Source organism: Phaenicophaeus curvirostris, chromosome 16, assembly GCF_032191515.1.
Source record: "Phaenicophaeus curvirostris isolate KB17595 chromosome 16, BPBGC_Pcur_1.0, whole genome shotgun sequence".
Classification (NCBI taxonomy): domain Eukaryota; kingdom Metazoa; phylum Chordata; class Aves; order Cuculiformes; family Cuculidae; genus Phaenicophaeus; species Phaenicophaeus curvirostris.
In genome coordinates, this window is record NC_091407.1 from 14,354,888 (window position 1) to 14,470,893 (window position 116,006).

The 116,006-nt window shown below is 55.6% G+C and overlaps 11 protein-coding genes across 16 annotated transcripts; 3 read left to right on the forward strand and 8 right to left on the reverse strand.

Moving 5' to 3' along the window:
- Positions 1-1,773: 1,773 nt before the first annotated feature.
- On the reverse strand, positions 1,774-6,329 carry PDIA2 (protein disulfide isomerase family A member 2). Its single transcript, XM_069869805.1, has 11 exons — positions 6,110-6,329; positions 4,980-5,186; positions 3,988-4,121; positions 3,777-3,914; positions 3,593-3,709; positions 3,391-3,516; positions 3,110-3,304; positions 2,677-2,797; positions 2,366-2,547; positions 2,010-2,096; positions 1,774-1,877 (listed from the first exon to the last, which is right to left on the reverse strand). Exons 1-11 carry the CDS (start codon positions 6,327-6,329, stop codon positions 1,797-1,799), a joined length of 1,608 nt encoding a protein of 535 aa, XP_069725906.1. The 3' UTR covers positions 1,774-1,796.
- Positions 6,330-6,549: 220 nt separating this feature from the next.
- Positions 6,550-11,231, reverse strand: ARHGDIG (Rho GDP dissociation inhibitor gamma). Of its 2 annotated transcripts, XM_069869793.1 has the most exons (6): positions 10,985-11,231; positions 9,097-9,282; positions 8,149-8,232; positions 7,994-8,070; positions 7,145-7,208; positions 6,550-7,059 (listed from the first exon to the last, which is right to left on the reverse strand). In XM_069869793.1, the coding sequence occupies exons 1-6, from the start codon at positions 11,214-11,216 to the stop codon at positions 6,860-6,862; spliced, it is 843 nt and encodes a 280-aa protein (XP_069725894.1). In that variant the 5' UTR covers positions 11,217-11,231; the 3' UTR covers positions 6,550-6,859. The 2 variants fall into 2 exon arrangements, with proteins under 2 accessions (XP_069725894.1, XP_069725893.1); XM_069869792.1 differs by having other exon boundaries at positions 7,994-8,232.
- Positions 11,232-13,037: 1,806 nt separating this feature from the next.
- Positions 13,038-18,820, forward strand: RGS11 (regulator of G protein signaling 11). Of its 2 annotated transcripts, none has more exons than XM_069869745.1 (17): positions 13,038-13,138; positions 14,443-14,539; positions 14,859-14,909; positions 14,997-15,103; positions 15,206-15,257; positions 15,342-15,400; positions 15,543-15,619; positions 15,714-15,795; positions 15,916-15,984; positions 16,481-16,510; positions 16,594-16,655; positions 16,858-16,971; positions 17,092-17,207; positions 17,916-18,003; positions 18,077-18,215; positions 18,290-18,372; positions 18,444-18,820. In XM_069869745.1, the coding sequence occupies exons 1-17, from the start codon at positions 13,121-13,123 to the stop codon at positions 18,568-18,570; spliced, it is 1,371 nt and encodes a 456-aa protein (XP_069725846.1). In that variant the 5' UTR covers positions 13,038-13,120; the 3' UTR covers positions 18,571-18,820. The 2 variants fall into 2 exon arrangements, with proteins under 2 accessions (XP_069725846.1, XP_069725847.1); XM_069869746.1 differs by having other exon boundaries at positions 16,487-16,510.
- A 1,229-nt stretch (positions 18,821-20,049) lies between these two features.
- FAM234A (family with sequence similarity 234 member A) lies at positions 20,050-42,121 on the reverse strand. The gene is made up of 12 exons (XM_069870164.1): positions 42,093-42,121; positions 35,240-35,548; positions 33,734-33,853; positions 33,348-33,536; positions 29,430-29,560; positions 26,962-27,091; positions 26,383-26,521; positions 25,962-26,102; positions 24,882-24,960; positions 24,305-24,457; positions 22,923-23,025; positions 20,050-22,791 (listed from the first exon to the last, which is right to left on the reverse strand). Exons 2-12 carry the CDS (start codon positions 35,502-35,504, stop codon positions 22,580-22,582), a joined length of 1,662 nt encoding a protein of 553 aa, XP_069726265.1. The 5' UTR covers positions 35,505-35,548; positions 42,093-42,121; the 3' UTR covers positions 20,050-22,579.
- A 1,287-nt stretch (positions 42,122-43,408) lies between these two features.
- LUC7L (LUC7 like) lies at positions 43,409-62,618 on the reverse strand. Of its 4 annotated transcripts, XM_069870237.1 has the most exons (12): positions 62,439-62,618; positions 60,086-60,180; positions 54,824-54,922; positions 53,861-53,971; positions 53,089-53,232; positions 52,482-52,658; positions 51,669-51,757; positions 47,266-47,295; positions 46,257-46,421; positions 45,780-45,836; positions 45,064-45,125; positions 43,630-43,766 (listed from the first exon to the last, which is right to left on the reverse strand). In XM_069870237.1, the coding sequence occupies exons 1-11, from the start codon at positions 62,497-62,499 to the stop codon at positions 45,098-45,100; spliced, it is 1,056 nt and encodes a 351-aa protein (XP_069726338.1). In that variant the 5' UTR covers positions 62,500-62,618; the 3' UTR covers positions 43,630-43,766; positions 45,064-45,097. The 4 variants fall into 4 exon arrangements, with proteins under 4 accessions (XP_069726340.1, XP_069726337.1, XP_069726338.1 ...); XM_069870239.1 differs by lacking the exons at positions 45,064-45,125; positions 45,780-45,836 and adding an exon at positions 61,287-61,357 and having other exon boundaries at positions 43,409-43,766; positions 62,439-62,584; XM_069870238.1 differs by lacking the exon at positions 45,780-45,836 and having other exon boundaries at positions 62,439-62,617.
- Positions 62,619-64,525: 1,907 nt separating this feature from the next.
- On the forward strand, positions 64,526-66,756 carry PERCC1 (proline and glutamate rich with coiled coil 1). Its single transcript, XM_069870264.1, has 3 exons — positions 64,526-64,556; positions 64,663-64,782; positions 66,047-66,756. The coding sequence occupies exons 2-3, from the start codon at positions 64,757-64,759 to the stop codon at positions 66,726-66,728; spliced, it is 708 nt and encodes a 235-aa protein (XP_069726365.1). The 5' UTR covers positions 64,526-64,556; positions 64,663-64,756; the 3' UTR covers positions 66,729-66,756.
- Positions 66,757-67,471: 715 nt separating this feature from the next.
- CLCN7 (chloride voltage-gated channel 7) lies at positions 67,472-90,850 on the reverse strand. The gene is made up of 25 exons (XM_069870112.1): positions 90,651-90,850; positions 82,373-82,444; positions 80,159-80,230; positions 79,866-79,931; positions 79,136-79,268; positions 78,705-78,814; positions 78,162-78,242; positions 77,708-77,770; positions 77,088-77,171; positions 76,851-76,944; positions 75,677-75,741; positions 75,353-75,469; positions 74,958-75,012; positions 74,419-74,479; positions 73,636-73,774; positions 72,764-72,857; positions 71,294-71,463; positions 70,940-70,991; positions 70,517-70,644; positions 70,253-70,338; positions 69,832-69,964; positions 69,668-69,727; positions 68,937-69,113; positions 68,761-68,841; positions 67,472-68,647 (listed from the first exon to the last, which is right to left on the reverse strand). Exons 1-25 carry the CDS (start codon positions 90,783-90,785, stop codon positions 68,561-68,563), a joined length of 2,415 nt encoding a protein of 804 aa, XP_069726213.1. The 5' UTR covers positions 90,786-90,850; the 3' UTR covers positions 67,472-68,560.
- On the reverse strand, positions 90,835-93,892 carry PTX4 (pentraxin 4). The gene is made up of 3 exons (XM_069870541.1): positions 93,663-93,892; positions 92,307-93,537; positions 90,835-91,085 (listed from the first exon to the last, which is right to left on the reverse strand). The coding sequence occupies exons 1-3, from the start codon at positions 93,792-93,794 to the stop codon at positions 90,835-90,837; spliced, it is 1,614 nt and encodes a 537-aa protein (XP_069726642.1). The 5' UTR covers positions 93,795-93,892.
- A 1,907-nt stretch (positions 93,893-95,799) lies between these two features.
- On the forward strand, positions 95,800-103,314 carry ECI1 (enoyl-CoA delta isomerase 1). Its single transcript, XM_069870242.1, has 7 exons — positions 95,800-95,875; positions 96,686-96,814; positions 97,759-97,886; positions 98,514-98,660; positions 99,901-100,022; positions 100,698-100,876; positions 102,811-103,314. The coding sequence occupies exons 1-7, from the start codon at positions 95,833-95,835 to the stop codon at positions 102,975-102,977; spliced, it is 915 nt and encodes a 304-aa protein (XP_069726343.1). The 5' UTR covers positions 95,800-95,832; the 3' UTR covers positions 102,978-103,314.
- A 5-nt stretch (positions 103,315-103,319) lies between these two features.
- Positions 103,320-107,321, reverse strand: DNASE1L2 (deoxyribonuclease 1 like 2). Its single transcript, XM_069870254.1, has 9 exons — positions 107,199-107,321; positions 106,595-106,799; positions 106,164-106,252; positions 105,158-105,241; positions 104,942-105,042; positions 104,755-104,867; positions 104,379-104,533; positions 104,175-104,271; positions 103,320-103,537 (listed from the first exon to the last, which is right to left on the reverse strand). Exons 2-9 carry the CDS (start codon positions 106,739-106,741, stop codon positions 103,487-103,489), a joined length of 837 nt encoding a protein of 278 aa, XP_069726355.1. The 5' UTR covers positions 106,742-106,799; positions 107,199-107,321; the 3' UTR covers positions 103,320-103,486.
- An 856-nt stretch (positions 107,322-108,177) lies between these two features.
- LOC138727774 (deoxyribonuclease-1-like) lies at positions 108,178-111,071 on the reverse strand. Its single transcript, XM_069870542.1, has 8 exons — positions 110,925-111,071; positions 110,275-110,363; positions 110,026-110,109; positions 109,790-109,887; positions 109,036-109,148; positions 108,684-108,841; positions 108,508-108,604; positions 108,178-108,262 (listed from the first exon to the last, which is right to left on the reverse strand). The coding sequence occupies exons 1-8, from the start codon at positions 111,069-111,071 to the stop codon at positions 108,215-108,217; spliced, it is 834 nt and encodes a 277-aa protein (XP_069726643.1). The 3' UTR covers positions 108,178-108,214.
- Between the last annotated feature and the right edge of the window lie 4,935 nt (positions 111,072-116,006).

A 116,006-nucleotide genomic window follows, 5' to 3' on the forward strand; every position in this document is an offset into this window, starting at 1 on the left:
GGCATCCCATAGCCTGCACGCTCCATCTGCCCTGGAGAAGGGTTCACCTCCCAGGAGGGCACTGTGGCTCCCGTGTGCCTGGTGCAGACGTGCCCAGGCCTCTGGTGCTGAGCTTTGGTCAGGGACTCATTGGAGAAACTTAGTGGAGTAGAGGACTGAGGAAGAATTTCTTCACCATGAGAGTGGGGAGGCCCTGGCCCAAGTTGCCCAGGGAAGCTGTGACTGCCCCATCCCTGGAGGTGTTCAAGGCCAGGTTGGATGGGGTTTGGAGCCCCTGATCCAGTGGGAGGTGTCCCTGCCCATGGCAGAGGGGGTGGAACTGGATGATCTTTAAGGCCCCTTCCAACCCAAACTATTCTATGATTCTATGACTAAATCTCGAGGACAAAAATTGTCTTTAGATGAGTCTTGCATCTTTCATTGGCCTGTGTGTCTCTGGGAGGCAGTGTGAGGACACCAGCCGCTGCCGAGAGCACGGTGGTTGTTGATGCCAATTTGGGGGGCTTGTGTAGGGCCAGATCACCCCACAGGGCAGCCAGCACCCTGGGAAGCCTCCTGGGCTTACTCAGCCACAAAAACCTAGAAGCTGCACCACTTCTCCCACCACCCTGCCTGTTCCCAGGCCTGGACCCTGCCCTGCTAGCGCGGCTCTAGGTCTGCACCAGCTCCTCTGGGGACCAGCCCTTGCTCACCCACAGAAACCGGGGTGGCCCCAAAGCTCGGAGGCTTTCACAGTACTGCTCACCCTCCCTGGTGCTGCTCCTGGCCACGGCGATGTAGCTGCTGGGGTCACCATGCCAGGATGCCACTCAGTCTGTTGTGCATGTCACCGAGTGCCTTTAAAACCTAGTTCTGTGACCTGCACCTACACTACTTCCAGCAAAATCCACAATTGTTTTCAGCCCAGGAACAGCATTATAGACATTTTCCCTTCCTGTTTTTTTAAGTTCTGCTGGTGGTGCATCTGGCAAGGTTGTTAACATGCCCAGGATTTCCATCTATCCCTTTTTTTTTCTCAGAGGGTCTCCTGTAAATATGTACAGCGGCCGTGCAGCCCCGGTGGTGTCTCCTCTGCACTCATGCAATGATCTTTTCAAAGGTACTTGGATCAAATGAAATAAACCCCAAGTCCCATCGCCTGCTGGTTTTGTCCTTCCCTGCAGAGCAGGCACCGGGGCCGCAGAGGATGGGGCAGGGATAGTGAAGGGCCTGAGCAGCTCTGGGATGGGGTGGCCGGGCACATCCCAGCCCCAGAGGACCAGTGCTGCCCCTGAAGGAATCACCCAGAGCCTGGGAGCAGCAGGTTCAGGGGAGAGGGGGCAGTGCTGGGGTTCGAAGGGGACGCTGGGTGGTCACAGAGGCTCCCAGAGGCTGGAGCCAGGCTTAAGAGGAGCACGTGGAGCCAGGGCTGGGTGCTCCTTGGCTGTGACAGCACCTCCTGGGGCTGGGATGCGGTTGTGGAGCCACAAAGGAGAGATGCCAGCTGGTCCCCCACCACCTGCACCCCAGCAACCCAGCACAAGGGTCAGCGTGCAGAGCTCCAGGCTCCCTCCAGGGCTGTCCCCTCCGTGGCCTTGGCCACCCCGTGTCATCACAGGGCTGTCAGGGCGAGTGCCACATGGAGCTGTGCTGGCTCAGACCCGTGGAGAGGCAGAGGACCCCTTGCAGCACCCCATCCCCAGGACACACGATGCTCCCCACAATGTGCACCCCGCGGTGCGGTGGAGCCGCAGACACAGACCAGAGCCCGCATGGTTTCCAGGTGGTTTATAGCCCACACCTGAGCAAGATGGGGCTCACAGCTCATCCCGCGATTCCGCCGCCCCAAGCAAACTCGGCTCCTCCCTGCCCGTGCTGTTCTCGGGGGTCTCAGGCACCTGGAGAAGACAGTGAAGCATGGAAAGACACAACCCTCCTGCCTGTCCCCATCCCCATCCCCCAGGGTCCATCCCCCTGCCCAGCAGAGTGCGTGGGGGTCCCTGACCCTTGGCTGGAGGGTCTTCACTCACCGCAGGCGGCTCCTCAGGCAGTGTCCCCCCATTTTCCAGGAATTTGGAGAAGGTCTCCAGATCTCGGGTGCTCTTGTACTCAACCATCTGGAGCCACGAGAACATAGAATCATAGAATCATAGAATCATAGAATCATAGAATCATAGAATCATAGAATCGTTTGGGTTGGAAGGGACCCCAAAGATCACTCGGTTCTATCCCCCCCTGCCATGAGCAGGGGCACGTCCCACTGGATCAGGCTGCCAAGGCCCATCCAGCCTGGCCTTGTTGGGATGAGATGGAAGGGAGACAAGGGGTGACCCCGTCCCCTGGGTGCCAGCACACCCAGGGTGGCCCCACGAGTGCACCCACCTACCTTCCTGCCGGGCCCCGCGGGGAAGTAGTGCAGGGTGGGGAAGCCGTGGATGGTGATGTTCTCCAGCTCGTTGGCTGTGGCATCCAACTCGGCAATGATGATGTCCTCGTGGTCCTTATAGCGCTCGCCCAGCTCCTCCCAGGCCGCCGCCATCTCCTGGCAGTGGGAGCACCACGGCGCGTCTGCGGGACGGGCACAGTGCTGGGGGTCAGGGTGCCGTGTCCCCCAGGATAGGGGTCGGTGATGGGCCTGTGGGGAGCTGAGCCCCATGGCAGAGCTCAGGGAGGGCCACAGGCGGCACCGGCACTTACAGAACTTGACGAAGACGTTCTTGGTCTCGTCGAATGCCACCTGCTCGAAGGTCTTCCCCACCAGGACTTTAACGGGCCGCGTGTCCCAGTCCTCAGGGGGCTCCGCACTCAGCAGGCGAGGCTGTGGGGACAGCCAGGATGCCACAGCCCTGGATGAGTGATGCCAGCACCCCACGGGGCACAGGCTGGCTCCAGCGTGGAGCCAGGGGGGCTCCTGTGCCACCTTTTGCACCACCTCTTCCCTTGTGCTGCCACCCCAGCTCCGTGTCTCCACATCAACAGCCTCCCTCCCTGTAACAACCTCCCCCCGGAATCCTCAGGCCTGGCAGCACCAATGAGCAGGTGGTGTTCCCCACACAAGTGCCGTCATTAAGCTTCAGAGTTAACAGGGAAGCATCCTCAATGCTAGCTGGTGCGGTGCCGCATCCCTCACCTTCACCTTGCCGTCCAGCACCGCCTGGACGAAGGTTCGTATGGCCGTGCCCGAGAAGTCGTCCTGCTCCATCTGGTACTTGCGGTTGTTCTCCATCTTGACGAGGCGCAGGGTGGGGGCGTCAGCGGGTGTCATGCCGAAGAAGGACAGGACGGTGGCACCTAATCCAGCCACGTCCACCACCACGAAGAGCACCTGTGTCGGGGCACGAGTGGCTCTGCACGGGGGCTGGGGGCGCACGGCGGCCACCACCCCATGTCCCAGCCGTGAGACCTCCTCACCTCGCCCCGGAAGCCATCAGCGGCCGCGCGGAAGCCGTCCTGCAGCGCCAGCTGTGCCGACGAGGACTTGTTGAGGAAGAGCAGCATGTGGTGGGGGATCTTGGCACCAAAGATCTGCTCAAAGGTCTGCGGAGGAGGAGGAGGAGGGTGAGTGCAGGGGGGACGCAGCCCTGGCAGGGACGAGGCCAGGGATGGGCTGTACCTCCTTGGTGAACTCCATCACCAGCTCCAGGCTGTGGATGCGGAGCAGCTGGGTGAGCTCAGCTGCATCGAGCCCCCGCGCTGGGTCCACGGGGAAGTCTGTCCGTCCCTCATCGAACTGCTGGGGCAGGGGCTGGTGAGGGCTGGGCCAGGATGGCCCCACCGCCCCTTTGCCACCCCCTCACCTTCTTGAAGAGGACGACGGTGTCGGCCGATAGCCCGTACGCCTGGAAGAGCTCGGCTGCCTCTGCCACCCCGAACGGCAAATCCACCACCTCGCTGGCCACCTCGTAAAACACCTGGGCTGCTTCTCCACCCAGGTCCTGCACAACCACCCCGTGAGGACCCACAGTCGTGGCCACAGCTCCAATCACACCCCTGCCCGCCCCAGCCCACCTTGAAGAAGCCGACGACCACCAAGTCCTGGGAGCTGATGAAGGCATCAGCGGTGTCGGGGTCCTGTAGCAGCGTGGCGGTGGGGCCAGCCCGACGCCGCAGCCAGCGCACGATGCCCTCTGTGTCCAGGCGTCCTGCCACGTGGAACCTGTGCCATCACCCCTGCCGTCCCTCACCAGGCTGCCACTCCCTCCTCGCCCCCAGTGCTGTCACCCTGTGCACCAGCACCTGCCCACCAACCTCCCGTGATACCCATCAGGACATCAAAGAATCATAGAATCACCAGGTTGGAAAAGACCCACCTCATCATCAAGTCCAACCATTCCTAACAAATACTAAACCATGTCCCTCAGCACCTCGTCCACCCATCCCTTAAACAACTCCAGGGAAGGTGACTCCCTGGGCAGCCTCTGCCAATGCCCAATGACCCTTTCTGTGAAAAATTTTTTCCTAATGTCCAGCCTGAACCTCCCCTGGCAGAGCTTGAGGCCATTCCCTCTCATCCTGTCCCCTGGCAGTTGGGAGAAGAGCCCAGCTCCCTCCTCTCCACAACCTCCTTTCAGGTAGTTGGAGAGAGCCATAAGGTCTCCCCTCAGCCTCCTCTTCTCCAGGCTAAACAACCCCAGCTCTCTCAGCCGCTCCTCTTGTTCTCCAGTCCCCTCACCAGCTTTGTTGCTCTTCTCTGGACTCACTCCAGAGCCTCAACATCCTTCTTGTGGTGAGGGGCCCAGAACTGAACACAGGATTCGAGGAGTGGTCTCACCAGTGCCGAGTACAGCGGGAGAATAACCTCCCTGGACCTGCTGCCCACGCCGTTTCTGATCCAAGCCAAGATGCCATTGGCCTTCTTGGCCACCTGGGCCACTGCTGGCTCATGTTCAGTTGCTGTCAACCAACACCCCCAGGTGTTTCTCCTCCAGGCAACTTTCACATCCCCACCCCTCTCACCAGCACCCTCTGCCACCCTCCCCTGCACCCATCACAGCCCCTACCGGTGTAGACGACAGGGTGGGTGCGGTTGCCATCACGGAAGAGCTTGAGCGTGGGGTAGGAGGTAATGTTGAACTCATTGGCCAGGGCCATCTGCTCCGTGGCGTCCACCTTGCCCAGCCACGCCGGGCTGGACTCATTCCTCAGCACTGTGGCCGCCTCGGCGAAGGCAGGAGCCAGCCGCTGGCAGTGACCACACCACGGCGCATCTGTGGGCAGGGGACAGCGTTGACAGCAGGGACAGCCCCAGGACACCAGGGTGGGCTCGGCGGGTGGCCAGGGCATGTAAAGGCTGTGCCAGGGCCCACGTGCCACTCCCCCACCATGCATCCCTGCCCCAAACCTCTGCCTGTGTCCCTGCCCCGTATCCCTGTTCCATCCCATACCCTTGTCACACGCCACGCTGTGACCCCTTCTCTCTGACCCACATCTTTGCCCCTACCCCATATCCCTCTTCAGTCCCGTATCCCTGTCCCATGCCACGCTGTGACCCTGTCCCTCTGACCCCCAGCCTTGTCCCTACCCCATATCCCTGTTCCATCCCTTTCCCTTGTCCCACGCCACACTGTGACCCTGTGCTTCTGACCCACAGCCTTGTCCCTGCTTCATATCCCTGTTCCATCCTGTATCCCTGTCCCATGCTGTGCTCTGTGACCCTGTCCCTCTGATCCCCAGCCTTGTCCCTGCCCCATATCCCTGTTCCATCACATATCCCTGTCTCATGCCATGATGTGACCCCATCCCTCTGACCCACAGCCTTTTCCCTACCCCATATCCCTGTTCCACCCTGTACCCCTGGCGCATGCCGTGCTCTGTGACCCTGTCCCTCTGACCCACATCTTTGCCCCTACCCCATATCCCTGTTCAATCCTGTATCCCTGTCCCATACTACACTGTGACCCCTTCTCTCTGACCCACTTCTTTGCCCCTACCCCATATCCCTGTTCTAGCCCTTTCCCTTGTCCCACGCCACGCTGTGACCCTGTGCTTCTGACCCACAGCCTTGTCCCTGCTCCATACCCCTGTTCCATCCCATATCCCTGTCCCATGCCATGTTCTGTGATCCCGTCCCCCTGACCCCCACCCTTGTCCCTGCCTGCAGCCCCCATCCTGTGCCCCACTCTGCACTCACAGAACTCCACGAGCAGCAGCCGGTGCTCGCTCAGGGCACGGGCAAAGTTGTGCTCATGGAGCACCAGGACATCGTCTTCCTCCTCGAGCTCATCTGAGAGCACTTCATCTTCATCCTCGTCCTCCTCCTCCACCTCCCCATCCTCGCCCCCCAGGGCCGGCTCCAGCCAGGCCAGTGACAGCACCAGCAGCCAAACCAAGCGGCCCCCGCAGCCCCGCATGGTGCCAGCGCCGAAGCCGGGAGAGAACCCAGATAAAGGTTACGGGGCGGGTGGTGCCAGTCCCCAGGGGCTCGTGGCCCTCCGCTACTGGCTGCTCCAGCCACCGATAAGGCAGCGGGACCAGGTGGCTGTTTTCCAGCCGTCTGTCCCAGTAAGATGGGGACAGGGAGGACTAGAAGCGATAGGGGCACGGACGCACCAGTAAGAGACCAGTCTGTAGGGTTTAATGGCGATGGAAGAGCGCAGCCTGCAACCGGGCGGGCACGGTGCCACCACGGCAGGGTCCCAGTCCCAGTCCCGGTGATGGGGATGTGCGAGGACCAGGCGAGCGTCGGTATTTTAAAAAAAAACAGGACTTAAAAATAACTTTGGTTGCAAAGACCACGACTGTGGGCACCCGCTCGCTTAAGAGACCTCCCCAACACCCTTCAACGCGACCGGAGCGAGTGGCGGTGCCGGCGAGGTGTCCCGTGGGATGGCAGGCACCGCGTCCCCGAGCTGGAGGGAGGGAATCGGGGTGCAGGGGGGGGTCAGTCCTCCCAGGCCTTCTTTATGCAGAGGCCCCACTCCCAGGAGAGATGCTCCGTCTTGTCGTCGTCGGTGACGAGGGAGCGGACGCGGTAGGAGCCCCGTGCCAGCCATCCCCGCGGCACCTCCTCTGCCGGTGTCACCACCTCATACTCCTCGGCCCGCGGCGCATAGCTGCCCACCATGAAGACGTCACGATCCACTGGGCAAGAAGGGGAGAGTGGGGCTGGGTGAGCAGGGCTGGGTCACCACAGGACCCCCCACCCCCACCCCCCAAGCGTGCTCACCGGGCCGGCCACGGCGGTAGGTGAGGTGCAGGCACCGCAGCCCACAGACGATCTCCCTGTTCACCTGCGGACAGAGGGCACGGGTGCCACGGGTGGTGCCCCCCAACCCTGGGGAGCCCAGCTCTGAAGCCCAATCTTGCACATCCCTCAGGGTCCAGCGGGATTTGGTGGCAGGGACGTGCCCTGGGAAGGGCAGGGATCTCCAGGGACCCTTGGGAAAGGCAGGGAGCAGGGTGACTGGAACCCCTGAGAGGGGCAGGGATCCAGGGTGGGAGCAGGGAACCCCAAGTGGCCTCTTCTCCCAAGTGACAGGGAACAGGATGAGAGGGAATGGCCTCAAGCTCCTCCACGGGAGGTTCAGGCTGGATATCAGGAAAAAATATTTCACAGAAAGGGTCATTGTGCACTGGCAGAGGCTGCCCAGGGAGGTGGTTGAGTCACCTTCCCTGGAGGGGCTTAAGGGACGAGTGGACGAGGTGCTGAGGGACATGGTTTAGTATTTGATAGGAATGGTTGGACTCGATGATCCTTTCCAACCTAGGGATTCTATGATTCTAATAGTGAGGACTCCAGGGCAGCAGGGACTCTGGGATGCCAGTGATGTTGGAGGCAGCAAGGATTGCCCGAGTGGCAGGGATCCAGGAGGGCAAGGGCTCTGAGGTCAAGGGGTGGGGGGCAGAGACTCTAAGGCAGAAGGGACCCCGGGTGGCAGAGACCCAGAGGCAGCAGGGAACCCATGGGTGGTAGGAAGGAACCCATTGGAAAGGGTCTGGGGCTCTTGGAGTGTGCAGGAAGCAGGGCCGTGCCCAGCCCAGCTGGAGGGCACAGGGCACCATGCACCTGCCTCACCTTGAAAGACACCTTCACCCTGTAGTCCACCCCCTCCTTCAGCACGAAAGCCCGGCCCCGCAGCACCTCCAGGTCTCCTGCGCAGGGAGGTGGCTCATGAGCCTGACACCTTTCCTCCTCCTCCGCCTCCTCCCATCGATTCCCCCACGACTCACCTGTCAAGTCCATGGTGATGGGCCCCGGCGCCTGCTCGCACATCAGGGTGAGCCTCGTCACCTGCACGTTGGGCACGCTGGCATCTGGGGACAAGTGGCAGGGCACAGACCTTACCCACCACCCCCAGCCCACGGCCGCTGATCCCTCTGGAGTGGCACGAGGGGACAGGTGCCACAGCAGGGGTGTGAGGAGCCAGCAAGAGCCAGGCAGCCCAGGCAGGGAGCAAAAGACCACGGACATCTCAGGCCAGCCCAGACCTTGGCATCAACGCCTTTGGAGTAAGACCATCAAAAAACAGTCCAGCCACAAGGATCTCCCAGGCTGTGACGCTCCCAAGCTTGGGAGCCGGATGAGGGGAGGGGTGAGAAGGAAGAGGCAGGCAAAGGCATCCTCTGAGGTGGGTGCTGGCCTCGTTGCATCTCAAGAGCTCAACCTCCACCCCATCAGCACCTTGCACCCCACCACACACACGTCCTGATGGTTTGCACCCACCTTACCGCCTGCACGCCCTACCCCCCCAGCTCTCGTGCACCCATCACCAGGGTGCTGGACCCACGGAGCAGCCAAGCCCGGCACAGACACCGAGGGCAGCACCGGCCTGGGGTGGGTGTCATGGGGAGCAGCGGCACCGCCGTGCCACTCCGGGGCCCCTGCGGCTGCTTGCTCTGTCTCCATCATCCCATGAATTTCCCGGTCCCTTGTAACCGTTCCTATGGAAACTGCAGCGGTGATCCCGTAACCAAGGCAACCGGGGTCCCCAGGCAGCCGTTACGGGATTGGCAGGGGGATGCCGGGGTCTCCTCGCGGGTGGGGGGCACAGGCAGCACCCATAGGCAATGCTAGCGATCCCTGCCGGAGATGCCCGAGCTCCCGGCACCCACCGAGGCTGCATCGCTCGGGGTTGGGTACCGGGGTGCCCATCGCCAGCAGGCAGCCCCCGGCCTTACCCACGGCGGCAGGGATGGCACCCAGCAGCGCCTGCTTGTACTTGCGCAGGCTCTCGTCCCCTGGGTCCAGGTCCTGGATCTCCCGCAGGCTCTTCTTCTCTGGCGTCTTGTACGCCAGGGCCACGTCGGCATCCTCTTCCTCCTCCTCCAGCGACAGCATCACCCCCTCCTTGTCAGCCATGATGTCTGCAGGGGACAAGCAGTGGCAGCCCCGACACCCTGGGGACACCCTGGGGACACCCCGGGGACATCCCACAACACAGAGGCACCGGGGGGGGGGGGAGGGGGGCGAGGGTGGCCGAGCTGGGACACGCCACGGGTGGCCACAAGCAATGGCCTGTGGGGCAGCTGAATTGTCACCCTGCTCAGGGCTGCAGGGATGCTGCCTGCCAGGCTGCGTGTCCCCAGGGCCCAGTGGCACAGCTGAGACCCGAGGCAGCGCCGCCGGCTGCATTTCCGCACGGTCATGAAGCAAGACGAGCTGGTGCTTACGTGGTGCGCGCAGTGTGTGTTTGCAGCCCACCCTTTGCGCCCTGTCACCCTGAGGGATCCTTGGCACCTCCCTGCAGCCCCCTCCAACCATGCTGGGCAGCTGCTAGCAGCCCCGTCTCCCTCCCCAAACCCAAACTGCCAGTGGCTGCAGGGAAAAACCAGCTCCAGGGGCAAGTGATGTGTCCAGCAGGTGCCAGGCAGTGTGGGGCACATAGGACAGCGATGTCCCCACGGCTCCTGACCCTGCCCTGCCTGCTGCACTGTCCCCCACACCCACTGCCCTTCAGTCTGCAAGCACAGAGCTCCACAATGACCCTGAAGACCCCATCCCTGGGGACACTGGGGACACAGCCTGAGGCAGGGACCTTGGTGCTCAGCCCCCGAGCCACAGGGCCAGCTGTGGTGGTGACGGGGGCACAGAGCAGTGGCGTTGCTGCACTGCTGGTCCCCCAGTGAAGTCCCCTGCACCTCAGCTGTCACAGCAGCGTGTGGCACCTGGCCGTGCCAGCTCCCAGACCAGGGACTGACCCACCCAGGGGATCCGCCAGCCCTGCATGGGTGGCATGTGCTGGGTTGTGAGGTGGCAGCGGGGGCAGCTGGGTGGTCCCCCAGCCCCAGGGATGCTCTGCTCTCCCAGGGCCTGGGGTGACGCTCACCCTGCATGCACCCACTGCCTGGGCTGATGCAGCCTGAGGTGATGCTCCCCTTCTGGGGAGCCGGGGGGATGTCAGCTGGGTGGTCCCCAACCCCAGGGCTCGGGGTGATGCTCCCCTTCTAGGGAGCTGGGGGGTGGTCAGCTGGGTGGTCCCCAACCCCAGGGATGCTCCACTCCCACAGGGCTCGGCGTGATGCTCACCCTGCAGGTACCTGGGGAGATACTCTTCTGCTGGGGAGCCGGTGGGGGGTCATCTGGATGGTTCCCCACCCCCAGGGATGCTCTGCTCCCCCAGGGACCAGGGTGATGCTCACCCTGCATGCACCCGCTGCCTGGGCTGATGCAGCCTGAGCTGATGCTCCCCTTCTGGGGAGCCTGCGGGACGTCAGCTGGGTGGTCCCCAGCCCTAGGGACGCTTTCCTCTCTCAGGGCTCGGTGTGATGCTCCCCTTCTGGGGGACATCAGCTGGGTGGTCCCCAACCCCAGGGATGCTCCAGTCCCCCAAGGACCAGGGTGATGCTCACCCTGCACGCACCCGCTGCCTGGGCTGAAGCTGCTCAGGGTGATGCTCCCCTTCTGGGGAGCCCGGGGGACGTCAGCTGGGTAGCCCCCAGCCCCAGGGATGCTCCGCTCGCCCCGGGCCCGGACGATGCTCCCCCTGCAGGTACCCGGGGAGATGCTCCCGTGCTGGGGAGCCGGGGCAGCCCTCCCCCAGCCTCCCCCCGCCCCGGCGCCGCTCACCTCGGTAGCAGAGCGCCAGCCAGAGCAGCTCGACGAGCTGCCCGCCGGCCTCGCACACATCCAGGCCGAGCATGGCCGGGCTGTGCCGGTGCCGGCGGCTCCTGCTCCGCTGCGCGGCCCGGCGGGGCGGCGGCGGCTCCCGCAGACGCGGCGGCTCCGCTGCCCGCCCGCCCCCGCCCCTCGGCGGCTCCAGCCCCTCCGCTCCTGGGCGGCGAGACTGCAGTGAGCTCATCCACCCGCGCAGCGCCCGCCCCGCTCCCTCTGCTCCCTCAGCATCCTCAGCTCCCTGAGCATCCTCAGCTCTCTCAGTATCCTGAGCTCCCTGCCCACTGCCCCGCAGCCCCGCAGCCACGCTCCCTCTGCTCCCTGAGCATCCTCAGCTCCCTCTGCTCCCTGAGCATCCTCAGCTCCCTCTGCTCCCTCAGCATCCTGAGCTCCGTCAGCATCCTGAGCTCCGTCAGCATCCTGAGCTCCCTGCCCGCAGCCCTGCAGCCCCGCAGCCCTGCAGCCCCGCAGCCCTGCAGCCCCGCAGCCCTGCTCCCTGAGCATCCTCAGCTCTCTCAGTATCCTGAGCTCCCTGCCCACTGCCCCGCAGCCCCGCAGCCACGCTCCCTCTGCTCCCTGAGCATCCTCAGCTCCCTCTGCTCCCTCAGCATCCTGAGCTCCGTCAGCATCCTGAGCTCCCTGCCCGCAGCCCTGCAGCCCCGCAGCCCTGCTCCCTGAGCATCCTCAGCTCCCTCAGCATCCTCAGCTCCCTATACGCAGCCCCGCAGCCCCGCTCCCTCAGCTCCCTGAGCATCCTGAGCTCCCTCAGCATCCTGAGTATCCTCAGCTCCCTGAGCATCCTGAGCTCCCTCAGCATCCTGAGGTCCCTGCCCACAGCCCCGCTCCCTGTGCTACCTGAGCTCCCTGAGCTCCCTGAGCTCCTTGTCCGCAGCCCCGCAGCCCAGCTCCCTCTGCTCCCTCAGCATCCTCAGCTCCCTCAGCATCCTCAGCTCCCTGAGAATCCTCAGCTCCCTCAGCATCCTGAGTATCCTCAGCTCCCTGAGCATCCTCAGCTTCTTCAGCATCCTGAGCTCCCTCAGCATCCTGAGCTCCTTGAGCTCCCTGCCCGCAGCCCCACAGCTCCGCGGCCCCTCACCCTCTGCTCCATGCCCGCAGCCTCGCTCCCTGTGTTCTCTGAGCTCCCTGAGCCCCCTGCCCGCAGCCCCGCTCCCTGAGCGCCCTGCCTGCAGCCCCGCAGCCCCGTTCCCTGTGTTCCCTGTGCTCCCTGCCCGCGCCCCGCAAGCGCCGTGCCTGTACCCTCCCGCGCCGCCCGCACCGGCACCCCCATGTGCCGCCCGCACCCTGATGGCTTCGCCCCACGCGAGACCTGCCCGCTCCCGGCTCTCATTTCCCGCACCCGCATCCCCCCGCGTGTGCTGCCCGCGCCCCGCAAGCCCCCTGCTGCACCCTCAGTGCGCTGCCCGCACCCTGCCCGCACCCAGCATCTCCCCTGCAAGTGCTACCCGCATCCTGCCCTCATCCTGCATTCCTCCCCTCAACCTGCATGACCGCTGCCTGCAAGAGCTACCCGCCCCCTGCCCTCGTCCCGCATCCCTGCCCTCGTCCCGCATCCCTGCCCTCATCCCGCATCCCTGTCCTCATCCCGCATCCCCCTGAAAGTGCTACCCGCCTCCTGCTCTCATCCCGCATCCCTGCCCTCATCCTGCATCGCTGCCCCCATCCTGCATTCCTGCCCTCATCCCGCATCCCTGCCCTCATCCTGCATCGATGCCCCATCCCGCATCCCTGCCCTCATCCCGCATCCCTGCCCTTATCCCGCATCCCTGCCCTCATCCCGCATCCCCCTGAAAGTGCTACCCGCCTCCTGCCCTCATCCCGCATCCCTGCCCTCATCCCGCATCCCTGCCCTCATCCTGCATCGCTGCCCCCATCCCGCACCCCTGCCCCCATCCCGCATCCCCCGGCTCCCGCACAGCCGTTCCCCGCCCCCCCGGCTGTGCCCGTCGCCGCTGTCCCCGCCGGGGCCGGGGCCGGTTGCGGGGCGGGGCGGGGGCGCGGTCAGGCGGGGCGGGGCGGGGCGCGCACCCGCGATGCCATCGGCGGCCCCGCGGCCGGCACCCCCGCCTCCAGATGCCCTGTCTGCGCAAGGTGAGCCGGCACCGGGACCCCCACCGGGACCCCCACCGGGCCCCCACCGGCACCGGTCCCACGGGCAGCCGCACCGCGCAGGGCACCGCACCCGCCTGGCACCGTGGGAACCGGGCGCTGGCACCCCAGGGACCAGGAACCGGGGGGGAACCGGGAGTTGGCACCGTGGGAACCGGGAGCTGGCACCCCAGGGACCGGGAACCGGGGGGAACCGGGAGTTGGCACCGTGGGAACCGGGCACCGACATCCCAGGGAACGGGAAACCCACACCGTAGGGACCGGGAACCGAGGGGAACGGCTACGGGCACCGGCGCTCTAAGGAACCGGGCACCGAGGGGACCAGTCGTTTGCACCGTGGGGACCGGTCCTCAGCATCCTAGGGACCGGGCGCTGGCACCGTAGGGAACAGGCACCGGGGGTACCGGGCACCAGCGCAGCGGGGACCGGGTGTTGGGACCCTGGGGACCGGGAACCGGCACCGTGGGAACCAGACAGCGCAGGGACCGGGCACGGGCACCGAGGGGACCGGGAACCGAGCGCTGGCACCGTGGGGACGCTGGGAACCGGGCATCAGGACCGCCGGGGACCAGCCGCATCCCAGTCCCGCGGGGACACCGGGCACCGCCCCGGAGACGCGGGCCCCGCCACGGCCCGAGCCCCACGACCAGGGGGCCGCAGCTCCGGGATCGCACGCCCATCAGGCTGCTGCGTGCCCGGCACCGGCTCGGGGTACCCGGTGTCCCTGGGATGGGAATGGGGTGTCCCAGCACTGGCTGGGGGTGCTAGGTGGTACCCAGGATGGGTGCAGGGTGTCCCAGCATCAGCTTGTGGTGCCAGGTGGTACCCAGGATGGGCGCAGGGTGTCCCTGCACCAGCTGGGGGTGCCCAGTGTCCCTGGCATGGGAATGGGGTGTCCCAGCACCAGCTGGGGGTGCCAGGTGGTACCCAGGATGGGAATGGGGTGTCCCAGCACTGGCTGGGGGTGCCAGGTGGTACCCAGGATGGGAATGGGGTGTCCCAGCACTGGCTGGGGGTGCCAGGTGGTACCCAGGATGGGCGCAGGGTGTCCCTGCACCAGCTGGGGGTGCCCAGTGTCCCTGGCATGGGAATGGGGTGTCCCAGCACCGGCTCGGGGTGCCAGGTGGTACCCAGGATGGGAATGGGTTGTCCCAACGCTGGCTTGGGGTGCTAGGCTGTCCCTGGGATGGGTGCAGGATGCCCACATCCATTCTGGGGGTGCCAGGCGGTGCCCGGGTCCAATTCCCGGGCTGGGGCACTAAGCGTGGCAGGTGCTTTCTCGGCAGATGGAGCGGATGATCGTCAGCATGCAGGACCCTGACATGGGCATCAAGATGAGGAACCAGCGCCTGCTCATCACCGTCATCCCCCACGCGATGACAGGTGGGTGCCCGCATCGGGGCGCCCCGGGGGACGTGTGGGGTGGGGAAATGTGTGGGGGCTCCCTAGGTGGCCCCGGCCGCACACCCAGCCTCGTGGCACCCCTCGTGCTCGCCTCCCCGTGCCCGCTGGTGCTCAGCACTGCAGCTGGCATCAATTATGCACCGGCTGAACGGGGCGGGCGGCCCAGCACGTCCTTGGCAGAGCCCCCGTCACCCTGTGTGACCCCCTCAGCATCTGCTGTGCCAGCCCAGGAACACCCCCCACCTTGCCCAGTCCAGGGGACCCCATTGCACCCCAGTAACGCTGCCTCGCTCCCCAGGGAACGACATCGTGGAGTGGCTCATCCAGAAGTACGGCATCAGCGAGGAGGGTGAGTGCCCTGGCGTGGGCACCCAGCACCCCCAGGGGTGACCGGGGCTGCCGAGCCCCCGTGCAGTCCTTGCTCCTGCTCCCCCAGAGTCGCTGCACCTCGGCAACCTCATCGTGAAGCACGGCTACATCTACCCCCTCAAAGACCCCCGCAGCCTGGTGCTGCGGGCAGACGAGTCACCTTACCGCTTCCAGGTACGTCGCAGCAGCAGTGCGGGCACTGCCACAGCCCCGGGGCTCCCCGAGCTTGGCACCCAGCACCCACGATGCTGCATCTCAGCCTCCCTCCCCCCACAGACCCCCTATTTCTGGACCAGCACCAAGTGGCCGGCCACGGAGCTGGACTACGGTAGGTGCCACCGTGCTGCTGGCACCAGCGTGGGCTGCAGCCCCTTCCCCAGCTCCTCCTGAGGCGCTGCTGCTCCTCTTGCAGCCATTTACCTGGCCAAGAAGAACATCCGCAAGCAGGGCAACCTGATTGAGCACGAGAAGGTGAGCGGTGCCCTCCTCACACCTGTGATGAGTTAGGGGGCACTCAGCTCGCCCGCAGGGTGGCACCGTCCCTGCCTTTGCCGGAGCGGCGATGGGACCCGAGCCAGGCTGAGGTGTCACACGGTGCCCACCCGCTCCCCAGGACAACTACAACCTCCTGCACAAGCGGATCAACCACACGTGGGACTTTGTGGTGATGCAGGCGCGGGAGCAGCTGCGGTGAGTGAGCCTGGCACCGCCGCACCTCGCGGAACTGCCGGGCACGGCGCACCCTTGGGTGCCAGCACCTTCCCTACCGCCTGTGCACGGGCAGGGCAGCCAAGCAGCGGCGCAAGGGCGATCGCATCGTCATCGACTGCCAGGAACAGGCATTCTGGCTCGTCAACCGGCCCCCGGTGAGGATGGGTTGGCAGGGGGCAAGGGGTGTCGGGTGTTGGGTGCAGCCCTGCGCAGGCAGAGAGGGCCGAGGCGCAGGGGGGGTCCCACCAACCCTTGGCACGATGCTCTCGTTGCAGCCGGGAGCCCCCAACGTGCTGGAGCAGGGCCCCGAGCGCAGGAATTGCCACACCACCCGTGTCCAGCTGGTGAGTGGGGGCTGCTGGTGGGGGTCTGAGCTGCCCTGGGTGCCTGGCTGTACCCCCCAGCCTCTGCCCACACGCGCCCCAGCTCTCCGTCCGCGTGTCCAGCCTGGGGGGCTGTGAGTTTGCCCCAGCACCCTCCGTGCTAGCACCCCTGGCCCCACTAAGGCTGCCCCAGCTCCCTGTCAGGCCCCCCAATCACTAACCTCCTGCTTTCTCTCCTCTGCGCCGTGTGCCGTGTCCTCTGCCCACGTAAGTGCCACTAACATGGGGCGGGTGCCAGGCTGGGGCACGGGGATGAACGCCAGGGTCTGTGCTGCGGGCTGTGCTGTGGGAGCCAGGAGGGGTGCGGGGGACAAGGCTGGAGGCCATGGGGATGGGCTGTGGGTGCTGGGGAGGGCAGGGGGGTCTGGGTGCCTGGGTGTTTGCCCAGAGTGGTGCTGGCAGGGCACAAGATCCTGGCCACACCGTGCCCTCACCTGGCTCCGCGTGTCTCTTGCAGACCAAGAACATGGATTACTACAAGCGGGAGGTGAGCAGGGTGAGGGTGGGGGTGGCTCCTGGGGGGTCGTGGGCTGCCGGGTGCCCCTGACATCTCCCCGTGGCCGGCACCAGATCGAGTGCTGCAGGAAGGCCATGGCCAGGACCAGGGTGAAGTCCTCCATCTGCCTCGAGGGGTGAGTGGCCGGCGGCAGGGTCCCCGTCAGGGTGACGAGGGCACCCGCATCCCCGCTGTATCCTGCAGCACCCACGCTGCCGTCACCCTTGTCAGGGAGCAGAGCGGAGGCTCCGTGAGCATCGCAGAGCCCCGCGGTGGCTGGGGCTGGTGGCAGCGATGGGACAGTGGCCCAGGCCACCTCCAGCCACTGCTCCTGGCAGGTACCTCAAGTTCAATGAGCAGTACGTGCCCCACGACCCCATCATGTCTGGCTGCCTGCCCAGCAACCCCTGGATCACGGATGACACCACGTACTGGGCCATGAACGCCCCCACGTAAGCGCCCACAGAGGGGCTGCCAGTCCCTGTCCCCATTGCCCCCCATGCCCCACGGCACAGGACGGGGTGCGGGGCAGTGTCAGGGGCTGCCAGCCCCAGTGCTGGTGTCACCCGCAGGGTGCCGACCCCCACAAAGCTGCGTGTGGAGCGCTGGGGCTTCAACTTCAGTGAGCTCATCACCGACCCCCTGGGCCGGGCACAGCTCCTCGAATTCCTCAAGAAGGAGTTCAGTGGTGAGCAGCTCAATCCCAGCACCCCCAAACCCATCGTCCCATCCCAGCATCCCCAGACTCACCAACCTCTTCTCAGACTCACCACTGTGTCCAAGGACCACCTCATCCACTGCCCCATCTTAGAATCATAGAATCACCAGGTTGGAAGAGACCCACTGGATCATCGAGTCCAACCATTCCCATCATTCACTAAACCATGTCCCCCAGCGCCTTGTCCACCCGTCCCTCAAACCCCTCCAGGGAAGGTGACTCAACCCCCTCCCTGGGCAGCCTGTTCCAGTGCCCAGTGACCCTTTCTGTGAAAATGTTTTTCCTAATGTGCAGCCTAAACCTCCCCTGGTGGAGCTTGAGGCAACACCAAACCCACTGCCCCATCCTGGCGTTCCCAAACCCACCACGCATCCCAGTGGGGTCTAAGACAGCTCTCCACAGGGACAACTCTGCACACAACAGCTCTAACCCTAAATCTAACAGCTCCCTGCAACAATTGTCCCTACAGAGTATTGTCCCTTCCCATCCCAAGTATCTCTTGACCAACCTGTCCTGGTAGCTCCTCACCCACTGGTCCCATATAGGACCCACCACCCCACCTTGCATCATCTGGCTCCATCCCAGGGGCTTTGACCCCGCAGCTGGCTGAGCTATGAACCCAGCAGCGATGGCCTGGGGTTCGTGTCACCATCCCCAACGTCGTGTCCTCCTCCCCAGCCGAGAACCTGAGCTTCTGGGAGGCGTGTGAGGAACTGCGCTACGGGGAGCAGTCCCGCATCTCTGAGATCGTGGACTCCATCTACCAGTGAGTGCCAGCAGGCTAAAAGGTTTGAGGGGGGAGACTGAGGTGCTACATCTCACCGGCTGTGACTCCCCAGGCAGTTCCTGGCTCCCGGGGCCACGCGCTGGGTGAACATCGACAGCAAGACCATGGAGCGGACACTGGAAGGTATCAAGACGCCGCACCGCTACGTGATGGATGATGCTCAGATGCACATCTACATGCTGATGAAGAAGGTGGGTGAGGGCAGGGCTGCGTGGGGCAGGGCAGGGCAGGGCTGGGCACCAGCCTGACCCCTCTGCTCACCCAGGACTCCTACCCGCGGTTCCTCAAGTCGGATCTCTACAAGAACCTCCTGGCCGAGGCCATCATCCCCCCCGAGACCAAGAAGAGGTGAGGGCTGGGGTCAGAGCCCTGGGGCGCTGGGGCTGTCCCCGCTGGTGCTGAGCCCGCTCTGCCCACAGGGTCTTCCCCTTCATGCGCAAGCAGCGCCATTCCAGCCCCAGCCCAGCCCTGCTAGTGCCCGCGGCCAACGTCGAGGAGAGGAGCAAGAGTTCTGCGGCTGCCCCCGTCCCTGAGGAGGAGAGCTGAGGGCCCTGGCCCCTCACCGGCATGGGAGCCCCCAGCCCAGCACCCTCCAGCTCAGCCACAGCCCCCACCCAGCACACCCAGCCCCGTCGCAGGACCCTGCCGGCCGTAGCACTGATGGAAAGAAGCCATATATCCCCCCTCCCAGCAGCCTCCAGTCCCCACTCACATCCCTGCACCCTCTTTTCCCTCGGGGACCCTGCACCCAGCCGGCCTGGTGTGGGGTCACCCCTTCCTCCTGCGCACAAGACAATAAAACCCCCGTGGGGAAACCCTGCAGCATCTGTGGCTTTCGGGGAGAGGGCACGTGGGGGCAGGCACCCCAGGGCTGGCAGCAAGCCCTGCATCCCAGCGAGGTGCAGCCCCCAATACGGGGTCCAACCCCCCCGACACCTGTGCCCACGGCACAGACACCAGCCCCAGCTCTGCTCGCTGCGAGGGGCAAAACCAGCCCCACGGCCCTCCTGGCACAGCCGAGCTGGCACTTCACGGCACTCGGCCACCCTGCTGCCACCGCTGCGCCCATGTACAGCCCCAGGGAGGAGAAAAAAGGCCTTTAGAGCATGGCCAGAGGTGCCTCCAGCCGGCAAACCCAACTGCAAGAGCCCGAGAGGCTGGCAGGGGCACACAGAGAGCGGGGCTGGCAGCTGAGCCGCTCTCCCTGCCCTCAGCCCATTAATCTGAGCGGAGGCCGAGGATCGGGCAGCAGGATTATTCTCCTCCCCGGAGCCGAGCCCCAGCTGTGGGGGATTAACGGCGGGGGTTACGTAAAGGCGAGGGGGGCTGGCACCCACCGGCGCTCAGCCTCGGCCCCCAGCCCACCCCACGTGCACAGCGGAGCAGGCTGGGGACATCCCCAACCCACAGAGCAATCCCAGTTCACACGCCGGCCAACAAAGAGCGTGGACACTTGGGATGCTCTGGACGGCAGCGTCCTTCCCTGCCGCAGAGCTCGGGACCCCCGGCACGGAGCTGGGGCTGTTTCTCAGCTCAGCGTTGGGGCAGACAGAGGCGCCCTGAGGCGGGGGGAGCTTGCAGGAGCCTCGGTCACAGGATGGACCTCGGCGCTGGCAGCCACCAGGCAGCGACAGATGGTCCCACGCTCCAGGAGACATCGCCTGCCATGCAGCTCCCTCCGGCTTGATCCAAATCCAAGCCCCAGAGTGAGATTTTCATGCTGATGGACTGCAGCAGGAATCCAGGGTGTAAAACCAGGTCACGGAGCCCCAGTGGCGGGCAGGGATGGGCTGGCCCAGCTTGGTTACCTAACTCCAGCTTCTCTCTGCATCCTCCCTTCTCCGGGTCCATCACCTGCCTGCAGCGGGGCAGGGTGGCAGGCAGCTCAGCCATCAAAGCATCAGCAGGACATCTGGATTCCTCCCGAAAAAAGGGGGTTCTACCTTTGGGAAGTCACACAAAGGGCTGTCAGATAATCCAAGTGTTTCACATAACTTCAACCGCCACAAGAAAAGCAGGACACCATTTACAAACAATGCAAAAGAGGATTTATTGAAACCATTCCGGTTTAGACCAAGTCCTATAGGGCACAAATTGCAATAAGTTAAAGAACCAAACCAAACAGTCTTAGTGTTAAAAAACACACTAACACATAACACAGTGATATCTGCCATCATCACCCATCTGGGTTGTTGAATCAAGGCACAAAGTCATTCATTAAATACTGCAAAAAAAAACCAATTACACACAGAAGTAAGCTGGGAAAAGGACTTGTGTTGTTAAGGTGTTGGTTTGGCACTGATGCGTTTAATTGAGCTGCCAGAGGGAAATCTGCATTTCCAAAGTATCTGGAAACATTAATGGACAACTTAAAGCCAGAAAAGCCCCCAAAAGACAAAAATCCAGCCCTCCTGAAGGAACATTCAGTGTGCCCAAGGGAAAGGTCAGGTCTGAGTAGGGATCAGAGGAGGGAGAGAGCCGAGGCGCTGTGATGGTGGTGAGAATACAGCCAGGGTACTCTGCTCCCTGCCAGGGGAATTTCAGTGGGATACAGGCCATATCCCATGGCCCCCAGGCTCCCAGCTCTGTCCCAGCCAGATGAAGGACAGGCTGAATCCAGGCCTTGCAAGCTGGTTCTGCAGCGCTGGCACAGCCCCACAGCCCTGCTCTCTGCAACGCTGGGGCCGCTGGGCTTCAGGTCTTTGCTGCGCTGAGCAAAGAGGCAACCTAAACCTGGGGACGTAGCTGGGGAGCCCCTCCACATCTCCAAACACCCTCAGAAACAGCTTGGAAAGAGAGGAACAGAGAAGGAAACCCACCATTTCCAGCTACTGGGTGAGCTGGAAGCCAGAGGTAAGCATCCAGGCAGAACACTGCTGCTCACTTTGCTGCAAGGCCGGGAGAGCTGAAGTTGTGGCATGGGCAGGGGTTAATGCAGCTGCCAGAGCCAGCAGCTGCCCTGCAGCAGGTTGCCACAAGGGAAGAACCACTGGCCAACCATACACAACCCAGCCTAAGTTCCTCATCCTACAGTATTTCTACACACGTACCGATGTGAGACTAGGCAAGGGAAGAGGCACTGGCCAAAGCGCCTCCGGCACTGCAAACCTTGAGAGACATTCTTTTTAGGGGTGTGTTTCTGTCCACCTTCCTCTCAGCAGTCAGAGGGACACCCAGCAGCTACAAAACTCACGTCTCAGTGGGCTGCAGTGGGGATTGCAGCTTCCAGGACTGAGCAGCCAATTCAACCCGTTTTTCCAGGCTTCACACCCTGTTTCTACAGTCTGTGCATGAACAGGGCAGAGCAAACACACCATGCTACAGAAGTCTCCAGGGGAGAGACATCATCTTCCCACAGCAACCTGTCCCATGCCCTCAGGCTGGGCAGACAACGGTGCCCAAGGATCCTCACTCAGCACCACTTCAACTCCAAGGGCAGGGAGGCAGCACAGTTCTCTCTGGAGCTGCACTACAAAGTGAGCTTGTGTTATTTCCCCGTGCAGTTCACGCCTGTCTTACAGCCTGCCCACCTCCCAGCAGAGGGGACAGTGCTTGGAGAAGGCTCCTCAGCAGCTGAGTGAATATTTGCAGGGCAGCTGGCATTGCCATTGGGCTACAGGGCTCCCCAGAGCGACAAACCAAGCTCCCAAGCAAGGTTAAATTGCAATTCCACTCTAAAAAATGCCCTAGATCGCCTGGCACCTCAAAACCAGCATGAGAGGTGGCGTCTGTGCCATCACGAACCAGCCAGCCTAGACTTGGGGTGGTTTTCATATCACCAATAACCAGATTGGAGACAGGGAGGAACACTGATGTATAAATCAGTGGGGAGACCAGCTCCCTGTCTGGGTCACCTGGCACAGCCTGGCTGGAAAAGAAGCAGAAGAGACAGGCACAGGTAGGCTTGTGACAGCAGAGAGGGGCACAGGGGGCTGTCCTTCGGAGAAAGGGCCATTTTCTAAGTAGAACGAGACTTTAACCTGCACTCTGCTGACCTGGGGACACCTCACCACATCATCGGCCACAGCTGGATTCCATCACTACGCACACCCCACAACTACTGAAGTGGGGGCCCACAACCAGGAGAGAATGACTGCAAATCGACCTGGATCCATGGGCCTCTCCCTCAGCCAGGAAGGAAACAGTCCACTGCACACCGAAGCTTCACTTCCCACGCAAGCGCCCAAGAAACAATCAACTCCCGCATCCCCAGCAAGCACGTGTTTTCCTCCAGACACAAGCTGAGCCAGCACAGCTCCGTGGGCAAAGAAGGATCGAGGGGAAAGCCCTCTTCTCCGAGCTGACAACACTCCAGTGGTGGCCAAGCACTGAAGTCCCATCAGCTCTGAGGACAGATTCGTTGGCAGCTGCCCCCACAGCTTGGGCATCCCCAGATGCTGGGGGTGCTTCCACCAGCCACACTTTGGTTTGCGGATCGAGAAAGGCAGCTTCCCATTTGAATCCGTGGTCTGGGTTTACTAAGAGCATGGCTGCAGAGGAGAGGCTGCTTGGAGATGCTGGGGCCAACGCAGCCTCTCCCCCTCCCTTGGCAAGCTCACACTCGGCTGTGGAATCGCATCCTGTAGAGGCGATCCCGGACGTACTGCTCCCTGTCCACAGCCACCTGGCTCAGCCAGATCACCCTGCTCTCAGCAACATCCTCCTTCAGCTTACGCTTCATCAGAGACACCAACGCCGGCTCCTCGCTGGGTTGAGGACCCCTCAACAGCACGTAGCAGGCGTGACGGCTCCGCTCGAACAGTGCGGCTATAACGCAGAGCAAAGGGAACAGCCCAGGGTAAGGCCCCCATCTTCAGACTCAACAGAGTCCAGGAGGTCCCAGAAGGCCCGTGTCCTCCTGCACCTCCTCCCTGCAGGGCTGGAAGGAGAGGACTTACCATCGAACACAACTATTTTGTCTGTGTGATTGCGCAGCTCCAACAGGACATTAGTGTAGGAAGGATGGAAAAGGTACAGCTTTTGGAGAGGAACTCTGGATTTCTGCAATCAACAGGACACGGACCCACACATTATCCCAGAGGCCACACCACCACCAGGCTCAACTGTCACCCACGCTCAACAGAATACACCCAGACACTTGCCCACGTTTGCCCAACTCAGCCTGTCTGATGCCACCAGTCCCAGTGTTGGGATTCTGGTTAAAGCTTGGTGCTCTCCTCCCCACCCCAAGCCTCCTGCAAACAGCAGGCCTGTCTGCTATGCGCAGGAGACAAGGGTTTTGCCTTAGGGCTGGTGGAGTTAGCCAGGAAAGCACAGGAAGCTCAGCTGGTGCTTGGGAATCCTCCAGGACACAAGCCGTCACTAACGCTGCCAGCTACGGCCCCAGAGTGCTCTGTTAGGCAGCTGAGCTCTGCACCCAGGCTGCCAGCGACTGCCTTGGTGCAGAGGATATTCATGCAGCCATGGACGATCACAGCGGGCCGTACTGCTGCAGGAGGCTCCGGGAGAAACAGCAGCTTCAGACGTGCTGCAGCAGCAGCCTCTCACCTCACCTAAGGTACAGCACCAAGGCCGGGCTCAGGGCGATCCAGATTTTATTCATAAATCATAGAATCATAGAATGCTCTGGGTTGGAAAGGATCTTTACAGGTCATACAGTCCAACCCCCACTCCCTGCAGGAGCAGGGACATCTTTAACCAAATCAGGTTGCTCAGAGCCCCATCCAACTTGACCTCTAATGTTTCCAGGGATGGGGCCCTCCATCACCTCCCTGGGAAACCTGCACCAGTGCCTCACCGGCCTCATTGTAAAAATGACCTCCTAATATCCAGTCTAAATCTCCTCTCCCTTAGTTTAAAACCATTATTCCTTGTCCTGTCACAACAGGCCTTGCTAAAAAGTCCCTCCTGGGGCCCCCTTCAGTGCTGGAAGCTGCTCTAAGGTATCCCCAGAGTCTTCTCATCTCCAGGCTGAACAACCCCAGCTCTCTCAGCCTGTCCTCATATGGGAGGTGCTCCAGCCTTCAGATCATCTTTGTGGCCCTTATAAAGCCACTAAGTCCCTTTTCTCTACATGGCCAGGCTGAAGACAACAGAAGACCTTGGTGCCACTACCAGCTACTAGCAGGGACACTGCTATGAACTGTGAGGACTCAGTACAGACCAGTTGACATGCAGAGATCTACTTGCCTCCTAGCAGAGCAGACTGCTCAGCAGCCCTACACCCAGAGCAAGAGGCTGCAGACTTAGTGGCACAGACACGAGCGACTGAAGAAGTCTGAAGTTTGGAGAACAGCAAGCATCCAGCAGCACTACTCACCGTTTCATTTCCTGGCTCCTGGTAGTCACCCCAGATGAGGAAGGTGGACCGGTGATCAGCAGTAGAAAGAGTGGCTGGCCTGGGGCTCTCCGGTCTTGAGTTCAGCTTCAGGTCCCACTGGACTGCTCCAGATCCACTCTCGACAATCATAACCTAGCAGGGAAGAAGGAAAGGGAACTCGTACCAAAGAACTCTAACAAGCCAGGAGAGAGAAGTCAAGTCAGCTGTCTCTACCCCACGCTGTCTACAGGAACAAGAATCTGACACACGGGAAGATGAGGAATTACTTGAAGCTGAGCATCACAGAGCTGTGAGACCTGGGTGGGCCACATTAAAGTCACAAGTTTTGCAGCTATTTCAAGGGGTTCAAAGCTTTGTCACTGAAACCTCTTGCCGAGAAGAGAATTAGAAGTGCCTGAGCTGGCTTCAATAACCTGTTTAAAGAGATCTTTCCCCAGCCTAAAGCTTTCTAAAATCAGTCAGAGGGAAGACATCCCATCAGCTGCTCTTGACTCAAGGCCTGCTTGAGGCCGATATATGCACAGAAAAAGGAAGTTAAAAGAAAGGGCGTTCAAACCTTCTTTCTGTTGGGTCCAATTTCACTCTCAAGAACAATGGCAAGAACATCAGGTCTGTAGTAACCCAGCAGCGGCTCACTAAGGGAGGGAAAGAGAAGGGACAGATCAGAACACACCCTGATGGCTGGGGCATAGCTTGTTCTGTCAGAGCAGTCTCTGTCCCCCAGCAGCATTCCTGATAAGAGACTTGACTGCTGTGTTTGGTCAGCCTCCTACTATAGAATCACAGAACCACTGAGGTTGGAAAAGACTTCAAAGCTCATCCAGTCCAACCGTCAGTCCAACCCCACTGTACCTACTAAACCGTGTCCTGAAGTGCCACATCTACACGTGTTTTGAAACTCTCCAGGGATGGAGACTCCACCGCTGCTCTAGGCAACCCCTGCCAGGGCTTTACCACTCTTTCAGGAAAAAAATTTTTCCTAGTATCCAATCTAAACCTCCCTTGGCACAACTTGAGGCCATTTCCTCTCGCCCTATCAGCTGTCACTTGAGAGAAGAGCCCAGCACCTACCTTGCTCTAATCTACTTCCCAGGAGCTGCAGAGAGCAATGAGGTCTCCCCTCAGCCTCCTCTTCTCCACACCATGCAGCTCCAGGTCCCTCAGCTGCTCCCAGATCCCCTGTTCTCCAGACCCTTCCCCAGCTCCGTTCCCCTCTCCAGACGCGTTCCAGCTCCTCAAGGTCTTTCTTGTAGTAAAGGCCTCAAAACTGAACCCAGGATTTGAGGTGCAGCCTCACTAGTGCAGAGTGCAGGGGGATGATCCCTGCCCTGCTCCTGCTGGCCACCCCATGGCTGATCCGAGCCAGGATGCCGGTGGCCGCCTTGGCCAACTGGGCACACGTTCAGCCAGCTGGTGACCAGCACCCCTAGCGCTGAGCCCAGTCCCCAGATAACCACATCACAGCAGGCACAGAACGAAGAATCTAAGCTTTGGGCTTATGACCACAGAGCAGGCTCTTACATTTCAAATGAATTTAAAAAAAAAAAATAGCATCTGCCAGGACACAGCAGATTCTATGATTCTATGCTGCTGGAAGCCTGGAAATGCCTCATCCAAACCACATCGGAAATTCTACCTCAAAACTCGGGACACGTTGAGGGTCCACAAAGTCTGAAGATTTTGTGCATTGATCAGCGTAGCCATCTCCGAGTTTACAAGCAGGATGTTCTCCCGTGATCGCCCAGGAATTTTTGCCAGGTAACGAATGTCTCCAGAGCTGAACAAGGACAGAGAAATTATTATGCTTTCCTGACTCTATATGGTTTTCTTGTGACGTTTTGGCTTTTTCACTGCAGGATGAATGCAAACAGAAAACCCTGGGCTGCTTTCCCTCCTATCCTGTGAAACTCTGACCAGGTCATCAACACCAGCCCCTACCCCAACTTTTTCCTAGTCCAAAAGCCATGTAGGCAGGAAAGAACAAAGCCAAATGAGGTCATCCTGTCAGGAACGCTGGCACCCTCCCATCCACCAGCAACCAAGACACGATCTCACACCTGAGGAGGGAGAAGCGGTGCGTGTTGCGGTCAATGTTCTTCTCCCACTGAGGATCTTGCTCAAGGCTAGGAAGCTTAATTTCCATCCCAGTTGCTGCACTGTACAGATCTTTCAGGGAATATGCATAGAGAGTGTTTTCTGTTCAGAAAAAGCAAGAATAAGGGAGATAAGTTATCCTGCCCTTTCTCTGAACCCTCTGATTTTCCAGATCTGGCATATCAACTATATTTTTAGGGCTTGCATCATAGAGTTGTAGTGATATTTTGAGACTCAAGCCTGCTTTTGAATGCTTTTAACATCTTATCTGTTCATAATCCAAGTGTTCCACAGTAATCACTTCCTATAAATGGCTACTTAAACCTTACATTCTCATCATTTTTCAAACGAAATTACTACAATATGTAACAAACCTCATTTCAAACAGAAGCCCCCTCTTTTCTTGGCCTTGAATAGCTCTTTTGCTAGGTGAAAGCACGACACAGCTTTTAAGACAGCAAAACACTTTCAGACAACTGTTTAGTGTTCCTGATTTCAGTTATAATCGCTTCTTCAGACAAAATTCATTAACAGAACTGTACCTGTATAGAAAAGAAAGTAGAGGGAGGAGCCCAGGTTCAGCATGATATAGCGAGCTTTCCCATCCATGCTCAGGCTTCCAGGGGAGCCAATCTGTTTGCCATTTTTTCCTGAATGGATGAAGGTCTTAATCTATGCAGGGAAGGGATTAAAAAAAGAAAAAAGGTCAAAGCTGTATCGCGCTGTTACTGCTCCAACTCGAGTGCTTTCCAAAGCTTCTGAGCAGCTGGTTCTGAACAGCAGCTGAACAGAAACAGCAAAGGCTCGGCTGAAAAGTCTCTCCATGGTTTTGGAGGTGCGGGCACAAGTTAGATGATCCCATTCCTGTGAATACTTTGGCAAGTTTGAAAACTGCTTCCAGCACAATCACTTGCCCTTGAGATTTTACTGCCTCTGCCAACCACCCTCCCAGCAGGCTGAGACCACCAAAGAGCAAGCCCCAGCACTGCTGAGGACAGTGGAGGTCAATTCGAGCCTACTGAGCAGTGACAACGATGGAGAGGACTTAAAGGTGGAACAAAAGCAGCAAATGGACTCAAGGGAAACTTGGCTTCACATTGTAGCTCTGCTAAATATTTTAAGTGTCCTAATGTACTCCTCCTAAGGCTGACACGAGTCCAAGGGATAAAAGAGCTGACAGGTTTCTCTATATTCTTTGTTCAGGGTAACAGAATCCACTAAAAACACTTCACCCAGGAGAATAAAGGCTAAAACCAGGATCAGATTCAAATGTCTGGGTAATAGTCATGGTCTGGAGAAAGCAGTGCACTCTAGGGAGAAAAAAAAACATCAGACCAAGAGAAACAGTCTCCACCAGAGATGCTGAGTCAGGCAAGAAACCTTCCCACTTCCATGACGGGGAGAGACTAGGAAAAAGGAGGGTATCTGCTGCTCTCAAAGCGAATCTGGAGAGTCTGGCAGGTGAATAAGGGATAGAGTTTGCTGGGAGAATGAAGAGGATAGCTAGAGAGGGAGAGGAAGGCATCCACCAGCTGCTCCCAGCCTCCCGCACTGGGAGGAGACACATACCAGCTCTTGCAGCTCAGCCTCACCTGTACTGGCAAGCACTGGTTCAGCGCTGCCCTGGGACAGAACAGCCAAAGGCGAGTGAGAACACACACCACCTTGCTCACGGCACTGCCTAACACCTCTATGTGCTGCTACATATCCTGAAAAACATCATATTTTCCTGGATGTACTTGTGGTGAAGTTTGCAGCAGGTAGGGGTCAATAAGACTCAGGAAAAAAGCTGCTGTCTAAACCCCTTTCCCCACAGACTGGTCAAAGCTCTGCCATTTCAGCAAACAGCAGTATAATATAATGTTCAACTGCAGCCCTTGTTAGCAACAAAACTAATTTACTTCAGTCCCGAATCTCTTTCCCCACAGCTTTTCCCAAGCTGCCGAGCTCCACTCAAGTTCCCTACATTTTGTGTGATTTCTCAAATAAGAACATATTTTTACTTAAGTTGACAGAGCACTTGCCAAGTCCGGAGGGAGGAAGGGATTTCATACCAAGATAGCTAGAGAGGTTAAATGGAAAACAAATCAAAAGGCAGCCTTGCAGAACAGAGACTACATTCAAACATTTTTTTGGCTGCCTATGATTAAAAAAACCCAAAAAAGCCTTGAGATAACTGGGGTAGCAAAAGCAAGGAGGAAAGCAAACAGAAGAGAAACGTAGGAGTAGGAGAGGATAGAATTTCTGATGACTCTAGCAACAACGTCGTGGACAGCAAAACCCTATTTGCTTAAGGAGTGCTGTGGTATGAGGACACGGGGCTGCCACTCCTCCCATCAGACTCACAGGGAACCTTAAATTTCGTGTGCTTTAAACAGGACAGATACCCATGCAGATGAGGCTGTACCACTGAATCATGGATGCAGATGTATTAGTATAAAAACACTTTTAGCTACATGACTTTCCCCTCCAAGACACGGGAAGGGCAATATTGGAACACAGATAACGCAACAAGCTGCTATCTCACTGCACGAGCCCAATTAGAATTAAGCAGTGCAGCGACACTAGGAGAGCGCCGTGTGAAGCAGACCACAGGCAGAGAGACGAAAGCTATCAAAAAAGGGCAGCGGTGGTACAAAAGCGCTAGCTGTCAGCTGTGCTTTGATCTAAGAGCCAAATCTGTCAGGGTTTGTTCACTTCCACTCCTCTGAGCAAAGTCCCAGAAAACTGCAAGCTCATCTCATCTCAGCTCACTCCACAAGCAGAGAGGAGCACAGGCTGAAAAGGAGGAGGGATTCCTGGCCAGCTTTTTTCTTTTCTTTTAAATCATAAACCACTTGCATTGATTTGGGAGTGCATCTCTGCAGGGTGGGAAAGAACCTACCCCAAACCCATAGTGAGCAGAGGCCTCTGGATGCTTCCTCTTAGACCACATGATGGAAGTAAATAACATTCCTGGCATGCCCTGTGGCCTGGCCACTGGGTTCATCACAGCTTCAGAGTGACATACCTTATCTCCTGCAGCAATAAAGATTATCAGGTCCTGAACTCCATCACTATCCACATCTGGGATCACTGACACGGGAGTCAGCACAGTATAATTAGCTCCAAAGTCACTGGACTGTCTCCACTGAACCTCCCCTAGAAGACAGAGGTATTGGGAAACATTCACTCAATCGCACTTTAGGTTAAAAGGCTTTTAACGCTCCTGCTCCTCCAAGTACTCTGCGGTAACCAGCCACTTACAGCCCATCAGCACCACAAGCTGGTCTCATTTCTGCTCATCGTGGGGTACTTCATTTCATTTCAATGAGTCCCAGTATCCACAATTTCAACTTATATTGGAAAAGAATTCCAGCTGCCTGCACAAATGCACCCAAATATCCTGGGCGTGAATCAACATGCAGGGCAAAAAGTGCTTTAGGTTAGCAAGCTTTCCAGCATGTTGATGCCACAGAGAACCCTTCTTTGTGATCTAAAACCTTGGTGCTGTGTACTTAAATCTGCTCAGGCATTTTAAGACCATAAAGCAGCTGAATTCTGATCACAGTGTTGTGGCTTCTCCTGATAAAACTTCTTTTGCCACAACTTGCCTCTGCAGATGTTCCGTGCTGGTGTGCAACTCAGTTCCCTTTGAAGAACACACGCACAGCACCCAAACTTGCTTATAAATGGAGGCAGCTCTGCTTTGGTTTTTAAAACAGTGTGTGGGGTGGGTTTCTCTTCAACAGCTCCAGGCCAGTCGAGTGGCTCTGCTCCACAAACTCTGCCCAGGGCTGTTGGCCACTTTCCAGTCACTGCCCAGTGGAATTTGCAGTGGAATTTGGAGAAGGGGGAAGATCACTAGGGAGTTACTTTTTAAGGAAGACTTAAGTGATTAATTAGATGTTCAGAGGGGAAATGCTTACCCTCCCCTTCAGAGAGTATCATACACTGCAATTATCATTTCAGGAATGCAAAGTAATCATCTGTTCTTTGTCAGTTGTACTGAAGGCCAAGGAATTACTACCTGACCTGCCTGCAATAATTTCAGGCAGGCTGTTTTTCCAGTAGGGTTCCTCCAAAGCTTTTACTGAAACACGGAAAAAAATAGTTGGATTTGTTACTATGACAACAGATGTGACGTACCAGGGTGCCCCTAGGAAATCATGGGAAGGCAAAGAGTTTTACCCCCAAAGAAAACAAGCAGGCAAAGGAAGGAGGGAACTTAAGTTTTAAATAACTATATCCTAGCTTCAGCATGGTCCAAAGCTACATCAGTAAGACCAGGCTAAAGAAATTCACATTTCACTGCGTGAGGTTCTAGTCCCTGCTGGTTAGACAGTGGATATAGTTTTGGAAGAAGCATCTTACTCTCTTAAAAGAGCAGTATGACTTAATAGAAACAGGTAACAGTGAGGGATTCAACACAAAGGATCTGAGAAATCTTCACAATCTAACACAATCCCCAAAGAGCGTGAACTGTGAATCCAGTCCCATCTTGCTCCATCAACAGGAGATGGGACTATTCTGTCTGACATCTAGAGTGCTACGGTGCTTCCTCAGAGCCTGAGGTCACAACAGAAACACGGCAACAGAAGCCAAGATGGAAATTAGACAAGTGCCTACACAGCAACTCTGGGTGAAAGGAGGGGTTTTTTTTTTGGTTCAGAAGTAACAATAAAATTAGGACTTATATGACTGAGCTCAGCCCTCGCTTCAAGCAGCCACAGAAGACACAAAGCAGGATGGCTCCCAGTCTACACCTCACAAGCTATCGGAGCTAAAGGTGGGTCTCTTCTACCGAGCAGTGCCAGACCCCTCTCCCACGCCCTTGCCCACTTCTTTACTAAACACTCACAAGCTCCTGGCATCCACTGTTTGGTAGATGTGAAGAAGTATCCCCATTTGGCTTTTCTGAACCTATCATTTGATAAAAGAACGATGGAGCGATGAAGAACCACATCAGGAAATCACAATCCTCTGTTCTTCTCTTTATCACTCATAATTGTATAGATTTGTTTCTCCCTGACTCATATTCCCCAGGCTAGAGTTCTCCTTTATTTAGTGATTTCTTGCACAGAAGCAATTTTATACATCTGATTGTTGAGGTCCCGTTCTGCCATGTCCTTTAGGAGACCAGAACTGCTCACAGGACTCACAATGCATACTGCTGAGGGATAAGATGAAGAGCGAAGGTGTAACAAAACACTTACTCCTGCCCTCTTCCTCGAAACTCTGCTTCTGGCCCTGGCAGAGATGGAATACGCAGCTACACAGACTTTTGCTTTGACCTGGGAGAGCTAATCTTAAGCTCCTGTGTCCCAGTTTTCTTGTCAGATAAACGTGCAGGAATGTCAGATGTCCCACACAAACAGAAGCATCCAACCCTACTCCTTCTCTGCTCAGGTTACTTATTCTGGCAATGAAGAAAGCAAGATTTAACGCAACTCAAATTGATGGAGAAGCACTAACTTTATTGACATTTAAAGATCAAAAGCACACCAGACACTTTCAGATGATAATCTGCCTACCACTCCTCCAATCTTCCTACCACAGAGGCTGGGCAGCCTGAAAGCCCTGGAATCTCATCAATCCTCCACAACGATGAATCATTAACAGCTAGAGATTGTTCTGACTACCGCTTTTAGCACAATGTGATGTAAGTCAGACTTTGCAACTTTAAATACATTTAGCCTATTTAAATACATTTTATTCTGCTCTGCCCTCCTAACCCCTAGTAAAACTCAACCACACTAAGAAACCCCTTTTAACCTACTTAATCGCACAGAGGTATCAAATACGTCAACTTCTGGGCTATTCATTTTTCCATCTGAAGGGATTTTCATCTTTTGCTTTTAATTTAACTACAGAAGGTTTTCTTACTGTATTGTTACTGTAACCTGTGGCTCAGCCTGGTTCCTTCTCTCCACACTTGTGCTATTTCTTTATGGCTGTCTTAAGTTACGTGCCTTTGGCTCAGCACTCACCTCTCTGCACTTTGAGTTAAGAGCAACGACTTCATTAATAGTCTATAAATAAGCTACGCTACAGCCTGCTGGTGAGGGAAACAGGGCTAAGAGACCTCAGCTAGTACAGAAGCTGTCTAGCTCTGTACCACACTTCCATCTACACTGGAAATTAAAAGCTACACTAGATTTTCCTCACATTTCTTAGAGCTACATCTCTTGCTATTTCTCCCTCCCAATTCTCAGAAAATAGGGTGTGAGGGGCTCAATACCAGACACAGAGAACGAGATCCTAGGCATGTTTCCAACGGAGAACCTTTGACACAGTGGAAATATATTTCCATTTTTCATCAGCAAGGAAGGTTCAAGGTGCAATAGATAGATGGTAACTACCCTCTTCCTAGAGAAGTACAGGTGCTCTTTACCCTCACCTGCATTAGGCAAGATGATGATGAATTTCTCCATCTATCAGTTCAGAAATTAAAGGGGGCTTTCCAGAGGAACCAGGCAAAATCCTGGACGACTAAAATTGGTGAGTGCTTATCCTAAGTGCTCTCCTTGATGACTTTAAAGTCATAAATCCCTATCCCCCACCCACTCCTCTTGCCACTACAAGCACTCATATCAAACAACTGAGAAACATTGCGGGTTCATGTGCAACCCCTCAGAGTATAAAGTAGCATTCACAGCTAGTGACCGCTTCTCTGGTTCCAAAAGCTGTTGAGAAGCTGTTCTTATAATACAGCAGCTGGCACAAACCACAACAGAGTTCAGCCTTTGGAACAGAAAAGCTGAGAGAACAGGCACTTCTCAATAGCCCAGCGTATGGCTCTGGCAAGGTTTTTAGGAGAATAAATACCCTGCACCCATTGTTTGTGTACCAGCAAGTCATGTCACGCTGACATCCCCAGCCTGTGTGAAGGTTGTCAGGTGAGGAAAGCCAGCAGCACCACGGCAGCAGTGCTCTGCTCCTCGCTCACCTCTCCGCAGGTCAACTGCCGTAAGAGATGCCGGCTTCCCCACCAGCAGGCAGCCCGGTGTGTCGGCCCCTCCGAGCTGCTTGATGCCACATTCCATCCACTCAATTTCCTCGGCAGCGGGGCTCTCCCACAGCACTCCACCGTTCGTGCCAGATACAGCAACAATGAAGGCACACAGGGATGGCAGACCTGAAAAGAAGAGATGTCAGAGGGAGCAATGGTAGCTGGTCCCTTTGCTGCTCTGCACCACCCAAGAGCTGGGACACCCAGCTCCTTTCCCCACCCAGCTAGCCTCGTTTGCTCCCCCAGACCCCTAGCAGCCTCCCCAATTACAACTAAAAGAGAAATGACAGCCCTTTCACTACAAGGTTTTCTGAATCAGCTACCTTCATCCAAGCAGGATCTGTTGAAGCTGCTGCTGCTGCTGTTGCTAGCCTTGAAAGCGAAGATAACATCTTGCACTTTGTCTTCGTTCGCATCTTCTATAGCGAGGAACTGGTAGGCCACTGTAAAAGAGACCACGAGGCAGGCTCTGGTGAGGCTGCCTCAACCAGTGGCAGAGCGAGCCACAGCAAAGCACAAATTCCTAGAGACCTACTCGCTGCTTCCATCTCTGACAGTGCGACATCAGGACAAACTGGCTTTTGTATTAAAAAACTCCATTAGTACCAAGGACTGGAAGTTAGTGCCAAAGGATTTTCTAATTTTGCTGTTCCCTAGAGGATTTGTCGTTTTTTAAAGCAGAGCAACCAGAATTTGAATTATGTTGAGCAAAGTAAAACTTTGGACTTGGTGTGGGGTTGCTGTTCCCAAAATATAAAAAAAATCCAAACAAATCCCATGAAACCCAGCCCCAGACCTTCCATCTTTCTCACTCTCAGCTAAAAGCAGCCTCTTCAGCCCAGAGCAATAGAACTTGGGATTTCTGCATTAGCACAAAAAGCTCAGTTCTTGTCAGTGGGCACTGTCTCTGCATTTATAGCATAACCAGCACACGCCCACTGCATGAGATTAAAAAACAGCTCTGAGAAGCAAATCTGAGCCACCAGGGAGCAGGAACCAGGCTAAACCTTCCAGTACCTGAAGGGGCTACAAGGAAACTGGAGAGGGACTGTTCACAAAGGCTTGTAGTGATAGGACAAGGGGCAATGGGTATAAGCCGGAGAGGGGCAGATTTAGACTAGACATAAGGAAGAATTTCTTCACTATGACTGTGGGGAGGCCCTGGCACAGGTTGCCCAGGGAAGTCGTGGCTGCCCCACCCCTGGAGGTGTTCAAGGCCAGGTTGGATGGGGCTCTGAGCCCCTGATCCAGTGGGAGGTGTCCCTGCCCATGGCAGTGGGTGGAACTGGATGGGCTTTCAGGTCCCTCCCAACCCAAACTACTCTATGATTCTAAAGAGCAAACTAAAGCAACTATAAATTTCTACAATTTATGAAAGAAACAAGACGTGACTCCTCTTCTCCCTTTCCTGTTGGCCACAAAGAACAGTTAGAAAGTCATACTGACAGAGAGAGAACACTCAATTGTCCCCACACCTCAGCTCAAACTTCAAGGGAACATTTCACAGCCCAAACTTCAACAAAGATTTATTCCCAGATACCCTTCCCCATTTTTTTTTCCCTAATCGAGGCCAGCCTGCTACCTTGTTAGTGCTTCAGAGCAGCATCTAATTTCTCACTTAGATCCCATAAACACCTCCTGGAAGGCCACTCCAATTATGACGGGCCACTGCTTATCCAGGTCAGGTATTCACAGCTCTCGCTCCCAAAGGCAGCATCCCTGCAGACCTGGCTCCAGATCGCACTTAGGTAGAGCTCCACAATCCCAATTAGTAGCACGTAAAAGAAAAAGACTGTTGATAAGTATTTATCCTGCTACAGCAAGCTCACCTGCGTTTTCGTAGTCTCGGAACCATGTTCTTTCTGAAACTGGCCTCTCTGGGCAAGGAATGATGAACGAGAAAGCAAAGACAATTATCAGACACAGAAATAACGAGATGAAGAAGGCGGCAGTGCGCCACCGGGACAGCCGAGACAGTCGTGATGACTGCTTGCTGATAATTCTTCTCTCCACAGAGTTTTCATGGTTCTCTTGAGCTTTTACATCCTCAGTCTTCAGAGGATGGATCTCAGCTTCTGAGTCTTTGCTATCCATCGCAGCTCATTCCTCAGTATTCAGACAGCCTTCTCCCCCTTCACCTGCAGCAAAGGAAAGAGCAGTTAAAACAGAGTTTGGAGTACATTAAAAATGACAGAATAGTCTGTTACTACCTAATATTCATGCGAGAAACATTTAACGGGAGGTGAGCAAATCGGTGTGTTGTCGCAGTGCCAGATACAAGGCGCTGCTGGTACCAAAGGTCTCCCACACAGAGCAACAGGGAGAGACCATGGGATACAGGAATAGCACTATTCCTTCAGAGGAGGAAATCAGCTCTGCTAGAACTGGACAAAGAAGGCTACAGCCTCTACACCGAATGGACTGACCGGTCTGTAGGGCTCCCCTGAGCAAAATACACCAAATGCTTCTTTCTGCTGCAAGGGCTTCTTGCCACCTCCCACCTACGTCAGTCCTACTCCCGGCTGGAGAGGTGAAAGGAAACACTCGTGACCTTTACATCCCAACATAAGGCTGCTCCCTACTGTAATGAGCACCTGAGCTTCCCCAGGAGAGCAAAAAGAGAAACGAACACCAGCATATTCTGTATAGGAACAAACCAAAGCTATTCAACACCACCTCAGATGAGAAAGCACTTGAGAAGTTGGGCAACCCAGCCCTGCAGAAGGCAAGAGGGTGATTACTGCCCTCCCCAGAGGAAAAAGAAGGCAGGAGTTGAGAGTAAAACCAGGCAAATTTGATTTCATCAGGATGGAAGAAGAACTAACAACTGCTATTTTAAGTTTCTGCTGCTATAAATCATAATCTTGAGCTACAGCTACAATAGCAGAGGGGTTACATGTTAAATTGTTATAAAAAGGGGGGAAAAAAGCCCTAGTGGGTTGCAGAAGGCTGCAACTCATTACCAACACAACAAACACCAACGTTTCATACAGCCCCTCTGATAGTGCTTCTTTAAAAAAAACAGTGGAAAGGAAGAAATAAAGAATAACACATTCCAGTAGCCTTGGAAAAAGCTGCATGACAGTGTCATAAAAAGTTATATCAGAGCAAATAAACATGACAGCTGAGCCAATTTTCCATGACCGTGCCCCAGCAGTCACGTGCCTGGATTGTCCACTGGAGCAATTTACTTCCCCAGCAGAAAATAGCTTCAACTCAGCACTGGCACACAATGCAGTGGGCTAAGGCTTTCAACTCCAAGAACAACGGGGTGCGTTACATCTCACGTTTCATTGTTGCATCTCACGTTTCACAGCCAAGTTAATTTCCAGGTTGGAAGAAACACAAGATCAGAGTCACCCTTTGGAGGCCAGGCTCCTTCAGGCAGTAGTGGCATAGCTGGAGGCCTCACCAGCTCAGGGCTATCCCTGTCCCACCACAGGGAAGAGCTGCAGACATCCCTTCTGGGTACAAATCACAAGGGAAGGGAATGATAGCAAGGCGGGAGCTGAGGAAACAGCCTAGCATGCTGCTGCCCACCTCCTAGCAAACCTCAGCACTTGCTGGACTCACAAGTCTGGAGTTAGGAAGCTCCTTCTCCAGTGCATTTACTCTGCACCAGTACATTGAGTGTAAGATCTTGCTCCAGACAATTAATTTAAGCTACACAATACCATGCAAACACAATTAAATCAATAACACAGGAATCATAGAATCACCAGGTTGCAAGAGACACATCGGATTATCTAGTCCAACCATTCCCATCATTCACTAAACCATGTCCCTCAGCATCTCATCCATCCGTCCCTTAAACACCGCCAGGGAAGGTGACTCAACCCCCTCCCTGGGCAGCCTCTGCCAGTGCCCAAGGACCCTTTCCGTGAAAAATTTTTTCCTAATGTCCAGCCTAAACCTCCCCTGGCAGAGCTTGAGGCCATTCCCTCTCGTCCTGTCCCCTGTCACTTGGGAGAAGAGGCCAGCTCCCTCCCCTCTACTACTTCCTTTTAGGTGGAGAGTCATATATTATTCCAAAAACCATGCTCTGAAGACCTCATCTGCCCTTCACATCAGTCTCCCACCAACACCAGAGACACTTCAGCAGGCCGGCTGTTTCCAGAACAACCTGACAAGGACAGGAAGGCTCCAAATGGAAAGGGATAAAAAAACCAAAGTTGAGCATTCAGCCCTCCCCTGACCTGGCCATCATGCTGGCGAGCTGTGTGTCTTTCCGTTACTGGAGCTGGCTCAGCGCCTGCCCTCAAACAGGTTCAAGGTACACGGCTCCAGGCACCGCCCGAGCAAATGATTTGCCAGAGCGGAGCAAGCCCTGCTGCGGTGATGGGGGACGGTGGCAGCAATGGGTGACATGACCTCCCTTGCGATGAGGCAGATGGTCCGTGCAGCTCTGACGTGCCCAGCTCCAGCAGCAGGGAGAGGTAGGTCTTCTTGAACGCTGTGCGAGCCAGTGCCCACGACCTAGGCTGCTAGAGGGCTCCAGCACAACCCCACCTGCCTCCCCAGCAGAGAAACCTCCAGGGCACAGCAAGACTTGCTGAGAAGATGAAATCCAAACCCAGACTTAGTCCAAAAGGGACACCATCTTAACGCTGTGTGGAAGGCTTATTTTTATGACTCACTACAAATCACACCGTCATCATCCAGACTTGGATGAGAATAAAAAAAGTGGCAATTATCCGGACAGCCCCAGCAATTCCCCTTCTTTTGCAGCAATGACCCTGAGAGCCACCCATTACAAAGAGCTCTCAACGCCTTTCAAGCAATTCTTTCTCTTTTCTTTCAGCATTTGAATAATGCCCTTTGCGCCCCTGCCAGAGCAGAGGCAGTGCCAGAACAACCAGCGCAGCGGTCGGGGGCAGAGCCTCAAACAATGCGGGAAATCCCAGCGTCCGCAGTCGTCAGGGTAGGTGCTGGCAGCGTGTGAAACGGTCTGAGCGCAGAACGACAAAGAACCCTGGTAATCAGTTTAATTGAAGACAAGCAGAAAATGATAGAGTGCATTTCAGATGACTTTACTGTCCTCTAGCAGCCGGCATTTTGTCTCCTGCTGGTAGAGGACGCAATATAACTCACCAGGAAGTTTGATGCATCCAGGCACCTCACAAGAGAACAGGCAGCGACAGGATCCTGTGCCGCTGCATTATTAAAGCAGCTGCATGTGCTAGATCCTGCAGCTTAAACCGGCTCTGCTTGGAGATGGGAGGCCTCACTGGGAGAAGGTGTGGGAAAAACACTTCAGAGAAAAGGAAATAATTAGAAAGACTGCATGGGACAGACCCAAACTGAACCCACACAGCCCCAGGCGCGCTGCAGCACAGCCAGGATCTGCATCTCCTAAGACTTCATTGCTGGTACACGCTTCCCTCACTCCCCAAGCTTTAAAGGCTCCTTGCCCCCAGCAGTGGGACAAGCTAGGAGCAACCCCTGATCAAAGCCAAGGAGGAACCAATGCCCTCTCCTGTCCCACAGCAAAAGCGTTCAGGACAAGCACACAGTTCTCAGCTTTACTCACCTTCACAGGGCACTGACTCTGCTCTTCTCCCTAAGCAACAGCGCAAATTTACAGACCTGGTGTGAATCAAACCAGTGAAACTCGTGCAGCAAGGGGCGAGAGCCAAGCCACAGCTAAAGCCAAGAGACAAACTATCATTACCCATCAGCTAGAACTGCCTGGTGAGCACAGAGCAACTGGTGACAGAAACCACTGAAGTACGGGTGCAATGGAAGGTTTAGCTCATTTTCCGACCATAAAACACCAAACCACAGCATTTGCAGTCACACCAGGCACCGCTTGTTCCTGGAAAATTCCTAGCGATAGATCATAACTCAGGTCTCATGTTCAAAGTGTTTATATCTTCCACAGAATGATGAAATCAGACTCTGACTGGCTATGTTAGGAACTCAGATACAGTTTTTGGGTGCTTTGTTTCGGCTTTCTTTATTGTTTTGTTTTGTTTTAAACACCTCACAGGTTTCCTCCCCTCTGCTCTGAGCAGGATGCAGCGTTCCCTTCCCACCGTCCCTCAAAAGCAGACTGTTCAGTTCTGATCCCACACACTGCGCTGCGGCGAACCCACTGGGCAGTCACCTGCTGCAACATCAAGACATAGTTGTTCATTTTCCCCCTTTTCTGCAGTCCCACTGCCTCAGGATCCAGCCACAAGGAAATACAGTGTAAGATTTCCCCTCACATGAGGAGATTTTCCTTTCCGAATACACTCAGACTGCCCTGCGCACACCAGCTTACAGTTTTGCTGGATGACCTGCAGCTCCTAACTCTTTCTCAATATTAAGTCACAGCCGTGGGCTGGCGGGGACAACCAGGAAATTATTCCCTTCCAAGGTTGGCGTCCCTCTGCTCCTGGTCGCATCCTTACGGCTTTTGTAAGGGCACGATTTGTAAACCCAGACCCCACCAAAGACAAGGCAGGCACCCAGCTCAGTGAAACACCCACGTCCTGCTGCTACAGCTGTCCCTCCCCTCCCCTCGCTTCTGCTATTCTGTCCCTGTTAACCCAGGTCTCTTCAAAGCACCAGCTGCTTCTGAAATGCCACTTAACCCTCGGGTGCAGACACAACACGTGCCACAGGGCATTGACAGCAAGTGAATCAGAAATTCCTCCGGAGCACAACCAAATGTCACCTTCGCATGTGATACATTGTCATCTATCAGAGAAAAGTATCAAGTACTCCTTTTCAAGGCAGTTTTCGCTGCAGTTGGGGTTCAAGTAGAGAAATTTGATTGGTTTAGCGACAAGCAAAACATGATCCAGTACTTTTCCAAGAGAGCGCTGGGAAGAGTACAACTCTTTGATGAAGAGAAGCATTAAAGCTGCGTAGAACTGATTATAGGTTAGGCCAGTAATAACAACCGAGCAGCAGAAACACGTGCCACGGGTCATCCCAGTCCTCGGTCTGGTTGGATCTGAGCTGCTCACCCACACCAGGTGCCATGGATCCCTTGTGTCAGTAGCAGTCAGCGAGCTGCTGAACCTCTCGTGTCAGAGACATCCCCACCTCATCCGTGCGGCACCCTGCTCGCAGCAGAAGCACAACAGCTTCTCCACACCATCAGACATGTAACACAACAGAGTCTTTGGAGAGATCTCAACCCTTTAGAACAGGCTGCGGTCATGGGCTTGTTCAGCCTGGAGATGAGAAGGCTCTGGGGAGACCTTAGAGCAGCTTCCAGTAAAATCAGGGCTCCAGGGAAGCTGGGGAGGGGCTCTTTACCAGGGAGCACAGGGACAGGACAAGGGGGAAGAGTATTAAGCTGAAAGAAGGGAGATTTAGATAAGAGGAAGAAATGTTTTCCCGTGAGGGTGGGGAGGCCCTGGCCCAGGCTGCCTAGAGCTGTCGTGGCTGTTCCATCCCTGGAGGTGTTCAAAGCCAGGCTGGAGGGGGCTTTGAGCAAGCGCCCCTGCCCATGGTTGGGGGGTGGAACTGGATGGGCTTTGAGGTCCCATCCAACCCAAACCATTCTATGATTCTATGATTTAATGTAGAACTACTAAAACTGCCCCTCAGCCTGAGGCCTGCGACTCCCAGCAAGTTTTTGTTTTCCAAAACCAAACAAGGGGTAGAAATGAGGTTGGAATTTAGCACATTAAAGTGGGGGTTTTGGGTTTTTTTTTTTTCTTTTCTGCAAGGAACACTCTCATCAATGCCCACAGACCAGCCCTGCGGCCGGCTGAGGGGGCGAGGAATGAGAGTGCAAGACCTCTCCGGGAGCAGTGCTGCACGCTGGCTGCTGGTCTCTGCAGAGGCGAGACGTTTGGAAATTTCCCTTTGACTGAAACACAGACTGGTGCTGGCAAGCACCGTGTACGCTTCTCCCAGTGCTCCCACGCACCTGTCAGCCCCACAGGATAAATGAGATCAGGTCAAAGTGAGGATGAAAGCACTGAGCCACCTCAGCAGAGCCCCAGGCTTTGCCAAAAGGGATCGCAGTCTCTCCCAGGCATCTGGAGATGGTTTGGGGCAACTTCTCAAGCAGCCAAGGGTGGGCAACAAGACCCCTGATGCCAGGGCCAGGAGTTTCACGTTCGACTAGTGCTGCGCACCAGCCCGAGAAACAACCCAGACATGCACTGGGACTGGGACACGCTGGTAGCTGGCCTTGCCGCTCACCCTGCCCACTGCCCTGCTGGGGCCACATCTAATCCAGCCCCATTTGCCCTCCGCACTCCTGGGTTCCCATCCCATTCCTGCCCGCTGCTCTCCCGAGACCCCATCCCCGTTGTCCTGAGTCCTCATCCCATTCCTCCCCGCCACTCTCCTGGGCTCCTATCCCAATCCCATCCCGACTCTCCCGAGGCCCCATCCCATTCTTGCTCCTGCTCTCCCGGGGCCCCCATCCCATTCCTGCTCCTGCTCTCCCGGGGCCCTCATCCCATGCCTGCTCCTGCTCTCCCGAGGCCCCCATCCCATTCCTGCTCCTGCTCTCCCAGGGCCCCCATCCCATTCCTCCTGCTGCTCTCCCGCGGCCCCATTCCGTTCCTGCCCCGCTACCCCAAGGTCCCCATCCCCATCCCGGCTCTCTTGGGTCCCCATCCCATCCCAATCCCATCCCGGTTCTCCCGGGGCCCCATCCCCATCCCCTCTCCTCCCCGCCCCTCGCCTCCCGGCTCTCCGGGCCCCATCCCCACTCCGCTCCGCACTCACCGCCGCCGCCACTTCCGCCTCCATCCCCCCGGCGCTCGCCGGAAGTGACGTCAGGGCGCAGCGCCCGCTTCCGGCCCGCGCAGCGCGGGAGGCGGCGGCGATGGCGGCGAAGAACGAGCCCGGGCAGCGCTGGGAGCCACAAACACAGATCTTTAATGCACTCAGACCGCGAGAGAACAGCACAGTCACGTACGGGCGCCGCCCCGCGCCCCCCGCACCCGCGCGGGGGTTACAGAAACAACGTGAAACCGCGGGAATCCGGCTCGAACCGGACGGGGAACGGGACCGCATGCACTAAGGACGAACAGCGAGGGGGCGCCGCGACGGACCCAACCCCGAACCGGCTTTATCGGAGCCTGGAGGGACCCGCACGCCGCACAGGCGGCTTTGGAACAGCGGGGCAGGCTCCCTCCCGCTTTCACCGCCTGGAAAACGTCGGGATGGAGCCGTCTGTAATTAAAGACGCTCGCCCCGGCGAGCTAACGAGCTAACGAGAGCTCGGTGAGGCTCAGGCCCCGCCGGCGGAGAGTGCGTTACTCACACGATTCCCACAGAATACGGATCCTGGGGGTCTGGGGCTGTGGCCGTCCTCCCCTCGCGGGAAATAAACCTAGTCACAAATAAGCGAGTTAAAATATGCAAATTCCTGTCACTGGTGCTGGGACACAGCTGGTGCCTCGGGCCCCGGAGGGACAGACTGAGACAGGTGACTGCTTTCCTCACCCTGCCCCTGCGTTTCTCTCTATCCCAAGTCACCTCTGCCACGTTCTGCCTGCCTGGCCGTTAAAAACACGCCTCAGGGCTTTTATGGCAAGTATGAAGGTTCCACGGAGGAAGCTCTGACTCCAGAGCTCACAGTGAACAGGCAGAATGGCTGTCGCTGTGCTCCTCCCTGGAAGAAACCTGCCCAGATTTGTTATCTGATCTGTAAAGGATCCAAACCCAGACTGCAGCCCATCTCAGAAACGTGCTCCAGCAGATCTGCCCATCCTCACAAAGATAAACGGCTTTTGAAATGGGCAGATCAGGGCCACGCTGGGTCTGTCTCAACTTAGTTAGAGGCGTGAGGCAGCTCTCTGGTGCTGGAGACATAAAAACGAGGTGGCTAAACGCTAAAAGGTGAAAGAAAAAACACTTCTGAGGTTTTTTTTAACATATATAAAGAGAAGGGAAAAACTTAATTGAGAACCAGTGACTGGTGCACTCACAAAGGGTCAGGAAGATATTTTGGAAAGGGTTGAAGCGTTACAAGCGTCGCGGCAGCTCACGGCTGCAACCGCTGGGTCAGTACAAACACAGCCTGTCAAACACTGGCCTGAATTGGAAACCATCCATCCAGATTTATTTATTCCTACTCAAACAAAATCCTGTTAAACAGTACGTAACTCTGTGTCTCTACAAACTCACAGCTATCTGCCAAACAATAAAAATCCCAAACTACAAAAGATGAGTTGTATTCAGTAAATATAAATGGGAAGTTTAGGCTTTGTGTAGAATGTTTATCAGACTATTTACAGTGCAACACCGATCGGTTGAGTTCAGATCTCGCCAGCTTCTCTCTCTTCTGATCTCTTGGAACGAGATTTGCCATTTGTGCTCTCGTGCCGCCTCTCAGAAGAGCTCTTCTCTTTTCTGTCTCGTGACTTTTCTCTTGAAGATCGATCTCTAGAAGATCTGAAGTACAAAGCAAACCGTTGCTATGAGCTTCAAAACTAAAAGAGCTTTCAAGTATGCACAAAACAACATCATCCTTCCCTAACGGGGCTGGAACACACCTGGGTGCTGTGCTATCAGGAGTGGGGTCCCCCAACAGCCTGTCCTTCTGAGATTTGCGTACAAGAACACTGGTTTTACAGCGCTGAGTGCACAGCACAGCTTTGGTTCCTCTCTCCTTAGGGAGATCCTGTCAGGGAGTTGCCACAGGGGCTCTCAGAGCTCTTCCCTGGGCCCCTTATTACTGGGTGCACTAAAGCACCTGCAACTTCTTCCTTGCCTATCACTCAGCTCTGTCTGTGCCTTCAAGAGTGTTTTTTCGTTATGCTTTAAGCTCAGCCGCTTTAAACACCAACTGTTTTCTTCGGACTCAAACATTTGCTCAGCCCTGGACTCTTCCTGCTTTGCATCCCATCAAGCAGTGTCCTTGGCAGCATCTTAGGCTCAACCTCAGGACAACACAGATCGATATTCGCAGCCTACAAGAAAGGCAAATCTTTGCCCAGCCTGCTTGAATGACAACAAGAGCTTTTCAGCAGTGCAGTGCTTCACTGTATCAGCCCACACTGAACTTAGCAGAGGGCTTCTCGTTAGGTCTGATCAGAAAGGCTGCTCTCCTGTCCAATTCATCGACCAGCAGCCTTCAGAAGGAGCTGATCTGCTCTAGTGGCTCGCATCCCTTCCAAACAAGGCCAAGGACCACACAGAGCCAGCACACTCTACTCTAGGACTCTGTGCGCAAGTTTTCCTTCAGTCACAAGTGGAGAACCTGGCAAGTGCCCTTAGAGGTTCCACATTGCACTCACAGAGCCTGTAAGGTTTGGAAATACTGCACAACTGATACATTAAAACCTTTCAGCCCTCTGTATCACATGAACCATTTCATTTTCATTAAATCTTATTATTTAACCAGCAGATGACCTGAGAGTTTGAAAAGATTAACTCCTTTCCTGTTCCTACAATGCCTGCTGCCTGCAGTCCTCCTTCCCTTGAGAGCCCCTGGCTTCACACAACTGAGATGTCAGAGCAGCAGAACCCGAATGCAGGTTTCATTAAGTCTCAAGGTGAAAACAGAAGCTACGCCCTTTCAGGGAAGGGCATTTTTCTGTTTTCTCTCTTGTTTTTGTTTTATTTTCTTAAGCTGATCCTAGTCTCTCCCCATTCTCAGTGATCTGTGAATGCCTGCCAGTTCGCCAATCCCCTACAGTCTTGACGGGCTGATTTGAACATGTTCAAGGTTTTCGAAGTATTCCCTTACCTGCTCTTTAGTAATAGTTATTACAGGGTCTTCCTCACTTCCTAATTGTCCAAACTTCTTTTCTTTATTTTTCATGTTCAAGACAGATTTAAAAAAGGACTTTAGTATCTCAGCCATTGGAGAATCAACAGTATTCACACCCCCCTCAATCATGAACAGTCTTATTTTTTCCGACCATTATTTCCCCCCCTCCATCAGGTACCTTTAAATCCTGTTCTTGCCCCTTTCTTTAGCTAAAGTGACACAAGACAAAAGTAGGTTTGCTTCTAGAACTGTGCTTGACTGGTGGTGCCTCATAAGGCGAGACAGTGCTAAAGTGCTCCCATATTAACTGAGAGCAGTAAAAAATTCAATCTAACTTCAGCAAGCATCTGGTGACAGACTTGCTCCTGGACTTAGAAATGATGGATCCTTTCTATTTTGCTAATACTCCTACATATACTACTAATACTCCTAATATGCTAATATTAGGTATTACTCCTAATATGCCAATATTAGGAGTATTAATAATATCGTAACGCTAATACTTCTACATATGCTTGCTTCACCCTTCCTCAAAATACAGTGGGCGTTCCACAGGAGACTTAATGCCCTTTTTCACACTGTAGCACTTCTCAGTGACAGGAGAATGTTTACTTCTGGCTGTCTTTTCCCCTCCCTCTAGTGCATGTTCCTAAAGAACTCTCTATCTCTCTCTCAAACTGCCTGTTCCTTACCCTATCAAGAGCATTCCCCCAGGTCCCAAATCATACAGTTCCTTCCCCATGCCAGCACTGACAGAAACAAACAGGAAAGCAGAAGGTAACCCTAGAAACGTAACGTCAAAACTGTCTCTCATTTACTCGGCTTCTACAGCTCAGGGAGGCCCAGTTAGCTCCAGCAGGCCTTTGTGCCGCTGATGATACAAGAAACCTTGTACTTTCTCAAAACCCTGCAAGCCAGGGCACCAGTTCTGTCTCACAGACTCTCCTCTCAAGCTGCAATCTCGCTGTGCAGTTACTGCCCTGCTGTTCTTGTGCGAGGCTATGATCAGCCACTGGGAAATCCTGCTCTGGCCCAGGAGCTGGTACCAGACACTTCGGCTACTGGCTTGAGAAACCGGCCATGCTCCTGCTCGGTCTAAGGGACTGGGGAGGCTCGCTGTGATGCCAAGGACGCCCCTTTCCAGAAGCACTCGCGTCAGGAATACATACTTGTGTTTTGAACTCCTGTCTCTGGAACCCCGTCGATGACCTCTGCTGTGGCTGCGGGAGCGGCTCCGGTGGCGTCTGTGTCGGTCCCGGGACCTGGAGCGAGACTTCCGCCGTTCACGGGAAGCTGATCTCGAGCGTCTTCGCCTCCTATCCCGAGACCGTGATCTGAAAAGAACAGAGATTACTTCAGGCTCATCAGATCTGTCCACCTGAGCCCACATCTCCAACATTCCTAAGTAATCAGTACCCAGAGCATCCCGCTCAGCCACATCCCTGTCAGCCCAGAAGGGTGGGCATCTCCCTCCCAGGCCTCATGCTGCCAACAAAATACCAACAGATAATTCCAAATTGCTGGGAATCTTATATAAAATGCTCCCACCATGGATGTAAGGATGTGCTGATGCCTGGAGCAGAGCTTACTGACCGTGCCTCACTCAAAGCAAGGTGTGTGTAAGCAAGAGAGAGGCCAAAGTAAGTGGCACGTGGAATTACCAGAACCCAGATGGCAGTCTGCCAAGAAAGAGCCTCCTCTGTGAAATCACTACACTTGATAAGCAGATGTGTTTCAATCTGCTCTGAAAACAAAACAAAGGATGCTGCTGTATAGAGGAAGCAGCAGAGAAGACCTCCAGGTACACAATTGCTAGGTGCCACATTGCTGAGGCAAGCTCTGCACAGAGACCGGGGGCTTTAATCTCCAGTCTCTGGAGATTTTACATCTGAGGTATTATATATGTAACAGATGTTTAGACACTAAAACTATCAGATATTTATTGCAAAAGGCATCAAGTACATTCCTAGACTCGTGCTCTGGAGCACACAGCACCCTCTGTACCAGCATCTGCGTTCTACCCCAAGATGTCGGCATGACCACATGAAGCGATTCCCATTCCTTTCAGGGAGCGAAACAAAGAGACTGGGGCACTGAGTGAACCCCACTGCTGAGACCCAGGAAAAACCTCACTAGCTGGATAGAAACACAAAGAGAACTGCAGAACTGTTCACTCACCTTCGACGATCTCTATTTCTTGATCCAGACCTAGAAAGAAGAGGAGACTTAAGCGAGAGAAGCTATGCCAGAGTCAGTGGTTTTCAATCAAACAACCCATTCACCCTGGCAGCTCTTCACAGGAACACAGCAATACCCTAGGCAATAAGTCAGTTAAAAACAAAGCTTGCCATAAAACCATTAAAACACCTAATTATATTCAATTTGAGGGGCAGGGAGAAAGAGAATTTGTGGAAAAACTGAAGGACTTTGTAGAAACACCAGTTCCTACACGCAAAGCTGCCTGTCAGAACAAGAAAGGTCTACAAACCAATCAAGTTTATTAATAAAACACCACAACAAACCTTTACAACTTTAGGTCTGCTGTGAGTATTTGATGTATGCACTTTACCCTCTGCAGTCTAACGTCAGCTACATAAGCTCAAACATTTTCAGGTAACAGTGCTGCTCTGCAGTCAAAAAAGACACCTGACAGTTTTCTGAGTTGGGTTCCTGTGAGGCAGCTGCACATTCAAAGCATTTTAATAAAGAGGAAATATAGGATTTTCTCACCCATCGTATTTATTTAACAAATATTAGATGGAAATGTGAATCAATGTTTTTTCCTTTGTTTGGGAAAAGTGAACTAGAAAAAAAAAAGAGGGAACACAGACAAAGGAAGAACTACTCTAGAAAAGGAACTGTGATACACACAAAATCCTTCATCCCAGACTTAGAAGGCAATCTGAGAACAATCATCCAAGCCTCACTATTCTTTCTCACATTTCTACGGCTTCAGAGCTCACATAGGGCACTGTAACCTTAATGACAGTCTGTAAATAACAGCGTCACAGCGCTTTCAACTTCTGAAGCACCATTACTCAGCCCCACTTAAAATACCACTCCATGGGAAAGATCCGCCTTCCCTTTCTCTATGCAGCCCCACTTCAGAGCTGCCCTACACCAAAACCTCACACACTGTCTGAGCAGTTTCCCTTTGCTCTGAGAAGCAGACTGTCTCCCTGGTTAGTGACTCATCTCCCCATGGCACAGACTTGCAGGAGCGTTCCAGTTACACACACACAGAGCTGTTCTCGTGTTGTAACAGGAGGCTGAAAGTTACACACAGACAAAATAGAAAATGATCTGCTTTAGTAACATCGTTTTAAACCAAACCTGGATAAGACAAGATTAAGAAAATCAACAGGCACTGACATTCCTTCACAATGAAATGGGATTGTTTGATCATGGTTGGAAGAAAAAAAAACAACCCATTTTAGAAAGGAATGCAGGTAGAAGCCTATAAACAAGGTGGGGCTTAACATGGAGTCAGGGAAATGGACCACATGCTGAGGCAACGCACATGACAACCAGAGGAAGGAAAAGTTGATAAACCAGGAGAGCAGGGCAATAACCACACACCTCCTTTTTCACGTAACAGAACCTGACAGAGCAGCAGGACCTCCTGTAGGTGCCTGGCAGGCAGCTGAATTGTTTTGGTGGTTGTAATTACTGCAAGTTCTAAATCTTATTTTCCTCCTGATCACTTTATTCTTAATCACTGGTGCGGACCTCCAAACAAAGCCATTCCACCCCTCCTGAAAAGCCTGGCTGCCCTCCCAGGCCTACGATCTGAGCAGGAGTTTGCACAATAAACTCCTGATTATCACTGCCTAGCACTGGACTTCAGACTTCCAGAAGCATCCAACAAAACGCACCTGAATCAGCATACAGCAGGAGACAGACTGCTGTCCAGAGCAGCAAGAGGCTGAGTGGGTTTTTTCCCCCAGTTCTTTTCTGTTCCTGCATCACAGAGGTCACGTGCTGGGTTTCATAACATGTGTTTTATCCAACTGATTACAAAGGAAATCCATTTGGCAGCTCCAGACTTGTTTGCTGGTGTACTCTGGAAGCAACCAACAAATGCTGCACTTCCAGACATGCCACCTCTCCACAGAATTTCAGTCTGAAGAGATTACTGGGTAGCACAGTCACTGGCAACGCCAAACAAAGGACTTGGTTTATTTACCACTAGGGGCGACAATCCAGTTCACCCATTCCTACGTGGAAATCACAATTTAGTTGACAAATCAATTAAGTCTGTGACAGGCAGAGTTTCACAAGTGAATCCACAGGTTTCCATAGTATGTCACAGTGCCTCTAAGTCACCAAAGACCTCTCAAAGTTAAGCAGTACATTTTCTCTTACTGAATAAGATCATGACTATGCTGCATTCAGAGACAGGACAAGAAGAGTTATGAAGGAAACCTGTTTCCTGTGCTTCTTTAAAGTACTGAACTCTGGTTAAGAGAGGCAGTCAGAGGTGCCAAAGTCACCAATTGGTTTTTGATAGAAAAATGCCCCTGTAAGCATGGTGTTACACAGCTCCAAGCAGAGAAGGTGCTGAGAAATCCAGGCTCAGTCCCAGTTCTGACACTGAGTGTCCACTGGGAAAGCGGCTTCCATTCTTTGGGTCACGTTCTCATTTTGGAGAGGCAAATAATTTTACCTCCTCCGCATGGCACTCCTGACTCCTTCACAACATGCTTTTCATTGATATTCAAACAGAGGAGCACACAGAGAGAGAGAGAGAGAGCGAGCAAAGGCTGGCCACAGTCAGCAGGGCCACGTACAAAACCAGCAAGAACTCAGACTTCAGGGCAGCTTTTAAACTCTTCATATTTAAAGCATTAAATAAACTGCAAATGCAGCCTTCAAACCCCCTCATCAGACATACCCGTATACGGGCTACCTGTGAACACAAGAGGCTCCGTAACTCTTGAGAACTCAGGGTTTGTTGTTTTTTCTTCTAAAAAACACAAAACCAAAGCCACAGACACGCCACAGAAGGAAGGCAGCCAGCACTCCAGGGAGATATAGAGCCAACTTAGAGGTCCAGAGGACTAAAGGCATCTCTGTTTAGTGATTTCCACACAGAAATGACCTCCAGGAAAAGGTGGCACCATGGAGACAGGCGCACCGAGTGCAGGTTACACACAGTCCTACTGCAGGGCAGAAAGGAAAGAGCCCACCACAAAGCAGCTGCATGGGAAGAGACTTCTTGTGCCATTTCCATCTTTCTGTCCATACTGACAACACAAATCAGTCCCTTTCCATTAACTCCTGCACTCATCAGCCAGTCCCAGATTCTGCACCTCCCAAATGCAGTTGCCTTACTGACAAACTTGCATAGACACCAGAAAACTGTGAGACTCTACATCAAGTGTTGCAGTTCAGGGGAAAGCTGCAGCATGAACTGGCGCTTCATATGACACCAGGTGATCCACAGGGAGGGAGAAACCACATAAAACACTTTAAGTGGAGAATGCCAAACACTTCAGGGCTTACATCTGCACAATATGCCAAAAATCACCAAGCGCAGACCACAGAAAACCAAGCTGCTTTGATTCTGGTACTGGTTTGCCAGCACCTCCATGAATGCACACCACGTTTGACACTACTGCTGGCGTGTCTCTCACACCTCAGACATGGATGGCTGAAACATGCTCTGCAGTTTACACCAAGGGCCAAAACAAGCTTTCCACAGGCTGCACGGCTGGTTTTTTGTTGGGTTTTTTTTTGACGTAAAACATACAAGGGGAGAAACACGTGAGGCAACTGGGGGAATGCTGTGACAATGAGAACGGCATTCCTCCTCCGCCACTTCCTCTGCCGACCACTGGAAATCACTACCCTCTCCACACCAGGCTGTGGGACTGAGCTGTTGACACACATGACACCTGTTTGGTTCAAGGACAGACAAAACTGTTTTTCCAGTTCAGCTGGAAAGTGACAGAAGAGCTTGTCCCAGGAATACCAACAGGGCAGCCACTCCCACTGTCCTGGGATTATACACGTGTAAGCAGAAGGTGACATGTACAGCCACAGCCGTTCCTTGGGATCGCCAGATACCCTAGGAAGTGTTTTCCCAAGCTGGGCCAAAAGCATCTCACTGTCACTGTAGAAAAGTTTCTGAGCCAGACAGGCAACCCATTATCTGGCTCATGGATACCAGCTCCATCCTGCTGTCACCTCCTAGCCTGGAAATGAGGAGGGCTGTCCAGGGAATTTTTGCGTGACTAGTGCCATTTAAGCAGACGAGCACTCGCTCATCCTAAACTGGCCCAGTCAGATGCATCGGGTGAGGGCATTTTATCTAGATTCAGATTCCAAAGACAAGGACTACACCAGTGCAAGCCTGAAGACTACAGGGACCTCACACCTTTCAGATACACAATGGAAGTTGAAGCAATTCACATCCGATCACTCTGAGGTGGGGGGTGGTTGTGCACTTGTTTACATCTTTAATCGAGGTGCTCACACAGCATCCAGAGCACATCCAACACCTGCTCCTGCAGTGCAGATAGATGAAATCAGACTATTTCAAAACCAACTACACCAACCAGTTATCAGCTTTCACTTACCGTCTGCCCATTCGCTCCTCTCGTTCTCTCTCCTCTCTCCGTCTCAAACGATCCTGGTTCCTCTTCTCTTGCTTTTCTGCCACTGTTTTCTAGAAAAAAAGAAAAAAAATCACATTGCATTTCAGCCACACAGTAACAGGTCAGAGATCTGCAGGGAGATTTCTTGGGTAGTGAGACAAAAAACATTTCACCGCATTCCATGTGCTATTTGAGATCCCTATCAAGGTTCAACTCTTACTCGAGCAGGCTGAAGGTCTCTGCGAGCAAGGCCAGCACCACAATTTCATTACAAAGCATTCTAGAAAACTCATCACTTCAGTTTGGACAGGGCTTTGAGGACTCTGATCCAGTGCAAGGTGTCCCTACGTATGGCAGGGGATGGAATTGCATGGGTTTTAAGATCCCTTCCAACCCAAACCATGCCACAATTCTATGATTCATGTACTGAAGATCTTTTCCGACAGCACTGCGTGAAACTTCAAGTTGAGCATTTCATCAAGAGGTATCAAAGTGCTCTTCAACAGTCAAAAACCCCATAGTGAAAAATTTCAGCCTAACCAATGAGGAACAGCAATGGTACAGTGTACGTATTTAAAGAAGAAATCACTGCAGTGATTGACTAATTCTGAGGGTACTTCTTTAGTTACCCAGAAATTACAGAACACATGAGGTTAGCAAACCTCCTTTTGAAGTTTCAGGGATTCTGCAGTCAGAAACTTCTGGGCTTCTACAAGCATTCTGCAAAGAATCCTGTCTGAATTACATAATGAACATCTTCAGAACTACAAGAAGGTTTAAAACAGACAGAATTACCCTCAGCTGATCCAGTTTCTCACGAATCTGAATGAAACCCAAGTGTAATTTGCCTCCAAAGTGGTCAGCAAGGCGCCGGTCGTTGTCATGGAGACCCAGATATGCTGAACAGACTTCACACACACGCAGCTTCTGCTGCTGGAAACTGGATGCAGGCATAGAATTTCGGTATTCTTCCTAAAGGAAGGCAAAAAAAAACCCAGGCAAATGTCAGCAAACCCTCACATAGTCACAACCCTCCAGGGAAACCCCAGCAAACAACTGCCCTGCTGCTTTCAAGGATCATAAAAGCACCCTTGATATAAAGGAGGTGACACACACAAAATGCTGTGTGAGCACAGTTAACCTGACAGTCTATCCCTGCACGTGACCAGTGACAACTATTTCAGAGGATGAACCTCTCCTGCCCCAGTCAGCCCTCTGTGCCAGATGAAAGTTTCTGAAAAACTTTTCTGAATCTGCCACAGTGCCAACTGCTTGCTGGCATGGTGCCAAAATGAACAAGGAGGAGCTGGAAGCACCGGAGAAGAGGTAGGAGCCACCAGGCTGTTTGTCATGTATTCAGCTGAGCTCAGTCTGCTATTACAAAGGAGAACCAAGGCCATACCTCTGCCTCTTTCTTCTTTGCTCGGACTTTCTCCACCTCCATCAGGATCTTTTGAGACTCATCAACGTTTCCCTCAGCTCCCAGCTGTTCTGCTTTAGCTAGGAGTTTTCCAATGTCTTCATTCAGCTCATGTACTTTCTCTGCCTAAAGAGAAAAGGTAGTTTCTAGTAAGACAAAAAACTTGCTGAAGCTTTTCTCTAAAAAATATTGTTCAACAAAAGCAATTGTTGGAAGATGACCATAAATCTCCAAAAGTCAAAGAAGTCCCACCAAAAAGGAGTCAGTGGGCCAAGTACAGGCAATGTAGTCACAGACACGGAGCAAAAAGAGACAGTGGACGTGGAGGGGACATCATCTGTTCTGTCACAAACAGTGGCACATTTCTGGCTTACAGGACAAGACCAAGCGCACAAAACCAGCTTCAGAAATGTTTTCTATTGGCCTGATGAAGGAAGTTCCCAGAGAAGAAACTTTGTGAGCATTTATTAAAACAACAGTTGTGGGAAGGATTTACCACCAAATGTATTACACTGCCTTTGAACAGTGGAGGGTGCCAATGTTTTACCAACATGCTAAAGCAAACTATTTTAGAGTTCATGTTTTACAGCACTCTGGGCCTCTGGACCAGTCAGTTTGTCCAAGAACGGCACAAGCAGAATTTGAGGAGGATGGCTGGAATCCACAAAGCCTTTGCGGAGCCTAACTTCTCAATATTGATGGTGCCAGTGCCCTTGCACACTTTCAGAACAAACATTTAATGAGAGGCCAATACCTTTGCAGACACTTCAGCACTGATCTCTTCCTGTGTCTCGGCGAGGCGTTTCTTGGCCAATTCAGTTCTCCTATCACACTCTGCGATGAAGGATTCCAGGTGATCCATCGCCTGCATGTTCAGACAAAGAATTGTGAATAAAGATGTTCTCCATGCCAGATGCTGGAGCCTCCATCCCTGGAGGGGTTCAAAAAGCATATACATGTGGCATTTTGGAACATGGTTTGGCTGGCACAGTGGGGTTGGGCTGACAGTTGGACTGGATGAGATCTTTTCCAGCCTTAATGATTCTACAATCTGGCTTTGACAGCCAGCAGCTGGCTGGTGCAATCCCTGTATTGTAAACCCACAAACAACCTCAAAAATGGATGTTTTGAGAAAAAAAATACACAACATTTAACAGGAAAAGGTAATTTCTGATCCCTTAAGTCTGTCCTCTGCCGGGAACCTGGCACAGCTCCCTCACTCTGCCACACAGCAGGATGCTCACATGAAGACTGCTTTGCACTGAATTCCAACACATGAGCAACAGAGGCAAAGACAAAAACATTGGAATAACATGAAAAGGGAAGTTAGCATTGTTCTTCCTCCTGACCTATTCCACCACAGAGAGCTAAATCTGGCCAAAGTGAAACCACTGAGCAGAAAGCTGTTAATGTCAAATTTCTTTCTGGGACAGGCCACCAGGTTACGGTGACCCGGTACAGAGCAGCAGGTGTGGGACGCAAGGAATGCCAGAAGAGCCTCCCAGCTAGCTGGACTAACAGGGCTGCACAGACCACAATTGCTTTTACAATCTCAAGTTAGCAATCAAGCCAGCATTCAGGAAGGGGCTGCACACTCTTGTCAGATAACACATCAAAAAACACGGCTAGCTGAAATGCCCATTGACTTCTATTGTTCAGCCACACAGCTTCAAAGAGGCAGCTTCCACAAAAGTAACAATGGCTTCTCCATACTCACATCAAGCTCAAAAAACAGGTCTCTCTCTTTACTTGCAATCTCATAATCTGCACGCAGTGCCAAGTCATGGATCTTCGTACATTCTCCCAGGTCCATCCGCTGTTGAAAAGAAAAAGGAAAATTAGTGCATGAACCCTGTGTTATGGCAACAAGGAGCAGATACTTAGCTCTTGCCATCTGTTATCATATCAAAATACAGCCTTCTTGAGGAAAAAGATTGAGATTCAGACTAGACATTAGGAAGAATTTCTTCACCATGAGAGTGGTGAGACACTGGAACAGGTTGCCCAGGGAAGCTGTGGCTGCCCCATTCCTGGAGGTGTTTAAGGCCAGGTTGGATGGCGTCCTGGGTAACCTGATCTAGTGGGAAGTCCCTGGCCATGGCAAGGGAGTCGGAACTAGATGATCTTTAAGGTCCCTTCCAACCCAAACTATTCTATGATTCTGTGATCCTAAGAAGAGCTTCTGCTTAACCTGTCACTAACAGAACTAACCGAAGAACCACGTGCTTGCTAGAAACCCTTTCCTGGAACAACATTAAAACACTCTGAACGTTTTTGATTCAATTCTGCTCCAGGCCACAGCACAGCCTTCGAAATCACTGAGAGGGAGTTGGGAAGGCACAGCACACTGCAACAGCAGCTCCTTCAACAGGCACCAACTCCAAATACTTCCCATTATGGAGCTACAGCACAGCAAACCATACAGCACAGTACCCCATTCAAAGCTCACATGGAAAAGCACATCTGTGTCAGGATGAGCCCCAATAATGTATTGAAAGAAACCGAATCACAGAACGCAGAATGCTTCCTATCAAGAACAAATGGACTTAAGGGGTACGGCCAGCAGACAGCAACGACAGACTCTTAATTCTACACCTAACCCCTTCCCATCCGCCTCCAGATTTTTAAAACCTGCACAGCAAAGGTAATTCCTACATGTGAGCTCTTCTAACGAGACACTTCTTAAGAGCACCTCCTCTCCCAGGAAGCCCTGACTTGCATGCTGCCTTTCACTCCCAATTTAAATGTTATTTTTTCCCCAACCTTGTAGTCAACAGCCACACAAACCAAAGTTAATTTTGCTCTCAAAACATGGAAATTGCATTTCAACATTATCGATCTGTAACAGAGAACTTGCTTTTATTCTTAAAGCAGGAAAAGAACATGACATTTTGAAAGCCTAAGTAATAAAAGGGCCGAGTGTGAGCCACAGTACAAATGGCAGGGCACACATCGCGGGAAGGAACAAACCAGCTTGCCTCTTTTCTCTCCATCACCATCAGCCCCCAAAACCTGAACAGAGCAGAAAAACACTGAACTGCAGAAAAAGCTAAATAAGCTAAACTGGGATGAACACAGAATCCTCGTAGAACACCACGACCTGAAGCTAGTGGTGCCAGGGACACAGATGTGAAACAATGCGCTATGACAACAGCAATGGAAGGGTTTAGAATGAAGCAAAGCAACTAAAGCAAGCTCCACCAGGTAATGTTCTGGGTTTCAGCAGCTACCTGTGTCATTAGCTTTTCTTTTTTAAGGAAAACAACTCTGGATGTCTTGCCACTAATTCAGGGTTCCTCATTTTGCTCAGATTTACGAGAAACAGGAGGCTACAGAACCAGACACTGTATCCAAGAATAGTCCTTCTGACAGTAGAAATTTAATGCCTACAAAATAAGCATTAAGTACTTTCAGAACTTAATCATGTTAATCTTCAGACAGGTCTCTTCAAAAAATGCTAGCAAGCTACTGCTACTTTACCACAAAAAATAACCGGCCAATCCATGCCTTAAATCTTTCATTCCTGTGGTTATTCAACTGCGATTCCTTTCCAATACAGGGAAACAACCGCAACACTAGATGCGACTGTCAAAGTATTCTTATCTGAATGCTTCTTAAGAGCTTCAGAGAAAGGGCTCCAACCCACAACTACAGCAGAGCCAACAGCGTGCTCTGTATTCCTGTCCCTGTTTGTTAAAAGATCTGCCACTAAGAACTCACCCTTCCCAGCAGCATCACAACTCGCTCCACTCAACACCTGTGGCTGGTTTATAATGCAGGTATTGGAGACAGGTAACCAGGAGAGCCTGAGCAAAGACGTAACCCCTCATACACAAAGAATTAATATATTTATTTAGAAGCCACTGATAATTAGTCCTACTCACGTTTGCTGCGCATTCCACAATCTGAGGTATCACTTATCTACACTAAGCTGTTAACTCACCAGAAAGTCTATTTCTGTCAGACAGGTTCTTTAACTGACTGGTTGAGAGAGTTGGGGTTGTTCAGCCTGGACAAGAGAAGGCTCTGGGGAGACCTTAGAGCAGCTTCCAGTACTGGAAGGGGCTCCAGGAAAGCTGGAGATGGGCTCTTGATCATGTAGTGCAGGGATGAGATGAGGGGGAACGAATGAATGTTTTCAGGTGGAAAAGGAGAGATTGAGATGAGATCTGAGGAAGAAATGTTTTCCTGTGAGGGTGGGGAGGCCCTGGCCCAGGTTGCCCAGACCAGTGGTGGCTGCCGCATCCCTGGAGGTGTTCAAGGCCAGGCTGGATGGGGCTTGGAGCCCCCTAATCCAGTGAGAGGTGTCCCTGCCCATGGCAGGGGGTGGAATTGGATGGGTTTTAAGGTTCCTTCCAACCCAAACCCTTATCATAGTATTGTGGAATCGTTTGGGTTGGAAAGCACAGAGTCCCATGAAACAATTCCGCCATCTGCAGCTATCTGCTCATTCCTATCTCCCAGTAGGGGACACAATTAATTCCCTGAATGTAATTTCCAACCTATGTTCTACCTGACAGCTTTCAGACTCATCTGTCCACTTATTAGTAGAGCTAAAACTGAGGATAAGCAGCCGATGCCACCTGGGAATGCAGTGCAGTACCGCCACGGCCAGAAACACCCTTACAGCTACTGCAGAGCTAACTCTGTGCAGGCCAGTAACGATGTGTGGACAAGTCCCCTGGTAAGAGCACATGGGCACATTAAACTTGTGCACTCCCAGAATGATCCTCCCTTCTCATGGAGATCAAAAAGAGAACCATCGTAGTTCATTTGGTCACAAGTTCAGACAAGTTTCTGAGGCCAAGGGCTCTTACGACCAGGAACATCGGCCCACCTAAAGCAAGCAGACATTAACATTCCTTCTGCAGCTCTCAGGGATATTCCACAGCATTACTCACAGTCCAGACTCCTCTTACTCTACACCTGAAGGTCAGTGACTGCGACTCCATCTCATCCCACTGACCACAGCTACCCAAGTGATCCAGCTTCCTGCTCTTCTCCAACCAGCCTCACTAAGGAATAACTTCACATGTGAAGAATGCAATGGTAACACCACCTTCGGGAACAGATGCAACATATTCAGCACCAGAAGGCTTGGAAGTTTCCAAAAAGATCCAAGGCCCCATTTTCTGAAATAAGACACATCCAAGGATGGATGCTACCCCATGGGCTGAGGTTGATTCGCCCACAGAGCTCTCCCCTCAGTGCAGCACCACAACATGCCAGCAAACCCGACCAAGATCACAAGGAAAGCCTGCACACTCCAGTTAAGTTTCACTTCGTGCTGGTAGTGCTGACAGCTGAAATGCTGTTCTCATGCCAGATGTCACATGTTCTTTCAACACAGACCTGTGGCACCAAGACCTTTTATTGCCTTCAAGAACGTGCTGAAAGCGGTGTAAAGAGCTCCACAGCCACTTAAAGGCCACCACAAGATCGTCTGAGCGATCCACAAGATCACTCGTGCACCAGCCTTCTCTCCTGCTCCTGTGTGAGATTTCTGAGTGCAAACCCCACAGCAAGAGGGAAGAGACAACTCACTGCAGATAAGTAACAACAGTAGCAAGAGAAAATGATTTCTCAGTGAGCTTCTCTGTTCCACGAGACTCGCAACCCATCTGAACGCCTCAGGCCTCCTCCTTGCTTTGGCACTAACTCCAACAGTCACGTGCATTGCTTAATCCAACTCACTGTTTACCATCCTCCTGGGACCGTGCCAAAGAGGAAGAAGGCAATCTGCATCTTCAAGCCACCATTTGGGCCCAAAAAAACTGTTGTAGAGTCTAATGTCAAAAAATATACCCTAACAATGGTGGCCTGATGGAGTGATGGATGGAAAATAAACCTGAGCTTCACATTAATGCAAAATGAATAGAGGCCTATAGAGATTGGTGTTCAACTTTCAATCCTATAGCAGGCACTGAGAAGCTAAAGTCTGAGCACTGAGGGCTGAGGCAGCTTTGGCTAACGCTCTTTCTACTAGTGCTGCCAGTCTTGCTATCACAGCAGCACCAGAGAGGGAGTGCCAGCCCTCCCCTCTGCCCATAACCCGCTGTGACAAACCCAGCACTCAAAATAACAGCAGGAAGGGCTATAAATAGCAACTGCATCTTTAAACAAGCTGGTGCAGTGGATGGACAATGTGAACTGCCACAATATTTACCATCAAACAGGAGGGGAAAGCCATATCAAATACCCATATTCCTCTCCATCCTAGAGCTCTGTATTACAACAACAATTACAAGAGATCCACACCATTTTCTTTCAAAAGTCGGACTGCTGCTTTCATCTGGGCGCCCAGACTGAATACTCACTTTGCAAAATCTCCCTGGTAAAAGCCGACATCACCTTTTGCTCTCAAAGAGAGCACGTGAGCCAAACCCTTGAAAGCCAGCCAGCTCTGTCCCCAGAGGGCAGCAGCCAAGGAGCCGACTCAGTGCTTCAAACCAAACTCTAAACATAGGCCTGAGCTGTGACCTGCCATGAGCACGCCAACCAGTAATGACGGAAGAGATGCCATTCCATCAGGAGAACATCCATTCCATCAGGAGAAAATCACACGGCTGGAGAGAAGAGACTGAAAAGCCTCCAGCATTAAGAACGGGGAGCAGCTGGTGAGACAAAGCTTGCCAACCTGAAGATGCAATGGTGAATTAGAGCACCCAGGACAGCAGGCTAACTACAATCTTGCGACCTCCACAGGAGAGGTTTCAGGCCCTAACCATCTCAGACTGCTAAAAGAGAAATATCATTGCAACCTCATTTAGGTTTGTGAGAGAAAAAAAACATTTCAAGTGAATTCTGAGAGCTCCTGACTTCAGTGGTTGCACAGAAACTAAATGAAAACTGTGACTGCTCCTTGAGTACAAGGAAGTCTGACCTTTCCTAGAAGTTACCCACAATTGAGAGATGAGCCCTGAGGAGTTGTACTAACATCTGCCTTGCCAGAATTCCTTATTACAAAGAATATACTTACTGTTCCGGCCAGGATATCATGAGGACAGCAATCCAGAAGATGGCTCTTGCAAACACGATCGTCTGTAAACTTCACCCTTTGTCTGGTTTCATCTCCTGAAATTCATTTGTGGTTTTAAATAAGGAGACATTAGAATAACGATAAGAGAACAAAGACATCGGCATGATCATTTTGCCTCAAAATGCAGATTAAAATACTTGGTGTTCCTGCTCCCCCAAAATTACTCAAAAAAAGCTTAGAGGGTAACAGGATATTCTGGAACACTTATAATTGGCAACAAACACTATTTTAGCATTTATTCATCCAGTACACCATGTTAAACACAGTGTTGGCGAGCCAAGTAGCGTCCAAGGCCTGTCATCTGAATAAAGAGGCAGCACAGCCAGAAGGGAAAAAAGGAGACAGACAGTCGGGCTCACAGCCAAAACCACTTTTTTTTTTTTTAACTTCCCCACCTTTTTTACTATGAGGAAGGGGCAATAGGTACCAAAACCCACACTATCAGAGGGCCATGAATCACAAACAAGGGCTGTGCTGGATTGTTTTTATAGGCGACTGCTATTTGCTCATCTGGTAATTAAGCCATCGGTCCATTTGGTTTGAGAACCAAATAAGCAGCGTGCTTTTCAAGGCCGTGCAAAGACGAATCATGTCAGTCTTGGCCTGGAACACGCAAAGCACGCTTCCCACCCGCATCCCACCCTCCGAAGACATTTTACACTCAGGAGCCACTTAAAACAAGACAATATCAGAAAAGCAAAAAACTCAAAAGTAAAAAAAAAAAAGAGAAACAAAGTTAGTCAATACACACTGCGAGCTCCAACACATACTATACCCAGCTGCATTCTTCAAGACCTCAGCTGCAGAATTTTATGCCCACTGTTGAAAAGTTTTAAAGGAAAAGCTCTCTTGCCCACACCTGCAGTAAGGAAGTCAGGGGAATGATACATAAAAGTAAAGGCAACGTGGTAATGGTATGTGACAACTTTAAAGCTCATCTGTGTATATGACACAGGTATGTGTAACACTAAAGTATGACTATAGGATTTGCAAGCATCCAGGAATAATGTTGTGTCTACTGAAAATGGTTTGTTTTTTTTTTTTCTTTCTAAGCTACACTTTTAAAGTTACTTGTGAAAAAAAAAGCAAACACTTTTTTGTTTTTTTGTTATAACAGCTTTAAAAATTGGTTGTGACTCACGGCTCGATGAACATGAGGCTTTTCTGCAACTCCCTTGCAGATTGATGTAGGCAGGCAAAGATACACTGAACCTTTATAAATAAAATAGAGGGGCCACAATTGTTCAGTTTGTATGAAATAAAAATATGGGAAGCAATTCAACAGCAACTCAATACACAAAGAAAAGAAAAGCACTTATTCACTTAGGAAACCAAGTGCAAAGTACCTGACCAGCCCTGCTAATTAGTTTCCTTGCATTCACAGCTCATCTTAAGACTGATCTTCTCATCCTCTCTTTTTTTTTTTTTCGTATGCTTTTTGTGGGCCTGCAATAACTATTTTTTTCCTCCCTCTGTAGCCCAAAGGTTCCCAGTTACCTGAAAAGCCATTTTCTGTACGGTTGTGCTTTCCAGCCCTGTCTGCCACAGTCAGATGGTTCCTGGCACTCACTTTCTTAATTTTACTACTCTTGGCTTTGAGAACTGTAAAAAAAGCCCAGCTCTGAGCAGGGCTGGAGACCCTCTTGTAAATCATAGAATCACGGAATCACCAGGTTGGAAAAGATCCACCGGATCATCAAGTCCAACCATTTCTAGCAAATCGTTTCATCCTTTCCTTTTTCAAGGCATTTTAAGAGAAAACCTAGGCTCTAAGATCAGAAACGGCCACAATTTTCTCGACTTTTCTCGTCCCCACAGCCTTCCCTTCAACGATTTACTGCTTGCAGCCCCCTTCAAACCATCTTCCTTCCCCATTTCCACGACGATGCATGTGATTATTGTTTCCTAAGAGGACTCTTCACAACCACCACCCCCGCCCAAGCCTTTAGCGCTCATTACAAGGGTCCTGAGCGGCTTTCCTCGAAGCCACTTCTAGGGAATTCAAGCGACTCGCAGAAAGGAGACACAAACCGCGGCGGGAACGGGGGCTTCGAGGGGGCTGTCACATCTGCTACACCTACCTCCGCACCCCTGCGAGCGGGGGCTGCCCCTACAACCTCCTCCTCCGCCGCTAACGCCCCGAGGCCGGGGTCCAGCTTCGCCCAGACGCCCCGCACCGGTGCGGGGCGTCTGGGCGAAGCTGGACCCGGGCCTCGGGGCGCGCGTTGAGGGTCGGGCTCAGGCGGCGACGAGGCCGCGGCGCGTCCTGCAGGCCCCGCCCGCCCCTACTCACCGTCCCGGGCCGTGCCCATGAGCTGGTCCAGCAGGGCGCGCATCTGGGCCTGGGCCGACATGGCAGAGGCGGGGTTGGGCCGCGGCGGTGGCGGCGGGAGGGAAGGAAAAGACGCTGCGGCCTAGGCCTGGGCGGCGGCGGCTCCGGCCTCAGCGGCGGCGTCGGCGGGCGCTGAGCGGAAGTGGCACCGCCCACCGGCGCGGGGGATGCTGGGAATGGTAGTTCCGGGGAGGGCCGTCGGGTGGAAATTGCGTTAGCGCCGCCGCGGGGCATGCCGGGAATTGTAGTCCCGGGGCGGACATTGGGAGGAAGCGGCTTCTCCCCCCGCCGCGGGGCATGCTGGGAATATCAGCCTTGATGCGGGCGCTGGGCGGAAGCGGCCCCTCCCGGCGCCGCGGGGCATGCCGGGAATTGTAGTCCCGGGGTGGGGGTCATGGTATCATAGAACTATAGCATCACCAGGTTGGAAAAGACCCACCGGACCATCGAGTCCAACCATTCCCATCAATCACTAAACCATGTTCCTCAGCACCTCATCCACCCATCCCTTAAACCCCTCCAGGGAAGGTGACTCAACCCCCTCCCTGGGCAGCCTCTGCCAGGGCCCAATCACCCTTTCCGTGAAATATTTCTTCCTAATGTTCAGCCTGAACCTCCCCTGGTGGAGCTTGAGGCCATTCCCTCTCGTCCTGTCCCCTGTCACTTGGGAGAAGAGCCCAGCTCCCTCCACTCCACAACCTCCTTTCAGGCAGTTGTAGAGAGCGATGAGGTCTCCCCTCAGCCTCCTCTTCTCCAGGCTAAACACCCCCACGTCTCTCAGCCTCTAGCGGTGCCAGGCCGAGCCGTGCTGAGCCATGCCAGGCCATGCAAGGCCATTCTGAGCCGTGCCAGGCCACACAAGGCCATGCCAGGCTGTGCCATGCCAGGCAGGTGGCATTGTGGAGCAGACCGAAGCGTGCCTGTGGCTTATCAGCTCCCACCCGCTCTGTTTGCCCAGTGGTGCCCGGCTAGGACGGCTGCTGCTGCCGCCCCGGCATTGCCGGTGTGAGTCTTTGGAGAGGGAAGACAGAGGGAGCAGATTGGGAGCCCAGCGGTCGTCCCGGGGCTCCAGCCATCCCTAACCATGATGGGCAGTGTCCCCTGCCCTAAGTGTCCCCACCCCAGCAGTGACAGGGTCAGCCCCCGAATCCTGTGCCCTCTGGCTCTCACAGGCAGGCTGTCCTCTGTCCCCTTGCAGTCCCAGGTCCCCCAGCTGTCCTGCATCCCTCGCTGTCCTGCATCCCCTGTCTATCCTGTGTCCCCTGGCTGTCCTGTGTCCCCTGGCTGTGCTGCCCCAGACAGCCCCTTGGGCACATCCCACTGCCAGAACAGGAATAGCAAAGCACTTGTGGCCACTACTTGCCGTTGTCACAGTCTTCGGTCACTCACACGCTGTGAGGGGCACCCAGTGCCCTGTCAGTGGTGACAACGCTGTCACCCTGGGTGCTGTCCCCACTGCAGGGCTGGCCCAGGCACTCTCCACACAGCACGTCCCCATCCCTGCATCCGCAGATGCTGCTGGGCAAAAGCCCCAGGCACTCAAACCCCCAACTCTGAGGAGCAGAGCACTCCAAAGCCCCTCTCCTGCCAGCTGTGCCATGCCCTGGAAAAAAAAAACCAACCAAAAAACAACAACAAAAAAAAAACCCAAAAAACAACCCTTGACAACACCTTGAAAGCTTCCAAACTCCACACCAGGGCTGGTCAGGGCACCCTGCACCCGCCTTGGGGGTGCAGGAGGCTGGAGATGGGGATTCTGGACCCATATGGGGGCTGCAGAACACCTGGAGGGACCCCACAGAGAGGCTTTGCCCACTGCAGCCGGGGAGGCAGCGCCTGTTTGCAGAGGCACCGCTTGATCCACAGTGTGTTCTTCAGAAGATCCCTACTCCAGGAGTCAAAATAGCATGAAATTTAATTTTACGCCTATTTGACAAAGCTTGATATCGCCTCCAATCAGCAGGGAGATAAGAGCCCTTGGCACAAGTGCGCGGGCAGTTTGGCAGCTGGGGCTGCCGATTTAATAGGTGAATTTACAGGAACAACACTTGAAAATCCCCTAGCTAGTGAACCATTAAGGTGAGCCCTGCCTTCCGTCCCCACGTCCCTCCCCGCGCTGCTCTCCCGTTGCTGGGTGCTAAAGCAAACCCCAGCTCTGTTTACCGAGTCTACTATTACAATACAGCTACCAAATATTTGCCAGCCGTCAGCTCGCTGCTCCACTATAAATACTTCAGGCCCAGGTGGAGGGACGGCGAGGGGGAGCGGCGCGGGAGCCTATGCATGGCCAGGCGGCTGCACCAAGGTGAGTGCTGAGCTGGGGTCCTGAGCGATGCCCGCTGGCTCTGGGGTGTTTGTCCGGCTCTGGGTGGCAGTGGGTGAGGCTGGTTCCATCGCTGGAGCAGCCCTGGGATGCTGAGATCCTCACCACAAGGGCAGAGACAGGACTGGGGGTCCCACAGTGGGAACAGCACAAATAGGGACCCCAAGACTGGCAGCGATGCTGGCTGCATCGCTGGAGAAGCCCTGGGATGCTTGAGATCCTCATCACCTTCCCCAGGACAGCACGGAGACAGGACTGGGGGTCCCACAGTGGGGACAGCATAAAGAGAGACCCCAGGGATGGCAGCGATGCTGATTCCATAGCTGGAGAAGCCCTAGGATGCTAAGCCCTTCATCACTTTCACCATGGCAGCACAGAGACAGGACTGGGGGTCCCACAGTGGGGACAGCACAAACAGGGATATTAGTGATGCTGTCTCAGGGTGGTTGCAGGGTCCAGCACCGCGCTTGGTGTGGCAGGAGCAGAATTTGTCCCCTCGATTTGTTCCCTGCCCCAAGACTCTTCCAGGGCTGGTCCCAGGCACGTGGCCAGGGATTCCCTGCTGCAAGGGGGGACTCTGCGGCACAGGTAGCACGAACCACAGAGGGGCCTCATCCAGCTCAGTAAGACCCAGACACGACCAGAGGCCACCAGGGTGGGGAGGTGGCTGGGTTCACCCAGGGTAGGGAAACCCACAGGGACATTGTTGGGGAGGGCTCAGCCCCAGGATGCAGGGGAACATCCCACTGCCCTACAGCTCCATGGGGTATTCCCACAGCCCCATAGCTAGAGGGGACCAGGCTGCCCCGCATCTCTTGATTTGGAGGGGACTTCCCTGCTGCCCCATGTCCCGTGGATCAGTGGGGACATCCCTGCTGCCCCACATCCTGTGGATTTATGGGAATGCCCCTCCTGTCCCACATCCCATGTCTTGATGTGAACAATCCTACTTCCCCATGTCCCATGTCTTGCAGCAGGACGACATCCACACTATGGTATGTCTTGTGCCTTGGAGAAGACACACTCACTGCCCCATATCCCATGGCTTGGTGGGGATGTCCCCGCTGCCCCATGACACATAGCTTGATGAAGACATCCCCACCACCCCAAGTCCAATTGCCTGTGGGACCTTCTGTCCTGCAGCCCCAGCGTGATGGCGGTGTGGCACGAGGCAGTGTCCCTGTCACCGCAGGTCAGGGGGGTGCCAGGGCGGGTGCCACCCTCACCCTGCTGTCCCTGCCCCCAGAGTGAGTCCGAGCGCTGAGGTGACCCTGCACCCCGACATGGCTGCGGGTGTCATCCAGCCCTTGGCCTTCCCGCACGGCTTGCTGCTGCCCGCACGCCCCGAGCCTGACTTTCCCGACCTCTCCGAAGAGGAGGAGGAGGAGGAAGAGGAGGAAGACGAAGAGGAGGTGGCACAGGAGAGCGCGGGGACAGAGTTGGCCGTCCCCAGCGCCACCAAGACCACGCTGCGGCTCCTCAAGTTTTCGGAGCTCATCAGCTGTGACATCCAGCGGTACTTTGGGCGGCGGGGCTGCGACGAGGCCGCTGGCAGCCGCGACGTGCCCGAGGACTGCGGCTCACCCCGGCATGCCGAAGCCGAGGCCGCGGCACCGCGCGGCAGCCCCAGGGCCGTGCACAGGCTGGGGCCGCTGGCAGAGCTCTTCGAGTACGGTGTGCACCGGTGCCTGCTGCCGCGGGCGGCCGGAGGCAAGACGCAGCGGCTGGAAAGGAAATATGGCCACATCACCCCCATGCACCGCAGGAAGCTGCCGCCTTCCTTCTGGAGGGAGCCTAACCCTGGTCCCGCCAGCCTCCTGCACGCCGGCACCCCGGATTTCAGCGACCTCTTAGCCAACTGGACGGTGGAGCCGGGGCCGGAGCTGCCAGGGCGGGAGGTGCCGCCCGAGCCCTTCGCTGGGCTGTGACCCCGGGGGCCTCCAGCCCCACCACATACCGCACCGTTAACAATAAACCCGGTGGCTCCTGCAGCACCTGGAGCCATCGGGTCAGAGCTGGCAATGGGACGAATGAATAAATGACTCCTGCCAGGCACCAACGCGTGAGGTGTCCTTTGCCACCCACCGTCACAGTGTCCCTGGCGGCAGTGACAAAGGGCCACTGGCTGCCCCAGCAGCAGGAGGAGGCGAGAAGCACAGTGCCGGCAGGAGCCAGCAGCCCATGTTTACTCTGCTGCCCAAGTTGGTGGATCCCATCCCCTTATCTCAGCCGCACGGGGGCAAAGGGCGACGCGGGGGCCTCATAAAGCACCCGGCTGCCAGCACCCAGTGGGGACCTGCCACTGCCTTGGGGACACGCTGCTCCCTGGCAGTGCCAGGGAACCAGACCCATGCTGAAGGTCCCATGGTGCCAGGAGGGCAACTGGCCCTCCTGCATGGCCCCCGCTGCCTGAGCTGGCTGTTACCAGGGCCCAGCTGAGGCATTCTCCGCTTTGCGGTGGCTCTTTGTCGGCCTTGAAAGGGAAAGGAAGCAGGGAAGGGGCAGCCAGCCCCTGCCTTGAGCACAGCAGCCCTGCCTGGGGGATGAGGAAGCCAGGGAAGTCCAGGCTTTCGTCCATGCAGCCCCCCCCAAGGGGGACACTGACAGCTGGCCCTGACCCTGGGCAGCAGCACCAGAGGAAGAAGAGAAGCAAGAGAGAGGCAGCAGCACATTAAAAGTACAAACAGGCTTTATTTCAGCACAGTATCCTGCCGTCAAAAGCCCCTCCAGGTACCAGGTTGCCCCTGTCTGAAGGAGGAGGGGGCAGCCTCAAGGCAGGGCAGGGGTCAACAAGGAGGTGAGGAGCAAGGATGGTGGGAGAGGTGGAGCTGAGGTGCCAGGGCTGGAGCTCTCCTCATGACCCAAGGGAGTGCAGGTTTTGCTCCCTGCCCCTGGCCACATCCAGGGCTGCTGATGGGTTTGAGGGTGCCTGGCAGAGTCAGAACAAGCTGCAGCAAGTGCAGAAACGCAACCAGGGGTGACTTGGGACCCGAAAGTGGGCAGAAGGGTGAGCCAGCAGCAACGGTAGGCAGAGGGCAGGAGGGGTACACACTAGGGACACAGGCTGCAGAACCAACACTGCCCCAGAGCAGGCAGCTCTCCCCTCCCCATCCCTGCCCCAGACCCCCGGGCTGTCTCTCCCCCTGGGGATTTGGGGTCAGAGTGGCTGAGGGAACCAAGAAAGAGCATGAGGGAGCAGGTGCTGAACCACAGGAGCCCTTTTATTGCACAGCAGAGCAGGGCATGGCCCCCTCCTCTGGCCAGAGCGGCTGACAGGAACATGGGGCAAGGGGAAAGGGGCCCAGTGAGCAAAAGGAAGCCCCCACCCTGTCCTCTCTGCACCCCAGACAGACCCTGCAGCAGAGGCCAGTACAGGGCAAGGTCCCAGATAGTCCAAGCTGGGTAGATGAGGCTACAGAGGCCATGTGCAGATGACCGAGCCCAGCTCAGCAGGGTGCTTCTGCTGCCCCGGCACACTCCAACCATCACCCAACCCTCACAGAAAAACCTAAACCGGGAGCTAACGGAGCCAAGGGTGTGTTTTGATCCCTTGGGAAAGCAAAGAAGGGGTGAGAAGAGGAGGCAGTAGATGCGGGAAGGCAGCAATAGGCAGGAGAGCCAGGGCAAGACGGCCCTGTCAGTGCTCCAGGCACTGCGATGCCTGCAAAGACTGGCCCAGTCCTCTCCCCACCTCCCACAAAAGGAGGTCCCTGCCTCCAAGGGGCTGGAGCGCATCTCCACTCGGCAGCACCACCCTACATCACGTCTGTGCCAGCGAGAGCTCCTCCAGGCCTTCCTTCCCCAGCCGGTACCTGGCGAGGTCCTTGCGGGTGACCATACCCACCACCTGCCAGGGAAGGGACAGGGATCCAGCCCCGTGCTGGCTTGCAGAGCTTGGGGACAAGGGCTGTGTCCTCCCCTGGAGCCCAGCCTGCCTGCACACAGCGAGCAGGAACTCACCTCATTACGATTGTCTACAACAACCAAGTGCCGCAGTCCCAGGGCTCGGAAGAGCTTGAACACCCGTGGCAGAGACGCCTCCTGCAAGGCAGAGCAGGGCTGCAGCACCCAGCCAGCACCCAGCACCCACCCCGGACCCCCGGCTGCTGGGGTGCAGAGGGGTCCCTGGCCACTACCTGAGGCACCGTGTAGGGCGAGGGGTTCATGAACTCGCTAAGGTCAATCATGCACTCGCGCTCGTCCTGGGAGACATGGATGGACTGGATCGGGGGGAACCGGGGGTAGGCGTCTCGGAAGTCTTTCAGCTTCAACCGCCGCTGCACCAGGCTCAGGTTGGCCCTTTCCACAAAAACCTTGGGAAGAGAGACACCGGTGGGGAATGTCCTGCAGCACCAACAGGCACAGGGGCAGGGAGGGAAGAGGGCAGCAGCATGAAGCAGACGGACCATGTGCAGGAGAACAGCCTGATTCCTGTTCACATGGGGTTTGTAAGCCCAGCAGGACCATAGAATCATAGAATCACTAGGTTGGAAAGGACTCACCGGATCATCGAGTCCACCCATTCCCATCAATCACAAACCATGTCCCTCAGCACCTCATCCACCTGTCTTTTAAACACCTCCAGGGAAGGTGTTCCAGTGCCCAATGACCCTTTCCATGAAATATCTTTTCCTGATGTCTAGCCTGAACCTCCCCTGGCAGAGCTTGAGGCCATTCCCTCAAAAGGACGGTGCTGGGCTAACCCCAGCAAAGCACAGCAGCCCCCACTCTCTCCTCGGGTGAGCCGAGGGAGATGGCAGGGACTCTCTGCCAGCTCCTCCAGAGCAAAGCAGGCACCGAGTGCCCGGAGGGAGCAGGAGGACGGGGCACTGAGGCTCTGCCACAGCCTCCATGCAGCATCACCCACCTTGTGCTTCAGCAGGACGATGAGCTGGGAACGCAGGATCAAACCTCGCAGTCCTGCCACCTGCAACAGAGCCCCACGCGTCAGATGGGGCTGCGGGAGCAAGGGCGAGGGTCCCACGCCACAGCCAGCCCTCGCGTGCCTGACCCCCAGCTGCATCCCCTGACCTGCGTGGCATCAGGGCTGCTCTCCACCACCGGGAAGCCGTTGTGGTTGGAGGAGGTGTCGCTGAGGATGTCCACAACCGTCCCCACTCGCTCAATCCTCCGCAGGCAGGTGACAGGAGCGCTCATGACCTCCCTGCAGGCAAGGCTTGGCGTGAAACACAGCCCTGTGGCAGTACAGCCCCAAATATTTCCCCCTGGTACACGCCAGCTGCAGCCCTGACATGTCCTCTGTCCCCAAAACCTGTCAGGGACGTGGGGACGGAATACACTTCAGACAACACTCCCTGCTGGAGAAGAAGGTGGCACAAGGGGACAGCAGGATCCTGGGCCTGAGCGTGTCACCACCTCCCTTTGCAGTTCAAGCCAACAGCATGTGCAAAAGCTGCTGCCCTGGAAGTAATGTGTTCCTCGGTCCTCCTACCTGGCTGTGAGGGAGTGGGACGTCACCGGGGCCTCCCAGTGCAGGAAGGGCACACTCTGCAGCTGGATGTGCATGTCGTAGAGCCCCTGCAAGAAGAACCGAGCCATCAGGAGAAGCCTGGTGAGATGCTGAGGGGTACAGCCAGGCAGCAGCTCACCTCTGAGAGGGAGCACACGCTTGTCCTGGCCCCCACCAACTCCCCAGTGCCCCTAACTCTGATCCAAGCCTCCCACGCTGTCCTAGTGAGCACACACCAGCCCTCACCTCCACAAAATAGTCTCCCACAATCTTGGCCGTCATCAGCACCAGCATGATAGGGAAACCGTACGTCACATTGCCCGTCGCCTCCATCATGATGACTGTGAGACTCAGCGTCATCCGCACTATCCCACCTGCAAGAGGCACCCAAGGGGTTTGGGGGTTTAGGGGAGCAGAGAAACATGAGGAGAGGGAACAGGAAAACACTGGAGGTCCCCGAGTCTCTGCATGGTGATCCAGGACTGCCCACATAGGCAGGGAGGCCTGGGACGAGCCCTCATGAGTGCCCCAGCGCTGCCGCGCCTGGCAGGGATGTTGGGAAACCAACAGCCAGGTTGGGCTGGGAAAGAAGTTGTGCCAGGGAAGCAGTGATTGCTCTCTCCCATGCCACGTTTATGCTGCCACGAGCAGGAGGTGTGGGGAACTCACCCAGCTGTGCGGCAGCTCCCATCAGGGCGTACTTCCCAGGATCAGCCCAGATCTGAGCACGGGAGAGAGAAGGGGCCAAGTCAGCTGCTGGCTCCAGGGCATCCAGAGACAACAAACAGTATCCTGGTCCCCAAACTCCCTTGAAAAGAAGAGTGCCTGCTGCTGGCAGGGCTCTGTTGGGACATGGGAAAGCCCAGACAGCTCAAGAAGACATGAAGCGAGGAGCCAACCCGCTCCAGACTGCTGTGCCAAGCTGTTTGCCAGCTCCATGCACGCTGCCTGCCCAGTGGCAAGGGAGGAGGGCTGAGTGCAACAGCTCCTGCCACCCAACACTCCTTCCCACCAAGGACTGACCGAGCCTTTGGACAGGTAGGACAAGGAGATGCCGAAGAGCCTTCCCCAGGCAGCACCAATCAGCAGGGAGGGGATGAAGACTCCTGCAGACACCGTGAGGCCATACGTCCAGCAAGCCAGGAAGAAGTACATCAGTGTGAACAGGCCCAGCGTCATGGGGTTGTAGGAACCTGAGGTGGAGAGAAAACGGAGAGTCAATGCTGGTCCTGCAGCCCAGAGGACAGCATGATGGGCTGCAGCCATGGCAAAAAAGACAGCAGCAGCCCCACAACACACTCCCAGCAGTGAAAGTCCCTCCTGTGGGGTGCACCTTCCTCTGTGGCAGCAGAAGCCCTTCCCACTGGCTCTTTAGGTTTTTTCTGCCTGGCCAAGGACCCCACCAACTGGCCAGTGCCATCCCGAGCCCTCACAACCCACCGAATGCAGCAGGCACCTTTCCTCCATCTCATGGCCCATGATGACCTGTTCCTTTCCCAGCCCTTTGGTTCCCAGCCTCCCTGATGAACTTCAAAGCCCTGAGGGACCACCAGTGATGGAAGACGAGGTCAGGAGGACAGAGGTGCTGGTAAGCTGGCAGGGACCCACTGCCAGCTTGGAGATCAACTCAAGGGCTTGCAAATTCCCCACAGTTCCCATGGCTGCTCCGGCCAGTCTGAAGCTGCCCCATGGCACAGTCCGTGCTATTACAGCGAGAGCCTGCTGCCCCCAGAACTCAGCCTACTGCTATTTTAGGATTGCTGAGCAGCTCAGTCTAGTTTAAACACGTACTTTGCAATTTCTCTTTCACAGAGAGGTCAGTGGACCAAAGCCCTGAGCTGGGGAAGACCCAGCACTGCAGGCAGCGACCCCAGGACACAGGGCTATCATCACTTGGTTTCAGGTGGCCAAGCTGCACTACCTAGGCCGCGAGTCCAGACATTCAAAGCTGTCTGCTCCCTGCCTACATGTTGCTGGGCACGAAACTCAGACCAGCAAGCAGAGGGCAAGCTGTTGTTACACTAGGTCTGAGGGACACGGGAGCCAAAAAGCATTTCTCAAGCAAGTCCAAACCCCAAGATCCACCTCCGCAACTTGCCCAGAAGATAAAGTCATTGTGGGGCAAAAAAGGCCCTGCTAATTAATTAAACGGGCAGAGACAGTCCCAGGATGGATTTCAGACAGCTGGTGAAGGTCAGACACGCTCCTACGCAACTCAGAAGCGACAGTCTGCAAACAGGCATGAACAGAACCAAGTCCTTGCCCACAGTCCCCTTTGGCTAAGCTTGTACGTGCCACCAGACACCTCACCCATCCCTCCTCCTTCCACCACCACAGGCACAGTGCTTTGCTGGATCCCATCATGCCCTCGTGGGGCTGTACTGATCGTCCTCTGCCTTGTCCCACAAGTGGCCACAGGACAGGTCAGCCACCTCGCCTGAGCCCAGCCCAGCTCTACTCATGTTCAGGGACCCGCTCTCCAGGCATACGGACCTGGAGGGTCATGGAAGAGGTTGACGACACTCTTCTCGGGTGTGTTGAAAAAGGCAGTGGCCATGGAGTTGTACTCTCCATCAGCGCAGAAAAGCTAAGGGGGAAGAAAAGAGAGTTAGAAGTGGCAGAGGAGGCTGCCATGCTCACAGGGACACGGAGCTAGTGAGGAGACAGCTCTGGGCAGCAAGAACACCAACATCCCGCTTGGGTCTCCAGCTCCATCTGGAAGGTTCAGTGCAACAAAACCCAGTAGGGTCTCATCTGGTGAGATGGCACTGGTGAGACCGCTCCTCGAATCCTGCGTTCAGTTCTGGGCCCCTCACCACAAGAAGAATGTTGAGGCTCTGGAGCGAGTCCAGAGAAGAGCAACGAAGCTGGTGAAGGGGCTGCAGAACAAGTCTTACGAGGAGTGGCTGAGAGAGCTGGGGTTGTTTAGCCTGGAGAAGAGGAGGCTGAGGGGAGACCTCATTGCTCTCTCCAACCACCTGAAAGGAGGTTGTGGAGAGGAGGGAGCTGGGCTCTTCTCCCAAGTGACAGGGGACAGGATGAGAGGGAATGGCCTCAAGCTCCACCAGGGGAGATTTAGGCTGAACATTAGGAAAAAATTTTTCACGGAAAGGGTCATTGGACACTGGCGGAGGCTGCCCAGGGAGGTGGTTGAGTCACCTTCCCTGGAGGGGTTTAAGGGACAGGTGGATGAGGTGCTGAGGGCCATGGTTTAGTATTTGATAGGAATGGTTGGACTCAATGATCCAGTGAGTCTTTACAACCTGGTGGTTCTACGATTCTATGATCTCCCCGCTCAGCCCTCAGCCTCTGCCCAGGCTTGGGGTGCCCCACACCCTTGGGGGCCCGTTCTCCAGCATCTCTACCTGCAGCGGATAAGCCACCGTGCTCCCCTGGATGGGCTGGCAGTCTCTCGAGCAATAGATCATGACAAACCCCACAGTGGCTGTCACTGCGGCCACCAGCATGGCCTCGACCACCTGGAGGCAGGGCCGGTGGATGTACCTGTGCGGGAAGTGGAAGAGTGAGGGTAGCAGTCAGGGGTGCAGGCAGCATCCCCCACAACCTGGTTTGACACATCCCATCGGGTGCAGAGATGGGCTGGCTGCCTCTGCTGCCCTCCCAGCCCTGCCATGCTGCCCTGCTCTCTGGCAAAGCTGGTGTAGGAGGCCAGCAGCAAGAGCAGCTTTATCCACCCAGTCCCAGCAGCCCTGCCCACCTCCCCTATATGGAGCCACGTACAGCTCCCATGGAAAGGCTGGTGTGATCTGCTAAGAGGAGCGATGCCTGGAAGGTACTGTAGGCCCCTTGCTGCTCCACCACCGCAGGTCATCCCTCCCCTAGACCACAAGGCCAGTCCTGGGGTTTGCAAAGTACTGAGCTGTGAAGGGTTTAGCAGCTCTCTGAGGTTTGCACAGCTCTTGCACTTCTTTGGGCTCCTAAGTCACTGAAGGGAAATACTTCACAGGGTCAGAGCAGCGGCTGCTGCCAGTCATGCACATGGCATCTTTACCAGCTTCCAAGTGCTGGTGTTGCTCATGCCACATGTGATATCACAGCATCACTCTGCCCGGGAACGCCACTTTAAGGGAGTGCAGAAGACACCAGCCAACCCATGTCAGTCACCTTAGCCACATACAAGCTCCTACCTGATCCGGAACATCGTTAACCAGTAATTGAGGGCATTGAACAGGGCCCCAAGGATCCCACCTGTGAATGCAAAAGAGGAAAAGCTCAGCACGCAGGTCTCAGGCTGCCCAGGACACAAGGAGCATGCAAAGCTCAAGGAGACATCAACAACCCACTCAGTGTGGCTGGCAGCCCGGGGTCATGAGGACAGCCAGGCCCTGACACAAAGAGCAGCCCAACAGCAGGGTGGCCAGGAGCCACTGTCACAGCCCAGGCACTGGTGGGAAAAGGGCCACAGAGATAAGGGCAACTGGTTTGAAAGCAAGAAGCTTCCCACAATTGATGTACTGACCCCACTCAATGACACAGATTAAAGGGTGAGGGTTGGGCCAGCACCCAGCTCCCACCCCGGTATAACCCCCACAAGCAGCTTCTGCTCCAGCATTTAATGGATTTCCCATCCTCCCTAGGAAACTAGATCCAAAAGCTTTTTAGGCCCAGAAAAAGAAGAGAGGAAGTTATTTAGACTAAGCGAATTGAAAGAGCAGCACTCTCTCACCAACCACTCCCATGAAGATGAAGATAGGAATTTCCTGGATTGTGTATCCCATTTTCTGCAAACAAAAAAGAAACAAGTTTCAGGTCTCCCGGCACGTCTGCAGCCCCACAGTCTGTCTGTCTGCTAGAACAGCACCAGTCTGTGCCAGCAAGCAGCTCCTAGAGCTGTTCCACAATCTCCCTTGGACACCCCGCAGGCCCCAGATCAGCAGCGGCTGCAGAAACACCTTCTGCTGGGGCTGGTGGAGCTGGACCTGGCCAGACCCCAAAGCCTGCTCAGGTAGAGCCTGTCTCAGCCCCCAGGGATGTCTGAAGACAGACTGGCAGCCCCAAGCTGCTGTGGGCTGCTTTTAAATCCCCCAAGAGAGCCTCACTCAGGGAATATCTGCGCCATACCTCGTTATCAAACCTGCCAAAGTTGATGAGCCCAGGGCTGGAGAGATCCCAAGCGTTGCCGTGGTAAACACTCAGGACAGAGTTCAGAGTGAACGTAGAGATCATGGAAGCAAAGAACTGGAAGGAGATGCAGCCCAGAGTCACTGCCAGATGCCTCCAGCCCTGCTCCCTCACCCCCAACCACTGCTCCGAGGCCCCTGGGGAGGGCTTGGCACCCACAGTGTGATGGCAGGAAGCCTGCGGATGCGAGGCATTGGGAAAAGGCAATGCCTCACAGCAGAGCCAGCAGCCCTCGATCTATTGCTCCTGCTTTCCAGCACTTACGATTCTCCATGTCAGGAACTGGTTCCAAAAGGAAGCCCCTTCCTCCAAGCTGAAGAGAACACCCCCTGCAAGAGCAAGAGAAAAACACCCTCTCAAGAGGCACGTGCCACGGACACTTGGCTCACAGCACCAGCTGAGGCGTCCAAATTCACCCCAGCCCACGTGCCCTGCGCTGGCCCAGCCTCACAGGCTCCAGCAAAGGGAGCAGCCAAGCCCACCCAGCCACCAGTGAGGAACTGTCTGCAGTGAAGCCCCTCCAGTGCTCCCCTCACCCCAGGGAGGCCGAGTGCAAAGTCCTACTCCTGGGTCAGGGCAATCCCTAATTTCAGTACAGGATGGGGGACGATGCGATTGAGAGTGGCCCCGCAAAGAAGGACTTGGGGTGCTGCTCAGTGAGAAGCTCGACATGAACCAGCTATGTGCGCTCACAGCCCAGATGGCCAACAGTATCCTGGGCTGCATCAAAAGCAGCCTGGCCAGCAGGGTGAGGGAGGGGACTCTGCCCCTCTATTCCTCTCTTGAGAGGCCTCATCTGGAGTATTGTGTCCAGTTCTGGAATCCTCAGCATAAGGATATGAAGCTGTTTGAACAGGCCCAGAGGAGGCTACAAGGATGATTAGAGGGCTGGAGCACCTCCCATTCAAGGACAGGCTGAGAGATTTGGGGTTGTTCAGCCTGTAGAGAAGTCTCCGAAGAGACATTAAAGTGACCTCCCAGTACCTCTGAAAGGGCTACAAGAAAGCTGGAGAGGGGCTGTTTACAAAGGCTTGTAGTGATAGGATGAGGGGTAATGGCTATAAACCGGAGAGGGGCAGATTTAGCCTGAACATAAGGAAGAATTTCTTCATCATGAGAGTGGGGAGGCCCTGGAACAGGTTGCCCATGGAAGCCGTGGCTGCCCCATCCCTGGAGGTGTTCAAGGCCAGGTTGGATGGGGCCTTGGGTAACCTGATCTAGTGGGAGGTGTCCCTGCCCACTGCAGCGGGGTTGAAACTAGATGATCTTTAAGGTCCATTCCAACCCAAACTATTCTATGATCCTATGACCCAAGACAGATCATCTCCCTCTTCTCTTTGAGACCCACGTGGCACAGCAGGACAGTTTGGAGCAGGGCTGGGCCCTGACAAGATCTGCACGGAGTCACTGCTCAGCATCAGAGAGCTGAGACACATACCCACAGGGGCACCAAACGCAGCTGAGACGCCAGCAGCAGCTCCAGCTGAGACAAAGTCCCTCTTCTCGGTGTCTCTGCGGAAGTACTCGAAGATCTGAAACAAAGTGAATGCACCTTTAGGGCTGGCCACAGGCAAGAGTTACAGGGGACACCATATAACCTCCCCAAACCACCAGTGTGATGTGAAGGGCACAGGAGGGGAGCCTGCTGCACAGCCCCTCAGCCTTCAACACCAACCTTAAAGTCTCGCTTCAAAGACGTGGATCTCCCCTGGGAGATCCCAGCAGCGATCACTGCTCCGGAGTGAATCATGGGTCCTTCCTGCAGGCAGGAGAGCAGAGTCAGGCCAAAGAAGGAAAAACCCCGGAACAGTCAAGGATGGTTGAATGCTGCTCACCAGGTCACAGCCCTGAAGAAGCTGCTCAGGCACACGGTGCCAGGTCTCTGCAGAGCTTGCTATTTCTCCCCTAAATCCTCATTCTACTGAGCAGCTCCCGTGGTCACCTCCTGATCCCACCAGCACTCCCTCCAGTCTAGGGGACAGGGGCTTCCCTTGCTTGTCCTCAATCCCAGCAAGATAGAAAGATCCCAATAGGACAGCCAGGTCTCCTCATCTAACATCTACAGGGGCAACCACTCATGGACATCAGCTGCTCTCCTGCCCTCAGCAGAGCCACACGCTTGGTGGCACCGCATGCCTGGGGGCTCCCCAAACCTGGCAGACCAGGGGTTACAACTGAGAAGTGACCGCAGGGCCACCAGCACCATGTTCCTGATCAGCATGAGGCCAGCGAGAGGCTGCAGCACACGTGCCAGTGGAAGGTACCAACATGTCAGGAGCGCTTCGTGTACATCACCTTTCCAACAGCCAGGCCACCGACCACCGAGAGGATGACCCCGCAGACTTTGATCACCAGCGTCTGCAAAACAGAGACAGCGGGCACAGCGCATCACACAGCTGGCACAAGGGACACGGCTGCCACAGCCACAGGGGGCACAAACCCAGTGACCCCGTGGAAATTGTGATTCTCACCCTCCCCAATGGGTTTGGCCAACTTTCTTCTTGGCCAGAGCAAAAAAATTACCTAAAGCTGCTCTTCCCAGTGCCAGCGGCCGATCCCAGAGCAGGTTTGACTGCTTGACACTGGGAGGGGAAGAGCTACGGAGCCAGGCAGCGCGTCCAGGAGCTTCTGCCAGCTCCCCTTCTGTTGCATTGCAGGCAGGGAGCATCCCATGAGGACACGAGGCACCCAGCAGAGGAGACGCCAGCACAGGCAGAAGGCAGGCATCCCACCACCTCCCATTTCCTACCTTGAGGCGGACAACGTGCGGGATCTTGACGCCGTTGAGATAGCATTTGATCTGGGGAATGCCGCTTCCGGCTGCGACAGGCTGCGGGGAGAGGGAGAGAGCGAGTGGCTACCCCACAAAGGATGGAGAACTGCAAAAGGGTCACACTTGGTGGCCAGGGAGAGCAAGGGCAAAGCCACAAGGAAGACTGCTGACCCAGAGTAGCCCACAGGGAGCTATGGGCCCCTCCCAGCCACAACAAGTCTCTGTCTCGTCCTCCCAAGGCAATGACCAGCCTGCTCTCCACCAATGCTCATGTACAGCCAACACAAAGAAGCCAAGCAGGTGCCAAGGCTTGCAAAAGCCACACCTGCACCAAAGGCAGGAGAACACTCTCTCCTCCAGGCTGCCAGCATTGAGGAACTGGGCTACCAAGAACCAATTTGGCAGAAACACATTTGCTATTACACAAATGTGCGTGTTTTTTGGAATCACAATGCTTCATGTAAGAGCTGGGGCAGGAGACACAGGGGTACCCTGCGCAGGCCACCTCCGAATTCTTACCTCTATGAAAGCAACTATAACAGAGCCCACCATCACCACACTGGCGTTCAGGGTGGCCCAGAGTAAGAGGGAGAAAGACAGGCCCCCTTTCTCCGTGAACTTGTCAATGTCTGGGGAGGCGACTCAAGGAAAGGCCAGTATTGGTTGGACACCATCCCTCCCAGCGTGATAAAGCATCGCTAAAATGCTCCACGGGCTGCAGCAGCACAACAGATCCTGCATGCTCAGCACAGCCAGGGCTGCTGGGAGGAGCCAGCCTCCTCTGTCACAGCAGTACCTGGACACAACTCAGCCCTGCAGAGCAGCCAGGCACTCGGCAGCACCATCTGTGCCACCAAACCCACTCCCCCAAACCTCCCTCTCGTGGCTACTGGGACCAGAGATCCCACAGCTCCCAGCTGGCTGGTGGCCACGGCTCCATGAGAGGATACTGCCCTTCACCACTCGGTACTTCAGCCCTGCCAGCTTCTCCACCACGATGTCGATGAAGCAGGCGACGAGGCCAGTGAGGATGCCAATCATGGCACAGATGACCCAGCGCTTGATCTCCACCGTCCGGAAAGCCTGAGGGACAGTCAATCATCAGATCCTGCTGCCGCTCAGACCAGCCCCAGCCAGCATCAGGGATCTCCAACCTATCTGGCCACCTTCCCCAGTCCAGCCCTAAACTCAGACAGCTCTGAGGACAGTTGCCCACAGAAAAATGATGCTGGCTGACCCAGGATTTCAATTTACCTATTCAAAGCTAGTGCTTTTGCTCCTCTGTGGAATCCCTAACAGCAGGCATGCTTTTTCAGCTCACCTGCCTCCATCAGGCCTCCCCTGTGAGGCTTTCTGCTGCACCACTGACTCCCAAAGTCCCCAGAGAGATGCTTCATATGGCTCCAGGAGTCCCTCTGTCCAGGGACCTGCCCCGTGCCACCCTGTGATGCCATCATGTCCAGCCAGGCTAGCTCCCATTTGAACCATCCTGCGCTGAGTCCTTGCTCTTGGGGTTTTACGGCTCATCACAAGTTGGTCAGTGCCCATAAACTGCCCCGACTTTGAGTGTAACCTCCCCTAGGGCGGAGAAGCCCTGGAGCAGCCAGGCCGTGAGGAATGGGTTCCCTGGGCCATCCCACCTGCAGGAACGATGGGCAACCGGGTCATGGCGAGACTCACCGCATGATTAATCCTCCTCTCCTCCTCCAGGAACAGCTGGTTTTCACTGTTGTCATAGTCCAGGCTCTAGTTCAGGAAAGGAAGATGCTGTTACCGTCTAGTGCAGGGGAAGAGACGCCCATGCTGGGGAGGACTGGCCTCAGACCCCAACCCCTGTCCCTCCACACCCCTGTATTTTTTTCTTCTCTCAATCCCATTCCTTCATGCTGAAACCCCTCTAGGCCCACAGCCACAAGCCCTTGCCCCCTGTACCTTACCCACTGCATCCCAGGGGGAGGGAGACAGGTGTTTACCTCGTACTTGAGTGACAGCAGCTTCTCGTTGTGGGGAATCTCATTGGGACGCTGCCGAGGGAGCTCCGTCTCCTGCGGGATGCGATGTGCAGGTTAGGAAGGTCAGTTCTGAATCCAACCCTCCTCTCTGCCACAAAACTGCTGGTTTAATGCTGGCTTTCACGCTTGGGAAAGGCAGGGAACGCTGCAGAGATCCAAACCCCAGTGCAAACTGCCTGGCAGCCCAGGATCCAGGCTGATTTTCCACCAGCTGGGGGATGCATGGGACGTCAGACAGCTGGAACAGGCAGTCAGGCATGCACCCTCATCCAGATGCAGTGTTTGCCCAGCTGGGTACCATGCTCCCATCTGCATCCAATGCTGCCTCAGAGCAGCTCCGTGCACCAGCAAACTTTCACCTCAGCAGGAAATTCCTTTGGCCAAAAGCATGGAGCTATTTCAAGCAGGCCTTGCAGAAACCAAGTTTTGCTTCCCAAATGCTTCTGACTGTACAAGCTGCTCCCAATCTTGATTTAGAGCATTTACCGAGGCACGACGGGGCCGGGACAGCAGCACCCTGCACCCTTCCCTGGCTCTGCACTACAGCTACAGCCAAAGCCAGCCCAGCCTTTACTCTGAGGTGCAAGATTAAGACATATTTCTTCCCATTTAAGAATTCCACCAGAATTTTAGCAAAATTCCATAATATTTAGCCCCCAGGCATGCAGTGCCACCAAGTCAGCCTGTGTGTGGCTCTGCTGAGGGCAGGAGAGCAGCAGCTGATGTCCATGAGTGGTTGTCCCTGCAGATGTTAGATGGGGAGATCTGGCTGCCCCATTGGGATCTTACTATCTTGCTGGGGTTGAGGACAAGAAAGGGAAGCCCCTGTCCCCTTGACTGGAGGGAGTGCTGGTGGGATCAGGAGGTGACCACGGGAACTGCTCAGTAGAATGAGGATTTAGGGGAGAAGTGCCAGGTCCTGCACTTAGGGCACAACAACCCTGTGAAGCTCCAGACTAGGAGAAGTCTGGCTGGAAAGCTGCCTGGAGGAGAAGGACCAGGGGATGTTGGTTGACAGTGACTGAACATGAGCCAGCAGTGGCCCAGGTGGCTTGACTTGTATCAGAAACGGCGTGGCCAGCAGGTCCAGGGAGGTTATTCTCCCTCTGTACTCAGCACTGGTGAGACCGCTCCTCGAATCCTGTGTTCAGTTCTGGGCCCCTCACCACAAGGAGGATGTTGAGGCTCTGGAGCGAGTCCAGAGAAGAGCAACGAAGCTGGGGAAGGGGCTGGAGAACAAGAGGAGCAGCTGAGAGAGCTGGGGGTGTTTAGCCTGGAGAAGAGGAGGCTGAGGGGAGACCTCATCGCTCTCTACAACTACCTGAAAGGAGGTTGTGGAGAGGAGGGAGCTGGGCTCTTCTCCCAAGTGACAGGGGACAGGATGAGAGGGAATGGCCTCAAGGTCTGCCAGGGGAGGTTCAGGTTGAACATTAGGAAAAAATTTTTCACGGAAAGGGTCACTGGGCACTGGCAGAGGCTGCCCAGAGAGGTGATTGAGTCACCTTCCCTGGAGGTGTTTAAGGGACAGGTGGATGAGGTGCTGAGGGACATGGTTTAGTGATTGATAGGAATGGTTGGACTCGATGATCCAGTGGGTCTTTTCCAACCTAGTGATTCTATGATTCTATGAGAAGTTGTCTTCTCATTTGTGCTTCCCACAGTTCCATGGCTGAAGCAGGAGCATCTGGGGAAGAAAAGCTTTTCTGTTGTGTGTGGAGGGGAACAAGTTGAAGCCTGAGTGTTTCTGCAAGATGTCCTGTCTGCCCATCTCTGTCTTGAGGCTGAGCTGTTCCCTGCCCTTGCCTTCACCCCAGGCCAGGCAGCAGGCAAGAGAAGCAGCTGTAAGGAGCTCTCATGCAACAAAGAAGAAATCCCTTCCCACTCCACTTTCTTCTGCATTTACTCCCACGAGAAGAAGGTTTCTGCACCAGCAGGCTGGTGTTGGTGTCCAGAGGGGACCACAGCATCCCCAGGCCAGTGCTGGGGCTAAGGGGAAGCAGCGAGGGTCAAGGCAAAGCAGCTGGCAGCTGCCTGTGCCACCAAGGTCACCCAGCCCAGGAGGAAGCACCGGTGCCCTTGCTGGACAAGCAGGATGGGAACGGGGAAATGAAAGCAGCTGTTAGTGCTGGAAGAAGAGAAGGGGTGTCAGTAACAACAGGCTCCTGTGCCACTCACCAGCTCCCGGACGTCCTCGTTGAGGTCCACATTGCTCAGCTGCCCGATGCGCAGGAAGGAGGAAGGAGTGAGCTGAGGGAAGAAGGGAAAATGGGATCAATTCCTGAAGGCGCTGGGAGCCTTGGCAGAAGGAAGGAGCAGGGATGAAGGTGCTCGTGCTCTGTACCCAGCACCGAGCTCTGCCTGCCCGCTGCCAGGGTCCCCTGAAGCACAGTTCCTGCTCTCGGAGGAGGTGGGACCCACGATCCCGGTGGGAACATGAGGCAGCAGGAGTCTGCTGGGGTTTGGGAAGCTGCTCCAAGCTCTTCACTGGCAGAGCCAACTCATCCCAGGGAAGGTGCCAGGCAGCAGCAGCTCAGTCGAGACTGGCAGCCAGCAGCCCTGAGAGCTGGGGAGAGTCACCAACAACCTCCAGCCACAGAATGTGGCACCCAGATGCAGCAACGGTGCAGCCCGTGCTGAGCAGCATGTTCCATACACCCCTGGAGCTGGGGAGGGACAGATCCCTGAACAGAAAACACCATCACTACGGTCACAAGCACACCAAGATGTGCCAGGGCCATCCCTCGGTTCAGGGACCCAGCCAGTGATACAGGGCCAAGGGCACATTTGGCTCTGCCATCTGCTCCCCAGGAGCGGTTCCCAGCCGGGGAGATGAGCACATCGGCACGTTCGTCTCCCTCCAAACAGCCAGGACTGGAGAAACACAGAAGAGGAAGCAGGGCACATTGCTCCTGCGCAGCCTCAGGGACGCCAGAGCCAAGCCAGCGCCATGCAGGGAAGGAACATTTGTGTGTCTGTCTGGGAAGTAGGTTCTCCTTTCGCTGGTAACCGCTCAGGCTTGTTACTGGCAACACAGTTGCATCACACGGGAGTTTTGGGGTTATTTGAGGCATCTTTCATCTCCTCCAGCTGGGCAGCGCCATGAGGACTCGGCAGAAGCAGGCAAGCTGCCGTCACCCCTGCGCTGTTGTGAAACGCAGAGATGCACAAGGGTACGAGCAGCACTGTCACCAAGTGCAGTCCAAACGCTCTTTCTCAACATTAAGGTTTCCCCCTCCACTGCTGCCAGGCTAAAGGACTGGTGAATAAAAGAAGGAAGGCGAGCAACAGCAGGGCCCTGGCACATCGGTCCCTCTTGCTTGCCAACAGATCCCAGATCGAGCCCCTGCTGCTTTAATCCCCACCGATCCTGTCTGGAACGGGCAAGCCAGAGCAGCTGGGAGCAGCGCATGTCGCTGCACACAAAGAATATCCCTTTGTGTTTGCAGCCTGACCTATTTTCCCATTTCTCTGTGTGCTCCATGTTCGCATTCACTCCCTGACCTGCAGGCAAGTTCTGCCCCAACATCTCAAACCTCCTTGGTGCCCTTCTCTCCTCAGCAGCCTGAGGCCACAAAGTGCTGCAGGCAGCTGGTTTTGGACACGGCTTTGGTGAGACCAGCCTGGGCCTTGGTTCTGCTCTGTGATGGCTCTACAATCCCCATGGAAAGGATCCAGGCGGACACTTTTCCCAGCAGTCAGAGTGGACCACAATGAGCTCCTACAAGCAAAGCTGTCACCTCACTGGGGGTCACCTCCCTGTTTCAGTGCCTGCTGGTGCCCATCTGCTCTGGTCACTAGTGAAGGTCCCAACCAGGCCTCTGCTGTCCTGCAGAGAGGGAGGATGGACATGGTCTTTGTCCTTAAACCCTAGGAAGAACAAAGCCACGACCCTGTGAGGGAGTCCACCTCACCCAGCTTCAGGAAGCACAAGGATTTGAGGCTCCCGTTAGATGCCACACACCCAGGGCAAGATCAAGGCAAGGAGATGGGAACAGTCACTCATGCCACGTCCTCCGCTCATGCTGCCTCAGACCTCAGGCACCAAGACCTCAGAAAGGACCAGTTCTTCGGGGACTGCTCACCATGGGGGTCTGCAGGAAGGCCAAACGTGGCTGAAGCAGTGACCTTCCCTGTGTGGCCAGAGCATATCAACTCTGCTCCCAAGGGGTTAGGCAGCAGCACGACCCGAGCACAGATGAAGGGAAAGGAGCTGCAGTGGAACATGAAGCTAAGCAGAATCTTTTAAATATGCTCCCCATGAGTCGTCCCCCTAAGTTACTGCATCCCTCTGGCATTCAGATGGGCTGGGCCGCCTGGCTCACAATGAGGATCACATGCTGGGAGGATAGGAAAAAGCTACTTCCATCCGCACTTGCCTTCTGTAAGAGGGAAGGGAGGGAATGAGGCAGGCAGGAGTCAAGACAGAAGGTTATTTGTGCACGGCTCCAAGATTCACCGAGCACAAGGACAGCGCTCCCCTCCTTTGGATGCTTTTCAAACTTGGGCCAAGAGAACTGCTGATCCCAGGCACATACGATATTGGTGTGACCATGGTATGATTATCTCCACATAAAAACACCCACCGCTGTCAAAACCCAGAGGACACAGAGGAGTTAACAGCTCTTCCGTCCCAAGAGAGGCTCTTGGGCCAGCTGGACCTGCCTCTGATGTGGCACATGAACAGCACTCGGATCTCACCTCATGGTAAAGCTAATTCCATCCCCATTCTGAGCTCTGCAGAGAGAGGTTTGGAGCCTTGATCTGGACCAAAACTGCTTAACTTCTTTGTTATCCCTAACATAAGAAGGATATGGAACAGTTGGAATGGGTCAAGAGGAGGCCACGAAGATGATCTGAGGGCCAGAGCATCTCTGAGATGAGGACAGGCTAAGAGTTGGGCTTGTTCAGCCTGGAAAAAAAGAAGGCTCTGTGGAGACCTTAGAGTAGCTTCCAGTACCGAAAGAGAAGGCTCCAGAAAAGCTGGGAAGGGACTTTTTACAAGGGCATGGAGAGAGAGGATGAGGGGGAATGGCTTTAAATTAAAAGATTCAGAATAGACATTAAGAAGAAATTCTTCATGATGAGAGTGGTGAGGCATTGGAACAGGTTGGCCAGAAAAGTGAAGGCTGCCCCATCCCTGGAAGTGTTCAAGGCCAGGTTGGATGGGGCTTTGAGCAACCTGATCCAGTGGGAGGTGTCCCTGCCCGTGGCAGGGGGGTGGAACTGGATGGGCTTTGAGGTCCCTTCCAACCCAAACCATTCCATGATTCTATGATGTGTTAGCAGAGCAGTTGGTACAAGTGGGCAGGGCTGCTCCTCAGAGGGATCTCACCAGGCTGTGGGGAAGCCCCTGAAGTTTGACAGAGGCAAAGCCCTGCACCTGGGACAGACACACCCCAGGGGTTAGAAAGCAGTGCTGGTGAAAGTCTTGCAGTGAGCTGGTGGATGGGCTGAATCAGAGAATCATTTGGTTGGAAAAGATCTTCAAGATCATCGAGTTCAACTGGATCCGTTCACTACTAAACCATATCTTTGAGCACCTAATCTACCCATCTTTTACATCCCTCCATGGATGGTGACTCAACCACATCCCTGTACAGCCTGTGCTGGGGCCTGATAACCCTTTCCATGAACAAATTTTTCCTGATGTCTAATCTGAACCACCCCGGCACAACTTGAGGCCTTATCATCTCATTATATCACTTCCGAAAAAAGGCAGCGGCACAAACCTGCAGCGGAGATGGACCCACCGACTGGGTGATGCCAGACCACAGCCAGGAGGTCCAGGGAAGGGATCCCACACCTCCACCAGGCACCTGCAATAGGACACCTGGACTTCTCCTGGGGAGCCCAAACTGGATGCCAAGAGAGACATGGAGACGCAGGAGTGAGTCCAGCAATACACTCAGGGGCTGGAGCAGGAGGTAGGATGTAGAAGGAGAAGTTGGTGCTTCTCAGAGAGAGCCTCTTGCCATCTCCAGACACATAACAAGAGGTTACGGAGAAGGCAGAGCCAGACCTTCCTCAAAGCTTTGCATTGAGCAGCAAGAAGCAGCAGACAAGCTGCAGCAAGAAAACTTCTGTTTAGATATTGGAGACAAATGTTCATGGCAAGGGTGGTGACACACTGAGTCTGGGGCCAGAGAGGGTGCAGAGTCTCTGGCCTTGGAGATACATCTTCACCGGACATGGCCCTGAGTGACTTAGTCTAAGTGATCTACTCTTAGCAGGGGCTGGGCCAGAAGCCTCCTAATACCCCTTCCTCCTTCACCCTGCCCTGAGATGGGCAAGGGCAAGTTCAGGATCATTCTCAACAAGAAAAAAAATCTCGTAGATCTTAACCATCACCTACTCACGTCCTGGAAAGATCATCTCTAAGGTGAGGCAGCAGCAGCTGAATGCAGATACCAGCACCAGCCTGGAGGCATCGCAGGTCGGGGTAGAAGACAGCAGCATTGCTCCCAGCAGCCCGTTTGGCAAAGGTGACAAGAAGTGACACTGCTATATGTGATACAACAGCAGCAGGAGGCTGAGGGGTGACCTTACTGCTCTTTACAACTACCTGAAAGAAGGTTGTGGAGAGGAGGGAGCTGGGCTCTTCTCCCAGGTGCCAGGGGACAGGACAAGAGGAAATGGCCTCAAGCTCCACCAGGGGAGGTTCAGGCTAGATATCAGAAATTTTTCACGGAAAGGGTCATCGGGCACTGGCAGAGGCTGCCCAGGGAGGCGGTTGAGTCCCCATCCCTGGAGGTGTTTAAAAGACAGGTAGACAAGGTGCTGAGGGACATGGTTTAGTGGCAGATAGGAATGGTTGGACTCGATGATCCAAAAGGTCTCTTCCAACCTGGTGATTCTATGATTTTACCTCCAAGCAGAGCAGCCAAAGAGCAATGTGTGTCTGTGAATAGCAGAAAGACTCCAGTCAAGGCTAAAACGCCACAGGACCGACCCAGGCTGTGCACAGTGAACTAGCAGAGCTTCCCAAACTTCACTGTAAATAGGAAGCATCTGACTGCTCCACATCATTCCCCTGGGATAAGCCAGTCAGGTCATTCCCTACAGGGCATCACCCACCACCAGTGAAGACACCACCACCATGCACAGCCCCTTATCACCGTTCTGCTGCTCACTAACGAACTGGAAGCACGTGGCTTTCCGTTATCAATGAGATAAAGCACAGTGCAGACCACATCAGGAGCCCACAGCAGCCTTGCACAAGGAGTGGGAGGGAAGAAAGAGGGTTTACAGACCTTGGGACCCTCTTGGCCCCAGCAGGCTCTCCCAAGGAGCCCCTGGTACCCACTCAGAGGGGATGGATGGCTCCAGGCTGCAAGGCTCCATCACTGCTTCTGAAATCCCCCCTCCTCTGACACACAACGCAGCTGTGACTGGCTTCAGCCATCATCCCTGAAACACTTCACGCCAGAAGAGAACAAGGCTCCTCACCTCCAGGCCCATAAGGGCACCTGGAGTCTCCCCACGGTCTCACCACCCAGCTGCGATCCTGCTTCCAGTCTCCCGCTGCCAGGGGACGAGCAGCCTGCAGCCCATCCGCCAGGAGCCAGGGCTCACTCTTCTTTCTCTTCCTCCCTCAGAAGAGCACCCTCCCCTAACAAGATCATATGATTGCAGCAAGCACCGTAGCCTTCTGGCATCACCACCGGGCCACAAAGGCTGCATTTTACACCCTGTTAATAGCAACAAGACTGACAACATCTACAGACACAGAATAAACACACACAGGTTCACAAAGAGTAGCTGCCCACCAGCAGCAGCCTGATCCACAGCTTGGTGACCACCTGTTTCCAGGCACCCTCAGGAGCAGGACCATTATAGTAATCCCAAATTCAAGGCATTCTAGCCCAAACACAGAGCGTAACTTCCATAAGTAGTGAAAGAGAAGCGTTCTTTTTTGAAATGATGGGAATTAGATGCTCTTACTAAACTTGTCCACTAACTTTTCAGCCTGAGAACCAGCGTGTCAGCTCAAATACATGGAATAAGGGCAGCCCACAGCAGCCGTGGTGCTCAGACACAGAGGCAGCCTCTCATTTCTTGATATACTCGGGGCACTAGGAAGTCCTAGTGAGAGGACGCAGGCTCAATCAGCTCCAGAGCAGCACTCAGCTGGCCCCAAACTGGAGGAAACCTCAGGCACAGCCCTGCAGCATCCCCTCTGCAGTCATGGGTTTGTTCATCCAGCCTCTCCTCACCCCCTGCCCACAGGCACTCGACCTCAGTCTCTTGCTGGGAAACTATAGACCCGTGTTTCCTTTTGCCACTTTAAGGCCACTTTCATTTCAATTCAACAAGCACGTGAGAAAGGGAAGAAGCTCTGCTGAGGACAGTTTTATTGTATTACCACAACCCCTGTCTAAGTCTCCCGTGTGCTGTGTAGCTCCAGTCTCTCTGTATTTCCCTGCCAAAACTGTCCTGCCTTCACTTTTCAATGTATAGGACTATAAAGCATGTAGGTCAAAGGACTATCCGAGGGAGAGAAGCAGCTGCCGGGCATCAAAATGCAACCGCAGCACTACGGCGATAACCCAGCTGCCACTGCCAGGGGCACGTGTGGTCCAGGCAGCTGTGGGTTCAGAGCTCGGTACTCGCTCTCCTCCTCTGCTCAAGAAAACACCATATTGTGCCTTCTCACCAGCCAGGACCTGAGCTGTCCCTGCTGTGAAAGGACATGGTGACAATGAATCAGACTGTGGCAGGGCTGGGTCTCCACCAACAACCACCCCTGCTCTAGGAGGCTCAAGCATTTCTTCCAAGCCACCGGGAAAGCCCATTCCCGACTGCCCCACAGCCATGAGATCTGGTTAATCCCTGATGTAACACCCTTCAGGCCTGCAGAGTTCAGCACGTGGTCTTTAAAGACAACCCATGCTGTAAATACGCAGGGTCCTGTTGTTCTGCCCGGGAAGATGATTTCTATTTTCACACCAGAGCAGCTGTAACGGCGCAGGCGGCTCCTTCCAGCCACTGTGCCCCACTCCTGCAGTGCCACATTAGGCACTTCCAGCCTAATGAACCCTGCAATTCCCTCTAATTAGCCCGCTGTTCTGACTTGCCCAGGAGCAGGACAGCACAGAATCACGCTCCGTGAGATGTCCCTGCTAACAGCTCCTCCCTGTCTAAGCTCAGCTCTCCCAGCAAAACCCCTAGAGGAAATTTGAGGATGGCACCTGGAGGCGGCCCCTCTCCCTGGCATCGAAGCACCCTGTGGACGCAGCCCTCACCTGGCAGAGCCCACCCAGCCACAGCTTCGCTCTGTAAAAGGCACCAAATGCCTCGGCCACGTTGTGCTCCAGTTAACCACACTGCACGTGGAGGAGAGACTGACCAAGGAACAGCCTCCAGTACACCAGAGAGGAGTTTCTCTTCAGTTAATTACCCAACATTAACATGCAAGAAGAAATTAGCCTCCCTGTGTTCAGGAAACGTCCCACCCTGGACTCGCTTTTTGTCAGTGTGGGTCCATTCGGCCACCACCACACCAGCCCCTGGTACTCCTGTGTTTGAGCCCAGCCTGTGGGTTTGGGCTGCAGCAACGTGCCAGATGATGGGCTCTGTCGCAGGGCAGCATCAGCAGAGGAAACGAAGAAGGCAGCTGCAGGAGGAGGCAGGAAGAGGTCCCTGCCCAGCGAGGTCCTGCTGGCAGGGTCCATCTCAGCTGCACCCCAGGCTGGGGAGCAAGCAGGGTCCCGGATGGGTGTTGGTGCCTCGTGACGGGAGCCAGATGAGGCAGCGTGTCCCGCTGCGCAGCGGGCACTGAGTCAGCCCCCTCCCTCAGATTTTCCCCCATGAGTGCCCTGGCTCGCTCCTGGCTTCTCCTCACTCCGAGCCCTGCCAGGTTCTGCTTCTCCCAGCCCAAAAGAGCCTAGAGGAGCCCCAGCCTCCCCGCGGAGCTGCTCGGAGAGCAGAGGGCCAGCAGCCCCTGCCCAGCCCTGGGACACGGCTGCTCGAGTGGACAGGGGACAAGGACATGACCCCAAGGCCTGGACTGACACCCTCTAGGGACAGAGGGGCCCGGGGTGGGACAGACATACCCCTCCGGGGGCCGGTATTCCCCCTCTCTCCCTCCCGGGGCCGGTACCCAAGTCCCGGGGACGGCATCCCCCTCAATCCCGGGACCGGTATCCCCCCCGCTACATCTCAGGGCCAACACACAAGTCCCGAGGCCAGCAGCACCCCCTGCATCCCGGGGCCGGTACCCAGCTCCCGGGGCTGGCATACCCCCCAGTCCTGGCTCCGGTACACAGGTCCCGGGGCCAGCATCCCCCCAGTCTCGGGGCCCGTACCCAGCTCCCGGGGCCTCCATCCCCTCCCACATCCCAGGGCCGGTACACAAGTCCCGGGGCCGGCATCCCACCCCCCCCCACACACATCTTGGGGCCGGTACTCAGGCCCCGGGGCCGGTACTCCCCTCCCTCCCGGGGCCGACACGCACCTGCCGGGCTCCGCCTGCCGCGCCAGGGCCGGTGCCGTTGAGCAGCGGGGTGGTCTCTCCCGCTTGCTCGTCGTCTTCCTCGTCGTCGTCGCGGTCGCGGCCGGACCAGGACACCTTCTTGGCGACGTTGGCCATGCGGGGCGGCGGCAGCGCGACCTCCGCCGGCCCCCGCCTCCCCGCCCGGTCATGTGACCGCCGCGCCGCCGCGCTCACGTGACCGCACGCCCTCACGTGACCCCGTGGCACCATGGGAGTTGTAGTCCCAGCCGAGACGGCGGCCATGGCTGCCCTCGGCCCCGGGGACGCGGGGCGGCGCCGGCGCTGCTGGCTCACCGCCCGTCACGGGTTTTCCGTGCCGCCGCTTCCCTCCTGACTCAGCGGCGGGGTCACAGCCCGGGCATCGCTCCCTGCTGCGCCCGAGCTGCTCCCAACCGGCTGCAAGCGGCACGGAGCGAGGCAGGGAGGCGGGAATAAAGGAGGCTCCTTCTCTGCCCAGAGCAGGGGTGGCTGCCCCCTCCCTGGGGGTGTTCAAGGCCAGGCTGGATGGGGCTTGGAGCCCCTGATCCAGTGGGAGGTGTCCCTGCCCGTGGCAGAGGGTGGAACTGGATGGGCTTTGAGGTCCCTTCCAACCCGACCCATTCCATGATTCTATGATGATTCCATTATTTTAATAGGAATCCCAGGGTTGCTCATCATAGAATCACAGAATCGCCAGGTTGGAAAAGACCCACCGGATCATCGAGTCCAACCATTCCCATCAATCACTAAACCATGTCCCTCAGCACCTCATCCACCCATCCTTTAAACCCCTCCAGGGAAGGTGACTCAACCCTCTCCCTGGGCAGCCTCTGCCAGTGCCCAATGACCCTTTCTGTGAAATTTTTTTCCTAATGTTCAGCCTGAACCTCCCCTGGCGGAGCCTGAGGCCATTCCCTCTCGTCCTGTCTCCTGCCACTTGGGAGAAGAGCCCAGCTCCCTCCTCTCCACAACCTCCTTTCAGGTAGTTGTAGAGAGCAATGAGGTCTCCCCTCAGCCTCCTCTCCTAACAATTGTCTAAGCTTGTATATCCCATAGTGATATGTGTCTGGAAGGATGTTTATCTAAAGGTGGGCCAGCTGTGAAAGGAACAGGCATCCCAGGCATCCTGCAAGATAAGATAAGGAAGCCTGAAATCCACACTACCACGCCAGCGGAAAAGGACTGGTTTTCCCAAAATTTGGGCTGCACCCCCCTTACTTCTAATCTTCATCTTTGGGCCTGAGGAGGGGGTCCTCCGACCACCCAACGGATTGTCTGCGCATATAAACATGGTGTGGAGATATGTTAATGACTCTTCGGAAAGGGATGAATACCTTTTTGGAGTTGGGGTGATGAAAAATGCACAGATCTGTACTATAAAAGACGCACAGTTTCTTGCTTGGTATGCGTGTATTTGGAGGATCGACTCCCCCGCGCATCCAGTGCTGCTAATAAAGAATACCTGCTTCATAATGACTATCTAGTTGTTATTGAGTTATTATATCAGAATCCTTGCCCAGCCGCACCTAGCCTCCCACTTTGGTGAGGATTGCTAGAAAACAAGGGGGTTGGAAGCTCCGTCTTTTGACTCAGCGCCATCAGCCAGCCGTCACCTCCGGGAATCAGCACCGTTCCCACCGCCAGGCTCGTCTTGCGGGCACAGGACCCTCCGCACCCCGCCGTGCAGAGAGGCATCACCCAGCGTGAGGAGGGGGCCACGGGGCAGCCGCCGACCAGTTGCCATGCTGGCCACCTCACCAGGCAGGAGAGCCCGGCTCCAGACAGCAAAGCCAGCCAGGTGGCCCACAAAAGCTTCTGCAGTATTGATGTGCCTGCCAAGGCGGTTCTGCTCCTGGCCTAGCACCAATGAGCCACCAGTGGGAATTTCATAGCCCTGCTGGAAGCCAGAGCCGGCAGCCAGCAGCCGCCTGTCCACATAGAAGCGATACTGCCCCTGGCCGGATGACCAGGTGAGGCAGAAGTGGTGCCACTTGCCATCCAGGAGCGGCGTGACCGGAAGCTCCCGAAACTGCCTGTCCCCGATGACGAAGCGTGCGGAGCCGGGGAGGCCCCCGCCACAGCCATGCACGGCCAGCTTGCTGCCACCGTCCTCGGTGGCGTAGGAGAGGAGGGCACCCAGGCAGGGGGCTGAGGTGGCCAGCCAGGCACAGAGCGACAGTGCCCGCAGCCCCCAGCGTGGCCCCAGCCCCAGCACAGCCGTGTCCTTGGCAGAGGAGTTGGGGAAGAGCAGGATGGCTCCGGAGCGGCAGGCTGGGGAGGTGGGTTCTGGGGCAGGGAGCCTGTACCTACCCTCTCCTGGCTGCTCCTGGGGGACCACAGTCACGGTGGAGAGTGCCGGTGCCATGGCTTGGGTTGCTGGTGCAGCATCACGAAGGAGTTCTGCATCCTCCCCAGATGCTCCGCGGGGCCTGGCAGTGCCCGGCAGCCGGTGCCCTTCCTCCTGCTGCCGCTGCCACCACCTCACCTTTGAGCGCTGAGGGCTGGGGCTGCTTGGGGCTACCTGGCCCTGCAGCTCCGGCTCCAGCTGGCTGCCCCAGCTCCGGACAGCGTCTTGCAGGCTGTGCAGCTCAGTGCCAGCCTCCACTGGTGCACCCGGCGGGTAGGTGAGCAGGCAGTGCGGCTGGCTCAGGGCACCCACTATCCCCTCCAGCCGCTTCAGCCTGCGGTGCAGCCGCCGGCTGGTCATGGCCAAGCGGGCCAGTTCAGCGCCCAGGGCAGTCTGGGCAGCGGCAGCCACCTCCGCCTGCTCCGCCAGTGCCTGGAAGCGTCCATCGATGTTGTAGGAGATGTTGTAGTTCCTGGCGATGCTCTGGAGATGGGTCAGTGTCACCTCCTGAAGCCGACGGAACTGCAAGGAGCGGTGTGTGGCGGGGTGAGCCCCCATCCCCTCACCGTGCCCTGCTGCACCGCCAACCCCCAGCCTGAGATGTGAATCCCCTCAGGCTGCAACCCCTGCCCACCCCAGGCACCCACCTGCTCCTCCAGCCACCGCAGCCGTAGGAGCAGGGGGCCAGGGCGGCCTGTGGGCCCCGGTGTCCGCGTCGGCCCACCCTGCAGGGCGGCAGCGAGGAGCAGGAGGCAGAGGGGCGGCAGCATCCCCGCCATGCCGCTGCTGGACGCTTTCTGCCTGCACAGCACGGCCAGCCCTGGCCCCCACGGTGCCCCTCGGGGGCGGCCGCCACTGTGATGAGTTCCGCAGCCGTGCTGGCGTGCCGCAGCAGCCGCCGGCCCCGGGGCTGCCAGCTCCGTGAGCCCGGGCCAGGCATGCTGCGGGGGGGTTGGCCTGGCCCTGGGGCTCACAGCAGTGGGTGCCAAACACAGGGAGAGGAGAGATAGGGGGGCTGCAGGTGGGTGGCCCCAGTGGGGGCAGCCATGCGGGATGGCTCTGGGGGATTGTGGCACAGGGAGTGTCAGACTAAAGCACGGGATGCAAGGTAGGGCAGGCAGGACAGGATGGAGCAAGAAGGGCAGGCAGTACAGGATGGGGCAGTGCAGGACAGGGCAGTACAAGCAGGGCAGGCAGGGTAGGGCAGACAGAGCAAGGCAGGGCAATACAGGCAGGGTAGGGCAGAATAGGCAGACAGGCAGAGCAGGATAGGCAGAGCAAGGCAGGGCAGAACAGGCAGGGTAGGACAGTACAGGCAGGGCAGGGCAGACAGGCAGGGCAAGGCAGGCAGAGCAAGGCAGGGCAGTACAAGCAGTGCAGACAGGCAGGGCAGTACAAGCAGGGGAGGCAGGGCAGAGCAGAGAGGCAGAGCAAGGCAGGGCAATACAGGCAGGGCAGGGCAATGCAAGCAGTGCAGACAGTCAGGGCTGTACAAGCAGTGCAGACAGGCAGGGCTGTACAAGCAGGGCTGTACAAGCAGGGCCGTACAAGAAGGGCAGTACAAGCAGTGCAGTACAAGCAGTGCAGTACAGGCAGGGCCGTACAGGCAGGGCCGTACAAGCAGTGCAGACAGGCAGGGCCATACAGCAGGGCCGTACAAGCAGGGCAGTACAGGCAGGGCCATACAGCAGTGCAGTACAAGCAGTGCAGTACAGGCAGGGCCGTACAAGCAGGGCCGTACAGGCAGGGCTGTACAGGCAGGGCCGTACAGGCAGGGCAGTACAAGCAGGGCAGTGCAGGACAGGGCAGTACAGGTAGGGCCGTACAGCAGGGCCGTACAAGCAGGGCCGTGCAGGCAGGGCCGTACAGGCAGGGCCGTACAGGCAGGGCCGTACAAGCAGGGCAGTGCAGGACAGGGCAGTACAGGTAGGGCCGTACAGCAGGGCCGTACAAGCAGGGCCGTACAGGCAGGGCCGTACAGGCAGGGCAGTACCAGCAGGGCCGTACAAGCAGGGCCGTACAGGCAGGGCCGTACAAGCAGGGCCGTACAAGCAGGGCCGTACAGGCAGGGCTGTACAGGTAGGGCAGTACAAGCAGGGCCGTACAGGTAGGGCCGTACAAGCACGGCCGTACAAGCAGGGCCGTACAGGCAGGGCCGTACAGGTAGGGCCGTACAGGCAGGGCCGTACAAGCAGGGCCGTACAGGTAGGGCCGTACAGGTAGGGCCGTACAGGCAGGGCCGTACAGGTAGGGCCGTACAGGCAGGGCCGTACAGGTAGGGCAGTACAGGTAGGGCCGTACAGGTAGGGCAGTACAAGCAGGGCCGTACAGGCAGGGCCATACAGGTAGGGCAGTACAGGTAGGGCCGTACAGGTAGGGCAGTACAAGCAGGGCCGTACAGGTAGGGCCGTACAAGCACGGCCGTACAAGCAGGGCCGTACAGGCAGGGCCGTACAGGTAGGGCCGTACAGGCAGGGCCGTACAAGCAGGGCCGTACAGGTAGGGCAGTACAGGTAGGGCCGTACAGGTAGGGCAGTACAGGCAGGGCCGTGCAGGCAGGGCCGTACAAGCAGGGCCGTGCAGGCAGGGCGCTCAGCTCGGCCCGCAGTGCTCAGGCCACCACGCGGCGGCAGCGCTCGCGCGCGCCCCGGGGCCGGCCGTGGGCGGGGCCTCAGCCCGCCTGGCGGTCGTGGGCGTGGCCTGGGCAGTGGGCGTGGCCTAGAGTCAGACACACGTGGGGTCTGTACTGGGGCGCGGCCTCCGCAGTAAGGGGCGTGGTCTCAGCCCCTGGTCCCGCCCCCTCAGCCCCGGCAGAAGATGGCGGCGGCGCGGGGCCTGGCCGGCCGGATCGCCCATTCAGGTGCGCCCGGGCCCGGTCCCTCCGTGTCCCCACCGGCCCCGCCCTGTGTCCCCGCCGTGGGTCAACGTGTTCCCGTCCCACCCCCACTAGGGTTCTACGTGTCTCCGCCCTCTCCCTCCGTGGGTCAGGGTGTCCTCCTGCCTTCCCTCAGTGGGTCAGGGTGTCCCCGTGTCACCTCACTGTGGGTTAGGATGTCCCTGTGTCTTCCTCATGGGTCAGGATGTCCTTGTGTCCCCTCCCTGTGGGTCAGGGCGTCCTTGTGTCCCCTCACCATGGATCAAAGTGTCCCCATGTCCCCTCACCATAGGTCAGGGTGTCCCTGTGTCCCTTCACTGTAGGTCAGGGTGTCCTCATTGCCTCCCTCAGTGGGTCAGGGTGTCCCCGTGTCCCCTCCCCGTGGGTCAGTGTGTCCCCATGTCCCCTTCCCATGGGTCAGGGAGTCTCTGTGTCCTCCCCATGGGTCAGGATGCCCTTGTGTCCCCTCCCCATGGGTCAGGATGCCCTTGTGTCCCCTCACTGTGGGTCAGAGTGTCCCTGTGTCCCCTCACTGTGGGTCAGGGTATCCCCATGTCCCTTCACCATGGGTCAGGGTGTCCCTGTGTCCCCTCACTGTGGCTCACGGTGTCCCTGTGTCCCTTCACCGTGGCTCAGGGTGTCCTCGTGTTCTCTCTCAGTAGGTCAGGGTGTCCCCATGCCCTCCCTCTGTGGGCTAGAGTGGCCACCCTGCCCATTCAGAGCAGTTTTGGGGAGCACACCCCACTGCTGTGGTGCGTGTGCCCTGCCCAGCCCCACCTGCTTCTGTCTCCCCAGGTGTGCTGCCCCTCTGCCGCCAGCTGCCGGTGTGGGGCAGAGCCGCCCGGCAGCCCCCCAGCCTCCCACTCACCCCGTGTCGTGCCTTCAGCAACAACAAGATCCAGGTGGAGCTGGACGAGAGCTCAGGTATGGCAGGCAGCACCTCAGCAATGTCACCTGCCTCTTGTGGGATGTGAGCAGGGGGCTCTGTCCTGTGCCTGCCCCATGGCCTTGGGTGTCGAAAAACACCAAAGCCCTAGATGTTCCAGCTTCAGATGCTTAGGACCTTCAGGGAGAAGTGTTTGGAAGCAGGAATCTCACCAGTCGTGGGCACCTCAGGTGGCCATGTGCTGCCTGAGTGCCACAGGCAAACTCGAGCTGTCACCGTGGGCAGGCCTCGTGCCCCGTCCCCACTGTAGGGTCCCTGCTTTGAGAAGGGAGCAGCTGACTGGGATTTCTGTGTCGTGGCTGCCAGGAATAGCTGTCGTGTCCCCGCACCGAACAAAGGGTGCCTCTTCCTGAGGCTTCCCAGGGCCTGGCTTTGGCTGCTGGGAGTCTGTGTGCGTCCTCGATCTGTCCCCAGCCTGGACGCAGCTGCAGCATGCAGACTGAGCACTTGCTGAGGACCTTTTAGGGTAGGATAGTGCTGTTGGGGAGGGGACAAGGGCTCAGAGCCCTTCCCACAGTGGTGGCCACAGTGGCAGCACTGCTAGCAGGCTCAAAAAAGTGTGTTTTCTCTATGGGCATGGGTTGTTTGCTGTGAGAGAAGCTGGAGGCTCAATCCTACCCAGTGAGCTCAGAAAGAAGGGAGCTGCCAGGCAGCATGACCCCGAAGGTGGCAGCTCTTTGGGACACACAATGCAGCCATTGCACGTGTACTGGTTTGTGTTCAAGGTTCGCCGCTGGCTGAGCAAGCCCCGGCTTGCAGGCAAATATGGGCCAAGACAGGGGGCTCTTTGCTCTGGGGGCTTTTTGAAGAGCCAGGAGTGGAAAACAGAGGCGGGTGAAGCTCCCTTGGGCAAGGCAGTGTGTGCTGCTGGGGAAGGGGTTCTGATGTATTTACCATGGTCTCTGTATTTACCATGGCACAGGAGTCGCCACAATGAAATTCAAGAGCCCCCCGGTCAACAGCCTCAGTCTGGATTTTCTCACTGAGTTTTGCATAAGTCTGGAGAAGTTGGAGAATGACCGAGCATGCCGAGGCGTGATCTTCACATCCGTATGTGTTGTCCTGAGTTCGGGGTGTGAGCTGTGGGGCAACTGGGCTGTTCCTTCACTCATGTTTGGTTTATTGGTTCTGTGGTCACCGGCATGGGAGGGCCAGGAGGCAGCTTTGATCAGCTTTGGGAGGAGGGGAGTGAGGTCTTGGAAGGGCAATGCTCTTTCTTCCTTGTCCTTTATTAATGGAAGAATAACAACTGAGTATTGTCATTTGTTATTAAAGTCATTAAAATCATCAAAGCTGCTTATTTGCAAACCTGAGAAGTCCCTTGAGACTGAAATTCCCAGAGGGAGCTGCTGGGGGAAGCCAGTGTTCATTGTCAGACGCGCTGTGGGTACGAGGTGGTGCCTACGAATGGGACAGAACAGATTTTGTGCTGCTTGGCTGACGTACCCACGCATGGACCTTGACAGTGAGAAGCAAGCAGAGAGTCCCAGCCCTGCAGGCCATGGTTATTGGATGATCCAGGCTGTGGGAGCACCGGCGGTTCTGTGTTTCAGAACCCCAAAAATTCTTTATGTTGTATTTAATAATCGTTTTCCTCAGGCTGCCAGACCATTAGAGGGCTGAAGGGTCATCCCTGAGCAGTGACTCTCAGTGTCATTTGCGTTTTCCTGATTCCAGGCTGTTCCCAAAATCTTCTCATCTGGCCTGGACATCACCGAGATGTGTGGGAAGAGCACAGAACACTACGCCGAGTTCTGGAGAGCCGTGCAGGAGATGTGGCTCCGAGTGTATGGCTCCAACATGGTGACAGTTGCAGCAGTCAATGTACGTCCTTTAAGTCTGCCTCGTCATTGCCCCGTGCGGTCTGTCCCTCGCTGTGGCTTGTTTGCACTGTGTGGGCAGGGACAGCCTAAAAATCCGGCTTGTCTGTGCTGAAACAAATAGAGGGATGTATTTGTTTGGATGTCTGGGCAAAGTACATCTCTTGGTTTGATGCTTTGGGGTGTGGGAAGGCATGGAAGCGTGGGATGTGGAGGATTCCACGTAAACTGCAGGCGCTGCTGGGCTGTAGCAGCATTTTGGCCGTGGTGGAGAGCTTGCACGACACTCATGTTGTGCTGAGAGGGGACTTAAAGTGCCCTCAGTAGTGTTTTGTGCATGAAGGGCCGTATCCTGGCCCACCTTAGAGTCTGTTCTCTGGGCTGGAGGACCAGGAAGAGGGCTGTAGCCCAGTGGGAAAGCCTAGAAGGGCAGTGATGGCAGATGTGAACTGGGGAAGCCATGTGGTTAGCACAGGAGTCCAAAGGGTGCCTGTCATGTGCCCACCAGCTGCTTTCTCACTGAGACTCATAGGAGTTGCTCAGGGTCGCTTGCTTGGCCATTGCCCTGCTTTGCTAGAGGGGAGGAGATGGGAGGCAACCCTGAAGTGCCAGTCGTCAGCCCTTTTTTCACTGGGTTTTGCTCCTCCAGATGTGGTTCTTGGCCAGCAGGGAAGTGCTGGAATTTCAGTGTCTGTAGATGGGTTTTTAAGTGCTCGGTGTCTTGTTTTCATTTGCTCTGTCCCTCATCTGTCTTTGAAGGCAGCTGGGTCTCTGAGGGGCTTCTGTAGGCATCCTGGGCAGGGCTGAGCAAGAAACAAGTCGTGGCAAGGATGGTAGCAAATGGAAGTTTTATGGACAGAAGGTGTGGTGAAGTCCCGTTTCTGTGGCATTTAGGTTTACAAACTCAAGGGGAGTTAAAAACTCATGTAGGGTTACAAGAAAATGCCGTAGCAAATCTCCGCTGCGGGGTTTGCAACCTGAGTAACACAGATGAATCAACTACATTTCCAGGCTGGAGAAGGCAAGAAACAGAGCATTGAGAAATGAAAGGTTAGACCCTGGCACACCTGTCAGAAATCTTCTTTAGGGCTGTTTTGAATCAGGTAATCAGAGACGTGGGACATGTCTGCTCTGTCACCCTGTGTCTTCGTTGCTCTGGAGGAAGCAGTGAGGCTGGGGGTGCAGGGAGGTTGATGGATTCAGATGTTTGGGACTTGGATTCACCCTTTCCTTCTCTTCGCCAGGGCTCCAGCCCCGCGGGAGGCTGTCTCATTGCCTTGTCATGTGACTACAGGATCATGGTGGATAACCCCAAATTCAGCATCGGCCTGAATGAAGCCCAGCTGGGCATTGTGGCTCCCTTCTGGTAGGCCAGTGCTTTTCACTTCCAGTGCAATGTGTGGGTCTCTAGAAATAATTCATCTGCAGAGAGTTTATTAATCAGTTTAACTGCCCGCTGAGATGTAGTGTTAGGTGTAAGTGACCAGGTAGTTGCAGGAGACAGCATCTCATTTCTCTGTCCCATCCTGCAGGTATCTGAAAAGCTTTCAGGCTGCAGAATGTCCTCACTTCCTTCACCAGCTAGGACCTTGGTTCTGACTCTGCAGTCAACTCCAAAACAAGCGCTAGGGATCTCCCTGGTCAGGCTCAGCTTGGGAATACGCTTTTCTCTGGATACACTCTGTACCTGCAAAATCCTATAGCTGTGGAGAGCTCTGAAAGCACAGAGACACCAGTATATTAAGACACAGGCCCTTGGTTGCCCTAAAAAGGTGTAAATATACTGTTGGAAAGGAGCTTTCACACCACAGCTGGTGGGCATGGCTGGGATCCCTGCACTGAGGGTAAAGAGAGCGGCTTCTGTGGAAGGGAGTGGAAATCTGATGGGATAGTAGTGAAAACTGCTCTGCTCGCCTGACTTTGAACAGGGTTGCTGATCCTATAGCTGTTTTTTAGAGACCTGTGGGACCGAGTGTGCTCGTGGCTTCGATGTCTGGGTGCAGCTTTCCCTGACTGTGGCTTTTCCTCCCACTTCTTCTAGGTTTAAGGACACATTTGTGAACACTGTGGGACACCGAGTTGCTGAGCGCTCCCTCCAGTTGGGCTCTCTCCACCCTGCATCTGAGGCCCACAAGCTTGGCCTTGTGGATGAGCTGGTGCCAGAGGAGAAGCTGCAGGAGAAGGCAGTGGCTGTTATGGCACAGTGGCTGGCCCTTCCCGGTAAGGACGGCACCTCCAGCAAACTGCTGCTGCCTTCTGAGCACGCACGGAAGGAATAAGAGGGAGGATCTGATCAGGGAGATAGGAAGGATCTGATCTGGGCTGGTACCTTGGAGCTGTGCAACAGGTTTCTGTTTAAAGGGAAAGTGTGGGTAGCTGGGAGGTAGGAAAGCTCAGCACAGCATCCGAGCAGCCTTCAGCTAACAGATAAGTTTGCCAGTGCCCAGGAGGACACTGAGCTGGGTGTGCAGGGCATGTGACTCCAGCTCTGCTTGCCCTGCCAGCACCGCTGAGTTAATCTGGAAGTGCCTCAGCTCTGGATACAAACTGAATCTCTTGTGTCTGTCAGTGGAGGTGTTACCCAGCATAGGAGCTAGTCCTGCTCTTTTGGGAGGAGAGGAAAACCACTGTGGGGTTGAGGGTACGACCCAGGCAAGTGTGCCTAGGTGGCTACCAGCCCACCTTTGTAGTCTGAATCAACTTTCGGCTCTCTGTGGAGCTGGGGATGTTAATGGGGCAGCGAGGACAGAGCAAGTGCAGGCATCATGTGCATATTTGGGCTGCTCTGTGACTGGCAGTATGTGGTTTCTGGGAAGGGGGAGGGCTGTCTGCCAGCCAGGGCTAGATCAGAGCTATCCCCCCACCATCCCACGCCACTCCACTTCCTGAGCGTGGCAGAGAGGTGCAACTGCACGTCATCCTTTGGCTGCTCTTTCTGTGAAAACCTGAATGGAACAGAGTAGAAATGGACTGGTCCCAGGACTGTCACATTGTGTCCCAGCCTTGGAAGGGGGTCCCTAAACAGCTCTCGCCTTTGCATTAGAGGAAACTCGACCCTCAGGAGTTGCGGTTCATTTCATTTCATCATTGTGGTTGAAGCATGTATGCAACATCCGGACAACGGATGTGCTGCTTGCATCACTGTGCCTGGCTCTCTGTGTGTGTGTGAGCAGATGTGTGCTTGAGGCCTCAATCAGCTCCAGCAGCCACATATCCATGCCAAACTGTCCTAGAGCTCAGGGGAATGAGCTCAAGGGCTTGGCACTTTTATACAGCACGTTTGGCCTGAGCAGACTCATGCCTGGAGTCCAAGTGGTTGAGTTGAATCGTAGAATCATAAAATCACCAGATTGGAAAAGAACTACTGGATCATCGAGTCAAACCATTCCCATCAATCACTAAACCATGTCCCTCAGCACCTCGTCCACCCGTCCCTTAAACGCCTCCAGGGAAGGTGACTCAACCCCCTCCCTGGGCAGCCTCTGCCAGTGCCCAATGACCCTTTCTGTGAAAAATTTTTTCATAATGTCCAGCCTAAACCTCCCCTGGTGGAGCTTGAGGCCATTCCCTCTCATCCTGTCCCCTGTCACTTGGGAGAAGAGCCCAGCTCCCTCCTCTCCACAACCTCCTTTCAGGTAGTTGTAGAGAGCGATGAGGTCTCCCCTCAGCCTCCTCTTCTCCAGGCTAAACACCCCCAGCTCTCTCAGCAGTTCCTCATAAGGCCTGTTCTCCAGCCCCCTCACCAGCTTCATTGCTCTACTCTGGACTCGCTCCAGAGCCTCAACATCCTTCAAAGCTCAAATAGTGGAGTGTTTTCTTTGGTTACTGCTGACCTGAGCCCAGTGGTGTGTGTTGGCGTGGAGCTGGGCTCTGAAGGGTGCAGAGAGAAGGAGAGTGCACAACTTTTTGTCATCTGTCCCAGCAGAGTAGCCATTTACTCACTGAGCAGTACAGATCACAATTTATTTCGTGAGAATTGATCCAGTTCAGCTTCCAGCTGGTGGGTTTTTCTTACACCTTTCCCTGCTGGTTTAAAGAGCCGTTTGGTGTGAGGTACCTTCTCTTTGGAGGCACCTGGATGTGGTGGCAGTGGCCGAGAGCTGGTTGGGGATGAGGACCATGTGCATTCCCCATCCTCGCTCTCCTTTCCGCAGACCATGCCCGTCAGCTCACCAAGTCCATGATGAGGAAGGCAGTGTTGGACCGCCTGGTAGCTCACCGGGAGGAAGACGTTCAGAACTTCATCCGCTTCGTCTCAAAAGAATCCATCCAGAAATCACTTCGCATGTACATGGAGATGCTGAAGAAGAAGAAGAGCTGAGGAGCCAGCCGTGCCCAGTCCCAGGAGCTTGAGTGACCCTCAGAAACACTGCAGTAGCTGTAGACTTACACAGTGAAGCCGTCTGCAGTGTCGGCAGCTTGTGATGTGCTGCCTGCTCCCGTGGCTGCCCCAACCATCCCTTCCCCTTAGTCCCCACGTGCCTGACACCGCCACTGCCTTTCCTGAGAGCGGAGAGAGCTGCCTGCTCCGCTCCCGCGAGGAACAGACCCAGGAGAGGGTCTTGACACCACTGTGGTCCTTGGATACCCTCCCTTCTGTCCATCGGCTGATTGTGAAATGAGATTTGTCAATAAAGTCTTTGATGAAGTAGGAGATGGATGCTTGTTCCCCTGACGCTCTCCAGGCTGTGGTTGTGGTGGCTGGGATCTGCAGTATGGGACGCGGAGCCCCCGTGTGCAAGGCTCGTGGACAGGGCTGCAGGGAGCGCCTTCATGGGGACTTTGTGCAGGAGCTGGGGCTGGATTGTGGTCTGCGGATGCAGGAGGAGCTCAAGCCATCAGCTTCACCTCGACCGGGTAGTGGTCGCTGACTGCCAGGGCCTGGAGGAGGGTGGGAGGTGGAGAGGTATAAAGAAGGGTTTCGGTGAGCCCCTTGTCCCTCACCATGCTGGTGTGGCTGGCTTAGTGGCAGTGATTGCCCCTCAGAACCTCCTGCCTGCGATGTCCCCAAGCTTGAGACACTTGATGATTCCTATAGAGTGATGCCCAGGCTGGCAGGGTGCTCTGTGCCCTTCTAGAGGCCTGTGACTTGCTTGTGAGCTCTGCTCCAGCTCCAGGTGGTTGAAGATTGGCTTGGATTGCCCCACACCCTGGAGTCCTGGCTGTGCCTGCCCATGGAAGGTCCCAAAAAGCCCTATGTGCCTCATCTCTTGCCTACAGGGACAGGCAATGACCCCAGATCCCTCCTCCTGGTTCCACCCAGGTGTCCCTTGTCACCTTGAGCTCCCCATTAGCTGACTGCAGGCTGCTGTGTCCCGGCAAGGGAACGTGCCTTAGGCAGGGGCTGTGCCGGCGTCCTGGGAGCTCGGGCTGCTGCTGGAGCTCCTTCAACTCCATTTTGGAGCAGGTCCTCAAATGCAGCAGCTATGTGGCTGCACAAGGGTGCCTAACGCCCAACAGACATGGGCAGCTGAGCTTTGGCACCTGTTTGAGCCCCGGGTTTGGGAGCCCAGCTCACCTCCTCCTGCTCCAGCTGGAAAGCTTGCTGGAAATCGTAGATGGCAGCTGAATTTGGCACAATGCTTCTCTTCAGCTTGGCGCCGCACACCACGATCCTGCCAGGGAGAAGCGGGCTTTGGGTCCCGATCCAGCCCCTGCGCTCGCTGGTGCAGGATGGGCAGGTGGTCCTGGGTGCCAGGGAGGGAACCGCGGAGACGCTCACCTGTCATAGGCGCAGTCCGACTTCCCCACGGTGGTGTCGGCGCTGTCGGGGAGCAGCCACTTGAAGAGGTCACTGGTGCGCAGGCGGATGGCTGACCAGTCGCTCGGCTGGACGTAGGTGCAGTCGGCGTTGAAGTCCCCCAGGAACATGATGTTCTGAGATGGAAGATGGGGGTGCTCGTGGCAGCTGGGGAACGGGGCTGCCCCCGACACCAGCCCCCGTGCCAGGGTCAGCTCTGGGTGCCGGGGCATCCCTGGGGCAGGGGACGAGGAAGGAGCAGGTCCCCATCCCACCACCCTTGCACCTGCCATGCTTGCCTTGGAGCAGGGACCCAGTGCCCACCCTCGGTGCCACCCCCAGAGTCGGTGACACTCACATCGGTCCCCCACTTGTTGATGATGGCCAGGTAGACGTCGTAGAGTGCGTCGATCTCAGCAACAGCATCGCGTGGGGCTGAGTGCAGCGGCACCAGCACAAACTGCTCCGCCTCTGCCAGGGGAGAGGAACATCAGCCCCGAGACCACCCCATGACACCGCCCAAGGCCACTTGTCCCCCTACATACTGCTGTGGGGTGCTGAGACCCTCAGGATGAATGGCTCCCGGCTGAAGACGTCCTCGGGGTCCTCGTATTGGTAGGTCTCCACCACTGACACAACGTCTGTCCTATGGGACCAAAGGGATGGTGACTCTGGGGCTCAGCATAGTCCCTGTGTCCCCTCCATAGTGTCAGTGGCCCCATGGAGCCACCAGGCAGGTGCCAGCACACCCAGCCATTCACCTGTAGATGAAGAGGTACATCTCCTTGTAATTGTCCCGTCCCAGGAGGTCACTGATCTCGTAGTCATATGCTGATGTGGACACGCTACAGAGGCAAAAACGCAGGATGGTGACACAGCTGGCACCGGTGACACAGCTGGCACTGTCCTGGGGTGGCCCTGGCATAGCCAGGGTGTGGGGTTGGCACCAGCTGATCCTCCTCTGCCATCCCCAGCTAGGGGGTGACATAGGGTGTGGTGGCTCTGAGCCACCCTGCTGTCCTCATCACCCCAAGGTGTCTCCTTGGGCACAGCTGCCCGCAGGCAGGACGCGGGTGATTCCTGCCACCCCTTCTCTACAGGGACGCTTCGCACCATCATTTGTAGCAAAGTTAAATTAGGTTAATGAGCAGCCTGAGGCCACGCAGAGCCTGGCGTCATCATCCCTGTCCTGGCTGCTTTGTGGCACCAAAGGGACACGGATGTGGGACAGGTGTACCTGCTTGGGAACACTTGCCTGTGCCCTCACCCAAAGCAGGGTCAACGCCAGCTGCAGAGAAGCTGCAGATTTAGCCCACCCTGGCAGCCCCTTTTCCTCCTGGGGTGCCTGAACTGCTCGTTTCAGAGCATCGTATGCTGTTGGGTCCATCCGGGGTCCCCTTGCCACTCACAGGGTCTCAGTATCCAGGGACTGCCAGCTCTTGCCCCCTTCATCCCCTGTCTCCCCTCTGCCCTGTCCTGTTGGATTACTGGAGATGGAGCTTGCCAGAGCTGTGGTTCCTTTCCATCCGATGTGCTTCAGTCGGTTTGCAGCTTTCAGAGTGGTTTTGTGCCACTTGTACCCCTCTTCCCCTCCTTAGATTATTCTTGGTGGATTTTTCAGTGCCCAGTACTTTTCTCCTAGTCCCCTTCCTGAAAACAAACCTGCCAGCGGATGACCTTTTTGGCCTTTCCTTGCTCTGGCAGCTTGTTTTCTCCTGCAAATGCCAGCGTCAGCCCGGGTGCTCTCGGCCCCAGCCCCGTTTGTACCTGTTGAGCCGCTCCATGAGCTGGGTGACAGCACTGAGGTCAGAGTCACGCACCTCCTGCACCAGCACCATGTCGTAGCGGCTCAGGATCTGTGAAGCCGAGACAGACGGTGATGGTGAGAGGGACCTGCTGCAGCTCAGGGCCACCGCCGCCCACCCATCTCCGAGCCACGCAAACTGACATGGTGCTGGGTGCAGCACCACAGGGACTCACGCGTCCCTCGGCCTCAGGGCAGAGGTCCCCATGAAGAGCTCAGAGGGACTGCAGGATGTTCCTGACATTCCACCACAGTCCCCACCACGCCTTCATCCACCCAGGGATCCCCAGCACTGGGATGCCATCCCATCCTCGGCCACATCCCCACATGTCCCTGGCACAAGAGCCACGTTTTGAGTCTGTCCCATGCAGAACCCGTCCCCAGCTGCACTCACGCTGACGATGATGTTCACCACTTCCTCGTTGGACATCTTGGTGTCTCCAAACGCCTGGATGTTGAAGGCACCGATGCGCAGTGTGGCAGCGGCTGAGTGCAGAAGAGCCACAGCCAATAAGGACAGTGCCAGTGCCACAGTCCCCATCTTGCCTGGAGTGATGCAGAGCTACAGGGATTCAGTGATGGGAGCTGAACTTGGAAGACTGCTTCGGATTTTGAGATAGAGAAAAAAAATCCATGTAGGTCCTTGGTAAGTCCTGGTGTGCGACAGTGTGCCTCGGTGGGCACGTCCCTGAGCAGCCCAGGCTGTATGCCACTGCCTTGCCAGACCCAGGAGAAGCTAAACGTCATCCTGCCCGGTGAATCTGCTCGGCAGACTCCGCCAAGGATCACTCAGCTCCACTCCCCGACAGCATATCCCCAACGCATCCTGGCTGCTGCCGCTGGCAACCCCAAGGCTGCTTGGTATCCTTAAACTTGATCGCATCCACCAGTCAGAGGAAGGGACTGACTCCTCATCCCAGTTCATCCCAGCTCATCCCAGCTCATCCCAGTCCCTTCTCATTCATGGCTGAAGGGGCTGAACTCGGATCCGTCCTTACCTTGCCGAGTACGCAGCACTTGTGCATTCCCAGCAGCAGGATGGGCGGCTTTATTCCCAGTGGATGTGCTGGCAAAGCAGGATGAACCGGACACCCAGGGGGGGTTTGGCACAGCTTTGGGCTCCTTCCGACATTGGGAAACCAAAAAACCCACAGGGCGAGAGGGTGGGGCCAGTGTCGCTGCCCTTGCACCATGGAGGTAAAGTCTGGCTGGGGAAGGGCAGTCTGCCTTCTCCTGGCAGGGCTGGGTGGGCACACGGGGCTTGGGGGGCTGTGGCTGGGGTGGCCCCCTCGGTCACAGCGTGGGGCACGGCAACCAGGCGGGAGGTGAAGGGCAATGGCCTTAACGGGGGTGATTGAGAGGGTGTAATTGTAGGGGAGAGAAGGGACTTAGGGGGGTCTGGGGGAGGCCGGCTGAGCAGCACCAGCCTCAGCAAGAGGGGGCGGCTGCAAACCCCCACAGCATCCCCTCTTGTCTCCCAAGCAGCCCCAGCTGGCACCTAAAGCAGCCGCACGGGTGACTTGGATCCCCAGAGCGGCGCTGGCACAGCCGGTATCCCCTGCACCGGCACAGCCGTCTCCCCAGCACTTGCTGTCCCCCAGCTCGGGGAGCGGGAGGCTTGGCTGGGTTTGGGGAGGTGTCGCTGCTCGTGTCAGGGCCTGCCAGGCTCTCGCCAGCTCTGCAGGTTTTGCATCCTCACAGCCAGTCACCGGATGAGTCTGGTGTCCCCTGGTGCTGTGCCGGCACCCGGAGGAGCTGCCGGGACACAGGGACAGGGAGTCAGGTGCAGGGGGTGCAGGGGGAAGTGAAGGGACCCTCCGTGCAGAGGTGCAAGAACCAGAAAATGCTCATTTTTAATGGATGCAGAGAGGGCCCCACAACTACAAGAGTCCAAAGAGCGGCTTTTGCAGAGATTGTGGGCAGCTTGGCTGGTGCTTTCGCTGTTTGGACTCCATGAGGAATGTGGGCTCAGGCTGCGGGTGTCCTGGTAGCCACCGGCGTGAGGACGGACTCCTCAGGTTAGGACCATCTCCACTGGGAAATGGTCACTGACTTCCAAAGCCTGGATGTTGGGAGGGAAAGCAAAGAAGTGGCTGAGCTCATCTGGACCTGCCACCGCTGTCGTGGCTGGGACCGAACGCTCTGCTCCGATCCCAGAACTGAAACCAGACCCCAGGCTGGGGGAGCATCGGAGCAGAGGTTGGGGCTGAGGTGCCCTTGGGAGCGCCCTGGGGAACAGGGACCCACCCACACTCAAGTGTGGGATCACGGTGCCACCAGGCTTGTGTGTCCTGGTCCCTAACTCACCTTCTTGTTAGTGAGGTTGAAAGCCAATGTGAAGTTGTAGATTTTGCCAGAGCCAGGCTCAACGTCATTTTTCAGGTCATTGCCACAGACGACGATGCTGCCGAGGCATCATGGGGGTGTTAGTGCCCCCCAGGACCCCCCAGTGACAGCCCCTGTGCCACCACCACAGCACCCACCGGTCATAGGGGCAGTGCCTCCCGGCAGTAACAGTGGTATCATCATCATCTTTGATGAGCCAGTCACAATGTGCTTGGGTGTGCAGACGGATTTTGGACCAGTCACTTTTATTCACATAGCCGCAACCGGCGTTGAAGTCGCCGAGGAGGATGATGTTCTGCAGGGCAGCGTGCTGTGTCCCTACCCATGGGCCACACATGGCCAGACATGGCCAGGGGGGTCCCATCTGCCGGGTGTGAGAGGTCTCCTGTGGGACACCTCCACCCCAGGACGGTGCCGGCATGTGCGGCGCCCACACCCCAGCCCACCCGGCTGCCCCAAGCGGGAGCCGAGCTCCCCAACGCCACTTACATCATTTTTCCAGGCAGTGCGGATATCGTTGTAGACATCATAGAGCTTGTCGATCTCCTTTACCGCATTGTCAGGCTTGGAGTGCAGGGGCACCATCACAAATTCCTTCACCTCTGCCAGACAGGGAGCCATCAGCTCCCGGCTCGGGTGCTGCACCCGGCTCGGGAGCGGGAACCCCAGGAGACCCCCCGGGCCAAGCCCCAGCTGCCAGCAGGGAAAAGCTGCTGAAGGGAACAGATGCCTTGGCTTGTTGTCGTCTGCGTGTCCTCCAGCCTGGCATTTGCAGCAGAGACCTACAGCCCTCTGCATGTGGCCTGGGGTTTGCTGCTTGTTTCCCATCATTCTTCCCAAGTCACTGTGGCTTTGGGGAAGGAGATGGGGGTGGGAGAGATGGGAGAGTGTGTGTGTGCTGGGGAGTTGCCGGGGAGGTGGAAGTGATGGTCCAGGGTTAGGAGAGGGGATGAGGTGGGAAATGGGACGTGAGTGGTGATGGCAAATGGTGGGAGATGTTGGGAGATGGGAGAGGTTGGGAGGTGGCACACAACTGGAGGGAGCAGATGGTGGGCTACGGCTCGGGTGGACGAGGTGCTAAGGGGCATGGTTTAGTGTTTGATAGGAATGGTTGGACTCAATGATCCAGTGGGTCTCTTCCAACCGGGTGATTCTATGATTCTATAAATGGGAGGTAGTAGGTGCTGGGATGTGGGACACGATGGGAGAGGTGGAGGGGCTGCCGTGCATCGGCTCTGCTCACGCGTGTTGGGTGAGTAGAACTTGACAACGTAAGGTGGTCTGCTGAAGACACCCATTCTCCCCATCTGTCTGGTCATCCGCAGGGTGACACTGTCATTCCTGAGAAGGAGAGGGAGGCAGCCCCTGTCACCTCTCCTGCACACACCGAGACCTCAGATGAACCCACCTCCCTTCAGGGGCCACCAAGCAGGACAGCAGGTGACATGGGGAACACCAGACCCTGGCAGCATCCCTTACTTGTAGATGAAGAGGTACCGCTCCTTGTAGTTGCTCTGGCCCAGGGGGGCACTGTAATTAAACTTGTACAAGCCTGAAATACTACTAAGAGAGAAGTGGGGAGGGTGAGAGGAGGCTCCGTGTTCCCACCAGCACCCAGCGCTCTCACTCCGGCCAAGCCAGAGGTGGCCTGGCATGACGAGACACCAGCCAGGATCCATTCCAGCATCCCATCTGCAGGCACCCCCTGCCCTGTGCCATTGACGTCACCTGTTGAGCATTTCTTTGAGCTTATTCACGACATCCAGGTTCTTGTCCCGGACCTCCTGCACCAGGGTGATGTCGTACCGCTCCACGATCTGGGGGAACAAGCTCAGAGCTGCTCACCCTTGCCCAGGAACTGCTCTTGGGGGACCCAGGGGTGCCTAGGCTGGGCTGGGAAGTCTCCCAGACTGGCAATAGGCAGGCGGGCAATGGAGAGCTAGGGAGGGAGCTCCTCTGCTGGTGTCCTTGGGCTTGGAAGGACTCTGGGGTAACAAGGTGCCCCCTAAAGCCCATTTGTCTGCTGCCTCCCATCCCTGCAGCTCCTCGCTTGTTTGCTGTGAGTGAGGAACCTGGGCAACCATTGACTGTCCCTGGTGGAGGGCAGGTAAGAGTGGAGATGTCCCAGGGTTGGAGAATGTGATGGTGGAAGAGGGGGTGGGTGGATGGATGGACACTTGGACAGATGGATGGAGTTGTGAATGGATGCATGGATGGATGGGTGGATGGATGTTCAGTTGGATGGATGGGGGTTGTTAAAAGATGGACTGGTGGGTGGGTGCCTGTAGGGATGGACAAATGGATGTCTGACTGCCTCATCTGGCTGAATCCCAGAGATCAGAGTGAGGTCAGAACTGTATCTGTCCCATAGTACTCACTTTGACGATGTTGTTAGCGACTTCTGTTTTGTTCATCTTTGTCTTCCCAAAACACTTGATGTTGAAGGCGCTGATCCTTAGCGTGACGGCTACATGCAGCAGGACAGCTGCAACCAGCAGCGACAGCACCAGCTTTGAGGCTCCCATCCTGCGTGCAGAGGGGCAGGGATGGGCTCAGCCCCTTGCCTGGGAGGGGGATTTGGCACAGACAGCAAGGGGGACCAGGGTATTCCCACTGGCCGTACTGGTTTCACTGGGAGGTGTCTCTTCCCCAGTGAAACACCAGGGCCCAGGGATGGTTAACCCCTGTCCAGCCTCACAGCCGCAGCCTGGGGCTGCCAAGTCCTTGTCCCCGTCTCAAGTGGGGCCTCATCCTGCCTGTCCCTCTTGGAGGGAGCCCAGTCCACCCACGAGATCAGAGCTGATAATTCACCAAACAAATTCGCCTGCCCTGCGGAAGGGCTCGCTGCCCTAGCATCACTTTTTCTTCTGGGGCAGGTGCTCTGGTTCATTTCTCACCTTTTCCCCCTTGCACTACAGCTCCAAATGCTTCCAGTCTCTCCGGATGAGAACACAACAATTCCTTGACACCTCAATTGGGTAACGCTACAATTTGATCATGCCACAAACTGCCCAAAGCTCCTCGAGTCAATCCCGCTCTCAGGAGATGCAGCAGCCTCCGATGCCTCCCCAGCAGAGGCATCTCGGGAGGAGCGGATCCATCCTGGGTGATGTAGAAACTCTTTGCAAAATTAAGCTGAGCTGGAGAAGGCGACGTTGGAGAGGGGAGGACATGGAGCAGAGGAGGAGCAGCGAGCAGGGCCTACCTTTGGAGTTGTCCGAAGTCTCTGGGAGTGGAAGGAGCTGCACCTGTATTTATAGGGAGGGACACGCTCACCTTGCCAAGCAACTGCACGAGGCCACAAGCTCCACATCACATCTATCACAGTAGTAATGGTCTGCTCAACCAGTTTTGACACCTTCTGCCACAGCTGAGCCTGACAATGTGGCTGCATTGATAACATCGCCAGCAAGAGATTGGTGACGTCAAAGTGAATCCCAGAGTCCACTCATGGGGAAGAGCAGTTCCCTAAGATGGGATGCAGGCAGCTCTCACACATGATCAGCTACAATTTCTCTTAGAAAGCGTTGATTTCACCAACACCAAGCGTTCCCATCCTGCACCCCGCTTTTCCCACAAGCCAGTTCCAGGCGAGCGTGACGAAGCCGGCAGAGCATGGTGCTGCATGCTGGCCACTCGTCCTGAAACCCACCGGGTCCTACCACAGTGCCCTTCGCCAGACCCTCCCTGAGAGGTTCCGCGGGTGGCAGCCCCACACCCCACATGCTCCCGCAGCTCCCCAGCCTTGCTCCAGCGCCCTTGGCTGATGTCCCAGTGCTCCCTGACCTCCCAAGGCAGCTGCTGTTTCCCAGGAGGGCTCTGCAGGGTCACTAAGGTGCGGGGCCAATCCCCGGGAGAGCAGGGACAGGATTTGCAGCCGCTCCCCACAAGGTGATCAAGGCCTGGTCTTGACCCCTTGAACAGGCGTGTGGCTTCCTAGGGTCAGGGCTCTGGGGACATGAGCCCCTGAGCCAGGGCTCCCTGTGACATGTCCTCCCCAGGCATGGGGCTCCCCCCATGTCAAGATTCATTCAGGCCCTTAATGTCCCCTCACTCCATGGATGATACCCACAAGTCCAGCCCCAGGGCCAGGCTTTCCCCATTCTAAGACAGCCATGACCTGCCGCCTTTGGAAATGACCCCTCCAGAATCGGAGCCCCCACCCCCTCTGGCCAAGACTCCCCCTGGACCATGCTTTTCCCACCCCAAGGCTCTCCCAGGGTCAGTCTTTTCCCAAGTAAATACTCCCCCAGGAGCAGTTCTTTCTGGGTTTACTTTTCCCCCAGTCCAGGCTCCCCTGATATTGAAAATGAACACTCTAACACTCATTTTGGAGTTTTAGAAAGGGAGCAGCTTTCCTTTATCAGCCTGGTCAATATAAGGAGTGATCTCCATTGATCATGTGCAACAAGGCAAGAGCTGTGGCAGAATTAATTTCACACTTAGAAGCGTAGAATTGTTTGGGTTGGAAGGGACCTTAAAGATCTCCCAGTTCTACCCCTTCCATGGGCAGGGACACCTCCCACTGGATCAGAGCTGCATCCAACGTGGAGTTGAACACCTCCAGGGATGGGGCAGCCACAACTTTCCTTGGCAACCTGTTCCAGTGCCTCGCCACTCTCTTAGTGAGAGCTCCCCAAGGAGCATCTCTTCCAGGTGCCCAAGGAGCGAGACGCCACCCCTAGGGTGGACCAGGTGGCAGGGCGAGACCTGGCGTGGCACCGAGAACCTGTGGAGGGGGGGCACGGCGTGGAGAATGGCCAAGGAGGACAGCACATGGTCCCTGGGTTGCTGCTGCTGGAGACCAAAGCTCCCGAAGCACAGGATAGAGTCCCTTGGGAGCTGCTGCTGGGAACTGGGGCCGCTCGGGGACAGGACGGGGTCCCTGGGGGGCTGCTGCTGGAGACCAAGGCCTCAGAAGGACAGGGCGGGGTCCCTGGCGGCTGGTGGCTAAGGGTTTTTCTAACCAGGAGAGGTCTGGCTGGCCTTGGGGAGGTGTGGGGGTCCTGAGATCCCAGGCTCCTGCCCACAGCCTCACAGTGCTGGGGCTGCACCAAGGTTTTTAGGTGGTGGGCGTGGGCCAGAGAGCCAGGGCCAGAAGCTACAAGCGCTGGTGAATGCTGGGGGGGGTGGGCCTGTGGGGCTGCAAGGCCTGGCTGCGGCTCCCCCAGATCTGCCCAGTGGTTCCCTTGGCGCTGTTCTTTGGAGAGGCAGGAACATTTTTCACCCCAGTGTTGCTATAGGCCTCATCTCTCAGCTTGTGGGCAGCGCTTGCTGGTACAGCAGGCCCCAGTCTGGGTGTCCAGGTGTTCCGCTACAACCTAGAGCTTTCCTGTGCAAGTGGGTTGTAATGGTGGAGGTTCTGGAATCTTGAAGATGTGCATCGTGCACAAAGACTGTGTTCCTGACACCCAGCAGAAGCTCCCGGCCTTTGCCATTCCTGCCTTTCACAAAGAAAATGAACTGGTGCAATTGTAAAGATGCTTGTGCCCATATGATTAGCATAGAACTATGGAAGAGTTTGGGCTGGAAGGGACCTTAAAGCCCATCCAGTTCCACCCCTGCCAGGGGCAGGGACACCTCCCACTGGATCAGGGGCTCCAAGCCCCATCCAACCTGGCCTTGAACACCTCCAGGGATGGGGCACCCTGCTCTGGGCAGCCTGTGCAAGGGCCTCCCCACCCTCACAGGAAAATATTTCCTCCTAAAATCTCTTTTGAGCAGCTGTAGGAGTAAAAGCCGATCTGCCTGAGCTGGGCAGTTTGGCCTCCCTACTGCAAATTCTGAATATTTGCAAGCGGGAGCAGGAGTTCTGTTGAGCAGTGACAAGAAACAGAGTCCATAGCACGGCTCTGGTGCGCTCTCTGACTGTCTGTGTGACCAGCTCGTGGTTTACGCAGCGAGAGAGACAGAGAGCTTGTGGCAGAATAGGGAACAACCACACAACCACATCTTAACTACCAACATTATGTATCATCCCAAAATACAAATAGGATTTGTTGTCGATAAAGGAAATGTTTTGCACATCCAACTAATTAAAAGACCTGTCAGAAAGGAAATACCTTGAGGTACAGGAGGTAAATTTGTTTTAATTGCTTAGTTGATTTGAGATGTTATTGGTGACACAAGGAAAGGAAGTTTGGTTTTCAAAGAGCTTCCACTGAAACCTGTGGTTGTCCCGGTCTCCGGCTGCAGGGAGTGCTTGAGCCGGTCACCAGTTCCAGAATGTGGTGGAGACAATGGCTGTTCTCGGTGCGACCAGGCGAATGATCTCCTCAGCCTGCTGGCAGAGCTGAAGGAGGGCGCAGAAAGGTTAGAAAGAGTATCAGGGAGTGCGAGAGGGAGATAGATTGGTGGAGTCGCACCCTGCCATGGCTGAGGCCAAGGCGGCAGGTGGAGGCTCCTCAAAAAGCTGAGGATCCCCTAGTCCCTTACCACTGCACAGAAAGAGAGAACCTGAGAGAGTGAGGGAAATGGAATCAGTGTCAGCAGGCGATAGCCCTCCCGGCTTCCCTCACCTCCCTATACAACAAGCCAGTTCCAGACGAGCTGTTGAAAAACCTCTCAAAACAAGACAGCCCCTGGGACCAGCCAGCACAGGATCACAAGGGAAGGTCCTGCCTGACAAACCTCATGTCTTCCTATGTCAAGATCACCCACTGAGCTGACCATAGGAAGCCACTTGATGTAATCGCTCTGCATTTCAGAGAATAGAGTCATGGAATAGTTTGGAATGGAAGGGACCTCAAAAATCATCTAGTTCCACCCCCTTGCCATGGGCAGGGACACCTCCCACTGGATCAGGTTGCCCAAAGCCCCATCCAACCTGGCCTTAAACACCTCCAGGGATGGGGCAGCAACTTCCCTGAGCAACCTGTTCCAGGGCCTCCCCACTCTCATGGTGAAGAAATTCCTCCTTCTGTCTAGTCTAAATCTACCCCTCTCCAGTTTATACCCATTGCCCCTCGTCCTATCACTACAACCCTTTGGAAACAGTCCCTCCCCAGTTTCTCTGCCACTGGCAGTGAGTAACAAGGCCTCGGCTCACCCACAGCCCCTTCAGGTACCATGAGGACACTTTAAGGTCTCCTCGGAGCCTTCTCTTCTCCAGGCTGAACAAGCCCAACTCTCTCAGCCTGTCCTCGGATGGGAGGTGCTCCAGCCCTCTGATCATCCTTGTAGCCTCCTCTGGGCCCATTTCAACAGCTCCATCTCCTTCTTATGCAGAGGATTCCAGAACTGGACACAATACTCTAGATGAGATCTTACAAGAGAGAGGAAATGAAGGGCATAATCCCCTCCCTTGACCTGCTGGCCAGGCTTCTTTTGATGCAGCCCAGGACACGGTTGGTCTTCTGGGCTGCCAACACGCATTGCCGGTTCATATTGAGCTTCTCATCGACCAGCACCCCAAGTCCTTCTCTGCGGGGCCACTCTCAATCACATCGTCCCCCATCCTC

Excerpts from the sequence above, each read along its gene's own strand:
- PTX4 (XM_069870541.1), bottom strand. The coding sequence starts at position 93,794 with ATGGCGGGGATGCTGCCGCCCCTCTGCCTCCTGCTCCTCGCTGCCGCC. Across the intron at positions 93,538-93,662 it reads TGCGGTGGCTGGAGGAGCAG|TTCCGTCGGCTTCAGGAGGT; the intron begins GTGGGTGCCTGG and ends CGCTCCTTGCAG. Across the intron at positions 91,086-92,306 it reads CCCGCAAGACGAGCCTGGCG|CCGGTTGGGAGCAGCTCGGG; the intron begins GTGGGAACGGTG and ends TGCCGCTTGCAG.
- LUC7L (XM_069870236.1), bottom strand. The coding sequence starts at position 62,499 with ATGTCGGCCCAGGCCCAGATGCGCGCCCTGCTGGACCAGCTCATGGGC. Across the intron at positions 47,296-51,668 it reads GAGGAGCGAATGGGCAGACG|GTCTGGATCAAGAAATAGAG; the intron begins GTAAGTGAAAGC and ends TCTTCTTTCTAG. Across the intron at positions 43,767-46,256 it reads GACAGGAGTTCAAAACACAA|ATCTTCTAGAGATCGATCTT; the intron begins GTATGTATTCCT and ends TTTGTACTTCAG.
- FAM234A (XM_069870164.1), bottom strand. The coding sequence starts at position 35,504 with ATGGATAGCAAAGACTCAGAAGCTGAGATCCATCCTCTGAAGACTGAG. Across the intron at positions 27,092-29,429 it reads TTATTGCTGCAGGAGATAAG|ATTAAGACCTTCATCCATTC; the intron begins GTATGTCACTCT and ends TTCCCTGCATAG. Across the intron at positions 24,458-24,881 it reads TTGGACCCAACAGAAAGAAG|GTTATGATTGTCGAGAGTGG; the intron begins GTTTGAACGCCC and ends CTTCCCTGCTAG.
- ARHGDIG (XM_069869792.1), bottom strand. The coding sequence starts at position 11,216 with ATGAGCTCACTGCAGTCTCGCCGCCCAGGAGCGGAGGGGCTGGAGCCG. Across the intron at positions 9,283-10,984 it reads GCTGGCGCTCTGCTACCGAG|ACATCATGGCTGACAAGGAG; the intron begins GTGAGCGGCGCC and ends TGTCCCCTGCAG. Across the intron at positions 8,233-9,096 it reads TGCCATCCCTGCCGCCGTGG|ATGCCAGCGTGCCCAACGTG; the intron begins GTAAGGCCGGGG and ends ACTTGTCCCCAG.
- LOC138727774 (XM_069870542.1), bottom strand. The coding sequence starts at position 111,071 with ATGGGAGCCTCAAAGCTGGTGCTGTCGCTGCTGGTTGCAGCTGTCCTG. Across the intron at positions 110,364-110,924 it reads TCGCTAACAACATCGTCAAA|ATCGTGGAGCGGTACGACAT; the intron begins GTGAGTACTATG and ends TTGTTCCCCCAG. Across the intron at positions 108,605-108,683 it reads AGGCACTGCCCCTATGACCG|CATCGTCGTCTGTGGCAATG; the intron begins GTGGGTGCTGTG and ends ATGCCTCGGCAG.
- RGS11 (XM_069869745.1), top strand. Across the intron at positions 16,511-16,593 it reads TGGATTACTACAAGCGGGAG|ATCGAGTGCTGCAGGAAGGC; the intron begins GTGAGCAGGGTG and ends GGCCGGCACCAG. Across the intron at positions 16,972-17,091 it reads TGGGCCATGAACGCCCCCAC|GGTGCCGACCCCCACAAAGC; the intron begins GTAAGCGCCCAC and ends TGTCACCCGCAG.
- PDIA2 (XM_069869805.1), bottom strand. The coding sequence starts at position 6,329 with ATGCGGGGCTGCGGGGGCCGCTTGGTTTGGCTGCTGGTGCTGTCACTG. Across the intron at positions 4,122-4,979 it reads CCACCCTGTCGTCTACACCG|GACGCCTGGACACAGAGGGC; the intron begins GTAGGGGCTGTG and ends TCCACGTGGCAG. Across the intron at positions 3,915-3,987 it reads TGGTCGTCGGCTTCTTCAAG|GACCTGGGTGGAGAAGCAGC; the intron begins GTGGGCTGGGGC and ends GTGGTTGTGCAG.
- PERCC1 (XM_069870264.1), top strand. The coding sequence starts at position 64,757 with ATGCATGGCCAGGCGGCTGCACCAAG. Across the intron at positions 64,783-66,046 it reads GGCCAGGCGGCTGCACCAAG|AGTGAGTCCGAGCGCTGAGG; the intron begins GTGAGTGCTGAG and ends CCCTGCCCCCAG.
- ECI1 (XM_069870242.1), top strand. The coding sequence starts at position 95,833 with ATGGCGGCGGCGCGGGGCCTGGCCGGCCGGATCGCCCATTCAG. Across the intron at positions 95,876-96,685 it reads CGGCCGGATCGCCCATTCAG|GTGTGCTGCCCCTCTGCCGC; the intron begins GTGCGCCCGGGC and ends CTGTCTCCCCAG. Across the intron at positions 97,887-98,513 it reads GAGGCGTGATCTTCACATCC|GCTGTTCCCAAAATCTTCTC; the intron begins GTATGTGTTGTC and ends TCCTGATTCCAG.
- CLCN7 (XM_069870112.1), bottom strand. The coding sequence starts at position 90,785 with ATGGCCAACGTCGCCAAGAAGGTGTCCTGGTCCGGCCGCGACCGCGAC. Across the intron at positions 71,464-72,763 it reads CCTCTTCCATGACCCTCCAG|GTTCCTACAACCCCATGACG; the intron begins GTCCGTATGCCT and ends TCTCCACCTCAG. Across the intron at positions 68,648-68,760 it reads TTGTAGACAATCGTAATGAG|GTGGTGGGTATGGTCACCCG; the intron begins GTGAGTTCCTGC and ends CTTCCCTGGCAG.
- DNASE1L2 (XM_069870254.1), bottom strand. The coding sequence starts at position 106,741 with ATGGGGACTGTGGCACTGGCACTGTCCTTATTGGCTGTGGCTCTTCTG. Across the intron at positions 105,242-106,163 it reads CTCATGGAGCGGCTCAACAG|CGTGTCCACATCAGCATATG; the intron begins GTACAAACGGGG and ends TTGCCTCTGTAG. Across the intron at positions 104,868-104,941 it reads GGTCTCAGCACCCCACAGCA|AGGCGGAGCAGTTTGTGCTG; the intron begins GTATGTAGGGGG and ends CTCCCCTGGCAG.